At 32.8% G+C, this 121,486-nt stretch overlaps 10 protein-coding genes across 21 annotated transcripts; 8 read left to right on the top strand and 2 right to left on the bottom strand.

Moving 5' to 3' along the window:
* Positions 1 to 5,370: 5,370 nt before the first annotated feature.
* LOC18102473 (cryptochrome-1) lies at positions 5,371 to 12,051 on the bottom strand. 3 transcript variants are annotated; one of them, XM_024610575.2, is made up of 5 exons: positions 11,825 to 12,051; positions 10,900 to 11,286; positions 8,163 to 8,384; positions 7,289 to 7,986; positions 5,371 to 6,542 (listed from the first exon to the last, which is right to left on the bottom strand). In XM_024610575.2, exons 2-5 carry the CDS (start codon positions 11,207 to 11,209, stop codon positions 5,838 to 5,840), a joined length of 1,935 nt encoding a protein of 644 aa, XP_024466343.1. In that variant the 5' UTR covers positions 11,210 to 11,286; positions 11,825 to 12,051; the 3' UTR covers positions 5,371 to 5,837. The 3 variants fall into 3 exon arrangements, with proteins under 3 accessions (XP_024466343.1, XP_052312478.1, XP_024466341.1); XM_052456518.1 differs by having other exon boundaries at positions 7,289 to 7,992; positions 10,900 to 11,395; positions 11,825 to 12,046; XM_024610573.2 differs by having other exon boundaries at positions 7,289 to 7,992; positions 11,825 to 12,043.
* Positions 12,052 to 22,727: 10,676 nt separating this feature from the next.
* LOC18102472 (transcription factor MYB14) lies at positions 22,728 to 23,477 on the top strand. The gene is made up of 2 exons (XM_052456470.1): positions 22,728 to 22,855; positions 22,928 to 23,477. The coding sequence occupies exons 1-2, from the start codon at positions 22,728 to 22,730 to the stop codon at positions 23,475 to 23,477; spliced, it is 678 nt and encodes a 225-aa protein (XP_052312430.1).
* A 9,460-nt stretch (positions 23,478 to 32,937) lies between these two features.
* Positions 32,938 to 36,098, bottom strand: LOC18102471 (malate dehydrogenase). The gene is made up of 7 exons (XM_052456517.1): positions 35,867 to 36,098; positions 35,210 to 35,365; positions 34,900 to 35,075; positions 34,307 to 34,584; positions 34,082 to 34,217; positions 33,889 to 34,000; positions 32,938 to 33,237 (listed from the first exon to the last, which is right to left on the bottom strand). Exons 1-7 carry the CDS (start codon positions 35,910 to 35,912, stop codon positions 33,143 to 33,145), a joined length of 999 nt encoding a protein of 332 aa, XP_052312477.1. The 5' UTR covers positions 35,913 to 36,098; the 3' UTR covers positions 32,938 to 33,142.
* Positions 36,099 to 42,872: 6,774 nt separating this feature from the next.
* On the top strand, positions 42,873 to 44,702 carry LOC18102470 (probable glutathione S-transferase). The gene is made up of 2 exons (XM_006378272.3): positions 42,873 to 43,421; positions 44,151 to 44,702. Exons 1-2 carry the CDS (start codon positions 43,104 to 43,106, stop codon positions 44,520 to 44,522), a joined length of 690 nt encoding a protein of 229 aa, XP_006378334.1. The 5' UTR covers positions 42,873 to 43,103; the 3' UTR covers positions 44,523 to 44,702.
* Positions 44,703 to 46,933: 2,231 nt separating this feature from the next.
* Positions 46,934 to 54,508, top strand: LOC18102469 (putative E3 ubiquitin-protein ligase XBAT35). 3 transcript variants are annotated; one of them, XM_052456514.1, is made up of 10 exons: positions 46,934 to 47,300; positions 47,377 to 47,491; positions 47,734 to 47,814; positions 48,614 to 48,702; positions 48,818 to 48,909; positions 49,287 to 49,368; positions 51,058 to 51,160; positions 51,905 to 51,990; positions 53,144 to 53,852; positions 54,293 to 54,508. In XM_052456514.1, exons 1-9 carry the CDS (start codon positions 47,199 to 47,201, stop codon positions 53,822 to 53,824), a joined length of 1,431 nt encoding a protein of 476 aa, XP_052312474.1. In that variant the 5' UTR covers positions 46,934 to 47,198; the 3' UTR covers positions 53,825 to 53,852; positions 54,293 to 54,508. The 3 variants fall into 3 exon arrangements, with proteins under 3 accessions (XP_052312474.1, XP_052312475.1, XP_052312473.1); XM_052456515.1 differs by lacking the exon at positions 54,293 to 54,508 and adding an exon at positions 53,970 to 54,281; XM_052456513.1 differs by having other exon boundaries at positions 46,935 to 47,300; positions 54,288 to 54,508.
* Positions 54,509 to 57,146: 2,638 nt separating this feature from the next.
* Positions 57,147 to 62,930, top strand: LOC127905875 (putative E3 ubiquitin-protein ligase XBAT34). Of its 2 annotated transcripts, none has more exons than XM_052456512.1 (10): positions 57,147 to 57,460; positions 57,554 to 57,668; positions 57,914 to 57,994; positions 58,119 to 58,207; positions 58,323 to 58,414; positions 58,607 to 58,688; positions 59,799 to 59,901; positions 60,325 to 60,410; positions 61,534 to 62,244; positions 62,615 to 62,930. In XM_052456512.1, exons 1-9 carry the CDS (start codon positions 57,359 to 57,361, stop codon positions 62,212 to 62,214), a joined length of 1,431 nt encoding a protein of 476 aa, XP_052312472.1. In that variant the 5' UTR covers positions 57,147 to 57,358; the 3' UTR covers positions 62,215 to 62,244; positions 62,615 to 62,930. The 2 variants fall into 2 exon arrangements, with proteins under 2 accessions (XP_052312472.1, XP_052312471.1); XM_052456511.1 differs by having other exon boundaries at positions 57,148 to 57,460; positions 62,680 to 62,930.
* A 7,648-nt stretch (positions 62,931 to 70,578) lies between these two features.
* LOC18102467 (protein LIGHT-DEPENDENT SHORT HYPOCOTYLS 4) lies at positions 70,579 to 72,320 on the top strand. Its single transcript, XM_006378268.3, has one exon. The coding sequence runs from the start codon at positions 71,309 to 71,311 to the stop codon at positions 71,930 to 71,932; it is 624 nt and encodes a 207-aa protein (XP_006378330.3). The 5' UTR covers positions 70,579 to 71,308; the 3' UTR covers positions 71,933 to 72,320.
* Positions 72,321 to 87,250: 14,930 nt separating this feature from the next.
* On the top strand, positions 87,251 to 98,150 carry LOC7475393 (uncharacterized). 5 transcript variants are annotated; one of them, XM_052456813.1, is made up of 14 exons: positions 87,251 to 87,435; positions 88,496 to 88,912; positions 90,173 to 90,347; positions 90,610 to 90,693; positions 90,781 to 91,022; positions 91,123 to 91,342; positions 91,847 to 91,926; positions 92,005 to 92,089; positions 92,416 to 92,547; positions 92,655 to 92,768; positions 92,855 to 92,902; positions 93,769 to 93,853; positions 94,360 to 94,416; positions 97,773 to 98,150. In XM_052456813.1, exons 2-14 carry the CDS (start codon positions 88,692 to 88,694, stop codon positions 97,874 to 97,876), a joined length of 1,647 nt encoding a protein of 548 aa, XP_052312773.1. In that variant the 5' UTR covers positions 87,251 to 87,435; positions 88,496 to 88,691; the 3' UTR covers positions 97,877 to 98,150. The 5 variants fall into 5 exon arrangements, with proteins under 5 accessions (XP_052312773.1, XP_052312771.1, XP_052312772.1 ...); XM_052456811.1 differs by having other exon boundaries at positions 87,251 to 87,522; XM_052456812.1 differs by having other exon boundaries at positions 87,251 to 87,522; positions 88,400 to 88,912.
* Positions 98,151 to 104,184: 6,034 nt separating this feature from the next.
* On the top strand, positions 104,185 to 106,237 carry LOC7475394 (uncharacterized protein At4g14342). Of its 2 annotated transcripts, XM_002314443.4 has the most exons (4): positions 104,185 to 104,353; positions 104,465 to 104,550; positions 104,648 to 104,771; positions 105,971 to 106,237. In XM_002314443.4, the coding sequence occupies exons 1-4, from the start codon at positions 104,348 to 104,350 to the stop codon at positions 106,016 to 106,018; spliced, it is 264 nt and encodes an 87-aa protein (XP_002314479.1). In that variant the 5' UTR covers positions 104,185 to 104,347; the 3' UTR covers positions 106,019 to 106,237. The 2 variants fall into 2 exon arrangements, with proteins under 2 accessions (XP_002314479.1, XP_024465596.1); XM_024609828.2 differs by lacking the exon at positions 104,185 to 104,353 and having other exon boundaries at positions 104,459 to 104,550.
* Positions 106,238 to 110,537: 4,300 nt separating this feature from the next.
* Positions 110,538 to 116,718, top strand: LOC7475395 (casein kinase 1-like protein 10). 2 transcript variants are annotated; one of them, XM_002314444.4, is made up of 14 exons: positions 110,538 to 111,326; positions 111,454 to 111,494; positions 112,385 to 112,454; positions 112,558 to 112,706; positions 112,825 to 112,920; positions 113,339 to 113,409; positions 114,388 to 114,449; positions 114,548 to 114,611; positions 114,701 to 114,785; positions 114,957 to 115,083; positions 115,235 to 115,308; positions 115,403 to 115,463; positions 115,742 to 115,875; positions 116,004 to 116,718. In XM_002314444.4, exons 1-14 carry the CDS (start codon positions 111,251 to 111,253, stop codon positions 116,283 to 116,285), a joined length of 1,392 nt encoding a protein of 463 aa, XP_002314480.3. In that variant the 5' UTR covers positions 110,538 to 111,250; the 3' UTR covers positions 116,286 to 116,718. The 2 variants fall into 2 exon arrangements, with proteins under 2 accessions (XP_002314480.3, XP_006378329.2); XM_006378267.3 differs by having other exon boundaries at positions 110,540 to 111,326; positions 115,745 to 115,875.
* The last annotated feature ends 4,768 nt before the right edge of the window (positions 116,719 to 121,486 follow it).

The following is a 121,486-nucleotide window of genomic DNA, read 5'->3' as shown; positions in this document are numbered from 1 at the left end:
TAAACAATGTGCATGCAAATGTGACATCCATTCTTGCCTGCAGAATATCATCAGGAAGGTCATAGGACGGCTTTGTCTTATAGGGATTAAAAATCCAATTCCAACATGATGGATGTTTTATATTATAATCTCTAGCTGTCAGACATTGAACCTTTTTTTATACAAGCAATTGCATACCTTTGTTTGCTGTCCTGGCTTCATGATTGATGAGAAATGGTTCACAAGCTGTCTTTACCTTCCCAGCAACTGTTTTGACAACATAATTAACACCGAAACTTGAGATTTTGATATATATCTGTTGATCTGTAAGGCACGGGTCTAGCCATCTACTATGAATCTTAGTTTTAGGCACAATTCAAGTTTCCAGCATTGCTCCAACCTCTCCTGCCTCAAGTTACAGTTGAATGCCTCATCCTAACTTGGTACTATAGACCTCCAAAGAGATTACTTGTGCACAAGTGATGCTGGACGAAAGCACTACAGACTGATATGCCATTAATTAAGCTTTGACAAGAAAGCTATGGGGGTTAACAGAGGTTAAGGGAAAAAATGTGAGAGTCTCAAAAACAAGTTTATTGATTGATAAAAGGAGGCTTGATCAATTTTTGTCCTGACACAAGATTATTTTATAGGCTAAATAGAACCATAATTCATAAACAACATAAAAAACTTACTGAACAACCCTAATATTTGTTGAATTTATAGTACTTTATTTTCACAGTAAAAAAATAAATCAAATAAGAAACTCGCCTCAAGTCTACAGGTTGAAATTGCAGTTGAGCAGCAAATAAATAAATATAAGAAGGCATAACTTGAAGCCTCATATCATCATCAGCCAGCTCTAAGCTGCTTCACCATGCAAATTAATTAAATAGAAAAACAATATGTTGTGGGTACTCGAAACGATTCTTTTCTATCAAATTTGGTAGCCTCAGCTCAATCTTCAAACAAATATCAAATGCTCTAACAAATTTCATTTGATCTTTTACTTTTGATCATCTTTCCCTGATTGGAAACAGGCTCTCCACGTAAACAAGAACACCCCTTAGTCTTTCAGTACTGTAGGAGACCTGCTTCACTTTAACTTTCGTCTAGTTGGTACTTGGATCGACTATGGTCAAATGTGAAAGACTTTAAAGAAGAAAATTGATGCAAGCGGAAGCACAAATAGAAGAACAACAAGCACAAAAATTAAGATATAGTAGGGGTGAGCAAAAAAACCGATAAACCGAGAAAACCAGAAAAAAAAACCAAAAAAACCGAACCGAAAAAAAAAACCGAATTAACCGATTAAAAATCACAAAAAAATTCCGGTTCGGTTCGGTTTTGGTTTCTAAAGTCTGAAACCGATTGAACCGAACCGGTTCAACCAGCCATCACTTAAAAAAAAAAAGCAAGTATAAATACCATGCTTTCTAACCCTAGAATAACATTAAGTCATCAGTTGCCGCCCCCCTCCCCTCCCTTCTCTGCGTCTCTCTCATTTCACTCTCACTTTACTTTCTGGCTGGTGGGCCGCCCTCCCCCCCTCCCCTCCCTTCTTTGCATCTCTCTCCCTTCACTCTCTGGCTGGTGAAAAATCAAAGCAAAACAAGTTGGTCGTCGTTGGCTCTACTGAGACAGAGAGTGACGAAGAAGATTACTTGGCTGAGTTAACTCATCAAATGGTTCACTCCACCCTTGAAGACGATTTCAAGAGAAACGACTCCCTTGCAGCACCGAAAAGACTAAGGTATTGCTTCCTTTATGTTTCTTTTTAAAGTAGGACAACCTGCTCTGGTTTCTGTGATTATATTTTCTGGGGCTAATGTTCGAATCTTGGGTTTTTTGCCTGATTTGCAAGGTTGGGTTTTGTCTGGATCGTCTCAATCAACGCTATGTGCAGTTGGATGCAGGTGCAGTTAGCAACTTGAGATCTCCTGTATGAGGTTGCAGGAGAAGTAGAGAGGACCATTGGGTTTGAACCGGTTTGGAAGGGGAAAAAACCGAACCGAACCGAACCGAAATTAATCGGTTTGAACCGGTTTTCGGTTCGGTTCGGTTCAAAAAATTAAAAAAATAATAATTCGGTTTGGTTGATTATTTTGGTTCAAAACCGGACCGAACCGGAAATGTTCAGCCCTAAGATATAGTTTTGGTCGAAAACAGGGTTAGAATACAAGCGCCCTAATTTGCAGTTTTATTTATGAAATAAAAGTCTAATATATATATTTTTTTAAAAGATTTACAACTCCTTAAAAAGCTAAAAACTGACATATAATAGGTAATAAAATTAGAATCCCTAAACAAAAAGAAAAATAATAGAAAATCAAAATTAAACATAAAACCTGAAAAAATAAAAAAATAATAATAAAATTAGTTCAAACAATATATTTATAGCCTAATTTAGAGGTTCTCTAAGCTCGGATGGTTCTAATGAGCCAAGCCTTCTATAGAACTATGTCTTGTAAATTTCCTGAAAAAATTAATAAAAAATTATGACCTTTTATTTTGTTAATATATTGATATCGTATAACTAAATCTCTTCTTGGATTTAGCTATATTTTATTAGTCTTTAAAAATTTTTGTTAGGTTATTTACATAATTTGTTTTGTTTGTAACAAATACTTGATGTGATCAAAAACCTTCAGTTTCTGCTAGCTGAAGGAAGCGAGGAAACATCAAGTGGATCAACCACGTATTTCTTGATCCAAGACTCCTTGACGCGGTGATCTTTTGTTATCCATATTTCAAGATCTTTCTGCTCACCGTGAGAGAACCACAACAAGAGAGTCATCATTGCTTCATTCAAGAGTACAAATATATACTCGCATCTTCGTTGATGCGAGAATATCCTCCCATGCTGTACTTACTCGGAACAATTCATTACTAGTGTCGAATGAAATTATCACAGTCCTACCCTTCTTATCCTTTGATAAACAATAAAAAGATCTATTCACATACGTACCTGAAGAAGCAAGTCTAGCAAATCCCGTGGCCGCAATGATCGATCATCAGGAATTTCCATCCAATTATCACTACTTAGGCCGTACAATATGATCCGAGTGGAATTCCAGGCACCAGTGAATCCCATTATCTTGTAATCATTAACCTCGGAATCAAAACCAAATCCAACGAAGAACCACTTACAATAAATCTGCAAAACCTTGGACTCTCTTATTGTAGGATTCCATAGCGTAATGCCATCCCAGTCGCGGTAAAAGCAAATTATGCCGTTACAAGGACTCGAAGAACTGGTGGACATGGCAGGTCTTTCATGCTGGGAGGTAAGGCTACATGATTTTCAAACGCGACCAAGCGTTTCACTATACAGGCAAGGAAAAAGATGGGTCATGGAAGGAGGCTACCCGGCGTTGGACATATAATTGCCAAGCAAGCAGCCTGATATATGGTTTTAAGGCTTTATTGTAGTGGTTGGTGATGAAATTAGAGTTTTCAATTTGGCTCAACCATGCTTTACAGACGCACTTGAAGCGCAACAGCTATTTCACTGGCAGCCTGGAAATAATGTCAAATTAACGATGAATATCTGCTTCAAGTATTTTACTCTGGACCATCTCTAATACTTCTTCCTCTTCTTCTTCACGCTAGGTTCCAAGGTATTAATGGCGTCTGTGGAAGAAAATTAGGCTTAGGTTTAACAAATGCTAGGAGTAATATACGCCAATGCGAAGATTAGGAAGAAATTTTCCAGGGTTATTTGATGGCATTATAGTTAACCATTAAGGCCCTGTTTGTTTGCTGGAAAGTAGTTTCTTTTTGGAAAGTGAATTCCGGGAAAGTATTTTCTGATGTTTGGTAGTGTAATGGAAAATAAGTTGGAAAACACTTTCCAGTGTTTGGTTATGTCATGGAAAATGAGCTGGAAAATAACTTATTAATGTTTTATTTTTCTCAAGTTTATTAAAATAATGAGGAACAAATCTTACAAATTAAAAAGTTGAATGAGAATGAAATTGAAAAAAAATATAATTTCATAAATTATCTCAAATAAAATAAATAATAATCAAAATAATAGAGATCAAATCTAAAAAATTAAAAAAAAAGGTGAAGAAATTAAAATAATAATAATTAACATTTCATAAATTATTTCAAATAAAATAAGTAACAATCAAAAGAATGAGGACCAAATTTGATAGATAAAAAATTTCAATAAAAAAATGATAAGGAAAAAGCAAATAGCAATTATAAAAATAAGGACCAAAATTAATATAAAAATTAAATTTTAAGAGATGGAATTGAAAAATAAATATTCAAAACAAATTATATATAGCAATCAAAAGTTTGATGATCAAATTTGATATAATCAGCAAATAATAACATTTCTAAATTTTTCACAACTTTCGGAAAGTGTTTTCCGCCCAAATTTTCCAGGAAAACACTTTCCTGAAAACCAAGCCAAATTTTCCTTTGACTGGAAAGTGTTTTCCGTTGACCAACTTTTCTAATGGCAAACAAACACAGGAAAGTTTGGAAAGTGGTTTCCCGGAAACCACTTTCCGGAAAACAAACACAGCCAAAAAGGAAAACACTTTCCTGAAAACCAAACCAAATTTTTTTTTTACTGGAAAGTGTTTTCCGTTGACCGAAAAGTGTTTCTGTTGACCGGAAAGTGTTTTCCGTTGACCAACTTTCCTAATGGCAAATAAACACAAGAAAGTTTGGAAAGTGGTTTCCCGAAAAGTGAATTCTGGGAAACAAACATGGCCTAAGTGTTTGTTAGGTAGTGTGGTAGTTTTTATGGTTGTAGTTAAAAAAAATATAGGTTTAAAAATATAGTTGTGGTTTAAAATTTAGTTAAAACTAGTATGAAATGAATTTTTAATGTTAAATAAATGAAATATAGATATCCATGAACAAAAATAGATTCTTTTAACTTCCATAAAATCAAGTTTTAAACACAATTATATGCCTATTTAATGCATCATAAATTTTATAACTTTTTATGTTTGGTACTAAAATTATAATGGTTTCAAGCAACCATAGCAAACATAGTAGTCCTCCTGCTTCTTTTCAACTCTACTACTCTAGTGCCCAATTAGGGTAAAAAAAAAAAAAAACAAGAAGAAGCTGAGGCGAGACTTTCTTTCTGTGGAACAAGATGCAAACTTCGTTACACATACTCTTTTTACGTAGATCAGACCAATAAAATTCATCGGTGCAGTGTCCCTGATTGTTATAATTGTTTAGTTAGTGCAATAAACTTGAACAAAATCTAATTTGTGGCTTTTTTACAAGCAACACACAAGCACACTAGCTGGTTTTGTCGAGTCGAGGAACAGATACCATCTGATACATCGTGGGAAAAAAGCTTAATATACCATGCTGAACCCTGCACAAGATAGTCATCCACCAACCAGAAATAACATATTGACTACACAGAGGCTATTCACTGTTTATTTATATGTGCTCTAAAGTGCACACATATACCATAAAAGCATCATATCCATGTAAGAAGGTACATACATATCCAAAACTATGTTACATGTCTTAAGCCTGTTTCTATGATTTTGTCTATAGACAGCAAGAAGCAAACTCAATAAGAAACAAATTTACACTCCTGTAATGTCAAAACATGGCCCTGAAAAACTATGGAGCTTATCTGTCAAATAAGCTATCTTTCTTGATTGACAGTGGAGAAGCGCATGGATTTATGATAGATAGAGATATTATGTTTGGCAAATGCAAATTTAGTAGAAGGAAACCTAAGCAAATGCATTAGTAGCCGAAAGGAAGAAAAGTAGGGAGAAAACCATGCAAATTTGTTTTCAGTAATGATTTTGACAGATGATCGGGGACAAGATAAGAGAACTATAAATTGTATCCACTTCGATCATCTAGACAATAAAGTGCAATTGCTTACCATCTTTGCTCGAACTCTGTTCCATTTCAATTTGTGCTTGCAATGGCTGCCTGAGGTCAGAAGATTCACTCTCCTGCAAAGGCTTGCCTTCTGAGGAGGAACAATACTGGGGAACAGAAAACGAACAACTGCTGGTGGCCTGCTTCTTAGCTGATGAAGATTCAGCAGTAGAGCACAAGTCTTCATCCTTTCTTGTGGTACCCACTACATTACCATCATTATGCAATTTATCTGGTTGTGGTCTCTCTTCTTCCATGTACTTTGATCTCTTCCTATAAGCTGGAATATTCTTGGAATTCTGATTTGTTGGTACCCTCTGATCATTAGATGAATTAGTAGGACAAGTAACCTTATCTTTTAAGACAACCTTCGGAATGGCCAAATTCTCAGTATCATCAGTGTTATCAACAACAACTTCATTAGTTCCATTTGTATTTGAAGCCCGTGCAGCTGCTTCCATTTCCCACATCTTGAATATAGCTTCCATTAGACGCTCTCTAGCCAAATCTATATCAATTATAGGTTTTGGGTAATTGATTCCCAATTCAACTCCAGCAGCTTTAAGCACAGCAATGGATGCATCCCAAGGATGATGGATCCATTCAGCTGGCATTCTTGCTAGCTCGGGCAACCAGCGCCGCACGTATTCACCCTCTGGGTCAAATTTGGAGCCTTGAATCTGACTCGCATGATTCAGAAAAATAAGGCATGAAAATAGGGCCTTAAAATTGTACTCTTAATTAATACACCCACCATCTACTGTTAAATTGCTACATTCTTATAAACAATCAGGGAAACCCAGGACCATGAAAGCCTAAAAGTTTTTATTACAAGGTATTAGATACTGGGTCCTTTTCAAAACGGGGGATGGGTTTCAGACGCATCAAAACCAGTTTCCAATGGTATCTGGATTCATCTAATCATAAATTTTACAAAGATTTCTATATTAACCAAAATAAAATAGAAATAAGCAAGCAAATCCCCAAAAGCCCCAACTGCTGAACAAGTGTTAAAAGGATTTAGAAATCTAACATGCTATCAAAAGCTCAAGAAGCCAATAAACCATATTTAAACCACCATGGATGACATTTCCACAAGATTCAGCGATACGACTTCTACCAAAGTATGGATTTTCTCATGCAGTATTAAAGCAAAAGATGAAAAGAAAGTGAAGTTTCCATTCCAGTGTGGTTAAGCCACAATCGAGCCATCTTGTAAGAAAGGAACGCTTGAGAAAACATGTTCTGCACATGACTTTATACAACACAAATCACATGCAAGAGACTCTAAATTAGTTGTGCTACATACGTGAAGTACGAAGCTGGAGAAGTTTATGCAAAATTTAGCATGTTTCATCTGGGGAAGTGGGAGAAATACATACAATTCAATTGCAGATGTTACAATAAACATAGTAATCCAATATACCTCTGGGTTATCCAAGCGTTCAAGCTCATGAGCATCTGGTAAGCTCCCTGAAATATACTGCCAACCAAGGATGTCACTTTCCAAATCTGCATCCAAAAGAGTGTCCCAGAAATATTTCATTCCCCATCTCCATGGAAGAAGAAGAACTTTTACTGCGAAGCTTGAAACAATTACTCTTATTTTGTTGTGTATCCAACCAGTTGCCCAGAGCTCACGCATTCCTGCATCAACTAATGGGTAACCAGTCCGCCCCTGTCTCCAAGCCTTAAAATGGACCTGATTGTCATTCCACGGAAAATACTTTAAGTTTCTCAACAACGATCTCTCATGAGTGAACGGAAAGTTAAAACAAAGATAACGGGAGTATTCCCTAAGCCCGATGGATCTAAGAAACAGAGTCACGCTTTCTTTCCCCATTAAGTTCTCTTCTTTTGCCCACAATAACTGCTTCAATTGCACACACTGGAAAACTTTCCTCACACTCAGCTCTCCAAAATGAAGATACGGGGACAAAAGTGAGGTGGAGGTCCCAACTTTTAGCCTACTCTCCACATAATCAATTAGATGCTGTTCAGCAAATTCAGTTAGAGCCTTATCAGCATTGCTCCAACCCGGGGACCATCCTCTTCCTAACAAGGAATTACTAGATTTTTCGGCTTCATCTTCAAGACCTAATTCCTCAACTGAACATTTCATAACTGTTCCTGTCATGAAAGAGAAAATTATTGATTATTCATTTTCCTCACTGAAAAGCACACAGACATGGGGATTTAATCTCCAGTTGCAGGAGAAGTTGCACCAAAATCAACAGTTTCTATTCTAAACTTATTATTGTTTGTAATAAGAGAACCAGATTGAACATATTGAAATCTACCTGCAGCAGGTACCAATCTCCATGGAGGAAGATGTGAAACAGGTTCCATCTGCATGTGCAAGCACCTGTCCCAGTATGCTTCAAATGTCGTGAAAGCATGCCCTCTTTCATCATATATTTCCCACGGTTCATACAACAAATCTCCATTATAACTTTGTACAGAAATGCCAAGCTCCACCAATTTTTCTTTGATGTTGTGATCACGAACAAGAGAGACAGGATCTGGGAGAACGAGAAAATGGAAAGGAAAACATGGTAATTAGACGTTAAATAAACTCCTCTTATAAGGAAACTAGGAATTGTACTCAAAACTATCATTCTTAAAGCAACACATACTCATTTCAAAGACCTATACAGAGCTGATCATTTAAGAAGTAAATTATTTATGCTCTGACAGTATATGCTATCCACGTTTGTTGTGCGTCTCTGGATCAGTGCGCACAAGTTTTATGATTGATTCGGTGAAAATCATGGAGTAATTGACATCTTGCATGCTCAGAGCCCAGAAAAATAACAAGAGCATCTTCCAAGATGGAATATTGCCAGTTAATTCCTAACTCTGATTGACTATAGAAAACCTTATTATCTACTTCAAGAAAACTATACCGCATTTCTTTTTACTTGCTAATGGGTCAGTGATAAGGAAACACAAGCTTCCACCTCTTTAAGGATCATTGAGCGGCTCCACTAGGATTTCCTTACAATATTTAGATTTCAATTAGCTATGTAACCCGTGCTCCGCCGTTGGTTGTAATTTTTTTTCAAAAAAAAAAAGGCATGCAGGCTGCTTCGCGATGTGTTTTCTTGTATAAAAAATATTCATAGTGTAAATCGAAAAGCCTATGCAAGCATCTAATTAAATAAATCGATAACCATTTATGTAAAAAAACAAAAAAATAAGTTAACAATAACAAAAAGAGAATTGAAAAAAATAAGAAATGAATAGAGTCAAGATATTTAATCAAACAAAACGAGACATTCACTCAATTATGTTTACTGAACTTGTTTATTTAAATCAATCAAAGATAAATCCACACCTTAAAAAACTCATGACCTAAAAGATAATCACAAATGAGACTAATTGAATAAACTCATGCCCTTAAAAAAAATACTACGCAAGGCCCAACACATCAACAATATTATTTAAAAATAAATATTTTTATTTTTAGAAATAATATCTTGAAAAATCAAACACAAACAAAACAATTCTCAAAAATCTTACATTACAAAAGACATGTAAAACTCGTGACCTAAGTAATGAGACCGTAATAAACCTATTGGAAAAAAATTTAATCACAAAACCAATATTTTTTTGAAAAAAAAAACAATGCCAGTTAAAGACTGAAATGAAAAACAAAACATTTGAGAAATTGTAATTGAATAACTAAATTGAAAATAAAAAAAATCTATAAAAGGAATAAAAAAATTAAAAAAATAAGGATTGAAACTATAAAAGGAATAAGAACGAAATCAAAAATTAAAAAAATGAGGACTGAAATTAAAAGTAAAACATACGAGAAAGTGTAATTGAATGAAAGACTAAATTGCAAAACAAAAAACATCTATAAAAAAAATCAGAACAAAATTTAAAAATTAAAAGAATAAAGACTGAAATTAAAAAACAAAAAACAAAAAGGATAAAGGTTTACTTTATCTGTCACGAGCGGGAAAAAAAAGAGGGGAAACAAATGACCGCCAGTGACAATCCAACCACCATAAACAGACACGCGTCGCTTTGTGTGGAAGAAGGCATGATTGCGCATCCAGGAAAACAGCAGAAGACCAAATTTGGCCATTAGGTGGCGTCCTACACACCGCCTGAATGGCGCAGGCGCCACCCACTCGTTGACATGTGATCAACACGCGCCAAGAGTTTTCTGATTTAAATATTCAAAAGTAAACATGAAAATACCAAAACGTCCCTCATGACCCTGTTAATTATACAAAATACTCGTGTGAAAGTACAAAAAAAAAAAAATACCCAAATGCAAAGCTACTTTTTGTCCAATCCAAGGTTAAATTCATACTTGTATTGTACATGGACAATGAAAAAACCAAAAAAACTAACAATTTTTTTGTTCCTGGAGGCAAAAAAATATTTTTACTACTAAGAAACTTGTAAAAAGTCAAGAAAGTTGTTTGTCAATAGTATTGATTTTAGGGTAAAAAAATATTTTTACTGTTAAAAAAAGAAAAAGACACATACATCCTCAAACAGTCTTTTAATAACCAACAATCTTTTAATAACCAGTAGAAAAGAAAAAAAAAAAACCTCCAGGCCTAATTTTTTCCCACTAAAAGATAAATAAGTAATTTCATTGTAGCAATGAACAGTAAATTGTATCTATTGCTGCAATGAAAACACCACGGTTAAGAGTTTTGCTAAATTTCATCAGCCATGCTCCTTTTATTAATTTTCTTAGGAACCACAAGCATGTTTCCCTTGTTTGATATGCCATAACTTCAACTGAAAAATAGAATCGTTAACATTTATAATCCTCTCACACCAATTGTACAAGTTTTTGGGACTTTCCCCCAATCCCCACCACCCCACCCCACCATGAAGAAAAAAGCCCAATTTAATTAACATTATGCCATAAATTAGATACAGTTCACCAGATAACAAATAGAAAGAATCACACGTTGGCATTCTTCATCGAGTTGATTCAAGTGAATCTGGGTGTTCAATAGCAGTTGGGACAAGTCATGTTTAAGGAAACAAAGAAAGAAAGCATACCATACAGATGGTTAAATACCACTCTCGTCGCCCCAATGGTTTCGATGCAATCCAGAAGAGCAGCAACTGTACTATGGGTTTTGATGAGAACAAGTTCAGCACCAAGAGATTTCAAGGATTGTCCCAAGTGAGCAAGGGACTGCTTCAGCCACCACCTGGACACTCGACCCGGGTAGAATTGTCCTTCTTCTTTAGGACACCATATAAATACAGGGAAAACACAACCATCCCTTGCAGCAGCAGCTAATGCAGGGTTATCTTCAATTCGAAGGTCCCTCCTAAACCAAACAATGGTCTTACTTCTATCCATTAGGATCAAATCAGAGTTTCAGATCTCTTAATGCTCTCCCCATCTCAGACTCAGCTTTGATTCAGAACTGTGAATATCTGCAAAGTTCGCACCGCTCAGACCAATCAATCAAAAAAGTTCTCAATATTCTGTTTCAAGAATCACAACCCCTTTTGCACCAGAAGATATATAAATATAAACAAGCTCCTGGTTGCTGTCCATGATATATAAGAGAAGTAAGAATTGGGAACAGGTAAATTCCAGTTCACCACAGACTACAAGAACACCAACTCTAAAACTACTCCTTTGCATCAGAGACGCCCCACCTTCTGTATAATAGAGGAGCACTCCTCTAGAACCTTCAAAGACAAATCATTTCAGGCACCTCTCTCTGATTAACCTAATATTCTTCAACTAATTCTTTTAACTCTATGTACAACAAGAAGATGAGATATCATGTGACTGAAGAATAGAGATCTGAGACACAAACTAAAATTATTCCCTAATAATTTACATTAATGAAAGTTATCCAGAAAAAAAAATGACAACACTTAATAAATAAACAAAACTGAATAACTAATCATAAAAACAAACAGAAACGATAAAAGAAAAAAGAAAGAAAGTTTCTGATCATACCCAGTTGGTGTTGAGGTTGATTTTTTAAGAACAGATAGATAGATAAATGGATGAATGATGTAGCACTAGCAGTACCCAGTAAATTTCCAGCTTCTAGTAGCCTGTAATGGCGAAGCTTGTGTTAGAACATTTGTGAAGTGATAGTGGGTTTGAAGAAATTGGCATTGCTATTGTCTTTATTCTGAAGTAATTGAGTCTGTTCTTTGTTGATCAAGATCACGTGGGCTATCAACGACAGCGACGTGGATTAGATAGTAGTGGGTCGGCAATGGTCATGGCTTGTCTTGTCTGCTCTCGTCGATGGGCTGTTGTAATTTGTAAATACCAAATAATAGGAAGTATATTATTATTAAATGTTGTTCTTGCTCATCCAAGTTTCCTTGATTTTCCTATATTCTGTCTCTTCTAGTCTTAGCTAATTATTATCATTATCATATATAAATTATATTATATTTTATTATAAAAAAACTAGCCATGTTTGTTTCCCGGAATTCACTTTCCGGGAAACCACTTTCTAAATTTTCCTGTGTTTGTTTGCTATTAGGAAAGTTGGTCAACGGAAACACTTTTCGGTCAACGGAAAACATTTTCCAGTCAACGGAAACACTTTTCGGTCAACGGAAAACATTTTCCAGTCAACAGAAATATTTTTCGAATTTGGTTTGGTTTTCAGGAAAGTGTTTTCCCTTTTGGCTGTGTTTGTTTTCCGGAAAGTGATTTCCGGGAAACCACTTTCCAAACTTTCCTGTGTTTGTTTGCCATTAGAAAAGTTGGTCAACGGAAAACACTTTCCAGTCAAAGGAAAAATTGGCTTGGTTTTCAGGAAAGTGTTTTCCTAAAAAATTTGGGCGGAAAACACTTTCCAGAAGTTGTGAAAAATTTAGAAATGTCATTATTTGCTGATTATATCAAATTTGATTCTCAAACTTTTGATTGTTATATATAATTTGTTTTTAATATTTATTTTTCAATTCCATCTCTTAAAATTTAATTTTTATATTAATTTTGGTCCTTATTTTTATAATTGCTATTTGCTTTTTCCTTATCATTTTTTATTGAAATTTTTTATCTATCAAATTTGGTCCTCATTCTTTTGATTGTTACTTATTTTATTTGAAATAATTTATGAAATGTTAATTATTATTATTTTAATTTCTTCACCTTTTATTTTTTTTAATTTTTTAGATTTGATCTCTATTATTTTGATTATTATTTATTTTATTTGAGATAATTTATGAAATTATATTTTTTTTTCAATTTCATTCTCATTCAACTTTTTAATTTGTAAGATTTGTTCCTCATTATTTTAATAAACTTGAGAAAAATAAAACATTAATAAGTTATTTTCCAGCTCATTTTCCATGACATAACCAAACACTGGAAAGTGTTTTCCAACTTATTTTCCATTACACTACCAAACATCGGAAAATACTTTCCTGGAATTCACTTTCCCCGGAATTCACTTTCCAAAAGGAAACTACTTTCCAGCAAACAAACGGGGCAAAATGAATTAGGAAAACACTATTATCCTCCTCATTCTAATTTTTTTTTATGTCCTTTTCATCATGTTAATTAATTTTTTTTTCAACTTTTTTGGGTTCAATAATTTTTTTATTATTATTTTATGTTGGGTTATCACAGTTTAAAAAAAATATATTATAATATTGGATTGGTTCTTAATTTTGCAAAAGAGAAATTGATTTGATTGTTTGCAAAAAGTAAAAAACGATGGTACCAAAATTGAAAGTAAGGTGAAATAGCAATCTTTTATTTCAAAAAAATCTTTTTTAGTTCTTTATTTTTTTAATCCGCCCATCAATTTTTTTTTAATTTCATCATTTCACGTTGTGTTAATTGGTGGTGATTTGCTTGATAATTTATTTCGTATTGATTTCAATTGATTTACTACAATCTCGAAAAAATCATCTCGATATTAAATTGAATCTCATTTTTGCAAAAAAAAATAATTCAGTTTTGTTGTTTGTAAAGAATAAAAGACAAGGAAAGCTTGGTGAAACAACAACCTTTTTTATTTTTTAAAAAAAGTGTTAACGACTTTTTTAAAAAATTTAGCCTCGAGATTCTATCTAGATTGTTTTTTTGTTTCTTTAGTTTGAAAGTTATATGATTTAGTCAAAGACTTCATTTTATTTACATTTCAAACCCCTAAGTTTGAGGAAGGAGAAAAAATCGTTGGAAAACAATGAAGGATAAAGAAAATTATTGAAAACTACATTCTTATAGTAAAGAAGGATAGTTGTCAACTAATTTCATTTGATATAGGAAGTTCCATTGAAGTCTTTTTAAACCTTCATCTTACCTGAAAAAAGGTATATCGGGGTTGAGAGATAAATTTTTCCACTGTTTGATTATGTGTTTTTAGACATGTTTGGGTTTTTTGGGTTGATAAATTATTATTTTTAAGGATCTAATGATGTTTATTAAGTGTTTTTAGGTGAAAATAAGTTGAAATAAATTTTAAAATCGAAATAACAACCCCTGATTTTCTAGCCACCTCTCTGGTGGTTGGATTTTAGGTAGCAAACGACTCATCATCTACTTTTTTTATTAAAAAAATCATGTCCGTCCAACTTGAGAAAAAAGACTAGCAAGCCTAGGCTGGCAGACCCACTTGTATGAGCTTTTTTATGGCTCAAGGATCATAGGTCATCAAGCTAGTGCGCTTGACTTTTTTTTTTCATTTTATTGTTTTTCAACAATTTTGATATAATTTCTTAAAAAATAAACAATTTTAAAAATATATTTGGTATGTTTTTTTAATTATTATATTAATTAAGAATGTATTTTAGATATTATTTTATGAAAACTATTTATTTTTTACTCTATTATCGAATAAGATTGTAGAAATCGCTTTCAAAATATTAGCGATGGTTCTTTTTATGCATCCAATAATAATCAATATTTTAGTTTAATATGGTTTATTTACTTTAATTGTCTATCTTTGTTATTGTACAATTGAATAAAAAATAATTTCATAAAAGCAAACTTACTAAACTCAATACAGTATATGATCTAAGCTACAAATTTGATTGGTTGACCAAGATCAATTCAACATGTCTGTGTTTCAATATTTACAAAAAAAAAAATTATCATCTTAAAAATTTTCTTTGTCAAACCATGTTTTTTATCACTTTTCTTTGTTGTCTTTTAATCCAGTGAGTTAATCATATCATATCAAATCAACTCCTATATGGTTTTATTTGAAACTTGATCTAGGTAAGGATTTTGGACAACAAGATCAACAAAGTCAGGTTTGATGATAATTTTAAAGAGTTCCTCACGACAGTGCACAAATATTGTATTATTCGAACTCGTATTAAAATTATGAAAGTTTTATTTTATTTTTTTATAATTGAAACTTGCTGATGATGAGATGATGATGGGATGTTGTTTAAAAAATAGATATTTTAGTGAGCAACGAGACAAATGAGTTTTAGTATAAGATATTTTTTTTAATCTTTATCTTCTTAATGCTTTTGTTTTTTATTAAATAAATGATATAGAAAAATTGTTACTTTTTGTTTATACTAAGGATACTAATAAGAAAATGAAGATTTTTACTAGTAAATAATTTTGTTTCAATAAAATTTAAATTATTATTCTTTTTATAAAATAAATTAGTGTCATATAATTAAACTAAAAAAAAATTAAAAGGCTCTCTACAACACATAATTAAATATCTTTATATGCATTTGTTTCTCAACTTCGTAACTTAGTCTTTAATTAATATTATATATTTTAATATTGATTGACGCATATAATATTTAATTTGTTTTATTAAATATTTATTTCACATTTTAGTCGATGATTAAGATTTTATTATTTCTATAAAACACACTCTAGCACCTTGACACTTTTTTGTATATTGAAAAAAAAATCCTGTCGGCGGTGTAGCACAGGGCCCACTATATAGTATATAGTACATTTACCAATCAAAGTGTCATTCCATGTTTAGGAAACCTTAACCCAGAAATATGTTCTCTGATTGCACATTAATGGCACTAGAAAGACCAAATACTATCTGATACCATGCACTTTGTATGTTTAGTCGAAGGCTTGTTTGTTTTTTCGAGCTCATTTTCCATCAGAAAGCGAAATACTAAGAGATGCCTGCTCTTAAAATTTGTTTCCCGTGGAGTCGTTTTCTGGCAACCAAACAGAGCATTAAATAACTGTAGCAAGTACCGCTAAAATCTAAACACGAAACCCACAAGGAAAGAACATTAAAAAAATAGGTAGGACCATGTTCATCCCCGTGTCGTGTTTAAAATTATATTTCTTAAAAATTTATTATATATATATTTTTTATAATTTTGATATATTAATATTAAAAATATTTTTTAAAAAATATATTATTTTATAATTAATAGAGTTCAGTCCTTCTCATTCCTGATCTTGATCATCTGGGCCAGGTCTTGAGACCTACAAATAATTAAAAGCCGCAAGGCACCTTGAAGGAAAACTTAAACTTTATAATGCTATGCACCTCTAAGTATAGTAATTAAACCTTTCACTTTAGAGTTGACTAGCCACCGAGTCCAACTCAAATCATCAGATTTTATTTTGAACAAGTTTTAATATAACATTGTGTATTGACTGGTAACTGGGTAAATCGAAGAGATACTCGGAGTTGAAGACGTTTGCTGGGTGTAATTTACTGCCAGTGGGTTAGCCAAGCTGATTTTGTCCAGACCCAGAGTAGAGCAAGTAATGAGAGCTACAATGTCTTGCCATATAATTATGAGTTTTTCTTCCAAAACACGCAACTAGTAATTGTTTTTCAAGAAGAAATCAGAAGCTTGACTCATAGTACTCATTGTGGAAAATGCTTTACCCAAAGGAGCTTGAGAAGTAGAGAAAAGCTAAGAGTAAAGAGATAATTAATTTGTCCAAGGAAGTAAAAAAGCTTGTAATAGATGAGTATAATGTCGTTGAACAACTCAAAAAGAACTGTTGCTAAAATATCTTTGTTATTTTTTATTTTAAGTTCTGAACTGCACCGAAAAGCTTTATAAAAAAGGCTAAATGAGGCACACGTGCTTCAAAATATCAATCAAGAGATCATGAAATACATGAATTGCAGAATTCAAGCCTTAAGTTATCTATATTTCATTGTAGATGAGCTAGACCCCGAGAGCACCGGTCAAAATAAACTATTATACATCAAGATACAATGCATAGATGTTTTGATAGGAAAGGTTCTGGTTGATAATGACTCAATATTAAATATGTTACCAACACACATGCTATAAGAGATGCCTAATGATGTATCTCATATGAAGTCTAGTATCATAATGGTAAGGGCACATGATGACTCACTAAAATAGATAGTCGGGACTTTGAAAGTAGAGTTGTATGTGGGACTAAAAGTGTTTCTGAATAACTATAAGTGATGGACATCCATCCTTCCTATAACATGTTGTTGAGAAAGCCTTGGATTCATACTATTGGGGTAATAACTTCACCATTGCATCAATACTTGAAGTATATCATTCATGTTGGTAACAGTCAAAGTCGAAAAAACCATTTCTATGATAAGAAATATGGTTGTACCCTTCATTTAAGTAGATGATTGTACGGATAGAAATATTCATGCTCTCGAGATTGTGAATATAGAGTGCGTTCCTGAAAATACTATACCGAGAAAGCTAAAAATTTCTGAAGTAGCAAGGATGACAACTGAATATTTCAATATGACCCTGACACTAGAATGTCGAAAAGGATCAATGAGGTTGAAATGTGTTGATTAAAGGTTCGGGCTTGGATATTAACCAAAAAGAAATGACTATAAACGTGTTGCTAGGATTAAGAGGGAATCAAGGATGGCAATATTTGAAGGAAAAGAGCTAGAAGATGAGAAGCTGAGAATCTCACTAATTCGAGTAACTTTACCATGCAAGGCCTACTTAAGTGATAAGATCCGATAATAAAGTGTTGATTTTTTAAAATTATTTTTGATATCAGGATATTAAAACAATTAAAAAATATAAAATTAATTAATTTTAAACAAAAGAAAATTCATTTTTTTATAAATATTATTTAGAATGCAATTTCAAACAGCCTCAAATAAAAGACCTTACATGACCGTGAAGTCAGACTCTAATAATTGTTTCTTTAAAAAAAAACTGCTCAAAATGGCATTATTATAATTTTTTCTAAAATAACTATTTTGTAATAGTGATTGCTTTTTAAAATATTTTTTATTTAAAAATATATCAAAATAATATTTTTTATTTTTAAAAATTTATTTTTAATATCAACATATCAAAACAATTAAAAAATTTTAAAAAATTATCTTAAAAAAAAATTATAAATATTTTTTAACCAAAAAATCAAATACACTTTTTCTAAACCGTGTTGTCTGACACTGATGCTTCGGAGTCCTTTAATTTCACTTTGGCTGCTTAAACTTAACTGGTCAAACTTGTTCCTTCTTTCTACCATTTTTCAAAGCGACCCTTTTTGAATTTTGAACCCATTAATGTTACAAATCTCATCCCATGAAAGCATGAATGAAGTTCCGAAGCTAAGTAGAAGAGGATGTAATTTAAATGATCAGGTTTTAGATTTATTTTTTAAAAATTATCAGTTCAAGTTCTATAAATCTTAGGATCACTGAAGGTTTGTATGATCGTTAACTTCAGGGCTTATAAGATTAGTCGAGGTACGCGTAAACTAGTCCGATCAGCCATGTTAATATATATATATATACACACACACACGAAGCTAAGTTATGATGCAAAGCTATCTCTACCACTTAGTCGATTGCAATGGTATTGAATCGGATTTTTAATATTTCCGGACTCGTTACTCATTTTGTTCTTAAACCCAAAATTAGTGTTCATATATTTTTTAAACAAAAGAAATCATCCATTCGAGGTCTGATGTTATTTACGCCGAAAGCACTCCCATGGCCAGCAACTTTAATGGAAATGGGGGGTCTTGAAAAGATAAACGCCACCCATTTTTAAAGTAATTAGTGGCCACTTCAACAGTGAAAATCCATGCACTCACAATCGCAGATGCAGCAGTTAATGATTTGATGACCAAAAAAGGCAGCGTCGTCCGCTGCTAAAGAATCTTTTAATTGGCAACGTACGCTTTAGATTTTACTTAAAACAAACAAAAATAATTTCACTCCACTTGATCTGACATTTCTCGTTCCAGCTTGTTTTCCTTTTTACCAAAAAAAAAACAGAAAATGGTGATCGTCTTTCCGATTATCAATTATTTATTATAATGATCATGTGTCTCACGGTTCATTTTTCTTTGGTTAGTCTGAAGAAACAGTTGAAAAATCACTATCATCCTTGAAAAGTTTGTTTCTTTTTTAAATTAGCATGGTTTAATAAAAAATTACCGATATAGTTATATGTGGTGATTAAAAAACACATTATTTAAAGTTGTTATCGATAGAAAACACAACATTTCAAAAAATTATTAAATACGCTCTATAAATTACAATGATAAGAGAACAAAACTAAAAGATTCTCAAGATACACAAGCTCCAATTATAACACTACCAATATCATCGAAAAGATCTCGATGAGCCAAATCTAAAAATACCAAGAAAGATTATCAACAGTGACTGAAGTGGAACCACACTCTTCGTTTAAAGACCCTAGTTTTTACAATGAGAAGAGAAGAGAAAAGAAAAAGAAAAAAAGAAAGAGACCCTAGAAATACATCAAAGCTCTTTATTACAACAACATGAGTAACATCGAAAACATCTTAACGAGATAATTCTAATGATACTAAGGTCACAAATGGTGATCAAAGTGGGTCACAGTTCTCGTTCACACGCGATGTGTCATAACTTAATTTTTAACCCCCTGTTTTTTTCTAAATATTTTTAAAATACAAAAAAATTAAAAAATATATGTTCTTGATGTATTTGCGTTTTTTTTAGTATTTTCAGCGTCTTTTCAAAAGAATTTAAATTTCAAATTTCTTTTTAATACGTTAAGCTTTTAATGAGCCATTTTAAAATAATTGATTTTTCTCATTAGTTCAGCACATTGTCTTTTTCAAGGAAAATCAAAATACAAAAAAAATAATAAGAAAAAAATTTAAAACATTTGAACAAAGGAATCAAAATGAAAATGAAGAAAATATGGGACTAAAGTGAATTTAGATTGCTTGTTGGATGAAGCAATTGTGGAAAAAGATAAAAAAAAATTACATGTAAATAGGTTATCTCACACATGTGAGGGGGAGAAAAAAAAAATTACACCCCGCCCCCCCCCCCCCCCCCCCCCCCCCCAGCCAAGACACCCCCAACACCCCGGTGTTCTCTCCTCACCAGCCAGCTTCTCTCTTCCCCGAGTAATAAACCACAAGCTCATTCATCACCATGAAAGCCTTCATAGCAGAGCTTTCGCTCCCATGTTTTTCACTGTCAAATTAACCACACGAAGACCACCACATCACTTCCTTCATCACCTGAAGCACCACTGACACCAACAACGACAACTGGTTTTCAGCCTCTCCTCCAACAACTCTGTTCCTTTCACAACAACTCAATTTCATGCTGCCGCAAAACACAACCAGCCACCAACTGCAGCACCTTCACCATGGACCACCCACACATAAAAATCCAGACCGAAACACACAGAGCGAGGCTCTAAATTCTTATTTCAGGTTGTCTATAAGGAAATGGGGAATTGATCATAAAATTTAACGTACCAGCCACAAGTGTAGGGTAGTAGGTAAATTATAGTTAGCTCTATGAGCGAAGACTAGAAAAGTGTTGGGTATACATTTTCGGGGTGGAAGTTAAGTAAAATCAAGGATTGGTCGATGTTTATTGACAATAAGCCCTAAAAGAGGATTAAGAAAGATTGAAAATAATGATCTTTACTATTAAGTTTACCTTTTGGTACTCTTGTGTGAAAATCATCCATTTGAGTCTAATGTTGTACAAAAGAGTTAGCCTAAGATTTAGGGGCTTATGTGGTAGATGTTGAGTTATTGGGGTTCTGGTTAGCGCATACTAATACGAAAATGTTCATGGAGAAAATAAGAGGATATTCCAGTATCATAATTAGATTACAGATTTGACATGTTAATCTAGATAGTTTTTTTTATATTTTATTTTTGTCAATGTCTTTGTTAATTTATTTTTTTGTATTATTAAATTAGCTTTATTTATTAAACACAATTAATTTAATGATCCAAATCTTAATTTTTTATTTTATTTTTAGAAACACTTGCATCACGCTAGTATTTCATAAACAAGGTTTTCTTGCCTCTGTCACCTGGATTCGAGCCTCAGCGTGAACGTCTGTCATCCTCGCGGTGTTTTACCTGTCTGCTGGGCTTGCAGGGTGTTCAGTGAGTCCGGGGATTAGTTGTGGTACACGTAAACTAGCCCGGACATCCTGGGTTAAAAAAAAAAAAGTCCATATATAGGATGTCTTCTGGTAATTAATTAGGTTCTTATTATTATTTGTGTATTGTCTATGAGTGGACTAATAATAAGTTTCTTTTCCTATTTTTTGGCTATGAAATGACATGCATGGAAATGGGCAGCCCTCTTTTTTAGACCAAGAAAATTACACCAAGTACCTTCAGATCATATCGTTCAAGTCAACAATGGTGAACTTACTCTCTTGATCTTATAAGCTAACCTCGCATGCTTCCCCATCAATAACGACCTCAGAGTGCATGTACCACCATCATTCCAGTCTAGCATAGCTTTTTTTTTTTTTTTTGAAATATACACTTACAAATAATTAATCAGCTGTGATTGTAGACCTAAAAATTTAAACGAAGAAGGAACGGGTGTGTTGTTATTGATTTTCAAACGCTTTTTATTTTTATTTTTATTTTTATTTTTGGGAGACCTAATAAATTTTTGGTTGCATGTACAATGAGAAATCTCCTCTTGTTTTCATGTTATGTGACCTTCTACTTCTGGTAATAAAGAAACTTAGATATAAAGTAATATTTTCCTTAAAAATTCATCAATTAATTCAATCCAATTGCGAATTTGATCCTAATTATTGTAATTATCAAATTAACCACGTGCCTGAAAATGCAAGTGGCCTCCATGCTTCGCCTTTTCAAATGTTTTCGTTGACTTTCTTGACTATTGTTAGAAACAGTAATCGTCTCTTGCTTGTAAACTCGGGGTTCTGTAACCTACCATTTTCTTTTGTTTTCTGTTTTTTATGTCATTTTGATTTTGGTACCAGTGCCCTAAAAAAAGTATAGTGGTAGTAATAATATGTGATGGTTTTTTTAAAAATCTAAATATATAACTTTTAGACAAGGTTTATATTTTGGACGATAACATTGATTAATTATACTAAATGATATTCAAGAGTAAAGAGTTTTATTGTATTTTTTTATATTATTTTTTTAAAAAATATATATTAAGATAATATTTTTTAAAAAATTATTTCTAATATTAACATAGTAAAATATTAAAATGATACAAAAACATAAAAATAAATAAAAATATGAAAAAAAATTTAAATTTTTTTAAATTTTTTAAAACAAAACTCTAATCTCAAAATTTATCTCGCAGCAATCTCTCACTCCACTCGTTACTCAAAGGTCACAATTATTTAGCCTTGAACTAATACAATCTAATCCTCTCTCTCTCTCTCTCTCGCGCGCGCGCGAGTGTGTGAGAGAGAGACTCCTTGTTTCGGGAAATTGCTTAATGCTTTTGAATATTAGAGATGTTTTTATTATTTCCCATCTTCAGACATTTCAAGCACGTGCATGTTTTCAAAACTTGGTATATAAATATAAATATCCACGAAGGCCTGGCAAACTTTTCAGGCCAGTGAATGTCATTATTCTCAAAGGGATCAGAGGAGTATAAGAGAGAATTCTTCAGTAGTGTTCATTCAAAGTTGATATATATAAAAAAATGGTGAGGGCTCCTTACTGTGAGAAAATGGGGTTGACGAAGCGGCAATGGACACTTGAAGAAGATCAGATTTTGATCTCCTACATTCAAAACTATGGCACTGCCCGATTGATCCATTTCTACTCCAGGTAAAAAAAGAACACTGCCCGATTGATCCATTTTTCTCATACAAAAATATTCTTCCATTTTCAGATGGTCAGCAATTGCATCAAGATTACCGGGGGACGACAGACAATGAGATCAAGAATGTATGGCACACTCGATCACTTGAAGAAAAGACTCGTACAAAACGGGGAGTCCAAGCCGCAACAATACATCAGAATACCAAACTCTCATGCCAATGACACCAAGCTATCAGAATCGGCAAATTCGACTATTCCTTCCCTTTCAGGATCTGAAAGTATAGGGTATGCTCAAATGTCCCCTCAACCCTCTTCCATTGATCACTCCTCAGTCATGAGGAACACTTCAATCACCACTGCAGAAACAAACAGCACCAGCACTAGCATGATCAAAGTTGAAAACATGGACTCATCCGAGATTTATCCAGTGATTGATGAAAATTCTTGGTCAGAACCACAAGTGTTTGAGAATTCCAGCATGCCATCAAATTTTCTAGACGACTTACAATTTCCATTCCCTTCAGCAGACACAATGGAACCAGCAGGGTGCTATGGTTACGTTCCAGATATTGATGACGACATGAAATTTTGGCACCACCTTTTCGCTAAATCTCAGGGAATAAAATAATTTACCAAGGCAATTCGCAGAGGTAAACTATTTGGAGCAGAGCAGAACTATAATGAGGCCTTTTAAAATATTAAATAAGTATATATATTTTTTTATTTTTTATATATGTTTAAGAAGTGAAGTTATGGACAATCTTTATTTTGTATTTATAGCATTTTGTTAAGTATGAATAATTTTCTTTTCATAAAACATAATTGATAAATATATTTTATTTATTTTTAATATTTTTTTGGTTAAGTGAGAGTCTTGAACTATTACCCAAGTGATCCTTACTTTAAGTCGGATCTGTTCAATGGACAATGAATTTGAATATTTTTGGTACTGTATTGTCCCAGGAAGGGAAGAACAATTGGAAAAAAGAGGCTGGATTCACTCTGGAGGTTAAACTAGGTGGAACATCTTGGCACTTAATTTACATCACTCCTCTGCCTAAAATTCTGAATTTTCCAAAATTCATAGACTAAAAATGGAACTAATACAGTAAACTTTGACGTGTTGCCATGTACATACTATTATTATGACTTGCGAAATTTTCACTGTAGCTGAAGTTATTTTTCAGTCTCTTACGAATCACTATGAATTATAATAATGATTTTTTTTTGAAAATTTTAATTTGATTATTAAAATTTTTGTTTGTACAATTGAGCTTTTTTAAGCTCAAATTAGCACTCAATGATAAGTTTTTTTAAAAAAGAGTTGAAATGAAATATAGAAGATCAAAGTGAAAAAGACAAGTGAATTAGATGCGTTTTAAGCTTTATACAAAAGTTTATTTTGGTCCCCCATATTTTTCAGTTTACAGGTGATCGGTTATTTTAGTTTTCAGAAATTCAATTTTGATACCAAAATTCATTTCCCTCATTTTTCAATTATTTTTTTGTTAGAGAAGAGAGAGGCAGAGAGGGTTGTTAGATTCCGATAGAGAAAGAGAAAGTGATCGTTGACAAAGATTTCTACCACCAAAATGATTGAAATTGGTGTCAATAAATTCTATTTAACGAGAAGAGTTTAATCTAAGTGTTTTTTTTTCCCTTCTACTTGTCCGAAAAGACAGATTTGACCGTGTGAATGTTTCTGGAGACATGTTGATTTTAGATTTTTGAGTTTTTTTTTGTTTTTTTTTGAGGTCATTGATAAATTTATCAAGGTATTTATGGTGTTTTTGATCAAAAAATAGATTGAAATGAGTTTTTAAAGGAGAAAACTGACACCTCGTTTTTCCAGCCATCTCTGGTCGCTGGATTTTGCACAGAGCAGATGACATGTCATTTACTATCTTATTTTAAAAAAATCTTGGCAAGCGACCTGATAAGAAATTAAACAAAATAAAGTTAGGCATGGGAGTGTAGGTTGGGCTCGAAGGCCCACGTGCTTGAACTTTTTTTTTCCCAATATGCCTGGCATTCTTTTTTTTTTTTTAAGTTTTGTTATTTTATGTTTGGGCAAAAAAAAATTGATAAAAAAAATCATTGAATCCAATTGAATTCATGAACCAAGTTACAAATTTAATGGGTTCATCCGTGCTATTTTTTTAGGAGTTTGTTTGATTGATTCGAATTCAATTGGGTTTTTTATTTATTAGTTAAAATGGCAGGAAATGGCATAATTATTTTTTCTTGTCTGTCAAAAACTAGTGGACTGGTTAACTAATTTCATATGCACCATGAAAAAAACAATAAGACGTTCATTAATCATGGCACTTTTTAATCTGATAAACTAGTAGAGCACTTTTTTAATGCATCATGGCATCAGCCTGTGCCCTCAGTTGATTCCTGTAACCGTACGATTATTGGTTCTCCTTGCAATCATTCAAATCTTTAAAGGAATTGACTGATTTACCCTAGGAAAAGATATTTTCTTCTAGGAATAACTATTCCTTACAAGCTAAAAATGACTATTCAAAGCTTCAAAACGCGTTGCTTGCTTTGATTTCCTAGACCCATGTAAAGCTTATTTAGTTATTTGAGAATGTGTTAGATTATTTTTTAAGAGTTTTTTTATTTGAAATATATTAAAATAATATATTTTTTAAAATTTATTTTTAATATTAACACATCAAAACAATTAAAAAATAATTTAAAATAAAATATATAAAACTCCAGTTCAAAACGCAGATCAATAACCCCTTTGATGGACAACATCCATTGTATCGTCATAGATTTTCCAATTCCAAGAGATTAAATCTTCAGTGAGAAAGAGAATAATGAGTCCATGCCTTCAAAATCTTGGGTTTGGAAATTAGTTTTGTAATCTCCATCTATAATTTTCTTATTTATTCCAAAAAGATATTTCCATGAAAAAATAAATATATTTATTTCAAATAATAAAAGAATTGGATATAAAACTTGGATGAGGCAAACAAAACTCTTGTTTTTTACAATAAATTTTTTGGAAAACAACTCCTAGTGGAAGCGTCAGGACGGAAACTTTCTACTAGAGTTGTCAGAATTCCATGAATCTACACGCCATGAATCTAGACTAGGATGATCATGGAACAAATTGCTGAGAAACCGGGCTTCCTTTTCATATGAAATTGAGGGGCTGGGATAAATTCAAAACCCCAATCAAATCAAACCCTTGCAAATGTTGACAGAGCATTAAATTCGGGCAGCGTGCGAAGGATTACGGTGGTCAAAAACACCCACCTATTGTATCGTTCGAATCATTTAGGGACAACGAAGCTGATAGGGTGGCGCATATAATGATATTTATGGCAGTTTAGTGGTGGAGATATTTTGTTTTTTTGTTTTATATGGTTATTTCTAATTACGAGCTCGTCGTTGATTTGAATTTTTTTTAATGTTTTTTTAAAATTAATTTCCATCTTTTTTTCTATGTCATTTCTTAAAAAAAATAATTTGTTATTCCAATGAGTGAACCTAATTTGATAAGGGTTTTTTCTTAGACAATGTTTTTTTTTTTTAATTTCAATTATTAGGAGTTTTGTTATTTTTTCATTTTATTTTCTAAAAAAAATCACAATCTCATATTTTAAGTCACATGTTATAACCTATATTAATTTAAATTATCATTGTCTGAATATATTTTCTTTTATACTAAAAAAAATTAACCTCACTTGCGGCGGCATAATACAGAAAAAAAACAAAAAAAAAATATAGTTACACATTAGAACGGAAAGGATTGTACCACGGAACCACAAATCAAGTACACGGTTTATAACTAGAACAGCAGCCTCGCGATATAACAATAGAACGTATCATACACAGTAGAGTAAAAAAAACCTCCACCTATTTCACCAGCTGGCTGGTTATAGTGTTCTAGATACCACCTACAGGGTCAGGTTATGGTGCAAATTCTGTATATTGGCAACCACTTCTTTGTTGGGCTATTTCCGGAACTCAAACACACACAAATTGACGTGGTTCGGCAACTTGCCTACTCCACGGAGCTACTGGTTTGTATTAATCAAGCTTAGAAACAATACAAACAACAAAACAAGGAGGAGGAGAAAAACTTCTCTACTTAACTCAAGCTCTCTCTCTCACGTTTTTTCTCTCTGTGTTTTCACTCTTCACTGCGTTCTTCACACACAGGCACAACAGCTCTTCACTGAGCATACATATATATTAAGCTAGGAGTGAAGGGCATAAATCATGCCATGATTTATGCCCACCGTTTGCCTCCACTTGTGCTAAGTGGAGATTAGGTATTCCCACTAAGCACATAGTGGAGGTGGGACATTGCTTGTCTCCAAATAGCTAACAATCTCCCACTTGGAGACAAACAATGAAAAAATATCTTTTATCCTTGAAGACCAACTGAAGTTTTGCACAACTTCAGTTTATCAAGTGTAACTCCTTTGGTTAACATGTCAGCTGGATTCTTGCTTCCACAGACCTTTTCTAGCATTAGTTGCTCGTCATCCAGCAGTTGTCGGATGAAGTGATATTTGATCTGAATATGCTTCGTCCTGGAGTGAAATGCTGGATTCTTGGCAAGGAAGATTGCACTCTGACTGTCGCTATACAAAGTACCTTTTCCATTCAACTTGCCCAATTCCTTCAGGAAACTCTGCAACCATACTATCTCTTTTGCAGATTCTGAGACTGCAACATATTCAGCTTCTGTTGTTGAAAGAGCGACAATCTTTTGCAAGGTAGAACTCCAGGAAACAGCAGTACCTCCTAGAGTATACACATATCCTGTAGTGCTCTTTCTGCTATCAACATCTCCTGCTAGATCAGCGTCTACAAAACCTTCAAGTTTCAAACCACCAGCTGTGAAGGTAAGACATGTCTCTGATGAACCTTTTAAGTACCTCATGATCCATTTGACCGCCTCCCAATGCTGCTTTCCAGGATTGCTCATATATCGGCTTACAACTCCCACTGCATGGGCAATGTCTGGTCTGGTACAGACCATAGCATACATCAAAGAGCCGATAGCTGAGGCGTATGGAATCTTATCCATGTATCCACATTCTTGCTCAGTTTTTGGTGACTGATCTTTGCTGAGCTTGAAATGATTCCCCAGTGGTGTACTTACTGGTTTAGTATTATCCATACTAAACCTGCTGAGAACCTTCTTGACATACTCTGTTTGTGAAAGCTTTAGTACGCCTTTGTCTTTATCTCTGAAGATTCTCATGCCAAGTATTTGTTTAGCAGCTCCCAGATCCTTCATTTCAAACTGTTTTGACAACTGCTGTTTCAGCTTATCAATCTCCTCAATACTGGATCCTGCAATCAACATATCATCTACATATAATAGTAGAATGATGTAGGAGTTGTCAAAATGTTTGACATAACAACAATGATCAGCTTGACATCTTGTATATCCCGAACTACACATGAAGTTGTCAAACTTCTTGTACCACTGTCTTGGAGCTTGCTTCAAGCCGTATAAGCTTTTCTTTAGCTTGCAGACTTGTTTCTCCTTTCCTTGTATTTCAAACCCCTCTGGCTGTTGCATGTAAATGTCTTCCTCCAATTCTCCATGAAGAAAGGCTGTTTTTACATCTAATTGTTCAAGATGTAAATTCTCTGCTGCTACTATCCCCAGAACAACTCTGATTGTTGTGAGCTTCACAACTGGAGAAAATATCTCAGAGTAGTCAATCCCTTTCTTTTGTTGAAACCCTTTTACAACAAGTCTTGCCTTGAACCGTTTACTTCCGTCATGCTCAGTCTTCACTCTGTAAACCCACTTGTTTTGTAAAGCTTCTTTCCTTCAGGCAGTGTGGTTAGCTCCCAAGTCTTGTTCTTCAGCAACGAACTCATCTCATCCTTCATGGCTAACTCCCACTTGCTTGAGTTTCCATCTTGTAAGGATTCTTCATAAGTTAGCGGTTCACCACCATCTGTCAACAAAATGTAATTCAGTAAAAGTGTGAACCGTTGCGGGGGCTTTATCGTCCTCGAAGACCTGCGAACAGCTGGTTCAATTTGCTCCGCTTCTTCTTGTGTAGTAGCGGGTACAGATATGCTTGAGTCTTCTTGTAAAGGCTCTTGATTGTTGTTCTGCTCAGTAACATCGGGAAGGCCTTCTAATCTTATGAATTCAGATCCTTGTGGACTTGTATCTGAATCAGCCTTATCCTTATCTGTTTCTGCACTTGATCTGTCTTTGTACAGAACTTTCTCATTGAAGATCACGTTCCTGCTTCTGAGAATCTTTCTATTCTGATCATCCCAGAACCGATATCCAAATTCTTCATCTCCATAGCCGATGAAGAAACATTTCTTGGATTTGGCATCCAACTTGTTGCGAGCATTAGAATCTATATGAACATAGGAAACACACCCAAATACCTTTAAATGAGAGAGTTGTACCTCTTTTCCTCTCCATACTTCCTCGGGCAGTCTGAACTCCAAAGGAACTGATGGTCCACGGTTGATCAAGTAAACTGCAGTATGAACTGCATCGGCCCAAAATGTTTGAGGTAACCCAGAATGCAACCTCATGCTTCTAGCTCGTTCATTGATGGTCCTGTTCATCCGTTCAGCAACGCCATTCTGTTGCGGTGTGCCTGGAACGGTCTTTTCCATTCTGATACCATTGACAACACAATACTCCTTGAAACCTCCATCAATGTATTCTCCTCCATTATCGGATCTCAAGCATTTCAACTTCAGACCTGATTCAGTCTCAACTATAGCCTTCCATTTCTTGAATGTTTCAAACACATCAGATTTATTTTTCAGAAAGTAGACCCATACCTTTCTGCTAAAATCATCAATGAAAGTCACGTAATACCGAGAACCTCCAAGAGATGCTACTGGAGACGGTCCCCATAAATCTGTGTGTACCAGTTCTAGCTTTCTTGGTCTTAAGGTCCTGCCAACCTTTAAGAAACTGAGTTTCTTCTGTTTTCCAAGAACACAGCTTTCACAAATGTCTAGATCAACATTTTTAAGCTCTGGCAGCTTTCCCTTCGATTGAAGTACCTTCATCCCCTTTTGACTCATATGGCCGAGTCTACAGTGCCATAGATGTGCTTGATTTTCTGCTTCAGTAGAGGCAATAATGTCTGCAAATCTTGTGGTCATATACAGGGTGCCGGTTTTCTTTCCACGAGCCAAAACCATTGCTCCCTTTGAAACCTTCCACATACCTCCAGAAAAAAGGATTGAATGACCACTATCATCAAGTTGTCCGACCGAGATCAGCTTCTTCTTTAGATCAGGAACATGCCTTACATTTTGCAAGTTCCATATAGATCCATTCATTGTCTTGATTTGTACATCTCCTATACCCACAATATCCAATGGTTGTCCATCGGCCAGATAGACTACACCGTGATCTCCAGCAATATAGTTTTGCATCATTTCATGGTGTGGTGTACAGTGAAATGAAGCACCAGAATCAAGAACCCAATCATCAACAGGACTATGCACAGCAAGAATCAAAGCATCTTGTACCTCGTCTGTAGTGGCGTTTGCAGAGTCAGCTTCAGGTTTTTTCGGTTTTGTGCAATTCCTCATAAAATGACCAGGTTTGCCACAATTCCAACATTCAACCTGCTTTCTGGGTCCGAACTTGCTTTTACTTATGTATCTTGATTTGGATCTGCCTCTGGATAAGCCTCTATCCTGTCTCCTCCCTCGAGTGTTAATGTTGAGAGCTGATCCTGAACTTGAACTTTCACCTGAGTCTTTCCTTCGCACTTCTTCAGCTAAAATCAAGTCTCGGATGTCATCATATTTCAGTTTGGATTTTCCAGCTGAATTGCTCACGGCTGTCCTCATACCTTCCCAACTGCTTGGAAGTGAAGCTAGCAAAATGAGTGCACGGATCTCATCATCAAACTCAATCTCAACAGATGACAATTGATTTGTAATGGTATTGAAGTTGTTGAGATGTTGTGTCACAGAGGTGCTTTCTGTCATCTTCAAGTTGAACAACTTCTTCATCAGGTGCACTTTGTTATTTGCTGAGGGCTTCTCATACATCCCAGACAAAGCTTCCATTAGTCTTGCAGTGGATCTTTCTTTTGTAACATTGTGAGCAACTCTTCTCGATAAGGATAGCCGGATAATGCCCAAAACCTGTCTATCAAGAAGTTGCCAATCTTCTTCTGGCATATTTTCTGGTTTGCTCCCCAACAGAGGAAGATGAAGTTTCTTCCCATATAAATAGTCTTCAATTTGCATTTTCCAATATCCAAAATCTGTTCCATCAAATTTTTCAATTCCCGCAGCTTTTATTTCATCTGCCATTTTAATATGTCTCGGATTTAAATCTGTCAAATCTGACCTTACAGATGTGTCCGGAACGGCCAAAACTATTGGAAACGACACTGAGATCACCCCAATCGGACTTCGGATGGCTCAGATCTTAACAGTCAAAGTTTTAGGTCAACTGCCGGTGCTGATGAAGCCACGTGTCAGGCGGAAATAGTGTCTGCGAAACACTGAATCAAAACCCACTGTGATGACGTGGATAGCTGACGTGTCATCCACGTCAGAAATCCGGGCCCACCTTTGATGACGTGGCAAATGCACGCACTTTTTAGCTGACGTGGCAGGTGATGGCGTGGCTGCTGAGTGGTCTGATGACGTGGCGGATGACTGTGCAGAATTGCTGGCGTGGCTGATGACTGGCTGCTTGCGTGGCGGGTCAACCCGGTTCAGTTGCAGACAATCGGGTGAAGACGACGCGTGGAGAGCGTGGCGCGAGTGGTGGCGCGTGGGCAGTGCTGTCGTCGGCGCGTGTTGGAGCGTGCGGTCATGCAGGACGTCGGTTCTTCGCCGGGTTTTCACCAGTGAATGCGTCTCTACTTCCTCTACGCGATGGTAATGTCAAAAACACGTTTTGAGAACTTTGATTTTTGAGTTTGGATCAAACACCCTCTTTTTCAAGAACAAGCTCTGATACCAGTTGTTGGGCTATTTCCGGAACTCAAACACACACAAATTGACGTGGTTCGGCAACTTGCCTACTCCACGGAGCTACTGGTTTGTATTAATCAAGCTTAGAAACAATACAAACAACAAAACAAGGAGGAGGAGAAAAACTTCTCTACTTAACTCAAGCTCTCTCTCTCACGTTTTTCTCTCTGTGTTTTCACTCTTCACTGCGTTCTTCACACACAGGCACAACAGCTCTTCACTGAGCATACATATATATTAAGCTAGGAGTGAAGGGCATAAATCATGCCATGATTTATGCCCACCGTTTGCCTCCACTTGTGCTAAGTGGAGATTAGGTATTCCCACTAAGCACATAGTGGAGGTGGGACATTGCTTGTCTCCAAATAGCTAACATTCTTGATAAAAATAAAAGAAAAAAAGATGGTATGATGAGAATTCCCTGCTGGAAAGTGCAAAATAACCCACATACCTTCTATTTTTACCACCATAAAAAACCATGCAAATGTGGAAATTTAACATCATCTTCTACCAAACATTATTCCCAAAGACGCAAATAGTTCATCCAATGCAATGCATACGCGTAAGAATAGATCAAGCATGGCATTCATATTCATGATAGTACTTCATATTTATTATGACCGAAATCTTAAGTGCGGATTGTTTATCATATCATTTACGGTTTTGAAAAATAAACAATTAGTTATTGATTTTTACACTTGTGAATCTTAAGTTTACAACTGTAATACCTGAACCTGCCATCAAATTGCAGATCTGTGCATGCTTGGGTCATCAAGTGCGTTAGATTGCAAGGTTCCAAAACGACAAGAATAGGAGGGAGAGGTAAAATAGGTGAACTGAATTCTGGTAAAGTTTGCATCAAGCTCAAGAAATTCTACTGCTATCCATTATTTTCAGTTTCCCAAAAACGAGGATAGGCACAGATATTCGAGGGTTTGAACTATCCAACACAACTGTCAGCTCTCCCACCAAGTCCAAGTCACACCACAGATCAGCCAGTGGTCTGGAAAATCTCAGGTACCCATGGTATCACATTTCAAAGGAGAAAGAAGGTCAAAACTCCAAAACACAAGCAGCAGTCAAATAATTACCCTGAAAAACTCGGTGTATATGCAACTATTGAAATTTCAATCGATGAAACACCACAAAAATTCAAACATCCTCATATCTTATGATAGTCTTTAACAAGGTAAGATCCAAAGAGGCAGCTCTCATCTAGGAACAACAGTAGCTTTATTAAAAAACTTAACGCTGCCCGCTGGTTTGGAAGGTGAGAGGCCCACTTACTACATGCCTATGACAGGAAACGAGCATCTAAGTGAGACACGAGTAAGCAAGAGCCTTCTCCTCAGAAAGCTCATCTGCTGTCAAATCCAACTTTTTCCTTGAGAATTCATCAATGCTAAGACCTGAGTCACAGAATGGGGCCATAAAACAGTTGTAATCATCCATGAAAGCTGAAGTTCAAGATAGATATGAACTGAATTACTAAACCTTCTCGTACAAAGGCAAAATTAAAAGAAAAACATATAATTTTGCTTACTTGTGCAAAAAACAAGATGAGAATATCCTTGAAATAAAAGTTTCAAACATGGTTTTCTATACTTCCAACCACAATATGGTTGGGTAAAGAACCAAAGAAAGAGAATCAAAACTATACTATCATTAATATATATCATGATTCCCTCAAGTATATTAAGACCTATTATTAGATGTAGCGGGAGCATAAAATAGAATGAAAAAGGTTAATAATACATTTTTCATCACTAAAAATTTACTTTTGTAAGCCTTCCACAAAATCCGCTTAAGAATATGGAAAATAACAAATTTGAACAGAAAAGAGAAGTGCACTGCATGGGATACAAGAGAAAGAGCAGGCTTATAGAGATCCAAAAGTGCTGCATCATAAAAATATATGCAAGCACCAGCAAAAAGCATAAACACGTTACCAAAATGCCCTTAAAATAGATAATATCTGCCTCTATTATAATCTCATATATTGGCATAAAATCATGAAGAATGAGTGCTATGTGACAATATTTTATTTGGTACACCCTTACCTTGAACAATTTTCCACTCTCCATTCTGACAAGTAACAGGGAAGGAATAAATTAGACCAGCTGGTACATTGTACGAGCCATCAGAGTACACCCCCATGGAAACCCAGGTGCCCTACATTAAAGAAAAAAAATCATACCACAAAACACGACAAGATTAATTTAACATTGGAAAGCAAGTAGAGCACTGTCAAACCTCAGGAGTTCCAAGAACCCAATCATGAATGTGGTCACAAGCAGAGCTAGCAGCAGATAATGCACTTGAAAGCTTTCGTGCTTTAATGATTGCAGCACCACGTTGTTGAACAGTAGTGATGAACTCTGCATTCAACCTTAAACCAAGAAATACAATTACCATTGTGATCCGCAACTTTCGAAAATAACTTAAATAGAGTTTAAACAGAAATACAATCATTAATACCATGCATCATCCTTAACAAGCTCCCGCACGGGTTTCTCCCCAGCTGGAGTCTTAACAGTAGCATGGTTGACATCAGGGTACTGAGTAGATGAGTGATTCCCCCAAATAATCACATTTTTAACATCGGAGACTTGGACATTCAACCTCTCTGAAATTTGACCAAGTGCCCTGTTATGGTCCAGTCTTGTCAAACAAGTAATGTTTTTCTCAGGAATAGATGGTGCAAATTCCTTTAAAATCAATGCATTGGTGTTTGCTGGGTTAGCAACAACCAAAACCTGAAGATAACAAAAAGAAACGATATTTAAAATGAAATTTAAGTCTGAATAGTTCAAGTGATGCAGCTCTAAACGCGTTCAGTTTCATACATGTAACAGTAGCAAGAATTTCACAGGATGTCTCAAACTAAAAATAATATATAGGACATGTATTTCCATTATAACTCAATAGATCCCACGAGTTTCTCTCAGTCTAAATACATGTGTTTCTATTTAACAATAGATGTGTTTCTATTTAACAATACACAATCCAATTACCGTTTAAACAAAGTACCCAAACACAGATTTTTTTGTTAATTTTTTGAAACACGATACCTTGCAGTTTGCAGCTGCATGCTTCTCAAGAGCAGAAGCCTGTGACTTGTAAATTGACACATTTTTAGACATCACATCTTTTCTCTCCATTCCTTCCTTCCTTGGGAAGCCACCAACCATTACTGCAATGTTAACCCCGGTGCAGGCCTCCACAACATCAGTTGTAGCAACAACACCTATTGCAAATATTTTGGGTCAGATCTTGTGATCGTTCAACTAATTCCTCACAATCCCACATGTTGCACCATAAAAAAATCATTCTTCGACAACTTGTCTGGTCATTTTGAAAAGGGACATGAAGGGCAGATACCTTTAAGAAGAGGAAATGCAGCATCTACCAACTCCATCTTCACACCATTCAATGCCTCGGCTGCAGGTGGGATATCTAGCATGTGGAGGATCACAGGCTGGTCAGGACCAAGCATCACTCCCCTAGCAATCATGGGGACAAGAGCATATCCAATTTGTCCTGCAAACCCAACCACACATTCACTTTGTTACATTGCAGTTTATAAATCACATAGCTATACGCGTACATTCAAGAATTGATATCAACAAAATGAGAATTAACAAATAAAAAAAACATAGATAATTTGATTTTTTATGCATTATCGCAAATAATACTTGAGCGATCACAATCAATAATTTTAATTGAATCACAGATCTACACGTATCAAGACACGATCATTAAAATGAAGCGTGCAATTCAATTAAAACAGACTCTGAAATAGTGTCGCATCAAACAGTAACCGCCAACTCTTAATTACATGAAGCACGTAATAATAATAATCGATTCAACTAACTTCGCCTTCAAAACTCAATCTAGTCATGAGCATGTTACACTAGATCAATATCTACAAGAGTAAGATCAATAATTTTTCTAGGTCTATCGTAAATAACAACCATCAGTGATAGATCTGTGGCAAAGTTAGTGTGAGTTAAGGTTTTGTTTTTAGTTTTGTTATAGTATCTGCAGCTCCAGTAACGAGAACGCGAGCGGGTTCCTTTGCCATTGGTGAAGATCTAGAGAGACAGAGAGAGGAAAACCGATTCTTTTAAGATCGTTCGTCGATAACGAAGTGAGAGTGGAAAGAGGCTATTCTTGAGCGAGAGAAGGAGTTCTTTGTGCGTGTGGAAATGGATAACGCCAGGGAATAATAGGATATGTACAAGGTGGTTAGTTTAGGAAGACCGACGTCGTTTTGTTGACTCTCTCCCTTTGGTAACGGTATCAAGTGATATATGATTTGATCGGATTTTCTTTTCGTGGAGAGATATTTTCCTCACTTCATGCTTGAAGGGAAGGGTTTAACGACTGCTAGCTCTCGGTTGAGCTTTGGTTGGTTGCACCGAATTATATACGGGTTTATTAATTTTTAAAATGTTTTTTTTTAATATATTAAAATAATATTTTTTTTATTTTAAAAAAATTATTTTTTATATTAACATATTTAGGGTCTAAAAATATTTAAAAAATTAATTTAAAAAAAATTAATTTTTTTTAAAACTCCATTTAAATTACAATTTCAAACATCTCTGTAAATAAATAAGGTTAAATATCACCTATCCTCTAGAGGGTTAGGACATGATTTTTAAAGTTTGTTTGAAAGTGTGATTTTAGTTGTTTTTTAAAATATTTTTTATTTAGAGATATATTAAAATAATATTTTTTTTATATTAATTTTTTTTTAATATCAACACATCAAAATGATCTAAAAACATTAAAAAAATATTAATTTAAAATAAAAAAATAAAATAAATTTAAAATATTTTTAAAATATAAAAACAAACAAAGTACAGTGTCAAACAGTCCGATCTCAATTGCTGAACACGTGATGAAGATATAAAATCGTGGTCATAGTAAAGAATTTTACTAGATAAGCCCAATAATAGCATTTGTTATAGTTGAATACCATATCATATAACAATCACAACAGTATAATTTTTTACAATTAAATTTAGCAACACTTTTAATAATTTATCATCTAAGGAATACGTTGCGTCCTTGAAGGCATATCTTACAAAAATATATTTTTAGGAAAAACATCGTCATCAAATATCATAGTTATCAGCTTGTTAATACAAGACGTCGTTATGTTCCCAACCAGGAGCTTCTCGGTCTGATTCTATCACACCATTTCGCATGCTCCTCTTCCTCATTTAAAGTTAGTTTTTAAAGCAATTTTCAGAAGAAAAATAAACTTATATAATAAAAACAAAAGAAAACAGACTGGGCATGGAGTTGAGCGCAGTTTGTCTGTTAATAATTAGAATTTTATTTATACATGTTTTAAAAATATATTTGTGTGTTTTATGATGGTTTTATTGCGTTAAATATAAAAAAAATAAATTATTTTAATATATTTTTAAATAAAATTATTTTTAAAAAGCACATTGTAACACATTATCAAACATACACTTCATAACTAGTGAGTCAACAAACACTAAGAAACCATTTAGAACACGATGCAAATCACGTTTCTAAAAAATTTAAATTTTTTTTTTTGCTAAACTTTAATATGGTTTATATGTTTTGAATCGTCTTGATGTGCTGATATCAAAAATGATTTTTAAAAAATAAAAAAATATCATTGGCATGTATTTCGGCACGAAAAGTTATTTGAAAAACAACCGCTACCACACTGCCAAACACACTCTAACAAGTCATCCACGTGGATGTTGCGTCATTTAACATCATATTCAACCTGGGGTTTAGATCCTGCTTTTTAAAATATTTTTCTTTGAAAAAAATATTAAATTAATTTTTTAGATTTTTTTTATAATTTTAATATTAAAAAAAATAGTTGAATACATTTTCTTTTAAAAAGAACATACCGTTTTCTCAAGGATATGGTGCTTTGCACATATAGTAGTTTGTTTGCTCGAGTTCTTTCTGCTGTTTTCTACACTGCGCATCTACCAGATTGCTGGAAATTTTTGAGGATTTTACATTGTGTGCAAAATTGTCACGTTCCTTTCCTTTCTTGGAATTGCATATGCTTTGTGCTCACATTACTGGGTTTATCTTTCCGTTTGTAATGAATTTCACATCTGTGGATGCTGGAAAGGATTTTGAACTTCGTGTTTTTCTTCGTTTTTTTGTTCAAGGAGACCTCTCTTCCAAAAAGCAAGTACGAGGAGAATGTGTAAATCATAAACACGCTAGTGTTTGGGGTTCCAAATGCTGTAAGCAAACAATTCGTAACAGCTATTACACTGGCACAACAGGAATTGAGGCCGCTGAACTGGCAGCAGACTTGATGAAGGCTAATATTGCTCGTAAAACAGCCTCTGAAGGCATATATCCATACTCTTCTAAAATCTTTTCGCGAAGCCTAATGTGCATCTCAAAAGTGTTTCTGATATTCTGCTTTTGATGTCTCCGGTCTACTTAATTTGATTAGAAATCCTGGAAACATGTACAAACACTCTGCATCCAAACACTCTCAAGTGTGTATAAGAGACATCATTTTCTTTCCAAACTCTATTTGGAACATCAAAATCAAGAGGAACTGATGGAGAAAGGTTGATCATGGCAACTGCAGTCTTCATTGCCTCACCCTAAAAGAACTTAGGCAGCTTTGCATGAAAGAGCATACATCTAATTCTTTTTACAATGGTTCTATACTCCATTCTGCTATGGAGTCTTAGGATATGTCTTCTCCAACTTGATACCATGTTCCTTGCAATACTTCTCAAAAGGACCCCTGTATTCACCACCATTGTCAGCTCGAATACATTTTAGCTTTCTACCAGTTTCTTTTTCAACTCTGGCATGGAAATCCTTAAAGACATCAAGCACTTAATCTTTGGATTTCAAACAAGTAGCCTAAATTTTCCTGGAGTGATCATTAATAAAACTAACAAAGTACAATGCACCTCAGAGAGACTTATCAATCATAGAGCAAACATTAGTATGAACTAAATCAAGAATATGTGATCTTCTATGTGAAGGTGATCTTTAAAATGCAACTCTATGTTGTTTACCAACTAAACAATGAGTACATGTGTTCAAGTTCATACCTTTTAATGGAAGGTAGTTGTTCTTGGCAAGGATGCCAAGGTCTTTCTCACTCAAATGTCCAAGCTCTTTATGCCAAAATCAGTGGAGCAATTTTCAATTGCATTCACCTCCCTTTTGATCACCTTGACTTGTGACATGTAGAGACCCATCTTCTTCCCTTCAGCAACAATTAAAGAATTTCTGGAGAGCTTCCATTTACCATCTCCAAAGTAATTATGATAGCCTTCTTCATCAAGAGTACCTGTAGAGATCAAGTGTAGGCGCATATCAGGCACATGCCTAACATCTTTGAGTAGCAACTTGAACCCAGTATTGGTTTCCAACCAAATATCTCCAATGCCCACAACACTAGCCATCCCTTGATTTCCCATCCTAACTTGACCAAAGTCACCAGCAGTGTAGGATGTGTAAAAATCACGTCGGGGTGTAACATGGTAAGAAGCTGCTGAATCTGCAACCCAGGTGGTATCTTGACGTGTAAGATTAACACAATCATCATCACAAACAATGGCAACATCACCATCAAATACAACTGTAGTTGTACCATTCTCTTCATTCTTGTCTTCATCTTTACCATTTTTATCTCTTTTATACTTTCTACAGTCTTTTTGAATATGCCCTGGCTTGTCACAATAATAACACTTAAAACCCTTCCTTGACTGAGATCTTCCTCTTGGCTTCCATTTGCCTTTTCTATTGCTGAGTTCTCTATCTTGCTTGTCGTGAGAGAACCTATTTTGACTTCTCCCTCGATTTTCTGTAATAAGTACATGAGACTCGGAAGTGCTTGTCCCTTTCCTCCTCTTCTCTTCATTGAGGATACTATCCTTCACTTTCTTCAAAGTGGTCTTTCCATTCGGAGTAGAATTGCTAAGTGACACCACTAAAGTGTCCCAACTATCTGGTAATGAACTCAATAGGATTAGTGCTTGCAGCTCATCGGCTAACTCAAGATTCATCAATGCCAGTTGATTTAGGAACCCTTGGAATTCATGTATATGCATTGAAACATCTTCACCATCTTTGTATTTCAAATTTACAAGGTCTCTAATTACAAAAACCTTGTTTTGTGCACTCTCCTTAGCAAAGGTTTCTTCCAACATTTTCCAAACTGTATAGCAGTCATGTTCTTGAGAAATATGATTAATGAACTTAGAAGATACCCATTTTCTAACATTAGCAGTCGCCTTTCTATTAAGCCCATTCCATTTTGCCTCATCCATCTCATCAGGCTTTATTCCTTTACACTCAAGAGGCAAAGCCAGATCATTGCAATATAAATTATCCTCCATCATTGTTTTCCATAAAAAATAATTAGAGGAAGTGAGTTTTATCATGCCTGAATCTTCTTTTTCCATTTTAACTACACAAGAAATTCAATCTACACAACCAGTGCTCTGATACCACTTTGTTGGGAAAACTAGGAACAAATAACCGGACACCAATCTAGCCGGATCAATTCACAATTCACAAGTTCCAATTCTTTTTCCTCTTTGTGCAATCAAAATCAGGATCCAACAATCAACAAATATAATGCAACAATCACACAAATCAACACCAAGAGTTTTACGTGGAAAACCCAATACGGGAAAAACCACGGGACCGTAGTCCACCTAAAAACTTCCACTATCAACAAATAATGGGTTCACAATTGTTCTTTCTTAGATTTAACTAAAGGCTACAACATATATATCATCAAGAACAACCTATTCTTGGAATACAATAAGATTAAAGAGAGAAATGTTTGAGAAAAACTCACAACATTGACAGCCCTGTTTTCTGTCAAAACGACTAGCTTCCACACCATTAATCTTCAATCCAACCGTTCAGAATAAAAAATAATGTGTTTAGAAGTTTCTGTTAAAATCTCAGCCCGATCCAACGGTGAACGAGCTGGAAAACAAAGAAAAACGACAGACAGCTCTGCTGCCCCTTCTTCTTTCTTTCTCACGTTTTTCTCCTCTGTTTTTGCTCTCTTTCAATTCTGTTCTACTCTGTCTGCCTTCTACAGTGGCAGACCATATATTAATTCAAAAGGGCAACCAGCTGCCTCTTACTAATTAATGTGGTGGTCCCACCATCACATGGTGCGGGACCACACACAACAAGAACAAATGAAGAGTGCGGCATTGCTGCTGCAGCTGAGTTTCTGTCAATGAAACTATTCCCTTTTCTGGTCTTGTGGGTCAGATAATTTGGGGACTGCTCATAGTTCACCGCAGAATTACTAATCTAACAAGAATGACTATAACAGCAGCAACTATGTAGCACCACTACGTTCCCGGCGTGCATACACCTTGGCCGCGGGAAAGCAATTTTCAGGTGATATTTGATTTGATTTTAACTGCCATGGCTTTAATAGAAACCAATGAAGGTGTTAAAAATAGATTCTTACTCCCTGCTTGATGGCAAATTATTTGACTGCAAACACAGAAATCAATTGTCGTGTAACTTCTAAAGAACTTGCGTAAGATGTTTTTGGAATCACCTGGGTGATGCCCTGATTCCTCAACTCAATGCAAGTTTTGAGAAATAAAGTCTGAACATCCTGGGAGGATGAATCCCTATACATATAGTTTTTATCGCAAGAATGCTCTAACTATACAGTACTTGCTCTATCAAAAGTCAATTTCGTTATTTTATGTATGATGTCCTTTCGGGTATCTGATGAGCTATTATCATGTTCAGAATTTTTTAGTTGAGATAAGTGAACGATGGAAGTTCTGTAATCGTTCACTTATTTCAACTATAAAATCAATTTTTAATTTTCCTTTTACTTTTACTTTATTACTTTATTTTAATAACTGAATATCATTATTTTTATAAAAATATAGTAGAAGCGCGGACAGCAAGACTAGTCTTATTTTAATCACCATTCATTCAAAAAGCTAATTTAATTCATAGATTATTTAGGACAAGTAAAAATTCAATCATGGAAATTGAGCTGAGTTTGATCATTTACAAGATTAATGTTGATGGAGGAACGAACACGACCACATTTGGAATCCAACATTTGGTATGCAATATTATTTGAATTTGAATAGTAGAACTTTCCCAATTAATTTTGGAAATGAACCGAACATGGCTTTAATTGAATATGCTAGACATGGTCCGGCCACGTGAAAATTTCATTTCTTTCACCTTTTCCGTACAGTTTGTGAGGATATGGCAAGACTTGCGCACGCTGTTCTTTACTTTTCCTTTCTAATTTTAATTATTTTTGCAAGGGAAAAGCAATGGCCACCATCTCCCTAGCTTGCTTTCCAGCTTCCTCCACACTTTAGGAATCAATTTACAGCTAGAATGAAGACATACTATAGCAGAAATTCACAAACAGGGGTGGTCTCAGCACTAGGCTCTGTGAGAATGCCAGCGGACTTGTATCCATACAGACGACCTGTCGTCAACAGTTTCAAATCGATGACAGGTCGTGTTTTGTTGTCCAGTATGTTTGTTTTTGGGTGATAGTTGTCTGGCTTCTTGTACACATAAGTTAGACCCGTTTGGAATTTAAGTTCTAACTTGTTTTTTTAAAATTAAATTTATTTTATTTTAAATTATATTTTAAGTATTTTTAGATTGTTTTGGTATGTAAATATCAAAAATAAATTTTAAAATATAAAAAAATATTAATTTAATATATTTTTAAATAAAATACATTTTAAAAAATAAAATTTACCATACTCACAGACATCCTAAATAAACTTCTTCTTCATGCTTGTCGACTGCTAATTAAACTTTCCCTTCCACTGAATCATCTTACCTGAAAATTAAATTAATTTTGCACCATCAATCTTTTTTTCTTCGATTCATTTCATTATGCTAACAATAGCTAGCGGTCAACTAATATAGAAAAATATATGAAAATGTGCATACCAAGAACAAATAGATTAGTCGTTGCCAAGTAGAGCCGCCTACCTTGAAGAAACGCGATATTGAAAGAAAAGGTCCAAGAAACCACAAATCGTTTACGGAATCTCCCATCATTTGTTATTCTACCTCCTGATGTACGCCCTCGCGTTCCATTGGTGGTGTTGAAGAAAACAATTGCTCTACTCTAACCCTCTCTTTTTGAAATTCCAACACTAATTACAAGTTGCCCACTCCTACTCCTCTACTATGCTCTATATAAAAGAGCTAAACAAGCAGCTGAGAACAAGAAGCAGGTAAAAATAATCTGATGGCAAACACAGAGCAGGTGAAGCTTTTGGGGTTCTGGGCTAGCCCCTTCGCTCGCAGGGTAGAATGGGCTTTGAAGCTTAAGGGTGTCGATTATGAGTACATAGAGGAAGATATATTCAACAAGAGTTCTCTGCTCATGGAGCTCAATCCTGTCCATAAAAAAGTTCCGGTGCTTGTGCATGGCCGGAAAGTGATCGCCGAGTCATTTGTTATTCTTGAGTTTATCGATGAGACATGGAAACAATGTCCACTGATGCCTCAAGATCCTTACGAAAGAGCCAAGACACGGTTTTGGGCTAAATTTGCTGAAGAGAAGGTGATTGATTATTGCTTAGCATTCGCTTGATTCGTTAATTGCTTGATTTTTAATTTTATTAGTATTTGATATATTTAATTAGTTAACATTTTGTGTCGGAAAGATATTTGCGATGCCAGTTTGAAGAGAGACACAAGTATATAGAATTAATCATATTGAATTCTATCAAAATTAAAAAAAAAATCATATAGAATTAAAAATTATTTTCTTTTTTATTTTTCTCTTTTCTCCTTATATCTATCATTTTTTATTATTTATTTAACATCGTGAAATTATTCTATGGTTCGGCAATAAAAGGGATTTCTTAAAAATATTATTTTTGAGTGGAACACGTTAGTGATTACACTTTGATTTTTCTTTCTTTTTGTAATGTTAGCCATCAGGACTTTATTGCAATTAAAATCCAATTTTAAACAAAAATTTAAACGTAGATGAGAAGAGTGGATGTGAGTCTGTCATGTGGTATTATATATTTTTAACATCTCTATATAAAAATCATAGAAAAGTATAATTTTTTTTTAAAAAAAAAAAAACATGCATTATCAAAAATATATGAGAATTGGGAGATAAATAACCTAAAATAAAAGGTCCAATAAATCTCAAAGATTTGTTATCTCCATGAATTTCTTGATTGATCCTCGCAACAATCAAATGTGGGTGTGCGATTAAACATTATGGTTTTGATTCTGTAATGCCAACATTTCAATTAATTTCCTATTTTTTCTGAAGATTCTGGATGGTGCATGGATTGCAATGTGCTCCCTGGGAGAGGAGAAGGAGAAGGCAATAAAACTGGCCGTTGAAGCCATTGAAAAGATAGAGGGAGAGCTCAAAGGGAAGCATTTTTTTGGAGGAGAGAACATTGGCTACCTGGACATTGCAATGGGATGGATGTCTTACTGGCTGCCAGTGTGGGAAGAAGTTGGGTCCATGAAGATAGTAAATCCTCTGCAATTTCCAGCAACAACTTCATGGATGAACAAGTTTCTCGACCATCCTGTGATCAAGGAAAACTTACCACCTCGAGACAAGATGATCATTTATTTCCAGAATCGAAGCACAGAGCTTGCTTCCAGGCCTCATGACTGGTTTCGGACTTGATGGCCATTGGCTATATAACTATGCTTGTTTCCCTATCAGAATAAATTTAGAGCTGAATTGTATTATGCTATACAAGTTGAATAAAGGGGCAACCTCACTTTAGTCCCTTACTTGTTACCCATTTCTCAATTACATCCCGGCCTATTTTCTAATCAAATCTATCCTTTTAGAAATCCTCAATCAAGTTCTTGTAAGAAAAATGGCATAAAATGACGTCTTTTTATTTCATAAATCACAAAGTTTAGATGAGAAACATGAAGGAGAATCAATTGAGAATTTCTGGTATTTTAATGATCAAATTAATATAAAATTAGGTTGATGACCTAATTGAAAATTGGTGTATAAATTAAGGACCAATAAGAGGTTACCCTAAATATAAAAAGCTACGGTATCCCAGATGCTTGCATTCATAAGAAAAGAGTTACTCGAGAAAGAACAATAGCTTTCTTCTCGAACTACTTTTTGAGAAGGGATGTTGATAGATCACGGCTTGAATTTCTATTTTTTAACATCGAAATCAGAACATGGATCTTATAAAAAGTAAGACAAATAAAGTTTGGGATAGAAATGAAAAATTCAAAAACATAAGGGACTAGACATAAAAGAAAGTGAAAACTACAAGACCAGAGTGTATATTTACACAACCCTTGAACAATGAACATGAAAAAAAGGTTGACAATTATTGTTAATGTCAAATTTAGTCCATTCTCTTTTAAAATTATCCTATGCAATAATTTTAAAAATTTTAATGCAAAATCAACACCTTATTAAACTCAGAAACAATCCTTGACACCTCGGGTGCTCACAATAATGAAATATAAAGAGACCAAAAAAATCCAGGACAACAAAAAAAAGGATTTTCAAGGACTAAATTGAAAGAAAACATAGCTGGGAGATCAAAGCAAAAGAAAAATAACTTGAGGGAAAAAGAAAGAAGTTAAAAAAGGCCGCTAATTATTGTTAATTTCAAATTTCATCCATGTTTTTTTTTTAATTTTGTCCCTGCAATAATTTTGGAATATCATCACCTATGATGAAAGAGAAGAGACTGAACAGTACGTAACTAAGCATCGGAGTGAAGGAGGCCAAGTTGAGTGGAGGTAAAATTAGGCCCTCCATAACCTTGATCTCTCACCATCGTCCCCGTTTCTTGAACCTCATACGCACATGTCCCCTACAACATAATTAAGCCATGGCATGCTATGTTTACGAAGACTGATCTTAAGGTACATTTATACACACAATTAAAATGTTAAAGATTAAGAAAATTATGCTAAAGATTAAGAGGTAAATGCTGCTCAAAGACAAGAATTAACAAATTAACCACTTGCATTGTTCCCTTTGTGTCTATCTCCTCTAAGTTGTAGTCATAGTACATACTAGCTAGTGTAAGATAGATTTAAGAAAATTAGGCTAAGGAAAACTTATGGTAGGTAATCTATGGTATGTTGGTGAGTTAGACAATAATAAAATTATAGATGGATTTATAAATAGTAAAAACACACTAAGTAAAAAATATTTACCCACTTTAATCTGCGACAACAAAAACACTGTAAGTTATTTTATTAATGTTTTTTTTATTTTATAAGTATTTTTATTGGTGAATATAACATATCACTGATAAAAGACCGTATATAATTTCATTGATGATTTTTTTTAATAGTATTAATGGAATGAAACCATCATGATTAAACAGTTGTAAAATAGCATTTATAGTAAATTTTTAAGTTTTATCTGATAAATGTCAAATGTGTGAATAAAATTGGTTTGGACACAACACACACACATATATGTATAGCAAGGCCAATTCTTTTACAAGACAATTTTAAAGTCACATATCGGAAATCATATGTCAAAGAAATTCTTGTCTGATGTTTCTAAAATTTGAATCGGAAAATCAAAAAAAAAAAAAAAACCTCCTTAACCACCATGACCTTCCCTAAAATCATATTTACACACTCACACACTGTCGCATATAGCATTATAAATTAATTAATGTTTTCTTGAAAACTGAATACTTACAAGTCGGAGGTTTTTTATTTTTATTTTTTTTGTCGCCTTGGGATGATGTCCACATAATGGGATGAAAGCCCCCATAATTTGAAATATCCCGTAGCTAGTAAACCTGCTAGAACACAAAACAAATGACTTAGGATGCATAAATATTTCCATGCCATGATATACTGTATGTATTAGATAATTACAAACTAGTAGAAGAGTATTTCTGAGTTCCAGCCTTGATCAAGTTAAACAAGAAAATCATTCGTCAAGAGGCATATTATTTCCAAGAGTTCTTTTCCATGCGCATGTCTGGGAAGAAGAAGGTGGTGTTCTGCTCATTGATCCCGTTTGAAGCAAAGGAAAGGCAGGGGGGGAATATTATTTAAATTTGCCCCCATGCAGGATCGAACTACAGACCTTCAGTTTACAAGACTGCCGCTCTACCACTCTTGCTCTCTCAAAAGTCAATTTCGTTATTTTATGTATGATGTCCTTTCGGGTATCTGATGAGGTATTATCATGTTCAGAATTTTTATAGTTGAGATAAGTGAATTTTATGTAGCTTTCCCGGAAAGTACCGCTCCGATTTACCTCTAAATAATACGAGAAGAGAAGAGAAGGCAATCCAGGAAGGAAGGAATCCTTCATTTTTGTTTGTTTTGTGATACAAAAAGAATGGGGCAACAGCAATCAAAGCACGAGTTGCTGTATCAGCAAGTGAAAAACGGCAACATAGAAGGAATCAAAAAACTTTGCAGAGAAGGCGCTCGCCTCGAGGTTCCGATTATTCCAACTTTTTTATCTCTCCTTTTCATTATTTTTTTTAATAAATCTAATTGGTTTTGTTGTGCAGTGGATTGATAAAGAAGGAAAAACACCACTGATATTGGCGTGTTTGGATCCTCAACTCTTTAACGTGGCTAAAACTTTGATTGAGCTCGGTGCTGATGTTAATGCCTATCGCCCAGGTTTCCCTTTCTTTACTAATTTAAATATTCATTTGCTTTCTTAATTTTTCAATTAAGAGAAATTAGTTCGTTCTTAATTAGTTCAGTACTCCACTGCATAACAAAACAGGTTCATTTTCGAATATATTACGGTAAAGGATTTTTTTTTTTTTGAAGGAATTGCCTCTGCCCACGGATTCTTGATTAACGTGTTAATTCTGTTTATGAGTATAATTATTTTTATTTTTTGTATCGAGCTGTAGGTCGAAAGGGGGGGAATCCCTTGCATCATGCGGCAAAAAAAGGTCTTGAAAATACTGTCAAGTTACTTCTTTCACATGGAGGTGAGGCGATCTCCTATACTTAAGAGATTAGATTGGTTGTAGTTATTTTTTATTTAAAAATTTATTAAAATAATTATTTTTTATATCAATATATTAAAATAATTTAAAAACACTAAAAAAATATTAATTAAAAAAATTAAAAATATTTCAATTTTTTTAAAAAAAGTTTTGAAATGTAAAAACAAACAGATAATTGCTTTTAAAAGTGATTTTTTCTTGAAAATTCATTAAAACACCAAAAAAAATTAATTTGAAGCAAATAAAAATTTAAATTATTTCTAAAACAATTTTAAAACTCAAAAATAAATAAGTAATAGTTGTTTTTCAAAATGTTTTTCACTCGAAAATTCATAAAAATAATATTTATTTAAAAAAATATTTTTGATATCAGTGCATCAAAATGATTTCAAAACACCAAAAAAATATTAATTTGAAGCAAAAAAATAAAAACAAATTAAATTTTTTAAAACAAAAAACAAACAGGTAATAGTTTCTTTTTAAAATGTTTTTTATTTGAAAATTCATCAAAATAATATATGTTTTTAGTTTTAAAAAATTTATTTTTGACATCAGTGCATCAAAATGATTTAAAAATACTAAAAAAATATTAATTTAAAGAAAATAAAAAAAATTAAATTTTTAAAAAAATATTTTTAAAATACAAAAAAGAATAGTTAATTTTTGCAGCTGTGTGTGTGTCTATATATATATATATATATATATATATATATATATATATATATATATATTGGAGTGTCAGCGATAGTTTAATAAGTATTTGTTTCTTTTTAATTTTCAGCAAATGCATTAATGACGAATGATGATTGTCAAACTCCTCTAGAAGTTGCTAGGGCAAAAGGGTACGGCAATGTTGTCCGGGCAATTGAGGTATGCTTAACCGTTCATGCTGTGATGTTGTAACTCCTTTGTAACTGGGCAACGTGCGAAAATAATTTCTGTTAATTACCATGTAAAAAAGATTTTTTCCCCTAATTCTTTGCAGAGTCATATTTGCCTATTCTCTGGTTGGTTGCGGGAGTTTTATGGACCTGGATTTCTAGAAGTATTGGCACCTCGGTTGGTTTCAAGAAACATGTGGGTATTTGTTGTTTTTTACTACTACTTTGTAAGTTATGGAATATGTTATCTAGGCAGTTATAGCTTGAAAATATAATTACGGTTATTTTTTAAAATGTTTTTTATTTAAAAATATATTAAAATAATATTTTTTTATTTTTTAAAAATTATTTTTGACATTAACGCATTAAAATAATCTAAAAATATCAAAAAATATTAATTTGAAGAAAAAAATAAAAAAAAATCAAACCTTTTTAAAATCACTTTTAAAACGCAAAAACAAATATAATCTTAGATTGAAATGGCTTGTTGCATGTAACATTTGCTATACAGCTAAATACTGTTCTCAAAGAGCACTGGATTTGTTATGCTTAATAGTGTCACGGCTTGTGCAGATGGGCTGTTGTTTTACCTATTGGTTCCCGTAATCCTGGAATGCCTTGCAAGTTCGAACTTGCCATTTATTCTAGTTTGAAGGTACGCCAAGTAAAATTTTCTAATTTGCAAGAAATTGGATACCAGATTCACATTCATTGTTAAAATTTTATAACGATGCAGGCTTTTGTTTTTGTGCTGCCTTTGAGAGTTATTTTTTGGTTCTAGGCTCTGCTGTAATGATACTTGTATTTGTCTTTAAGCTTTTGGAATTCTTGTCCGGCACATTCCTGGTTTGCATCGGTGGTTTATCTTTATTCCTATTTATATCATACATAGTTCTTATATATCCTACATGAGGATTGAACCGGACAAGAAGCCGGGTTTAGGGTTATATAAATTGACTCGGATCAACCAGAATTAACTCGGAAAAATTAAAAAAAATATTAGAAGTTCTAATATTTCATATAAAAAAATTAAAAAATAATCCATGTGAATATATGTTATACTTGTTATAAATAATGAAGTTTAAAAGATTATTTCAAAAGGTTTTTTATCGCATATTGAAAAGATACTATGTGTTATCCTTTTAAGTTGAAGTATGTAAACCAAAAAGACTTTTTATCCCACATTGAAAAAACATAATTTTTTTCTTGTGAACATAAAATATATATACTAAAGGGCTTCAAATCCCACATAAAAAAATAAAATATTATTCTAGTATTTATATAGTGAACTTTGAAAAAAGTTAATAACCAACTATAAAAAAAACGGATCTCAATCGGGTTTTGCCTGGTCAACCAAGTTTTTGCTCATCCCATTCTTTGTCCTCACCCGGACCGATCTAGCCATCGGGAAACCATGCTGGTTCATTCCGGGTTTAATAACTATGGTTTATACACATTGGTTAGCTTTCTAGCAGTGTTATGGGTTTTTACCAAAAACACACTTTTATTATAAAATTTATCTGGTTCTGGATTCATAATGGTTGTAGCTATACCTGTTAACCTTCCATGTATTTAATCGATAGAATGTGGTGGGAAACAATAAATGTTGTTTGGCTCTACAGGTGGAAATATATAGAAGCTCAGGTTGAGACTCGAACTAATGGAATATATCCCTCTTAAAACCCCGTGTGAGTGCCTCTACATGTGAGTGAGACACAAGGTTATCGTTCCTAGCTAGGTTGAAGTCTACCTCATCCCACCTAGCACAGTGGCTTGAATCAAAGATATTTTATTAAGTTATCCAAGCACCTATAGTACTGTTACAAGCTGCTTTAGTGGTAAAAAATGCTGCTATTTTGCTCCTTCTAGCTGTTTTCATGGTGTTGAAATAGTCTTCAAAGATGTCAATACTTCTTGGCATTCAGAAATGAGAACATCGCAGCGTGGGAGGTGGTGATGTGCTTAGCTACTACTTCCACATCCAAGCATGCTTTGCATCAATTACCACTTGAACATTTTAGTGCTAGAATTTTGCAGAATAGGCTGCATTTTGGAACCTCTCACTGTGTGCTGCATGTTAAAACAAAGCAAACTTTGTTCATGAAGTTGCATGAAATGGGACTGACGACTCACTTTCAACGGTCTCTTTCTTTGATGATAGATGTTATCAGGGTTTTATTTCTTAGTTTAGTTGTCCTTATTCCTTGTTTGAATTTGTATTCCAAGTAGTGTTTGCAAATGTAAGATGTTGTATTCCTATGTTTTAAAGTGCTATATTTTCTTCTCTTTTAAGTTATGACTTTCTGGTTCTTGGTAATTTTCTTACATATTAATGGACGACCAGGATGTTAAACCACGCACGATAATTGCATTGTGGAAAGCAAATCTGGAAGAACCGAAGTTTCACCGCTCCGATCCTACTGTGATGATTGCTGACAACTCCACTAGTAATTTCTCAATGATGATAACTATCTGCGTATCTCTTATTAACCTTTGTTGAAGTTGATGTCATGTTGGTTTCCTAGTAATGTCATTCTGGTTCTGGGTCTTTTTCTTTGTTGTTTTACCTGTCTGTGTTTTTTTTGTCCCGTTGATGTTCCTGTTTTTCCCTTTTGGTTCTCTTTTTTCTTAAGTATCCCTGCCCCTGGCTCTCTCTTTTTTTTTTTGTTCGTTCTTGGCTCTTGTGTCTTTCTCTCTGTGTGTTTTTTCAGCCCCCTTTCTCTCTGCGAGGCCGTTCTCAGGCTTTTAAAGCTAGAGAAAGTCGTGTGTTCATGCCTTCAGAAATGAGGCATGTTTTGTGAGGGATCGTGGGCATCGTGGTTCATGATTTGCTGGTTGTGTTTCTTGTTGATCCGGTCTTCAAGATGAGAAGATGATAAATAATGTACGTTGAAAATAACAGTGATTTCACCCGAAATGATTATTTTTAATTTGGACCCTAAGCTTCTGCCATTGAACAATTAGGTTCCTGATTTCATTAATTAAACAATTTCAAATTCAATTAAGTCCCCAAACTTCCAATTCTTCCCATGTTTGACATAATTGATCCCCAAATTTATAATTCAATCCTTATTAGTCCCATATCAACCCAATCTTTAATTCATTCATTTTTTATTTTTTATATATTATTTTTGGTTATTACAATTTGTATTGATTATTTTCAACTTAAACATGATATGTTATGTTTTCAGAAACACGCATTAAACTCGCTCCTGCAAATGAAAGAGACAAGCAACAGCTTCAGTGGTTTTGTGATGCATGCAAAGGAATACCACAGGTTCGATTCACCCTTGTATACAGTTCTTCTTCTGTGGTCATAGAGCAAATGACAACTTGTATGCTACAAGTAGATGAGACAATTTTTCAGCTGAAGTATTTGAATGTGCATTTTTCCTTTCCTTTCATTGAAACCATGATAACTTCTGAGGACTTTTTTTTTTATAACGCTATAATTTCCAATGCTATCCAGACTCCAACATAACTAATGTTAGATGCTATAGCCAAATAAGAAGCCTCCTCGAGAATAGGGTTGTTCTGGAGTCCAGTAGATCCATTTAGAAGAGGAAATGAAAACCTCCCCTTGCGGACATTTCTGAGCCTTCTAAAATGGCAGGAATGTCATGCTGTTGCAGGGAATTTTGTTGGCTTTAATCGGTTATTTTTGGGTTATTATTGGTTTTCATCTCACCTTGGGTCAAGTTGAAAACTCATATTGAAGAACAATACATTTGTTTCAGATTGGGAGAAACCAAAGCTTAAATGTCTTAAATAAATTCTAATTGTTGTCTCGTTGACATGTATTTGTATATTATGTACTGGACTACTTCCCTTGAGGTTCATAGTCCCCCTTCAAGAATTTATGAGCCCACAGTAAACTCTTTTGAAATGAACACTAGTCATTATGCTTTCCTTTAGACAGTTATGAGTCGCTTGCTACTATGTAAGTGGTAGCTCATGCTCAAACTCCCCTGAAATGCATACTAGTCACTACGCTACGGTTATTGCTGAAGAAATGCATTTATTTCTGATTGGTGCTACTCTACTTTAATAGGTAGAAATACTCTGATCGCAAATCCATACGAACTGCTGATTGAGGTTCCTCTTGCACCTGATTAATTGTTTCATATTTAAAATTCTAGCAGTTGATTTGCTTCCTTTAAAAAAGGTTTTTTACTTAAATATGCAGAAAAGGATCCTAATGTCACAAGTGTATCTGTTTGGTTGTGATCTGTTATAGTCCAAATTCTGATAAGCTTTTCAAGAGTGTTGCATACCTTTAAATTGAAATTCCCTTGTTGTTTACATATCTATGTATAGAGTGGGAAATTTTAATGTAAAAACTTGCATAGTCAATAAGAGCTAATATCATTTAGTCAAAGACTTTGTTCATTACAAGAGGACTTGTGATACGAATGCCTATAATGTTACAGGTAATGCATCCTCTAGAATTTCTGTCCAGATCTCAGAATCTGGTTGTTCAAGCAACTGCTCCACCATCGGATGAAGATCCAGAGATAGCAATGGCAGTAAATGCCTCCATTCAGTCTGCCATGGCAGAGCAACCTATTTTTGATACCCACTCTAGCACTGGAGCAAGTTCATCCTCTAGCTGGAATTGCCCTGTTAATGATGGCGGTCAAGGTGCTATGGATGTGCCAGCAACACCTCCTCCAAAAACAACTAGCAGCGGATGGGCACCTTATGAAAGTGTATCTAGTGGCAGCTCAACTCAGCAAACCAAGATCTTGAATAGCAGCGTTGCTGATGTCCAGATAGCAACTGATGCCCAAGATTCAGTCCCATCAGCTCCACCCATTGTAGATGAGCTTATAGACGATTGTCTCATTCACTATCCATCAATTGATTCCAGCCCCCTTGATTTTTCTTCCCTGCCCCTTGAGAATTTACCAGAAAACACAGGTGAAAAGAAAGAAGATGGAGGTTCATCATCATGTGTAATATGTTTAGATGCTCTAGTTGAGGGAGCTTGCATTCCATGTGGCCACATGGTTGGATGTATGTCTTGTTTGAAGGAAATCAAAGCCAAGGAATGGGGTTGCCCTGTGTGTCGTGCCACAATTAACCAGGTTGTAAGGCTCTATGCTGTTTGATTCTTGCTGAAGAATGAAGGTATAAATGGTAAGTATTTTCTGGGCACCATAGACAATTATGTTCTCTTTCCTATAGAACAGTATATGACCTTAACTTTTTTGTCTGAATTATTGAACAAGTATACCTTAGTGTTCATGCTTTCAGTAGCATCACTGAAATCCCCTACAGTTTGAAGCTAATCATCCTCCTTCCGCCGATGTAGATCTTACACTTGCTACATTTTAGGAATTGGAATTATTCTCTCAGTATCTAAGTCACACAAGTAAATGCTCTCAAAACTGTTAGGAAGTGGTTGCATTTTCTTTGGGAATAGCTTGATACTAGTTTTTTGGGAGTCTAGTGATTTACTGTGTGACTACATGGGAGCCTATTGATCTCCGCATAAATTTTAATGTAGGATCCTGATGAGAGTAAAATTTACTAGAAACAAAAATGCTAAATTGCTGGCAACCATTTCTGCAGGTAAGTTTGGCAGCGCAAGAGAATTGACAACTTGAGTGGCTGCAGTTAAGCACCTTCTTGGAACATTGTACTCGCTTACTTGTGATTATTAAGACCATGTATGGGTTCTTTAAGGGTACACCTTATGTGAGCCGTTTGTGTATAATTTCTTTGTATACATATGATTAGATATTGCACGCTGTCGCGAGTTTATAAAATAAATATGTTTGATGGTAATATAATTGCGAACCAGTGTTAGATAATAGAAACTGAAGATGTGATGAAGTTAATATTCCATGAGGAAAAAAAACTCATGCAGAGAAACTCTGTAGCAATCTACAGTATTTTGTGAGGAAAGCTATAGTTATTTTTCCACATAATTTAGCCTTACTTATAATTGTAATATTAAAAAACTAAAATCGACAAAGATAATTTTGAAAAAAATATAACAAAAAAAAATTATATGGATTGCTACAGTGTTTCCTCAACAAAATCAACAAAGATAATTTTGGAAAAAATCATAACAAAAAAACAAAAAAAAACATGTAAAAAAACATTGTAGCAATCCACAATGTTTTGTGAGGAAAGTTACAGTGTTTTCCCCACATGATTTAGCTTTACTTGTAAAAAAAATTACAAAGTTAAATTATCAACCAACTTAACATTAAAAAAATATTAAATTGATATTAAATGTTTTTTTTATAAGGAATCTGCAACATGATACTAAACAAAATCATAAGATAAACAAGTACACATTTTTTTTTGGTTAAAACTTCAATATTCATGGCATTACTTTTGTTCCTTTTTCTTTCAATGTGTTTTAGATTCTTTGCTTTCTTTTCAGTTTTTCCTTTGAGTAAATATTAATTAATACTTTTGTGTTTTTAGCGATATAATAACTTAGTTTCTTTGGTTTCAAAAACCATAACTTAGTCCATAAACTATATACTAATTCTTAAAATGGCCCGTTAGTTTTTATAAAATGACCAAATTATTCCTAGATTTTTTAAAAAATATATATGGTCAAATTAATGGATATTCTGGAAAGAAAACAATTAAATTACTGGCAGTTTAGGACCTTATTAATAAACAATTAAGAAAGAGGGTAAGTTATACACGCAAATAAAATCATAGGGATGTGATATTAGGCTTCAGATAACTTATTCTTTTCCATTTTAGTGGGCGTCTTCTTTTTTACCGTTTGTAGTTGCACGTCCACCTGCAGGGTGGAGGTTGTCGCCGTTCTCATTTTGCACGCGCCGTTTCAGTCTCAGCCATGGCATTTGACAATCTCGCAAGCAGATGCTAGTTTTTCTCTCCTCTTGGTCAGTCTCGGCCATGGCCAATAAGTTGCGTAATATTACGAGTGTGATAGAAATTATTATTAAAATATTTTTAATTGAGAAATGTATTAATAAATTGTTTTTTATCTTTAATTTTTTGAATTTATTTTTTATATTAAAAAATCCAAATGATTAAACACTAAAAAATAATTTTAGTTAAAAATATAAATTTTAAACAAATAGTATTTTAACTGTAAAACACTCCCAATTCACATAAAAAATGAGTGAAAGACTAGGAAAAAAAACATATAAAAACAAATACCCAAAAGGAGTCCGGTAAGTCTCAAGGAGAAACCCAAAAGGCCTTATTTGTTTGGTGGAAAATAATTTTTTAAAATTTAATTTTCAAACTTTCATGTATTTGTTTGTTATTAGAAAAACTGGTCAACAGAAACACTTTTCAGTCAAGAAAAATTTGACTTGGTTTTCAGAAAAGTGTTTTCCTTTTATTTTAGATAAAATACACTTTTCAAAAGTTATGAAAAAATTAAAAATATCATTTTTTTTTTGTTACAAAAATTGATTCCGCAATCCAATTGCATAAATCACGTAGGATGTTTTCTGTCGACTCCTAAATGTCGTCCACATCCTAAATGTCGTCCACATCTATTTAATACAAGTTGAATAAAGGGGCAACCTCACTTTAGTCCCTAACTTGTTACCCATTTCTCAATTAGATCCCAGTCTATTTTCTAATCACATTTATCCTTTTAGAAATCCTCAATCAAGTTCTTATGTTCTTAGAGTTATTGCAAGAAAAATGACATAAAATGACGTCTTTTTATTTCATAAATTATAAAGTTTAGACGAGAAACATGAAGGGAATCAATTGAGGATTTCTGTATTTTAATGATCAAATTAATATAAAATTAGGTTGATGACCTAATTGAAAATTGGTGTATAAATTAGGGACCAATAAGAGGTTACCCTAAATATAAAAAGCTACATTATCTCTAATGCTTGCATCGATAAGGAAAGAGTTACTCGAGAAAGAAACAATAGCTTTTTCTCGAACTATTTTTTGAGTAGAGATGTTAATGGATCATGACTTAAATTTTTATTATTCGTTGTGTAAAAAGAAAAGGTAAAATATAGAAGTATATTTAATTTTTTTTTTATAATCGAGAATGATTCCTAAAACCATTTGGTAACAAATCAAATGTGGAATATCCAAATAGAATATTAATTCATAGTTTTATAGTAAAATAACTTGGTGTTTGTTTAGTCTAATTTTTCTTGGTGTATTAATATTAAAAATAAATTTAAAAAAATAAAAATAAATTAATATATTTTAAAATAAAAAATAAATTAATATATTTTAAAATAAAAAATATTTTAAAAAATAATTTATTTTATAGCTGGGTTTTTGTGTTATGGGCCTTGGGCACAAATCAATATAGAAAAAAAGAAGAAGAAGCAAATTCCTCAACAATGAAGTTGAAGGCGGTTTCGGGTCCACCATCCACGCGCTCTCTAGCCCACACCATCAAATTAGAGGACACGTAAGCTTAGTTTAGTTCCATTCAACTCCTCACCTATTTTTTAAATTTCCCATCAATTGACTTTCCAAATTCTTCTTTCTTAAGCAAAAAAAAAAATATCGAAATTCGATTTTCCAGGAAAATTATAGTCGTAGCTTTCCCAGACAGTACCGCTCCGATTTACCTCTAAATAATACAAGAAGAGAAGAGAAGGCAATCCAGGAAGGAAGGAATCCTTCATTTTTGTTTGTTTGTGATACAAAAAAGAATGGGGCAACAGCAATCAAAGGACGAGTTGCTGTATCAGCAAGTGAATTGCAGCAATATAGAAGGAATCAAAAATCTTTGCAGAGAAGGCGCTCGCCTTGAGGTTCCGATTATTCCAACCTTTTTTATCTTTCGCCTTTTTATTATTTTTTTAAATAAAAAAACAAAATTAAATCTAATTGGTTTTGTTGTGCAGTGGATTGATAAAGAAGGAAAAACACCACTGATAGTGGCGTGTTTGAATCCTCAACTCTTTAACGTGGCTAAAACTTTGATTGAGCTCGGTGCTAATGTTAATGCCTATCGCCCAGGTATCCCTTTCTTTACTAATTTAAATATTCATTTGCTTTCTTAATTTTTCAATTAAGAGAAATCAGTTCGTTCTTAATTAGTTTAGGACTCCACTGTGTAACAAAACAGGTTCATTTTCGAATATATTATAGAAGAGGATTTTTTTTTTTTTTTAAGGAATTGCCTCTGCCCACGGATTCTTGACTAACGTGTTAATTCTGTTTATGAGTATTAATTTTTTTTATTTTTTTTTATTGAGCTGTAGGTCGTAATGGGGGGGCTCCCTTGCATCATGCGGCAAAAAGAGGTCTTGAAAATACTGTCAAGTTACTTCTTTCACATGGAGGTGAGGTGCACTGTCGTCTATTGCCGTCAATTTGGAAACTTCATTTGCTTGCAGCTGTCTAGTTTTTTTTTTTTTTGAGTGTCAGCGGTAGTTTAATAAGTGTTTGTTTCTTTTCAATTTTCAGCAAATGCATTAATGATGAATGATGATTGTCAAACTCCTCTAGAAGTTGCTAGGGCAAAAGGGTACGGCAATGTTGTCCGGGCAATTGAGGTATGCTTAACAGTTCATGCTGTGATGTTGTAACTACTTTGTAACTGGGCAACGTGGGAAAATAATTTCTGTTAATTACCATGTAAAAAAGATTTTTTCCCCTAATTCTTTGCAGAGTCATATTTGCCTATTCTCTGGTTGGTTGCGGGAGTTTTATGGACCTGGATTTCTAGAAGTATTGGCACCTCGGTTGGTTTCAAGAAACATGTGGGTATCAATTCCATGTGTTCTCGCATTGATGGGGTTTTATTTGTTGTTTTTTGCTACTCCATTTTAAGTTAGGGAATATGTCATCTAGACAGTTTAAAATGGCTTGTTTCATGTAACATTTGCTATACAGCTAATTGTTCTCAAAAGGCACTGGATTTGTTATGCCTAATAGTGTCATGGCATGTGCAGATGGGTTGTCGTTTTACCTACTGGTTCCCGTAGTCCTAGAATGCCTTACAAGTTGGAGCTTGCCATTTATTCTAGATTGCAGGTATGACAAGTAAAATTTTCTAATTTGCAAGAAATTGGATACCGGATTCGCATTCATTGTTAAAAGCTTTCAATGATGGAGGCTTTTGTTTTTGTGCTGCCGTTGAGAGTTATTTTTTGGTTCTAGGCTCTGCTGTAATGATACTTGTATTTGTCTTTAAGCTTTTGGAATTCTTGTTTGGCACATTCCTGGTTTGCATCGGTGGTTTATCTTTATTCTTGTTTATACACATGGGTTGGTTTTATGGGTTTTACCAAAAACACACTTCTATTATAAAATTTATCTGGTTTTGGATTCGTAATGGCTATAGCTATACCTGTTAACCTTCCATGTATTTAATCGATAGAATGTGGTGAGAAACAATAAATGTTGTTGGGCTAGCTCATTCCACAGGTGGAAATAGAAGCTCAGGTTGAGACTCAAACTAATGGAATATATCCCTCTAAAAACCCCGTGTGAGTGCCTCTACATGTGAGTGCCTCTACATGTAAGTGAGACACAAGGTTATCGTTCCTAGGTTGAAGTCTACCTCATCCCACCTAGCACAGTGGCTTGAATCAAAGATATTTTATTAAGTTATCCAAGCACCTACAGTACTGCTACAAGCTTCGGTGGTTAAAAATGCTGCTATTTTGTTCCTTCATGCTATTGAAATAGTCTTCAAAGATGTCAATACTTCATGGCATTCAGAAATGAGAATATCGCAGCGTGAGAGGTGGTGATGTGTTTAGCTACTGCTTCCACATCCAAGCATGCTTTGCATCAATTACCACTTGAACATTTTGGTGCTAGAATTTTTCAGAATAGGTTGGGTTTTGGAACCTCTCACTGTGTATTGAATGTTAAAACAAAGCAAACTTTGTTTATGAAGTTGCATGAAATGGGACTGACGACTCGCTTTCAACGGTCTCTTCCTTTGATGATAGTATGTTATCAGGGTTTTATATCTTAGTTTCGTTGTCCTTTTTCCTTGTTTGAATTTGTATTCCAAGTAGTGTTTGCAAATGTAAGATGCTGTATTCCTATGTTTTAAAGTGCTATATTTTCTTCTCTTTTAAGTTATGACTTTCTGGTTTTTGGTAATTTTCTTACATATTAATGGATGACCAGGATGCTCAACCACACACGATAATTGCATTGTGGAAAGCGAATCTGGAACAACCAAAGTTTCACCACGCCGATCCTACTGTGATGATTGTTGACAACTCCACTAGTAATTTCTCAATGATGATAACTATTCACAAATCTTTTATTGACCTTTGTTGAAGTTGATACCATGTTGGTTTCCTAGTCCCTACATTTACGTTGGATTTTTTATGTCCATGCATAGTCTCAAGAGGCAGGAAGCGGAGACAAGTGAGGTGTAGGCCTCAGATTATTAGGCATAAGTAAGTATGATAAATAATCCTGACAACATAAGGAACTAGATATCTTTCGAACTACTCTGGATATAGTGTACGTCGCCATGCTCCTGCCTCCAACGTGAATTAGACATACCAGATAGCTAGCAAAAATAAGTTTTTCGATGAATCACCACATCAAAAGTAACTTGCTTTTGGTTAAGATTTAAGTAATCAAAAGCTTTTTAATTTGTATTGATTATTTTATACTTAAACCTAATGTGTTTTGTTTTCAGAAACTCGCCTTAAACTCGCACCTGCCAATGAAAGAGACAAGCAACAGCTTCAGTGGTTTTGTGATGCATGCAAAGGAATACCACAGGTTCAATTCACACTTGTATACAGTTCTTCTCTGGTCATAGAGCAATTGATAACTTGTATGCTACAAGTAGATGATACAATTTTTCAGCTGAAGCATTTGAATGTGCATTTTTCCTTTCCTTTCATTGAAACCATGATAACATTTGAGGACTTTTTTTTTATAACGCTATAATTTCCAATGCTATCCAGATTCCAGCATAACTAATGTTAGATGCTATAGCCAAATAAGAAGCCTCCTTGAGAATAGGTTTGTTCTGGAGTCCAGTAGATCCATTTAGAAGAGGACATGAAAACCTCCCCTTACGGACAATTCTGAGCCTTCTAAAATGGGAGGAATGCATGCTGTTGCAGGGAATTTTGTTGGCTTTAATCGTTTATTTTTGGGTTATTATTGGTTTTCATGTCACCTTGGGTCAAATTGAAAACTCATATTGAAGAACAATACATTTGTTTCAGATTGGGAGAAACCAAAGCTTAAATGTCTTTAATAAATTCTAACTGTTCTCTCGTTGACATATATTTGTATATTATATACTGGACTACTTCCCTTGAGGCTTATAGTCCCCCTTCAAGAGTTTATGAGCCCACACTAAACTCCTTTGAAATGAACACTAGTCATTATGCTTGCTACTGTGTAAGTGGTAGCTCATGCTCAAACTCCCCAGAAATGCACACTAGTCACTACGATATGGTTATTGCTGAAGAAATGCATTTATTTATGATTGGTGCTATACTGCTTTAATGGGCAGAAATACTCAGATCGTAATGCATACAGACTGCTGATTGAGATTCCTCTTCACCTGATTTATTTGTTTCATATTTAAAATTCTAACAGTTGATTTGCTTCCTTTAAAAAATGTTTTTTACTTAAATATGCAGAAAAGGATCCTAATGTCACAAGTGTATCTGTTTGGTTGTGATCTGTTACAGTCTAAATTCTGATCAGCATTTCAAGTGTGTTGCATACCTTCCAATTGAAATTCCCTTGTTGTTTACATATCTATGTATAGAGTGGGAAATTTTAATGTAAAAACTTGCATGGTCAATAAGAGCTATATATCATTTAGTCAAAGACTTTGTTCATTACAAGAGGACTTGTGACATGAATGCCTATAATGTTACAGGTAATGCATCCTCCAGAATTTCTGTCCAAATCTCAGAATCTGGCTGTTCAAGCAACTGCTCCACCATCGGATGAAGATCCAGAGATAGCAATGGCAATAAATGCCTCCATTCAGTCTGCCATGGTAGAGCAACCTATTTCTGATACCCACTCTAGCACTGGAGCAAGTTCATCAACTAGCTGTAATTGCCCTGTTAATGCTGGCGGTCAAGGTGCTATGGATGTGCCAGCAGCACCTCCTCCAAAAACAACTAGCAGCGGATGGGCACCTAATGAAGGTGTATCTAGTGGCAGCTCAACTCAGCAAACCAAGATCTTGAATAGCAGCGTTGCTGATGTCCAGACAGCAACTGATGCCCAAGATTCAGTCCCATCAGCTCCACCCATTGTAGATGAGCTTATAGAAGATGGTCCCATTCACTATCCATCAATTGATTCCAGCCCCCTTGATATTTCTTCCCTGCCCATTGAGAATTTACCAGAAAACACAGGTGAAAAGAAAGAAGATGGAGGTTCATCATCATGTGTAATATGTTTAGATGCTCCAGTTGAGGGAGCTTGCATTCCATGTGGCCACATGGTTGGATGCATGTCTTGTTTGAAGGAAATCAAAGCCAAGAAATGGGGTTGCCCTGTGTGTCGTGCCACAATTAACCAGGTTGTAAGGCTCTATGCTGTTTGATTCTTGCTCTGAAGAATGAAGCTATAAATGGTAAGTATTTTCTGGGCACCATAGACAATTATGTTCTCTTTCCTATAGAACAATATATAACCTTAACTTTCTTGTCTGAATTATTAAACAAGTATACCTTAGTGTTTGTGCTTTCAGTAGCATCACTGAAATCCCCTATAGTTTGAAGCTAATCATCCTCCTTCCGCCGATGTAGATCTTACACTTGCTACATTTTGGGAATTGGAATTATTCTCTCAGTATCTAAATCACACAATTTAATGCTCTCAAAACTGTTAGGAAGTGGTTGCATTTTCATTGGGAATAGCTTGATTCTAGTTTTTTGGGAGTCTAGTGATTTACTGTGAGACTACAAGGGAGTCTCTTGATCTCCTTATAAATTTTAATCTAGGATCCTGATGAGAGTAAAATTTACTAGAAACAAAAATGCTAAATTGCTGGCAACCGTTTCTGCAGGGAAGTTTGGCAGCGCAAGAGAGTTGACAACTTGAGTTGCTGCAGTTGGGCAACTTCTTGGAACATTTTACTCGCTTACTTGTGATTAGTAATACCATGTATGGGTTCTTTAAGGGTATACCTTATGTGAGCCTTTTGTGTATAATTTCTTTGTATACATAAGATTCCAATGTGCTTGTATATGAAGTCATACATGAACTGCGTAAAAGGGATTCAATGCTTTTGCAATTTTCAAGGTAATCATTTATGAACTAATTCTATACACACACACACACTTCCTCCGTAATTGAGCTTTCCCTGTGAAAGTTTTTTTACAAGGCTTTGACTGGATTCTGTGGAGGATCTTTTCCCCATTGAAGTTTTAGGCAAATTACTCCATCAAAGGCATCTTCTTTCCTTTTTTATTCTTGAAATAACCATTTTATATTATATTTACTTTTAAAAACTTCAAAAAGATCAGCCTGGGATTGGTGTTTAGAGCACGATTGGCTTCGTGGCCAGGCTATGTTTTTATCAAATTTTGATTTAAAAAAAATTCTTTTTTTATATTTTTATATTGATTTGATATGTCGGGACTAAAAATAATTTTTTTAAGAAAAATATAATTTTAAAATATTTTAATAGCTACCACAGTATTAAATACTTCTTTCCACGGCTGCTCGCGTGTTGTTTGTGCATGCACCATCCAACATAGCCTGCAAGTTTTCGTGCCTTAACTTGCATGTCAATTTGTGATAGGTCTACTCTGTTTACCTAACTGGATGATGTGATGTTATCGATTTGATGGTTGCAAATGTGAGGTTAAAAGGAGCGTGTTACCAATTATTTAAAAAAAATATATTTTAAAAAATATTAAGTAATATATTTTAAATATTTTAAAATAATTTAAAACAAGTTAAAAAATTGAAATTTTTTGAATAATATAATCATATTATAAAATCAAACAGGATTAAAATCTTGTTTATTTTTTAAAAATTATTTTTATTGAAAAAATATTAAATTGATATTAAATTTTTTTTTATAAGGAATCTGCAACATGATACTATACAAAATCATCTAAGATAAACAAGCATACATTTTTTTTTGGTTAAAACTGCAATATTCATAGCATTACTTTTGTTCCTTTTTCTTTCAATGTGTTTTAGATTCTTTGCTTTCTTTTCAGTTTTTCCTTTGAGTAAATATTAATTAATACTTTTGTGTTTTTAGCGATATAATAACTTAGTTTCTTTGGTTTCAAAAACCATAACTTAGTCCATAAACTATATACTAATTCTTAAAATGGCCCGTTAGTTTTTATAAAATGACCAAATTATTCCTAGATTTAAAAAAATATATATATAATATGTATATGGTCAAATTAATGGATATTCTGGAAAGAAAACAATTAAATTACTGGCAGTTTAGGACCTTATTAATAAACAATTAAGAAAGAGGGTAAGTTATACACGCAAATAAAATCATAGGGATGTGATATTAGGCTTCAGATAACTTATTCTTTTCCATTTTAGTGGGCGTCTTCTTGTTTACCTTTTGTAGTTGCACGTCCACCTGCAGGGTGGAGGTTGTCGCCGTTCTCATTTTGCACGCGCCGTTTCAGTCTCAGCCATGGCCAATGCACTGCTGGCATTTGACAATCTCGCAAGCGGATGCTAGTTTTTCTCTCCTCTTGGTCAGTCTCGGCCATGGCCAATGTGTTGTGTATTTTTTAAAGTCTGATAAAAATTACATTTTAAATGTTTTTTATTTAAAAATATATTTTTTTATTTTTAAAATTTATTTTGATATTAACAGATTAAAACCGATTCAAAAATACTAAAATAATTAATTTTAAATAAAAAATTAAAATTTTAAACAAACAACATCTTAGCTGCATTATGAAATATTCCCCAAATCACACAAAAAAAAAATGAGTGTAAGAATAGGGAAAAAAACATATAAAAGAAAATATACCCAAAAGAGGCTTTGTGGTAAGCCTCCAAAGAGAAACGAAAACTAAAAAAACTATTAAAAATACTTAAAAAACGATTAAAAGAAAGATGAGAGGGAGGAAACTAACAGCAAGGCTCGGAGACCCTACTTGATAGCTTCGAGCAATAAAATGATTGTACAGGAAACTTTTCTAGAGGAAAAAATTGACTAGAGAAAAAGAAAAGAGACGGCTTGGATTTCTACATTTTCTAGTTTTTAGACCTAACCTGGTTTAAGGTTTGGATTCCAGGTTTTAACCGGGTCACCGAGTTACCGGATCAATTCTTTTTAAAAAAAATTTAAAACAGCGTCGTTTTAGTAAAAAAAAAATAAAAATCAACGGGTTGCAATCGGGTTTTTAACCGGGTCACATCGAGTTTTTTTCTTTCCCTATTTTTTATTCAACTCAGCCCGGTTCCAGCCTCGGGTTGGCCGGGTCCGGAGGCGACTCGCCGGGCCAGGTTTTAAAACCATGCTACAATGAATCGCGCAAATAACGGTCATTCATTGTTAAAGTGTATGCGTATTCTAGATCAACTATATGTAATATTTGTTAAATTTAATTTGCTAGGGTTGATCCGGAAGATTTAAAACTTTTCCTAGGTTGAGTATAAAGTTAAACCGTAAAGATAGATATTGTTTTGATAAAATTTAATTAATTGATTGGATTTTTAAAGATTAGATTAACTCAATCAAGCGTTTAATAAAAATATTAATTCAGATTAATTTAGTGATTTATAAGATTATCTAATCAGTGGACTCTTTTTCAAATGACAACTATGTTATATGTGCAGATTTAAAAAGCTTTTTTTAAATAGTCACTTGAAAATTTATGTTAAAAACTATTCCAAAAAATCGAAACAAGTCCCATGCATGTCTGTATGGTGATTTGCTTTTCTTAATGGATCAGGGAAATAAAAAACATTACTTGGATTAAAATTTTCATAAATTTGATATGAATGGTCTGTATTAATTGGGTTTACATATACACTTCGTATTGTATCAAAAATAGTTTGGAAATGCTACATATATATAGGCATAGAAAAAGGGAGAAAAGGGAGAGGAATTGAGTTTTAATGTTAACTAGATGATTGACCTGTGCTAACCTAAAGACAAATTGGATGACCAGTGAAAATATAGTTTGACTCAAGATAAATATTTAAATGATGAGATCTTTTTATATAAAAAAATGAGATCACAACACATTGGATAGATTTGAATCAGTTTGTGTTAACCCGTCAATTTGCATACCGACCCATAAGACCATGATAACTTTGTAAAAAACAAATCAAAAGAAATTATGAAATTTAATTTTCAATAAACTCAATGTTAAATGATGAAATTAAAAAAAATTAAAAAATAGAACCTAAAAAAATAACTCGAGTTAATCTGAGTTAGCTTGTCAAACCTGTTACCCAGATTATGAGACCGGGATAATCCAATAGCAAACAAATTAAAACAAATTATGAAGTTTAATTTTCAATGAACTCAATGTTAAAAGATAAAATTGAAAAAAAATCTATTAAAAAAAGACAAAAAATAACTCGAGTCAACCAAAGTTAATATGTCAAACTCGTAATCAAAGTTATAAGATAGGGATAACCTCATAAAAAGCAAATCAAAACAAATCATGAAGTATAATTTTTTATCGATTCAATATTGAAGGATAAAATTATAAAATAATAATTAGAATAAAAAAAAAAACTCGAGTCACTCGAATTGATCGACAAACTCGTGTCTTGAGTCATGAGGTTAGAATAAACTCATAAAAAATAATTAAATTCAACAATAAATCTAATATCAAATAATTAAATAAAAATAATTAAATAGTAGTTTTGCAAGGAGGATTACAGCAAATTCACCTTCTCTTTCAAGTTTTTTTTTTTTCCTAATTAGCCAAGTAACTTTGCCTGCTCACCAAGCCTTCATTTCAATGTCTTAATTATAGCAAGATTAAAAGCAGATCTTGCAGCTAAAGTCGTAATTTGACCATCTTAGTACAAAAACATGGAATGATGCCGATGATTAGGAGATTGGTTAGCATATAATCCAATATATTCCATTGGTTTCTTTAGAAAAAGAGAAAGAAACGACGGATACGGATTTTTGTTTTATTCAATTGCAAGTTACTGAAATTGATTCCGCAATCCAACTCCACAAAGCACGTCGGATGTTTTCTGTCTTCTCCTAAATGCTGTCCACTTCTATTTAATTTACTTTTGTGACCTTAACATTCTTTCTTTCTTTCTTTCATGTTGATCTATAATTACCTTTATATATATATATATATATATATATATATATATAGAAAATGTTGATCCATGGCCATGATCAATAAATCTGAGCAGATACTTACTACTTGCATGCTTCCATTCAATTATTGCCGCTCGCTGAATAATAGAATTATGCATTTCTTGGTAAATAGTATTTCATTAAACAATATTCATGTAAGGTTATGAAAACTATAATTGGAGAGGATATGATCGCCCTAGTTCAAGAACCACGGTACAAAAACCTCGAACACTAAAATCTTTATAATAATTTACTGTTTTTTATATTATTTATGTCTAATTTACATGAATTTTTATACTTCTACAAGTTGCATGCAAGCTACACCTCCCTCCCTCTCTCTCTCTCTCTCTCTCTCTCTCTCTCTCTCTCCTTATATATATATATATATATATATATATATATATATATATAATCACAATTCACGAGCATACCCAGGCTACTGAATTTTCGTTATATACAAAAACATGCCAGCATGTAGGCTTCTAGAGTTAGATTTGGATTTATACGATGGTTCAACGTATTGCTTACCAGAAATAGACAATATGGGGCGGGTGGATGAGGGAATTTACGAGTAAATAGAACTTCGAAGCCAGTCATTAAGCTTTTAGATTGTTAATTTCTCGAGAAACACAAAGCACTTTTTGGTCCACCCAACTCCCAACGTCAGGCAAAACCAGGTAGAGGTTGATACTTCTAGGCCATGTGTTGAGTTTTAATTATCTAAAAATAGTACAGATTCTTGAAGTATAATTGGCCTTCATTTAATTATGGATTGCAAGGATTGGCTAGCAATTCGTCTTGGTCGCCTGACATTGCAAGTACAGTTTTCCTCGGAGGCCAAATCCAAGTGACCGTGAAACAAGGCTGCCCCTCTACTCTTCTCGGGCCAACAATTGTCGCTTTATTTTTATTTATTTATTTTTCTTTCATCGTCTAAGCTATCAGGTCTTGGTAATTAAAATCTTAATTTGTTTTATTACAGAGATTATGACTTTTGGGGGGGTCTCCTCCAATGTATATGTAGATGCCAGGAGTTAGTAATGCTGGGATTGTCTGTTACCATACTCAAGACATTGTAATTTTAATTATATTTTTTATTTTCTGCCAAAAAATTAAACAAGCTGAATCCCAAGCAACAATTCTCTTGTTCTATTAAGATTTTCTTATAAAAATAAACAAACTGATAAATAAATGTATATATTGAGTGTCCTCTTATCTCTATCTCTCCTATAAAATAAATATGGATAATTATTATTGAAATACTCTAAAATCTCTAAGCATACGATACTAGTGATTTTTTAGTTTTTCTATTCTACTGGTCTCCTCGATAAAAATAAAAATAATAAGTCAGTGACGGAGTCAGGATGTTTTAAATGAAATGGCAAATTATTAATAAATATTTGATATTATATATTATACACACATGTATTATATAAAGAAATTAATTTGAAATATATGTACCAACTCAAGTCAAGCAAAATTAATTTAATAATTTTTAAAATAAAAAAACTTACATTATAATTGTTCTCTTTCGAAATTTTATATATTAAAACTACTTCATAATGATTTTATTTTTAATCTCATTAAAAATATCTTTCTTAATATATATAACAAATTTTTATTTATCTATTTCTAAATCTTCCAAAGACTACGAAAGTTTTTGACAACAATTCTATGCCGACATATGATACATAGCATCTAAAATCATAGCTTAAAAGGATTGTCACAAACTGATGTTGTTCTTGCTGACTTGTTGTTCTGTACAAGTGGATTAAACATAAATATTAAATATTTTCTTTTTAATTTATATATTATGTCCTTAATTTTTTGAGCTGTCATGTACTTCACTTTTAATCACTAGTAAATTCATCATCATTATTTTTCATATGAAATTCATAGCAAAATAATTATCAATTCATCAAAATTCATTTCAATTCATATCCATTAGCATATAATATTACTCATACATATATTAATTCAACAAACCCATAAATTATTATAAACTCTAATATTTTTAGTAACTAATTAATATAGAAAAAAGAAGCTAACAATCAATAGCTAATAAAGAAAATTAATCATGTAAAACTATTATATTAATATTTAAAATATTTTAAAAAAAAATTAAGGGCAATTGCTCCCTTTTGCACCCACGTGACTCCGCCACTGTATATAGTGATTTGCTTTTTCCAAGTAGAAGATATTCGTGTTTCACGTAGTTTTATATCAAAATACATTATTTTTTAGAGGAGAAAAATGTTAATTTACATTCAATTCTCTTTGAAAGGAAACAAACATACAATGTACTTATTTAATTACTAGAAAACATACAAATCAATATTTATATTATATTTGTTTATTTATTGTCAATAAATCTTAGCTTAAGTAGTAAGATCAGTGTTTTTTTTTTAAATATCGAATTCAAGCATAGCATTAATTAAAAAGAAAAAAGAAGCATATTAATCAATAATTTTAACATTTGTTTATCCATCGATCTACCTTGACGAAGAACTGTGAAGTAGTGCCTCTCTCCTTCTCAGCCTGCGTTAAAAGAAGAAGGAGGAGAAGATGGAAACAGGTACACATGGCATGGCCAAAAGATTTACAGAACCAAGCACAGCCTAGCTAGCAAGATCAAAAAGGGTTAGAACAACGATATTTTGAAGAATTTTTTTCTAGAAAAATCAAACTAAATTTTAATTACGATATAGGTTAATTGGTGGAATTAAATCAACTTTAAATTAGTTTTTTTAAACTTAACATAAATTAACTTGCTAACCCGTTCATGTTTAAAAACATTAATTTCAAATCTTTCTAGTTTTGCTAGATTGAATCAAATAACAAATGTATTGAAACAATGCATCAATGTGCATTATATTAATACTAAGTGGTTGATTGAGAATAATATTGTGGGTATTGTTTTTTAAAGTATTTTTTATTTTAAAATATATTAAAATAATATATTTTATTTTTTAAAATTATTTTTAATGTAAACCTATCAAAACAATAATTTAAAACTAAAAAAAATTCAATTTTTTTTAAAAGTGCAACTGTAGCAGCCCATTCTTTGATTGTGATACCGGTAATTCTGTTGTGAATTTTATTTTTTTGTGAGAGAATTGATTTAGTAAATGAAAACCTTGAAAAATTGCAGAACCCTGTGAGATCCATATGATCTGGGACCCGGGCATTTGTGGGAGCTACAAGTTTGATCTTATTAAAAAGAAGAAAGGTTTGATCTTATTGCTACAGTCTCCATGCACTGTGCCGAGCAACTGTAGTTGAAATTCATAGTATCCATGGTATTAAGTAGGTGTTTCTGGTTATGTTTTAGATTTGTTATCTAAAAATTATCAGTTCAGATTTTATAAACCTTAAAATCATTAGAGATTTATATGGTCGTTAACTTCAAGATCCGTAAGATTAGTTGAGACATGCAAGTTAGTTCAGACACTCATATTAATAAAAAAAAAATATTAGTTAAGATACACTTGAATTTGTTTGAAGATTAATATTAATAAAAAAATATATAGAAAAAATATCCTGGAAAAAAAAACAAAGGGTAATGTGGTCATTGGATAAAAGGTGTTGTCAATCAACACAAAAGGTTGAAGAAACAAAATCATGTTATTCCCTTGTATATTTTTAACCAATAGCTTTTTCCTTGCCTCCGTCCACCATCTCTCTCTCCTCCCCTCCTCCTCTGTCTTTCACTGTCAACCTCTTTACATTTCCACAAAAGCCCCAAACGAGCACATTCCACCTACCCATCTTCTTTTACCATGTTTGCAGGGCTAGCTAGCTAGGTTACCAGTAGGCTAAGTTGCTCCCCCCCTTTTAAAGAAAAAGTATCTGCCCAACTTACAAATGTCTTCAGATTACAAAGTTAGGAAAAGCCCAGCACTAACATCATAACCCTTTCATAAGGTTTCTATGATTGATGAACAAAAGATTCAAAAAGAATCCTCAAACCAATAAAAGATCGGTAGTTACTGTTCTTTTTCCCCTATATATCATCCTCCCCGTAGCTTCTTTCATCTCCAGCATCTCGCTAATACTACTACTGTCCTCCCAGCTCTCTCATGGACAGTGCTAGTCATGTTCATGGCATTCTTGAACCCTAGATAGAGTTTAAACATCTTTGACATGTAATCAAACCCTTACCTTTTAACTTCGTATCTCTCAGAAACACTTCTTGAAGCTCCCTCCATCCACATCTCACATTCTTAGACCTAATAACAGTACTACTGTGATATCTTAGTCTCTATGTACCTATTTCTTATGGGATCATCAAATTCCAGGTGAAATCTTCTAGCCAACAAACACCATCTTCCTTAATTCACCCTTCCAATAAATTAAGCCAACAAATATGGACTCTGTTCAAGACTTCAGCAGTACCGCAACACACCCAACAATCACAATCCCGCTCAACACCACCACCACCACCACCTCCCCCTCCTCTTCCTCCCCCATCACCACCACCACCGCCGCCACCTCCCCCTCCACTCTCAGCCGCTATGAGAACCAGAAGCGGCGAGACTGGAACACCTTTGGCCAATACCTCCGGAACCACCGCCCCCCTCTCTCCCTCTCCCGGTGCAGTGGGGCCCACGTCCTCGAGTTCTTGCGTTACCTTGATCAGTTTGGAAAAACCAAAGTCCACACCCAACTCTGCCCCTTCTTTGGCCACCCGAATCCGCCTGCACCGTGCCCGTGCCCTCTCCGCCAGGCCTGGGGAAGCCTCGATGCACTTATTGGCCGCCTCCGTGCTGCCTTTGAAGAGCACGGAGGCAAGCCTGAGAACAACCCCTTCGGGGCTCGTGCTGTTAGGCTTTATCTACGTGAAGTTAGGGACTCACAGGCAAAAGCTAGAGGGATTAGCTACGAGAAGAAGAAGAGAAAGAGACCACCACAGCAGCATAATCCTGCTTCCCTGATGCCAGCACAAGCACCACCAGAGAGTACTACTGGTGCAAGTAATCATGATCAGTAAGAAATTAAGCTATAGTAGTAATCTACCTATTTGCATTAAATTTGGGTTTTAAAGAGAAAGATCAATGAGGATATTATATAACTCATTACAACTTGATGATGATCTCTTAAAATATGTTTGCAATGAATTAAGTAATGGATTTTCCAACTAGCTAGCTAAGGGCATTTTCTTTTCTGTCATCAATGTTATTGCATCACATGTGTAATATTGGATGTTGGGTTTAAGGAGCTTTTATAAAGCGGTTAGATTGCTTTGTTGGATAATGTAAGGATTTCGGTTCCCGGTAATAGGCATGGCAGTAGCTAGTAAAATATGTTTGTGACCTAGCATCCAATTTGTCATAGAAAAGGCTATTTATGACAAGTAGTGGTAGTGTAATTGATTTGGAGATCATGCTGTGTATCTTACTATTTTTCTTCCCCACTCTTTTTTCCTTTTTTGGTTCCATTTCTCTTTTATTTATGGTTTTATATAATATTAATGAGGTATTGGCAAATCATTCAGGCAATAAAAAAGATTTGTGTCAGATCATTTGTCAAGTAATATGTTTGAATGCTTGTTTTGGCAAATCATTCTGGCATTAAAAAGCTTTTGTGTGTCAGTTTGTCAAGCACTGTCTTCATGATATACTTATTTAAGTTTTAAATGGTATAATATTCTGTGACTCTGCTTGTTTTTGCTTTCCCTCCTGCTTCCTGCCATTGCTTTTGCTCACAAAACTTGTATGGATATGGGTGAGCAGATCTTATATAAACAACCCTGCAAGCATTGATGTCAGAGTGGTATTTTAAGCTTAAAATGAAATTTCTGCATTTCATTGCTGATAAAGAGGAAGGGAAAGAGACTTTTGCTGATAAATGTTAGTCCCTATTAGCTTTGATTTGTGCTATACTGTGGGATGGGGTCTTTGTATTTGAATGGTCTGTAGCCTCGTTCGTTATACAAATCCACATATCATTTCTCCATCATGTCACCAATCCTGGGTGTCCCCCGAAGAGGAGATATCATTAAATATAAAAGTGAAAAATCCATCATCACATGATGAACACCAGACCCATGAGCATCGATCTTAGTTTCAACAATTTTGAGTGAGAAAGAGAAAATCTACAAGGGGCACAAGTCCATTCTATGGATTTCTCAAATCTATTCTTTAGGTTTTTCAGCAGATGTGGTAGCTAGCTAGCTTTCTAGACTCTAACAGAACTTCTTTTCATGATATTATCCATGTAGAACTTCAAGGAGTGGATCAAGTGATGGGAAATATTCGATTTCTTCTTAGATTTTCTTTTAAGACTAGCACTGAGAGAATTTATTCTCTTAAATGTACTAGATTCCCGTAAAATCCTTCAAAAAAATTAACATAAATTGATATGTAAACTTATATTAATGTAGGTTTCTAGCTAGTCTCTGGATTTAGATTGCATGGAGATTTTCTCGTGTCCAATCAAGGGACAAGTTAAAGGATAAGATGCATAAGTAGTTGAATAAATTAATATTTGGTAAGATGCCATGAAAATGTATGTCCGTTGTTGACAAAGCATGGTTAATTATACTGTCTGCCTATTTTAATATAAGAAGGGATAATTAAAAAAATCCTTCTAGCTAGTTTGATTTAAATTTTATATTATCTCTGTGCTTTTATAATTTATACTTTACGTCCTGTATCAAATAAAAAATCCAAATATAATATATTATTGGAGATGTAAACTGTAAGCATATAAATCACTGAAACTGTAATAATTATCTTTTATATTAAATCAAACTTAGTTATCACAATTCTTACGCCCACAAATAAATATACATAGGAGGTGCCGGGCCGTGAGCGGACTTTCCTTCTTTTATATATATGTTTCGGTGCTTTATTATTAGAACCAAACATAGGAACCAATCTAAACATAGGCTTGATTTTGTAAGATGTTAATTTTATTTATTTCCTAGCCTTAACAAATAATTATAATTTAATAAAATTATTTCATCATATTGTGTTTCAAACATGATGCCCTGGGGGTGGGGGTAGATTAACAGGGATCGGAGTAATTCCTATGGAGATTAATAGTAATCAAATGGAGGTCTAGATTGCTTTTGTTATGGCATAAGATGCAACTTATAGGAGTCACTTCGCACCTACCAGCTGGGGTTAATTAAATCAAAAATTAATTACTATCTTATTCTCGTGTTTAATTAATATAGTTTTTTTAGGGTATACTTGACCCTGATTTTTACCACACAAAAAAAAAGAGAAACTAGGTCGCAAGCTAAGATATCGAGGTCCTTTTGCTTCAAGTAATGGTCAGAATCGGGTAGCGTTTTCATGTCCCGGAGAAAGAAAAAAGAAAAGATTCCATTTTTAGAGGGTTGATATGTGATAAATTATAGTGGCTGGAAATAGCATGATCTCGTTCGGTTCAATCCACAATCTTAAATATTTAATGGTCAAGATTTTCATAAAATAAGCTCATACGTGTATGTGTATCAGGCTGTGTAAAAAAAAAAGGCTCTATTTTCGTACTCTGAGATTACCCTCTGACATGAATAAATATGGTTTTCTGATTACTTTTTTTTTTCAAATTAATTACACTAATTTTATGAAAATTTATATATACTTGTAGTTTAGGGGGCTATGAAAATTTGGATATTCTGATTCTGATTTAAGTCTGAAGTTCCTTCACTATCAGTATGTTTTTAATGCATGCTGACCAGTTGGCTCTACCATGAGTTATGCCGGTCTGCTGATATTGAACTTACAAAAATTGACAAGCCAACTGAGAACCTGCATATTACATTTTAAAAGTATTTTTAAAAATTTTAATTTTTTTTATTTTAAATTAATTTATTTTAGTATTTTAGATTGTTTTAATATAATGATATTAAAAAAATTAAAATAAAAAAATATTTTCAAATATTTTCAAACAAAAATCATTTTAAAAAACAATTCATAAAAAACAACAAGAAATCATTTATCAAGTTAGGCATGAAAGCATCACATTTGACCGTAACTCGGTACAGTAGATTTGACCCAAGCTAGCTGGCCAAACTCAGCTAGGCGGTCTGCGGATTGTTCTGTGCTTCTTGTTGCCAGATATGGATTCGTTTTCCATCGACCAATATCAACGATGGGTGCCTTCATAAACAGTACAGGAGCGGCACTGATTATACACACGCTGTCACAATAGTATTCTTGAGTGATACTTAATTTTAAAGCACTCTAATACTTGATTTTTGCTTCATATTAATTATCATATCCTTCCAAAAATTTAATTCATTAACACTCTTTCGTTTGAAAATCACTACACTCTAACTTGTGATCGTTCAATCACTGTGGTGAGTTCATATCATCATCATCATCTTATCAAGGATGCACGTGTAGAAGAACGACTACCCTCCCATAACCATTAAAACATGCATTTTGAAAGAAAAAAATGTGTGTATCCAGAAAAAATTTGTGTTCTCGTATGGCCAAGTCCTCCCTGTTCTCTCATTGTCCTCTTGATTTAGGGGTGGCCTCCTCACCCCATCGCCCATTAGGGGAGATGAAAAGATATCTAGCTAGGTCTACCTCTCATGAAGGTTCTTGACCGTTAAGGGCGAAAGTAATTGACCTCCACTTACTGATTTTTCCAACCGATGCGTCTAGAAATAGGTGGAAATATGACATTTTTAGAGTGAAAGTTGGGAGATGTTGTAACTTGTATTCTGTGTTGGGATGGCGGTTGTTTGGAAACTCGATGGTGGGTGTGAATAAGGTGGTTTTTTTCATGGTTTACATACCTGGGCTGGAGAAAAGGGGGTATGTTCTCCTTATAAGCCCTCTATCAATGGAGACTTCATGATTTTTTTTTTAGTTTAATGTGGGTGTCCGGGCCAGCTTACGCGTACCTCGACTAATTCCACGGGCCCTGAAGTTAACGACCATGTAAGTCTCCAGTGGCCATTATATGAGCAACTCCAGGGCTCGAACCTGAGACCATAAAAAGAACAAACTTCTTGGTCTCAAACTCTTACTACTGAGCCACCACCTAAATGGTTTTTACTTCCACGTGTAAGGGTGACTCTGGTGGACATAGAGGTCGTCGGTGGGTGTATAGCTATTGTTAAGCAGCTTGATGGAGGCCAGGATAATGTTTTCCCTCCCCCTCCCTCGGTTCATGGAATGGGTTGTTTGTATTTTGGGCCTTATTAGGGACCTAGGTGCCTTCTCTTAAATCCTTTAGGCTTATTGCATCCGAGAATGATAATAGTTATAATTTAAAGTATTTTTATTTAAAAATAAATTAAAATAATAATATTTTTTTATTTTTAAAATGTTGATTTTTATATTATTATATTAAAATGATTTGAAAAAATAAAAAAATATATAATTTAAAAGAAATAATTTAAATTTTTTAAAAAACAAGATTTTAATCGTGTTTTTATATACTAATTTAAATTCAATTTCATGCTTCCAATAAAAAAAAATCGGTATCCACATCAATAGACGAATAAGATAGATTGTGACCAATTAAATAGAAAAATTGATTTGTTAAATTTTTTGTAACAATGCAGTATGTTGTTTTTTTCCACTCAATTCCTCTTAGAATATAAATTAAAATTTAACTCCTAAAATCCGTGTTACAAAATATTAAACAAAAGGGTGCTTACGACTCAAAAATTAAACCATGAAGCTGTTTATTCTATAAATTAAAGTGGGGAATTGATGTCTAGGGCCTCTAAAATTATATCTATCCACTTTCAATGGAATATTTTATCATGAATAATATGTCCAAGATTAATATTTTATACTCCCCTGTCCTTTCCAATATAAATATCTTTCTTCCTTTAAAGATTTTTTATTATTCTTGAAACTCAATTCATGACGAGATGACGTACGTGACTACATCATGATTAATTATAGGTTCTTTCAAAAATTTATATATAACAAGTCCAAATAAGTAAGGATTAACGAAGTAATCTTAAAAACAATTCCCTAAAGAGCATACGTCCGTAATGGGGAGTGTGTGTGTGTGTGTGTCATGTAAAATATCATAGCTCATTAATGAGCTTTAAATCATTGATAATTAAAAGATTAATAAATTTTCATCGAACATGTAAGCATAAAGATTTACATAAATAAAACTCAATCAATGAATTTTAATGTTTATTATAATCTAGGCTAATAAATCATGAAGAGTTTGCATCGATATTAGCAAAAACTAAAATAAAAAATGTTCAATTGCAAGGATAGATGAAGTAATCATGTAAAGCAACAAGAAAATTGCGTGAAAAAAAGATAATTTTATAAGTAAATTGTATAAAATATAAAGCATGGACTGTTAAAAAAGATAGTAAAGAAAGCAATAAATTAAACATGAAAATAAAATATCAAGTTGGAAATAAACTCACAACAAGTAAATTACAACAATTTAAAATTTACCTTCATAGTTTTTTTATTTGTCTTATATAAGATAATCTCATTCTTATGAACCAAGCCGTGGGTTTGGAAAGTTTTTCTTTTTTTTTATATTAATTTTTTTTTAATCTCATCCTTTACTATTTGGGTTGCTTTGGGATTAAGGTTCATCATTTTTTAATTTATTTTTCACGAGGTTATCACAGTCAGGTTGTCTCAGGTTTTTTATTTAAAATATATTTTTTTACCAGTTTTGTTATTTAATATAATGTTGGTTGGCAATTAAATTTGTAATTTCTTTCAATTTATTTTTTACGTGGTTATCTTGTTCTAATAATCCATGTTGCAGGTTCATATGGTTTGTCGGGGTTGACTCAAGATAGTTTTTAAAATATTTTAGATAGATTTTTTAAAATATTTTATCATCCATCATTAGATTATTTAGGAATTATTTTGTTTTTTATAATTTTCTTTCCATGTGATTATCGCAATTTAATAACCTGGGTTATAAATTTTACAAGTTAATTAAAATTGTCTGAATAAATTTAATTTGTTATCAAGTATAAAAATAAAGAATGTCATCTGATATATTGTTATTTTAATATTAAAAAAATATTTGTGTATATATATATATTCATTATATTACTTATAATTGAATTATTATTCTATTTTGATTTTTTTCTAAAAACCACATTAACAACACATTTTTTTTATTTAAAAAAAATGATATCACCCATAATATTGTACGGGTCATGAATCTAATTTGTACTATTTCTAGAAGATAACCGATCTAAATGATTGTTTCCAACTAAAAAAATTATAGGCTAGGACAAACATCAACGTCCACATCCGACTCGAAAATATCATGGAGCTTTACTGTTCATCATTTCCTCTTCTTTTTTTTTTTCTTTCATTCCTTTTTTTTTTTATTCAATTTTATCCTTACTCTTTTTTAACAATAATTGGGGTTATCTTTGGACCGGTCAAATTGACTGAATCATATTATTGTAATTTTTATACGATTTAATTTTAAAACCAAAGCTAGAAAATGAGTCGTACTGAGAGGTTTTTTCTTGTTAATTTCATCATTTTTCTTTCAATTTTATCTTTATATTTTTTTATCAGCTGGTCGGGTTGTCTTTGAACTAGTCAAGTCGACTAAGTTATATTGGACCAACTTTCACATATTTTAATTTTAAACTCGGGCCAGGCAACAAGTTAGACTGAAAGGTTTTTTTTTTTCTATCAATTTTTTTCTTACTTTTTTATTAGTCGGTCAGGTTGTCTTTGGACTGGTTAAGTTAATAAGGTTGTCTTTAGACTTGTCAAGTCAATAAGATCACGTCGTAGCAACTCTCACATGCTTTAATTTTAAACCCGAGCTAGACAACAAGTTGGCTTGAAAGTTTTTTTTTGTCAATTTTATCATCTTACTTTTTTACTAGTCAGTCAGGTTACTTGAACCAACCTAGTCAATTGAGTCATGTCAGGACAACTCGCACATGGTTTAATTTTAATTCGAGTCAGATTAGAAGGTTTTTATGTTGACCCGCTAGACCGGATTTAATAACAATTCTATATAATTTTTTAAGACCGTATATTTTTTGTTTTGTTAAAAGAAAATCTGATTTGATTTGGTTCATAGTATTAGCTTGTAAAACTAGGAAATAACATAAAAAGAATAGGAAAATGAATCCAATACAAAGACTTAACTAGGAAATAATAATAATAAAAAAGCTTAGAATATCATAGAGTAGAGTCCCAACCACAAGATCTTCTGAATTCTAAAGGGTGGAGTTCATATTGAACATGCTTTGTCAAAACCGCTACTTCAAGTATCACCAATGTCAGCTGTAACTTTCTACTAGATAATTCATGTCCACAGTTTATGATTAATTTAGTGTTTATACTTCTTTAAAAGATACATTATTGGCTACCCATATTTTTCTTATTTTTTTTACTTATAAAGTTTTTTACCGCCCTTGACAAATAATTCTAGTATAGTCGCTGGTCACAGAGCCTCTAAAGCCCATTTAGTGCTTCTTCTTTTTTGGATTCAATAACATTCTCTCTTCTTCTTTTTTAAGAAATTAATGTTAAAATTTAAAAGAGTTTCGTTGAGAATTATTTTAGCTTATTATTGTGATAATAGTTGTTTTTAAAGTATTTTTTATTTTAAAATATATTAAAAAATATATTTTTTTAAAAAAATATTTAATGCTAACATATTAAAATTATTCATAATTATTAAAAATATATTAAAAAATTTTAAAAACACTTTTAAACTAAAAAAATATATTTCTGAAACGTGTATAAGGAAACCACATGGTCAAATATCAGCATAGGATCATGTGATTGACCGGATGAAGAGGGGAACCATGGGTCCCGTCCCGACCAGTTAGTCTTAGTGGGACATTGTGACATGACAGGTGAGCACGTGCACGGTGTGGTTCGCAGTGGACTACACTCTGTGTAAACTCGAAGTGACTGGTCTCTGGGTCTCTGGAGAGCAGTGGGTTCCACTGGTTTCTCGTACCATACCAGCTTTTATTACGAGTAAAAAAAGTCCTCTGAAACAGAAGATGCTTTGGTAAAAATAAGATTACTTGCACGTTTTTTAAGTCTTACCGAGGGTTCTTAAACCTGAGCCCAGTTTTTAATCTTATCGAAGATTTTGGGCATTCGAACTTGGAAGCTCGGAACAGTCATTGAAAATTTGAAATCATCCTAGATGGGTCGTTGGGATTTCTTGGAAACTCGGCCCATTTTCTTATTATTTTTTCGAAAGGAAAGATTCATATGGATCAAAACCTATCTTGTGAACCTAAAGCCCAACATGGCAACCTGCAACAACATTTCGGATGAATTTTAGGCCTTCAGGCCAGATTTTATATCTCCATTGGGAAAATGATTCTTAAAGAAAATATATAAATTATTAGATTTATCATTAGAACTGTTTTTATGTTTTAAAAATATATTTTAAAAAAATTGAATTGAATTTTATTTTTTTCAATTAATTTTTTTTATATTTTCAAATTGTGTTTTAATGTGTTAATGTAAAAAATAATTTTTAAAATATAAAAAAATATTATTTTGATGTATTTCAAGTGAAAAATATTTTGAAAAGTAATTACTTCCGCACTCTTAAACATCTTTTAATCTGCTGAAAAAACTGCCAAGAATATAGTTATTAATAATAAGTTGCTATCAGGCCTCATGCTCAATTTCACTTAGCACCATCTTGTATAAAATCAAACAGTCCCCGTTTCTCGTGTTAGTCCTAGAATCTGGTCTCTCGAAGGAGTCGACGAACACAAGAAAGGAAAAGCAACATAAGCTGAATCTTCCAATGCTCTCGAAAGAGTTTAAAACCCTCATTAAGCCCCGTGAAACAGTTTTTTGCTCGTTATATAAAAATTACTTTTGGAATTTCCAACTCGTCAATTATCGCATCAACTCTCAAGAAATCAACACTGTCAAATGGACAGTAAAATCTAAGCAAGTTATATTCATCAGCTTAATAGCACAAATCGGTATCCTATACGTAGATTGATGCTTTTCTTCTTCATCTCTATGTTTCTTGTTCTGTAAATTCCTGATTGGTTCAAAATAAAAATTATTGTTAGCGTTGGATTTTGTGATCTTAGTCATACACACGCGCGCACACACACAAACAAGGAGAACTGGGTTAAAAAGAAAAATAGAGAATTGCTCGAGTGAGGTACGATCTCTAATAGTGTCGAGTGGACTTGAGTTCCCTGCAAAGATTGCAGCATTGTTAATTCCTACACTTACAATAAAACTATTCTAGAATGTGTAAAAATATTTGGTGTTGATTTTTTAAAATATTTTTTATTTAAAAATATATTAAAATAATATTTTTTATTTTTAAAAATTATTTTTGACATCAACACAATATCTAAAAACATGAAAAAATATTAATTTAAAATAAAAAAATAATTTAATTTTTTAAAAAACACTTTTAAAATACAAAACCAAACCTTTTGTTCTCCTAGCTTTACCTATGCTACAGGCATCCACACCACGTCTATGCCAACATCTATCATGTTGTTTGACTTGAATCTTCCTTCTCGGAACTTGGTAGGGGCATTTTTAGTACCCCAAATCGAAACCCCCCATGTTTATCCAGCCCCTTCTCTTGTTTCCTCGGAAGAGAACATGGTGGCTTAGTGACTGTCTTGTGCTAGAAAGTAAAGACAAATGCCTTAATTTAGTCCAACATCGCATTCAAGAGGATGTTTGAAACATGCAATTTTATGTTTCAAAAATACAATCATTTGTAACTTAATCGATTGGATTTTTTAATATTCAAGATTCCAAAACTATCTCAAGAATCTTGTCATCTCATCCTGGAAAAAGTGTTTCAAGAGAATTGCTGTCAAGACATTTAGAAAGTGCGAGTATATATATTCGCATGAGGCTAAACGGAGTGTGTTTTTTTCTGTCACACATGACAAGTTGTGTAAAAAACTTGCAACATTGATAGATGTTCTGTACTTATTTATTATTTGTTTTTACTTTAATTATTTTTTAAAATGTTTTTTTAAAAACATATTAAAATAATGTTTATTTAATTTTTTTAAAAAATTATTTTTAACATACAATTAAAAATATTAAAATTAAAATAAATCAAATTTTGAGCAAGTATCATTTTGACCACCATGTCAAACCTTCTCAACTTGCTCTCTCTTGCTTTTCGTTTGATTTCTGAAGAAAGCTCTGTTTCATATGCCAAGCAAATTATCAAATTAAGCTAAGTATCCATCAATCAAATATATATTCTTTAATGTTAGGAAAGGTTGCAAAAAATTGATTCAAGTGGTGAGTAATTGATTACAAGGAGGTTTAGGGAGTATTTGAGTATATAGCAGTGATTGTTTTTTAAAGTACTTTTCACTCGGAAATGCATCAAAATAATATTTTTTTATTTTTTTAAAATTATTTTTGACATCAACACATCAAAATGATCTGAAAACATTAAAAAAAATTAAAGCAAGAATAGAATAAAATAAAATAATTTTTTTTATATAAAAAAAATAAGTACATAAATAAGCTAGGTTAAAACATAGCTGTCCAGGAAGTGTTCATTTTAACAAGCAAAAAAGTATTTTTAACCCCACAAGCTGGCACCCAATTGCGTCCCTATGAGGTCTGATAATGATGTATTAATGGACAAGTAGGATAAATCAGGTCCAATAATGTGACACATTAATGTCTACAGCTTTCATATAGCCTTTCCCTCTTTATTTTGAATTGATGCCTGTCCTAACGTCTTTAAAAATGGTCCCCCATGTTGCCCTACTTGTGGGGAAACTCCCCTGCCTAAAAATAATTTCTTTCAAAAAATATTATTTTAAAATATTTTAAAAAATAATATTTATCATGCTTTTAAATACCCCTGTAAATCTTAAAAGGAGAAATGAGGGACAAAAGTCAACTTTCTTGGCTCCACCGTTACAAGTGTGATATAGCCTGGGCATTATAAAATAATAAACATGAAAAGTGTGTGCCCGTTAAGCATTATTAGCAAGAAATTGATCATTCGTTCAGATGCTTTGCCCTTCCACTTGTCTTTTCTTAATGATAAGGGTATTTTGGGTGGCTTTTTCACAGGAACCGAATCCCTGTCGTGTCGTGTTTAAAATTAGCTCATTTCAAATCTGATTTTCACGAAAAATTATTTCGAGTAGATGTACCGGAGGTGGGCATTATCTCTGCTTTTAACCCTCTATAGTTTTTAAAAATTCATATACACCCTTGTGTTTTCTTAACTTGCTGAGAAAATTGTAGATATTCTAAGTAACTTACGGAGAATGAAATAACCAGTTTAAGCAAGATATAAAGCGTTGGTTTTACTTAACTTTATAAATTGACTATCTACAAAAAAATTAATATCTAAACATGTTTTTTAAACGACAACCTGTTTGTGAGAAGGGAGCGTGAACGGTGAGAGAGCTTGGGTTAGCAATGGCTAACTAGTTTTGTTGGCTGCGTTTCATTGCGAGTATGATTTCAAGGCATAACAAACAGACTCAAGAGCAATTTTTGTAAACAAATGACATAAACCCATAATATATAAGGTTGGCTCGATTAAAACCTGATATGGTTAAAAAAAACATGAGTCAATGATGGTCAAACTTCATTTATAATGAAAAAATCGAAAAAAAAGACAGATCATGGAGAACTAATTGATAATGTCAATAAACCCGGGGTAATGACCTATCCTTGAAAACTCTATACATGACTGCTTGCCCGGGTTGAGATTTAAATTAAATCTTATGAGAGTTGCTACGATATGAGCCAATTAATTTGGTGAGTTCAAAGTCAACTCAAAAGACCGAGAAAATTGTGGGCTGACCTAAAAAATGATATTTTTATGTTGTTTTAATATTGAGAATGTAACATATTGGATGACACAAGGTCAATCGGGGTAAACTTTAAATATGCAACTCAGATCATGAACATGACTATGATACATTAACTCAATCAGATAGCTATCTATTTCTTTCCCCTTCTCTTTTCCTATTCTATCGCCGCTTGGGCCTCGTTTAAGCTTGGATTGGATGAAAAATGGAATTAAATTGAAGACTTAATAGAGAATAAGGGACTAGGTTGAAAGAAGAGGGTTTGGATCAAGCGGGATGAGATTCACGCCCTAATTGAAGAGTTATTATCGAATTAGGGATTGAATCGAATGAAAGTCGGGACCCGATTGAAGAATTATTATCAAATTATGGATTAAATTGAATGGGTTAAATGGAATCTAAGGCTTAATTGAAGAGTTATTATAGAAGTAGAGACCAAAGTTTCTTTTTTTTTAAAAAAAGGTTGATGTATAAGTCTGCGTGTAAAATCATTTTGTGTGGTGCATGTAGTCCCCTGCCACCTCCAAAGACATTCATGTTTGGTGTCTCTAAAACTGTCTCGGCATCCCCGTCCTCCTTAAGTGACTTGTATATGATAATTATCCATAGCATGGCACCGGTGAACGTTTTCTCACTTCTTTTTTTCATTTTTTCTCTCTGATTTTGCAATTTGATTTGTTTCTTCTTCCTTCATAGCTCTTTTTTTTTTGTCAATCTTATTTAAATCTCTTTGAAATGGAAAACTTGGCCAAATTTTGCATGATCAAACACAAAACCAATGTAAGGATGTTTTCTGACTATGCGAGAAGATCACTAAGAGAAAATAAAAATAAAATACCACGTTCAACTGCAAAACAAGTAAGTGGAAAGGATAAAAAAAGAGTTACATGTCAAAAAAAAAACAATTGCACCATTGAATCCATAGTGCAACGATCGAACACAAACCCAGTATCAGGATGTTTTACGACTACTCGAGAATGCCATAGAGAAAATTAAAAAAAATACCAAGTTTATTCACAAAACAAATAAACATAAAAGGATTGAATAGAAAAAAAAAGTTACACGACAAAAAGAGAAGAGAAGAAACTCATTGTTATGTGAATTCACATTGCGACAATCAAACAAACTCAATGTCAAGATATTTTATGACTACGCAAGAGGCCACAGAGAGAAAATGGAAACAAAATACCAAGTTCAATTAAAAAAAAATCAACATAAAGGGATTGAGTTGAAGAAAAAAAGTTACATGAAAAAAAAAACAATTCCATTGTTTTCTTTTAAATCTTGTCATAAGATTTTTTTTTTTTCGGTTGGCCGGGTGCCTTGGGACCAACCACGCTGACTAGGTCATGTCGGAGTGATTTCCATGTAGTTTAATTTTAAACTTGAGTTAGACAAGAAGTTGGGTTGAGAGTTTTTTCTGTCAATTTCATCCTCGTGTTTTTTTTACCGGTCGGCCAAGTTGTTTTTAGACTGACCAAGTTGATCAAGTCATGCCGGGACAACATCCACATGATTTAATTTTAAATCTAGGATAAGCAAGGGTTTGGACTGGAAGGTCTTTAAGTTGACCTGCTAGATTAGATTTAATAACAGTGTCAAGTTCTTCTTTACGACTTGGATATTTTTTGCTATGTTAAAAAAAAACTGACTCACAGTGTAGCCCAAAATTGTAAACAAGTTATTTGTCTAAATCCACTCCTGATTTTGGCAAATTAATATCCTCATACTATCTTCTATTGGTCGGACCTCATCCCCTCCTAATAACATCTTTTCTTAATTTACTAGCTATTTAACATGCACTCCGCCACGAGTTGTATATATGTTTATTTTAAAAAAAGATATGCAGTCTTTTTTTTGTATTATTTTACATAAAAAAATTCAAAGTGTAAATAAAAAAGCTTATGTAAGTATATAATTAAATAAATCGATAATAATTTATGTAAATAAACAAAAAAAATCGTTAACAAAAACTAAAAGAGAAATTAGAAAAAAAAGGAGATAAATGCGAATCAAGATCTTTGATTTAGCAAAATAAGACATTTATCTGGTTGTGTTTACTAAATTTGTTTATTAAAATCAATAAAATAGAAACACTCATGAAATTTATTAAATAAAGTAAAAGGAAAAAAATATCATGCAAGGCCAGACATGTTATAAATATTATCTAAAAATAAATATTTTTTATTTTTAGAACCAGAGTTCACATGTATATATATAAAAAAAAATATAGATGGATCATAATAATATCTTAAAAAATCAAATACAAATAAAACGATTTAAAAAAAAACTCTATTTAAAAAAGGCCTGCAAAACTTGTGTCCCAGGTCATGAGACCGAGATAAACCGATAGAGAATTAAAGATAACCATAAAACCAGTCTTTACAAAAAAATAATGTAGAGCAATGAAATAAAAAAAAATGAGCCAAAGAAAAAGGATGTCGAACCTCGTTAACTTTTCAAACCCAATAGTTGTATTGAAAAGCACCATAGGTGGAAAAACTATGAAATTCAATTCACAATAAATCAAACATCGAAGGATGAAAGATTAATTACATAAAAGAATCTAAAACAAAAAATTATTATTAAAAGAATAATGGTGAAAATTGAAATAAAAAATAAATTAGAGGGCAACAAATTTTTTTTAAATTGGAGTGTTAAAATAAAAATAAAAATAAAAATAAAAATAACTTTGACAAAAGAAAAACAAATAAAAAAAACAAGGGACAAATTAAAAAAAAAAACTCTAGACAAGTAAAGATATAAATAAATAAAATTAAGTATTTTAAAAATCTTTAAATTCTTTTATTCCTGGCCTTCATCCATGTCACGTTACATATGACTATAATTAATGTTTATCTAGTATAATCATCGTTAGATGGTTGGATTTAGATTTACAATGCGTTTGCTAGCATACCACAACATCAAAATTCAAAGGTGCTGTAGTTTTATCTTGAGTCTTTTTTAGCAGTGGAGTATTATTTTTATTAAGATTCAACGTTTATTTGAAAACGCTGGGAAACTTTATTCATGTTGCAGGTTAATTAATTTGACTTATTTATGTTCCAGGTGTTGCGCCTAGTTAGACCAGCATATATAATACTGTGATTACATTTGTTTTTTATTTAGAAATATATTAAAATAATATATTTTTTTATTTTTTAAAAATTATTTTTGATATCAGTGTATCAAAATGATCTAAAAATATATTAATTTGAAGTGAAAAAAAATTAATTTTTTTTAAAAATATTTTTGAAACGCAAAAATAAACAGGTCAAAAATATGTTTGATATTACATCAACAACTATTTTTTACTTAAAAATACTTTAAAATATTTTTTTTAAAAAAATTTATTTTAACATTATGACTTTCTTTTCTTGAATCTAAAAACATAAAAAAATTAAATTTCTTAAAAAAAAACATTTCTTCAGTATAAACAAAATTTCATAACCATGAATAAAACGTGAACAAGAAAGGAAAATGCAAAGAAAAGGGGGTTAATTTCTTACAAGTAGATAACAGCTCGCAACTAGTACGTGGAAAGAATAGAACGTTAAGAACACGGGGAAAAAAAAAGAAAAAAGAAAAGAAAGAAAGAATTGATGCATTGATAGTTTGATAGAAATAGAAAAGCGAAGGAAAAGAAAAGGAAGAAAATCGAGAGAGAGAGAGAGCGCGCGCTTAAAGTTTCAACAACAAACAGAACGGGTCATCAAAATCATGAAGACAAAGTGCTCTTCTCTTCTTCACTCTCTTCTTCTCCGACATCTCCGCTTCTTCTCTTTCTTTAGTCTTACCTCTGCATTTCTTACCTTACGGTACTTACTCTTTCTCTAATTTGTTTCGATCTTGATTTTTTAATCGGAATTTAGTTTTTTTTTGTTAAGAAGTTAATTTTCCTGTTACGAGTTTGAGGATTTGGATTTATGTGTGGTTAGTGAGAAAATGTAGGAAACATCAGTGATTCTTTTCTGAGATTTTGAATTTTATTGCTCTATAGTTTATTGATTTTTTTTAAAAAAACTCTTTAGGATATGTCTGGTTTCGAATTTTTTAGTTCTGAATTTCTGTTTGTTTACGGAAAATGTAGGGGGGGGGGGGACTTGCGTGATTAGGATTTTTAGGATCTTGAGTTTGTTGTTTTGTGGAAGAATTAGTAAATTTAGTATTAGGTCTAATCACAGTTGTTTGTTTATTTTTATTTTTATTTTCTGAATTAGTAAAATACAATGTCTGCTTTTTAGTTATTACTTTCTGTTTTGTTGGTGAGAAAATTTTAGGAAGAGTCTGGCTATAAATATTTTGAATTAGTGAAGAAACTCAAGTTGATTGGTATTTATGGATTAGACTGATCGAATAATTGTTAGTGTTAGGAGATGTAGATAGATTGCTAATTTGAGAATTGGTTTGTAATTAAGTGCTCGAGATGAGTCTTGTCAAGAAGTCAAAGTTGTTGAGGGAGGCAACATTTGTGTTCTATAGTTTCGTGCTTTGATGTTTAAGGTTTAGAACTCTGGGGGTGGTTTGTTAATGAAATCGAGGAACATTCTGTACTGATTTTGAAAAACAAAAGAAGCGATGCAGAAATTTCATTAATGAGGCAGGCATCTTATGTTTTTGAGATTATGATTCTTGGGAGATTTGATATTGTGTTGTCTAAAGTTGTTAAATGTATGCTGGTTTATATGTTTGCAGTTCTGATTTCTTGCAATTGCTTGGAGACAAGTCTGCGGAGAATGCAATGATGATTATGCCAAGCTAATTCAAGTTGTTTGTGTCTTTTTGATACAGAGGAAATTCTTGAATTCCTTGGTAATGTGTGGAGCATAAGAATCTGCTTCATCTGTCAAATGAGTGCCTAAGCCAAAGGGTGCATCTTCAGTAACTTATGAAATCAAATGCATATATTTAAGAGTGCAGGGCTGTGAGCCTGTGACAAGAGGGCTCTGTCTCCCACAAAATTTGAAATAATTGTCAAGTGAAACATATGGAGTCTACAGGGTGTTGGTTCAATAGGTTAAAGTCAAAGGATAAGCTGAAGTCTGCGAAAAAGAAAGATACTGCAGGCAATGAGAAGGAGGGATCAAAAGCCCCAAACAGTGAAGAAGCACCATCAAATGTAACAAGGCAGAAGGTTGCCGCTGCAAAGCAGTATATTGAGAACCATTATAAGAAGCAAATGAAGGACCTGCAAGAGAGGAAGGAGCGGTATGATTTAATGCATCTTTTCATAGCAATGATGTTCAAGTAAAATTACTTTCCTGTTAATATTCATACTTCATCTTTTGGCTTATCCGTTTGAATTGGCCACTAAGGATCCTCTGGTTTCTATTTTAATTTTTCCTTGTATAGTACATTACCCTTTCTTTTTCTTTGGTGCCACTTAAGGGTTTGTTTTGTATATAACTTCTAGATAATAGCAAATGCATTGTTCTGTCAACTTCTAATTTAATTATGAAAAACAATGATTGGATACTCTGGTCTTCTTGTTTTATAAAAGATAAAGAAATAAAGAAAACGAGATTATGAATTTGACATGGATAGTTTGGCGAGTCTTTGTACTGGTTTATCAAGTTTTTGGAGGTAGACTAGTGTGGCGTCATATGTGATGACAGGCCCAATTTATCTAGAAGAGTACTAACCCTAGCTAAGGCCCAGCCTTAGGAATTATTCTTTGGCCCACATAGTCAGATTGACTTCAAAGTCTCCAATGTCTGACCTTATCAATGAAGGTGGGTAATATACTTATCTGATGTGGTTAGGGTGCGGTCATTTTATCTTTTGCTATAAAATCCTATAGTGATACTTTTATTCACCAGTAACGCTTGTTTGGCTTTATCCTTATTCCGTAAACAGTTTCCCTATTAAGGAAAGCAGCATTTAATGATGATTCATTCTCAAATTGAAGTTTAGAAGATGGACAACGTGCCCTATAACATTCACTTCTATTTTCTGTTTCGAAATCTATTTTGGGTGGTTTTGGGATGTCTTAACACGGTGTCTATTGCTTGATTGTAAAATATGGATCTTTAAAAGCAAAGCAATTTATTTGTGTAAAATTCCTTTCACTACAGATTTTATGGTGTTTATGGAAGTAAAATAACAGAAGAATATGCACGGGGATAGGGTAGAATCTGAATGGGGTGAAAGTATACATAACAAATCTGATGGCTTTCTGGTGCCCTCTTAGAAATCAATATGGATGCTAACACTATGATTGATTCTTATTTCTGCATGTGTATTGTATGAGTTCATGAGCATTGCATTCTTACTGACCATTAGATGCCAACACTATGATTGATTCTTTCAGCTCAAAGGGTGCATGAAAATTTTTCCGTTTCTTTTCAGAGTGGTCATCGAATGAATAAAATTCACCATTTTTTTCTGAAAGACCATCTCACTCATGAGATCTTTTCACTCTTAGTAAGTTGATGGTGATGGTATTTTGGCGCTTATGATTTCTTGCAGACGTAATGTACTGGAGAAGAAGTTAGCTGATGCTGAGGTCTCTGAGGAAGAACAAGATAACTTACTTAAGTATTTAGAGAAGAAGGAAACTGAATACATGCGCCTTCAAAGGCATAAAATGGGTGCTGATGATTTTGAGCCATTGACAATGATAGGCAAGGGTGCATTTGGGGAGGTAAGTATGTCCTTTTCATATTCTATTCCAGCTTGACAGACCTTGTTGGTATTTTCTTCCTACTACATTCTAGCATATAGCAAGAAGAAACACAGACATTCTTACTAAACTGTTTCTGCATTTATACGTCGCATCTCTATTTGATAGCCAGGATCTCTTTCTTGAAATTTATTTTTGGGTGTTTATAGCGGTGATGCTCTTTTAACCAATTCATCAATTATTGAGTGATTTGTTTTTTGAACTTCTCCTTTTGAGATTGCAGGTTAGAATCTGTAGGGAAAAGTCAACAGGTCATGTGTATGCTATGAAAAAGCTTAAGAAATCAGAGATGCTTCGGCGAGGACAGGTATGTGGTCTTGTTAAGCCTTCCTAACAATTTTATTGGAGTTCTTCTTCATTATGCTTATTTCCAGTTTGGATCTAAAATGTTCAGGTTGAACATGTGAAAGCAGAAAGGAATCTACTTGCGGAGGTTGATAGCAATTGCATTGTCAAACTGTATTGTTCTTTCCAAGATGAAGAGTATCTGTATCTAATCATGGAGTATCTACCTGGTGGAGATATGATGACTTTATTGATGCGCAAGGACACGCTAACTGAAGATGAGGCCAGGTTTTATGTTGGGGAAACTGTCCTGGCTATTGAGTCTATCCATAAACATAATTATATTCATAGGTAAATCAATATTTGTCTTGAACTGTCGATGTGCTTTCTTTATCATGTACTTCTGATATTGTAATAGTGAACTTATCTTTTCTGTGTTTTCATGTTGCAGAGATATTAAGCCTGACAACTTGCTACTTGATAGAAATGGTCACATGAAATTATCAGATTTTGGACTATGTAAACCATTAGATTGCAGTAATCTCCAAGAAAAGGATTTTTCTGTGGCAAACAATCTTAGTGGAGCTCTTCAAAGTAATGGATGCCCTGCAGCACCAAAACGTACACAACAGGAGCAATTGCAACACTGGCAGAGGAACAGGAGGATGCTTGTAAGTTCCCCACTGTCATGTAGTGGAATGACCTTTCATTCCGTAGGATTAACATTGTTAATCAAGACATTATTGCTGTTGATGCCATGGCTGCTGCTTTATGCTGAATGCTTGGTTTCATTTTTTCGCTTATAATTTACAGGCAGTAAGCATTTATCTAGAATTATAAAATACTCTTCCCAGCTTCTTCATGGTGCTGTTCTTTGGATGGGTTTAGTTGGGTTTTCTTAGTGGATATGTAGAGAGACTGGAAAGCTCTGTTATTTTAGCCTCTTTCTTCTTGGTTTCTTTTGTTTCTTAGGAGGATGTTTTCATCTCCTTTACAATTATCAACCTTCTTTCTGTTTTTAATAATTATTTTCACTACAAAAAATCTGTTTTTAATAGTTATTTTAACCTATCATTTTCCTGTCAAACTTCTCTTCCCACCGAGGTATCTGTAGTATCCGTGGGAATTCCACTGGGATTTCTATTGTTTAAACCTTCAATATTATAATGTTGCAGGCTTATTCCACTGTTGGAACTCCTGACTACATTGCCCCAGAGGTCTTGTTGAAGAAAGGATATGGAATGGAATGTGATTGGTTGGTATACTGAAAATGGCCCTTAGTATTTTTCTTTTCTGAGACCCTTTCAGGTGTGACTTAGTTTCTTACATCCAGGTGGTCCATTGGTGCTATTATGTATGAAATGCTTGTGGGGTACCCGCCGTTTTACTCAGACGATCCCATGTCAACTTGTAGGAAGGTAATCTTGTGATTGTGTACTTATTTGTCAAGAGAAAATTGTGTTTTTCTTGATTGTGATTAATGCATGTTGAAATGAGCCTTGCCAACATGTTTACTCGTTATTTTTTCTGATCTCTTTACCTACTCAAAACCATGCTATTCAGTTCAATTGTGATTTTGTAGCTGGTAACTTCTCAAACTTTGCCCAAATGTTAACAAACCTTTAATTGTCAGCACTGGCTTCTAAGTTCTTTTCCTTTTTCAGTGTTAACCTCTGGAGCATTTCATCCCATTCTCTCCAATATCATCACCCCTTAGTAGTTCCACTGTTTTCATTTTCTGCAGATAGTAAATTGGAGAAATCATTTAAAGTTTCCAGAAGAAGCAAAGTTATCTCCCGAGGCAAAATACCTTATTAGCAAACTCTTATGTAATGTTGACCAGAGGCTTGGAACAAAAGGCGTGGATGAAATAAAGGTGTTGTGGTGTTCTGTTCTAAATTTTTTTGGTTTCTTTCTCTATTAGCAATACTCCAGATAAAATCGAGATTGATAAAATTAACTTGTTTACCGTGTTATTTTCAGGCTCACCCATGGTTTGAAGGTACTGAGTGGGAGAAATTATATCAAATGAAAGCTGCATTTATTCCTGAGGTCAATGATGAGTTGGATACTCAAAATTTTGAGAAGTTTGAAGAGGTAGATTGATTGGTCTAAAAATCTTAATCACTTATTTAGATACTTTTGTCTTGGTAACTTTTCTATCATTCGTGTGATTCTTTTAGGCTGATGACCAAATTCAAACTTCAGCAAAATCTGGTCCATGGAGAAAGGTTGGTACATACGAATTCTGTTGTTTATGTTGAGTTACTTTTGGGGTATTTTGATTAGTATTCCACCAGAGAATGTGCATTTTTCTGTTCATTCTATTTCATTTTTTTTATGAATGAATGTTTCATTTCCAAGACAAATTCAGTAGGAAGGCCAATCCCAATCAATATACCATTAACATCTCCTGTAATGCTATCAACTGATTTACATCAAAACAAATGAGCATCAACTAATGATAAGACCTTGTGAAACTCCAATTCCACAAGCCAGAAGCATAGATGATTCTTTCCCAGCAACAGTTTATCAGAACTAGAACCACCATCTGCAGAGTTTCTCTTTTAGTTTCCTTTATTAATTTATATATGTATGTTCTTCGGAGTGGTCAAGATGGGAACTATCTAGAATCTAAATAAGATAATCAGGGAGTTAGGGATACACATGTCTGCGGTCTCAGAAAACAGGAAAACCATTCAGAAAAGCAGAAATTTGGGATCGTGGGGAACTTTCCACTTTTCCATATTCACATATTTACAGTATTCCTTTCTCTGAGGGTCGTGGACACTCATGCATGAAAATGTTACTTATTTCTACCCCTTAAGAATTTTTTGGTGCTAGATTGACCTATGAATTAAATTGGAGCATTGTTAGCATCAACACAAAAGCTATTTGCTTTATAACAATTCAAGTTTGGCTTAAGATTTTCTTTGGTGCTAGATTGGCCTGTGAATTTAATTGGAGCGTTGTAGCACCAACACAAAAGCTATTTGCTTTATATAGCCTGCAAGTTAAAAGTTTAATTAATTGGTGATAAATAATGTTTCTGGCGTCTAGATGTTGATTAAATGTTTTTTTTTTGTCTTTTTTGCAGATGCTTTCATCTAAAGATATTAACTTTGTTGGCTATACATACAAGAACTTTGAAATTGTAAATGATCATCAGTTACCTGGAATCGGTATAATTTCCATCTCTTCAATTATATGTATCTAATGTATCCTCTCCACTCGACTATCCTAATTAGTATTTTGTCTCCACATTATCCAGAATATTTAATCTGTTTTTTTTTTATATATAATAATATTGCGCACCTAAGATAGGGAATGGGATTGTTAATAATGGAAGTGTTTGGCAAGGCATCACCCTTAACTTTTATGCACTACAGGAACTATACATGTAATAGCATTTCATGAAGAGTCTTAAAAAACTAAAAAAAAAAAAAACTCAAGAACCAAATTCAAAAGGTAGGCTATCTGATGGTTAATGGTTACATTAGAACTTTTTGGGAACAAGAAGGGTATCATTGAGAAAATATAAGCTATGGGGGTAGAGGTGAAATTTCAATCAAATATATAGGTGCAATATGGAAGTTTACCCGTGTAAAGAGCACAAGTTTAATTTTTTGCAACCATCCACTTTCACATGATCCTTATTGGTGATTCTTTTTCTACATCCATTATGCAGCTGAATTAAAGAAAAAGAGCACAAAATCTAAGAGGCCCTCCGTCAAGTCGCTTTTTGGTAAGTTGTTTTATTTTAAAAGAAAAAAATTAATTGTTTTTAGTTTTTTTAGAATGAGTGGGGTAATCTAATACAAAGTCCATGTCAAGCCAAAAACAATTGAAATGTGATCTGAGATTATGTTCACATGATCTTACTCGTTTTGAACCTATGTAGTTTGTTTGATTCTTTGCTGCTTTGATTAATGGAGGTAGTTTTTTATTTTTTTATACAAGTTCCCATAAATTTATTGATTTTGAAGCTCTCCCATATTTTTTATGAAGATACTGTTCTTACGAGGGGAAAAGCCCGAAAGAGAGTAAGAAGTTACTGGCCCTTTTACCCTATTTGGCGCACAATTTTTGAGAGGATGAGTAGTTATGGAGGGTGACACCTCATCCCACTTTTGGGGTGAAGTGCTGCCCTCCAAGCATGGGAATTGGGAAGTTTTCGGTCCCTTAATCAAATCCGTCAGCTTTAAAACGTAGGTCTCATCAATATTAAGGAAAATACTAAACAAAACATTTTTTTTTAAGTCCATTCATAATAAAATGTGTCTAGGATGGATTATTGTGAAATTATTCTTTTATTTTTATTTTTTTAATTTTTAAAGCTTTACTAGAGGGATATAATGGTTTTTGTACACAATCAATTTATCATTTTTAATTTGTTTGGGGTTATCACTGTCTTTTCATTTTTTAATAACAGTGCAATTATCGTATTGTTTGTAGAGAGTAAACATTAGAACTTTTGGTCTAGGGGCTATTATAGTTTTAATTTTATCACGAACAATTGAATTGTGCAAGTACCCTTACTGTGTAAATTTGTTAGCCTTGGTTTCAGGAGCTTGATTGTCATTTTCTAATATTTTATTTCATTTAGTTCTAGGGGCGTTTTCGTTTTTTTATATAATTTTTTGAACAATTGAATTACTCAATTACCCTTACCATTTAAATTTCTTAGCTTTGGCTTTAAGGGTGTGGTTGTCATTCCATAAAGGTTTTTTTTATTATTATTGTTTAGTCATAGGAGCATTTTTTATTTTGTGCACTAAAAAAAAGGTTGCTGAAGACGGTGGTTGAAATCAAACTTTCGCCACATAATTTGAATGGTGGTCTCGGCATCCTCTTCCTTCCTAGGTGGCATGTGTATAGTAGTGAGGTCTGTTTTGACGTCAATTGACTTTTTCTTTTCTTTTCCTTCTTTTTCTTCCTTGGATTGCGTGTTGGCCATGTAAAAAATTATATCAACCCTTCAATTTCTTTTTTCTTTTGATTCAGTCCTTATTCTCTTAATTGCAATTGTTTTATTTACATTAATTTTTTTAATTGGATTTTATTTTTGATTTCGTCTCTATTTATTTGATTTTGTTAATTTTTTATCAAATTTGATCATCATTCTTTTAATTGTTATTTTTTGGTTTTCGGTCATTTTCTTGATTTTTTTTTTTTCAATTTCATCCTTGAGCATTTCTTTTCATTGAATTTTATGTCAAGCTTGGTGCTAATTTTTTTAATTGTTATTTTTTAATTATTTTCTTAATTAATTTGTTTTTTTTTAATTTCATCCCTAAACATTTAATTTCATTAAAATTTTCCCTTAACATTAAGTTTCAGTGGTTTTTATATTGATTTATTTTCTTCAATTTCATCTCTCAATATTTGTTTGGTTAAGAATCAAACTTTTTTGTTTTTTTCAGGTTTGCCTTTAATGGGGTCATTCTGGTCTTATGACCTGGGTCAACTTTGGTCTTTTTTTTTAAAGCATTTTTTTAAAAAAAATTGCTAGTATTTTTTTCGTTTTTCTATTTATGGGGTCATTTCAATTTCATGTCCTAGGTCATGTGTTTGGTATAAAAGTCGCATTAATAACACCTATACATTAAGTTTTTTGTATTGAAAAAAAAAATATTTGACTTACTGTTAGACGAGTTGAATAGACACGTGAATATTTTATTTTTTGTATTGATTAATATAAATAATTCTCATAGACTTTTTTTATTTATAATTAGAAAATTAAAAATAATAAATTTGAAAAACTTGCATATTAATTTTTTGTGTTTTACTAAAAAAAAAATTTATACTCGCTGCGAAACACTGATCAATTACCTATTTATAACTGCTTATATATAAATCCTGTTATTAAGCATGGGTCCCACTATCATGATCTATATACACTTCTAATATATTATTCACTCCCAATCATCATAAACACTTCACCTTCAACACTCTCGTTATGTCCTTGACACTCGACTCTCAAAACCTAACCCCTTAACATACTACTTCCAAATTTCTAATCTCATAATCCCACATACCAAATGAAAACCTAAAAATATTTCTTATGCTTATGGTGATATTTCTTTCTGGTTCATTATTAACCGACAGATCAAACTATCATTTATTTATGAGAGTGCTGAAATTGGGTTAGCGCGTAATGGTTAGTATTACTTGAAGTTGTCGGGTGATGTCTTTTAGCTCTCTTTGAAATAAGCAAGTGCAAAATCCTTGTTCGAGTTTCAGAATTTCATTCATATCACTGGCACTTTTTTTAAGAGAAAATTCTTTCAAAATCGTCTGTAGATGATGCAAGTTAACACTATCATGTTCTTAGAATAATAGATGTATATTATTGAACATTGTTGTAGCTTGATCAGGCTGCATTCCCTTTTTTATTTCTTATTATGGTGGTTCATAATATAACAGAAGATGAGTCAGTCGAGGCTCCCAATCAACCTGTTAAAGGGAGCTTCCTAAGCCTCTTGCCTCCCAAACTAGATGCTTCGGAGCAATGATGTAAATCCAAGTAAGCTGTGCTAATCTCATTATACCATCTGATCGTTACGTAACATTCGATTAGAGGTAAAATGAAGAAGGATCACTTTCTCGATGAATAGCTCCTGGATTTTGTGTTTGCTGAAATCAAAGTTTCAGGGGCAAGGGCACCCCAAAATTGAGTGGTTTGAGGTTACTAATTGGCTCGTTTAGTTAGATTGTTAATCTTTGTAAAATTATCTCATAGTAAATATTCTTTTGAGATCGATGTGTATTTATTTTACCCCCTTTTGTCAAAACTGTGAGAAATTTGCTATACCATACCAGCACTGTGGGTTTCTTGTAAGTTGTAACTAATCATTGTTGAGTTGATAAAGGTGCGTCATTTATACCGTGAAAAATGGAGAAAAATAACAAAAGATTCCCCCTCCCCTCTCGCTCTCGGACGGAACTTTAAGGTTAAGATACTGAGCTTTGATTTAGTCCTGTTGAATCTATTTGTTTAATATTTCCTCTCCATTAGTAATGGAGTTTAGGGAGTTTAGCATCATGGTTAATCAGACGATACATGTCCTTTAAGCTGTGATTTGCTTTTTTCTCCATTAGGATCCTCAGCCATCGTTGTTTGCATGCTTAAGCCACCGGAAAGAGGTCAGATCACAGTCATCAAATTCAATCACAAATTAAGAACCAAATCAAACTCATCCTAGCTGCCACCATCATATCCACCTCCACCATAGTCAAATCCAGCTCCATCAAGCTGGCACTGTGGCTGCAACTTTCGCCAGCACCACCATAACGGCCGATTTCGCATTGGAAAGTCTTGAAAGTTAATGGGGTTTGAATTCAAGGATAAAATTGATGTGGGTTGTTGATTTTGGAGAAGAGAGACATGATGATGAAATTGATGGTGGCTGGATGGAATTAAATATGGTATTCATTTTGGATAATGAAAGGCGATGGCTATCTCTACCAGTTTCCTTCCTTCTTCTTTTTTCACTTTCAATTAATTTGTTTTCATGCAGAATAAGATGGAGAATCTTATTATTAGCGGTGAATGGTGTTTTTTATTTTTATTTTCCTTACCTTATAAAAATAAATCAGAAAAAGTATACGTCAATGAAGCCAAAACTCGTGTCGCATGATTAGCCATGATGTCTTTGTCAACTCCGGTGCTATCATGGAACATATTAGATGAATAAGAAAATTACTTTGATCCTATTAATAAAGGAATTCAATCAACACTTAAATTAATAAAAATATATATAATTATTTAATTAATTATAATACATGAACGGTACAATCATTAACCTATTTTGTAATTGAGTGGATTATTTCTCGCCCTGTGCTACAAGTTGAATTAATTTTTAACATGAAAAAATATATAATTATTCCTAACATGATTCATAATAAAAATAATAATTATAAATTTAAAATATGATTTGTATTATATAATATTTTTAAAGAATATTTATACGGGAATATATTAGATAACATTTATTTTTAAATATTGAGATATGATATATTGGATCAACCTGGATTAATATGTTAAATATTTGACCCCGGTAATGAGATTTTAATAACCTTATAAAAAACAGATTAAAATAAATTATGAAAATCAATTACTAATCAACTTGACATTGAAAGATAAATTTTTTTAAAAAAAAATCAAGAAATGACAAAAAAAAACAGGATCAACCCAAGTTAATTTGTCAAACCAACAACCCAGATCATGAGATCGGGATAACCACATGAAAAATAAATAAAAAAAATATGAAACTCATTTTTCAACCAATCCAATGTTGAAGGATGAAATAAAAAAAAAAACTAAATTAAAAAAAAGGATAAAAAAACCCAAATTAATTTGGGTTAACATGTTAAACTCACAACCTAGATTATGAGACGATGATAACTTATTAAAAACAAATAAAAAAATCACAAAGCTCTATTTCCTGCAAATACAATGTTGAAGGTTGAAATTAAGGAAAAAAAACTAAATTCATAAGTCATGACAACTCCATAAAAAAAAATTGAAAAAAAAATAGAAAATTAATTTCCAAACAACCTAATATTGAAGGATGCAATTGAAATAAAAAAAACTGAGTTGTTGGAGGGTGAAATTGAAAAAAAAAATCAATTAAAAAAGGATAGAAATGAATCATGTCAACCCGAGTTAACCTATTAAACTCGCGAATTGGATTATGAGATTGGGATAAACTCATAAAAAATAAAAAAAAATTATTAAGCCTAATTAAAAAGATATTCAATAATAAATAAATAGAGTCAACTCAGGTCAACCTATGAAACTTATGACCCGAGTCATTAGATCAAAATAATCTAATATAAAGAAAATAAAAAAAAAATATGAAACCTAATTTTAAACCAACCCAATGTTGAAGAATGAAATCGAAAAAAATTAATAGAAAAAGTGGTTCAAAAAATAACTCGAGTTATTTCGGGTTAACATGTTAAACTCGTGAACTAGATCATAAAATCAAAATAAATTCATAGAAAACAATAAAAAAAAATATGACCATACTTTTAATAGATCTAGTGTTGAAGATTGAAATTAAAAAAAATCTATAATACCGGTAAATAATCTAATGAAAATAAAATGAAAAAAACTTCCTAAACACAATTCCTAAAGTAATTCAATATTAAAAAATAAATTTTAAAAAAAACTATCGAAAAAGCATACTGGATCAGTGAATAGTAAAGTTATAGAAAAAATACATAATGTTATTTCAATAAATAATATTTTATTATTTTATAGATGCGATTATAATGATTTAACGACACAATGTGTTTCTTAAATTGATTAATTAATAATTAATGGGAGGTACAATATTCAACAGCAATAAAATTGTTGAGTTTCATTAATAGCTTGACAAATGTCAGAATATTTTAGGACGTTGTCAAGCTAGAGGGAGACTATGAGACAAGAAACACACGAGAGAGGACGTGGTTGGAAAAATTGGTCCTCTCAAAATCTCTTTTACAAAATTGTTGAGTTGCCTCGGTTTTTGTTTTTTTACTCCTTGCTAAATTTAGCTTTTTTAAAAAAAATTTATTTTTAAATTAATTAATTTCTTCTTTTGATATTTAATTTAACGGGTTACGGGTTTGAGAGTTTAACTGGTATTACAAGGTTCACTTGAGCTTACTTGGTCCTCTCTCCTTTTTTTAAGCTTTTTTTTTACAATTTTATCTTCCAATATTGTTCTAATTTTTTTTCTATGAGATTTATTTTTCTTTAAAATAACAAGGGCTAGCTCAAGTTTTTTTAGGTCTTTATTAATTTTAGCTTCTTTAAAAGGAATTGTAGTTTTTTAATTAAATATTTATTAATTTCATCCTCCAACATTTAATTTGGTAGGTGTTGAGCTTCTTAATTTAACCCAAGTATACAAATTACTGGATTATAAGTTTGAAAGATTAACCTGAATTTACAAAGTTCACTTGGGCCTACTTGTTTTTTTTTCTTTTTTTTTTAATTCTTTTGTTTTCGGTTTCATCCACCAATATTTTGTTATTTTTGTCCATTCGCCTTCTATGAGATTTTTTGTGGTTTTGAAAGTAACAAAGACTAACTCAGATTATTTTTTTTACCTTTGTTGAATTTAGTTTTTTTAAAAGGATATTTTTCAATTTAATTAAATTAGATTAATTATGTGGGAGTAAACATAAGATACTCGACTCTTGGTTTTTTGTTTTTGTTTGCTTTTCGGGTCATTATTCTGACAACATATGCGACTTCTTTTAGTTGCCAAAATCTTAGATTTTTCGTACTCATTTTAAAATGTTGATATCACATGAATATTTTCTTTTACATTGACAAAAAATTAATCTGGCCCTCAGCGTAGTGCGGGCTATTTATCTAGTAGGTGATACTAAAAGACTTGACATTTCTAACGTGGAGATGACATTGTACGTGCACTCATAAGACACTATGGATGCACTGTTTATGGTATTTTATTTTTTCATCCCATTTTTTTTCCTGATTCATCCTTTGTTGGGTGAAATTGTAGGCCAATTTGAGTTAATTTATCAAGGAATGATGAGATTATAAGCCAAGGGACCAAAGTGAAAAAACAGAGGGAATGAGTGGTTCATCCAAACTTTGGATGGAATACCTATTTTTCCTTTAAAAAAAACATTCTATTAAGGGTAATTGAGTCATTTCACAAGGGTCCATTTGACATTTCAAAATTTAAAGGGGTAATAACATCTTTTTTTTTATAATGCACAATAAAATAATCCTTATAACCTTATATTTAGTTTTTTTAATCCTACCTTCAAAGGTGTTGTTGTCTTTTTTATTTTGTGTGAGCAGTAAAATGACTTGCATGCTCTGTGTTTTTCATAGCTTATGCTTAGGGGCAATTTCATCTTTACTCAAAGGCTTTTTTGTAATTGTCAAGTTGGTTATGACAATTGTGTATTTTAATATATATACATATTATTAAATAAATAAGTTGTTGACATGTGTGTTGTATGCATCAACACATGGACAATCCCTTCACCTTTTAGGCGACACGTACAGGCAAAGACCATCATGTTTGATGTCGAAAGCCTTTTATTTTCTCTCCTTCTTCCCTTTTTTCTCCCTCGAAATTCATGCTTTTCATTTAAATTTCGAGGGTAGTCTCTTTAGTTGATGATATTTGAGTACCAATCCTTATTTTATTTTTATATGTAAATCTTGTCTTTAGCTCTCTTGTAAATTTTTGATTTGTTTTCAATTTCATCATTTAATCTAATTTTTTTTTCAAATTTGGTTCTGGTTCTTTTTTTGTTCTTCATATTTTTTCTTACCCCTTCTATAAACTTTCAATTTCATCATTTGATCAAGAATTTCTATTTGCTTTTAAAAAAAAAACAAAATTAATCTCCATTCTTGTGGTGGTTTCATTTTTTAGTTCTTATATGAAATTGATTTTTCTTTTTAACTTAGCCCTTCAATCCAAAATTATCCATCCTTTTTTTAAAAAAAAGATTGTTTATCGTTCTTTTAATTGTTATTTTTTCTTTATTACTCTCGATCAAATGGCCCGGATCATGGGTTTTATAAACTAACACATGTCCACATCATTTTGTTTTTACTCTTTTTTTTCTATGTCATTACTCGACGTTGAGTTTTTTTATATGTAAAAAAAATAGGATTCTTGGTTTTCTTTGTTTTCCTTTGTTCAGGGCTAATCTAATCTTATGACCTAACCTATGTATTTGGCAGGTTAACTCGGATGGGCTCGCAGTTTTTTTTTTGCTTTTAATTATTGTTTTTTTCTTTTAGGTCCATTTGTGTGATTTATTTATTTATTTTTTAAAAAATTATCCTTAAATATTTTATTTGCTAAGATCTATCCTACATGGTTTTTGTATATTCAGTGTTTCTGATTAAATGGCTCCGGACAAGGGTTGTCATAAGTTTTTTTTGGAACTTATTTTTTTTCCATCTCTTGATTCAACATTGATTTTTTAAAAAATTGAGTTTCATGATTTTCTTTGTTTTTTTTATATCGAGTTATTTTGATCTTATAAACTGACCTGTAGGTTTGACTTGTTGACTCGGGTGGACTCAAGAATTTTTTTGGCTTACAATTGCTTTTTTTTGTTTTGTATGTTTGATTTTTTTTTTCAATTTCATCTTTAACATTTGATTTATTAAATATTGGGCTTTGAGAATTTTTCAAATTTGTTACATCTAGTCAAATGACTCGGGTCATAAATTTAATAGGTTAACACGAGTTGATATTATTTTTTTATCTTATTTTCTTTTTTGTTTTCATAATTTAACTTTGGTTTTTTGCTTTTTTAAAACATGGTGAAATATTTTTTTTTTTAAATAATGTAATTTTAGATTAATCTCGTTTGTTTGCTGGAAAGTAGTGTCTTTTTGGAAAGTGAATTCCGGGAAATGAATTTCGATAAAGTGAATTACTTTCTGATGTTTGGTAGTGTAATGGAAAATAAGTTGGAAAACACTTTCCAGTGTTTGGTTATGTCATGGAAAATGAGCTGAAAAATAACTTATTAATATTTTATTTTTCTCAAGTTTATTTAAATAATGAGGAACAAATCTTACAAATTAAATAGTTGAATGAGAATGAAATTGAAAAAAAATATAATTTCATAAATTATCTCAAATAAAATAAATAATAATCAAAATAATAGAGATCAAATCTAAAAAATTAAAAAAAATGAAAGATGAAGAAATTAAAATAATAATAATCAACATTTCATAAATTATTTCAAATAAAATAAGTAACAATCAAAAGAATGAGGACCAAATTTGATAGATAAAAAATTTCAATAAAAAAATGATAATAAAAAAACAAATAGCAATTATAAAAATAAGAACTAAAGTTAATATAAAAATTAAATTTTAAGAGATGAAATTGAAAAATAAATATTCAAAACAAAATATATATAGCAATCAAAAGTTTGAGGATCAAATTTGATCTAATCAGCAAATAATGACATTTCTAAATTTTTCACAACTTCCGGAAAGTGTTTTCCGCTCAAATTTTCCAGGAAAACAGTTTCTTGAAAACCAAGCCAAATTTTCCTTTGACTGGAAAGTGTTTTCTGTTGACCAACTTTTCTAATGGCAAACAAACACAGGAAAGTTTGGAAAGTGATTTCCCGGAAACCACTTTTTGAAAAACAAACACAGTAAAAAAGAAAAACACTTTCCTGGAAATCAAGTTAAATTTTCCTTTAACTGAAAAGTATTTTCCGTTGACCGGAAAATGTTTTCCGTTGACCGGAAAATGTTTTCCGTTGACCAACTTTTCTAATGGCAAACAAACACAGAAAAGTTTGAAAAATAATTTTTCAAAAACTACTTTTCAATAAATAAACATGGCCTAAATAAAAATAGCCTAGGTTAGTTAAAATTAACCAGAACAATCCATGAACCGGAACTTACTCCGGGTCAAGAGGAATGCAAGGTTTTATAACTGTCGTCCAAATAAATAACAAAAAATTATTTCGTCGTCAGAATATTCGTAGAAAAGAAATTATAGCAGATGGTAAAAGTAAAACTGTAACCAAAGAGAAAGCAGGGAGCCAACTACTAGCCAACTAAAGGGCTTGTTTCTACCAGTTCTCTCCTCCGTCGCACTAAATAGCATCTAGTCTGCTCCCTGTTAGCGGATATTGTGGTTGCTTAATCCAAGATGCAGGTAAAGTCAATCTTTCTTCATTTCTCTTTCCTTCGTTTACCCTCCATCACATGTCCTGTTTTCTCAAAACCCTAATTGCCACTTCCGGTTGGATTTATTATTGCTATGCAGGCCAGCGATAGATTTAACATCAATTCACAGCTGGAGCATCTCCAGGCCAAATATGTTGGGACTGGCCACGCTGATTTAAACAGATTGTGAGATTTTTCTTTCTTTTTTTCTTTATTAATCACTTCAATATATATAATTTGTTGGTGTGTGTGTGTATTGATTATGATTTGTAAATAAACGCAGCGAATGGGCAGTGAATATTCAACGTGACAGCTATGCATCATATATGGGTCACTACCCTATGCTTGCTTACTTTGCTTTAGCTGAGAATGAGTCTATTGGAAGGGAACGCTACAATTTTATGCAGGTTCTTCTTATAACCTCCTCCTTCCTATTCTTTATATGTTCTTCTGCTCATTGATCCACTTTTTTAATTTCTGTTTTCTAACTTGCCATTACTTATTTTGTACTAAATAATGGAGGATGGATTAGAGTTCGATGGTTGTTGTTTTTTTTTTTTTAATTCGGTGTTTGACAAAGGAAGTTGATATTAGGGATAATCTTCATGTTCGTTTAAATGTAGTTTAGTTTTTCTTTCGTTTTCTTTGTGATAAAAATTGATTGCACTAGCAAGAGTGTTCTGGTTAATGGGTTTTTAAGAAAAAGATTTTTTTTAATGGAACCCTTTTCTTTTCGATAGAAATTGATCGCTGCACTAGCAAGAGTGTTCTGGTGAATGGGTTTTTAAGAAAAAGATATGTTTTTTTAATGGAACCGAAGGGATGAAAAGTTTTGTGAAGTAGTTGATGCCTTGGTGGTGCTACTATGGCTTCCCTATGAGCATTATATCCATGGCATTGCATGGGAACATGCCAATACTCCTGCAGCGGGGAACCCATATGTTTGTGAGAATCAGGTGCTCTTATCAGGAACGCATTCTTTAGGGGTTTTCTTTCAATATTCTGCTGCAATAACTCAACTTGCGAAACCTTATCCTAGTTTTTTGGGTGGGCTATATGACTTTTACATGATAGTAACCATCCAGTTATTGAATACAGTGTTTGAAGATTAGTTTTTGTGTATGCCTCAACTTTACTTTAGCTTCGATGATCTCAGGCAACCCTTTTAATAGTTTTATTTTACTTGGTCCCAGATTAGTTTTTTATATCCCAGTTATTCATGCATGATGATCCTTAAGATCTACAGTTAAAAGTGTGTAACCAAAGCTGTGACAATTTGAATGAGCACTTCGTAAATGCAGGGGAATTTTGGAAGATTTTGTTAGATATAAGCTTCACCTGCCATTCTATAAGTTGGAGGAGTATGAGATTGAAAAGTTTATTGTTAATTCAATTGCTGTTGGAAAGGTTTCTGAACTATAATTTCCTTCTTGTGTTAATCTTGGCAATCACTGGAAAATGGCTCGGTGACTGATAATGTGTTTGTCTTGTATATTAGAATCTTGATTGTATGAAGATATTGCCACAAAGTTTTGTGATTTTCTCCTCCATGCTTAATTGCATGTCTAAGTGATGTCACCTAATAATTCTTTTTAACGTGGTGCAGAAAATGCTTCTGCCTTGTGGTCTACCCCCAGAAAGAGAAGATGATTGAGACTTGTTCAGCTCAACTAGTGTCAGCGGTGGCTAGCTGATTGATATGCTCATGCTTGTCTGTTACTGAAGGAATAGTGGCCTTTTTATGACAGTGATTATCAACTGTGATCGTGGACATGTAAAAATATTATCTTTTGTTTTTAAGGATGGTTTGAGATTGGAGTGAGTGGTTGAATTTGTGATTTCTTTTAATATATGATAAGCTTCCCTTTTTCAACGTCTAGTTGGTTTTCAACATGTTTGTTGCTTGGGCCAATTTTTCTCAGAACACCATTGTTGTTGTTTTTGATTGATCCTGGTGATTGCTGAGGCAAAAATGATAGAAGAGATGTCTGTTGCCATGTCCCCTCTGAAAATGACATGGCCTTTTATAATGTGTAAATCCCATCGTTTGAACATCTCAGTTTCATTTGCAAGAATGATTTTGAATGCTGATTTTGTGATGCAAGCACTTCCATTAGGGTCTTGATCGTCTAGTTGATTTTTTGTTGTTGTTGAGTTTGCTGGGTTTTATTACGGAACTTGTTTCAAGTATATAATGCTATTCTGCATTGGGGAGCTTGTATTGGCTGTTTCAAAAGGCCATTCTTAAAATTTCTGGTGACTGGTGAGGATGATGCAAAACCCTAGGCCATTCTCAAATATTAGCTTTTACCCAGAAGTTAAAAAAAAAAAACCTGTAAAGGAAAGAAAAGGGTGGAGACTGTGGCAGGATAACCACTAACCATCCTTCACATTAGACGTTGAGAAAAGAAAAGGAGGAAAGCATTCTATACATTACGTGATTTTTTATAAACATTGTCGAGAGGGGGTATGAAAAGTGCCGAAGAAATGCTCTATTGTGATAATTATATGGCTATGTGCTCACAAGCACCACAATCCCATTCCCCTTCTATTTTGCACTACTTGCTTCAATTACGTTTAATAACGGGTCATAATTTTTTGTAAAAAAAGCATATAAATTATTTTAATATGTATTTTATATAAAAAATTCAAAGTAAGTTTATTCATGTATTTAATTAAATAAATTAATAATAATTTATATAAATAAAAAAAATCATTAACAATAACCAAAAGAAAAACATGACAAATTAAGATATGAATGTATATCAAAATATTTAATTTTGTAAAATGAGATATCTATCTCTTTGTGTTTACTAAATTTAATTATTAAAATTAATACAAGATAATAGAAATAAAAACACATATGAAATTAAATGAATAAAAAAACAAAAAAAATATCATGCAAAACCATATATATTAAAAAAACTATTTCAAAAAAACTATTTTTTTTATAAAATAAAGCTTACTTGTATAAAATTTAAAAAATCTTCAAAAATTAAATACAATACAAAACAAACAATTTTTTTAAAAAAATCTCTATCCAAAAAAGGCATGTAAAAACATGGCCTAAATCATGAGACCGAGACAAATCAATAGAAAAGAAATTGAAGATAACCGCAAAATTATTTTTTTTATATAAAAAAATAATGTAGAATGATAAAATCATAAAAGAAAATGAGGATAAAAATATTTGATTGTATTAACCCTTAAAACTTATGACTCGTGTCATTAGATTGGAAGCACGACAAATGAAAAAATCACAAAACCTAATACCAAACAAATTAGACACCGAATGATGAAACCGGGAAAAAAATCAACCACACAGAAAATTATAATTAAAAAAATAAGGATGAAAATAAAAATAAAATATAAAATATATGGCATCAAAAAAATTTAAATTTAAAGGTTAAATTGAAAAGAAAAAAAAAACTTTAACAAAATGAAAAAGAAATAAAAAAAGTAAGATCTAAATTAAAAAAAATAAAACAACATGAACTTTAATTGAATGATGATATTTAAAACCAATAAAATTTTAACAAAAAAATCAAGAAAAAAAAATAAGGAGTAAATTGCAAAAAATAATATATAACTAATTATAATTTAAGAATTAAATTGAAAATATAAAAACCTACGCTTTCAATGACTGTATTAAAGGATTTGGATCTCTTATGTTCTTTGATCGGTAATGTTTCAAACCTATAATTAATTTCTAATTAATATTAAATCATTGCCATTTAATGAACACGATGGAAGGAAATACGAAAGGATTCCAGAACTATATTCTAGCCTGAAATCTGCAGTAAAGCTAAGAATGATAAAAAGTAGCTGACCTGCCCATTTTGGAAGGGATTGCTGGACTGAGTTGGTGCGTAGAAAGCAAGGCAAAAAGGGGTTCATTTCTGGACCACGTTTTATACCTGCATATCATGTTTAAAGATTTCGGTGAAAGATATTCTTTATTTAAAAATATATTATTTTTAAAAAAATACAATTATACCACAAAAACAAACTCAATCTAAAATATCCAACTATTGGAGAATTTGAAAGGCAGCCAGTGGCGGAGAAGCCTTTGGATTATCTAGAAGCTTCGAGATTGCTTGAGAATACGGTATTTGTTATTTTTTAAAATATTTTTTATTAATAAATATATTAAAATAATGTTTTTTTTTGTTTTTTTTAAATTATTTTTAAATAATTTAAAAATACAAAATAAAACATATTAATTTGAAATAACAAAAATAAAAATAAAAAAATTTAAATTTTTTTTAATTTTTTTTTAAAACTCAAAAACATACATGCCTCGTCGTTTACTCTCTATTCATGAGAAGACGTTATTGGAGAACCTCATCATTCTCATTTCTTTTTTATCGTGAGGACTCGGAAATGGATTGCACGTTTCTTATATCTTGGCTGTTCTGATTTTTTTTTTATTTTTATTTTTAAGAAAAAAAGCAGGGCAGGCTGGCAGGCAAAGGAGCTCCTGCCTAGTCCTTGTCATCATTGGATTCCACAACTCTGTTGCTATTACAGCAGCCGTGAGGAATTGAGGTGTTTGGGGACGTTGAAATTGAATTTTTTAAGAATTGAATTTTTTTTTATTGTTTTAATATATTAATATAAAAAATAATTTTAAAAAATAAAAAATATTATTTTAATATATTTACAAGAAAAAAATACTTTAAACCGCAACCATTATCATATTTTCAAACACATCCTCACTGTTATCTGATTGATATCATCATCTTGTCTTGTGTATTTAGCTTAGAGATAAATGCATGATTTAAAAAATTATTAAATCAATTTTTTTTATTTTTTTCATAATTTTAATGCATTAAGATATAAAAAAACATGAAATATTTATTTAAATATTTATGTAAGTAAAAATCATTTTTTAAAATCACACTGCATTATATTGCTTTAATGCTAGTACATATATTATTTGGTAATTATTTGTTATGTTTTTTTTTTAATATATTTTTGTGAAATAAATAATGGATTTTATGATACATACAATTGTATATTTTTTTTAAAGCATGATACTATGTTTTAATGTAAAAAAAAAAAACCTTTTTTTTTCAAGTGTTACTTGCTGTGTTTTCAAAGTAAAATAAATACCAATAAAATATTTATCTAGCAGTTAAGGTACTGCTATATCTCTGCAAGGACGAGAATACAAGTTCGATCTCTAAGTAGCACACTTATTAGGAGGGGCAGCCACAAATCTCGAACGAAACTAGTCTCACCCTTCAAAAGAGCACGAGGATACCCAGATAAGAAAAAAAATACTAACAAAATGCCACTTTAACAAAAAAAAAAATACGTGTGCTTCTGACAAAATTAAAAAAAGTTTACCATGGTTTACTATTTTTTAATATAAAAATATATAATTGCTCAAAAACACAATAATGAATTACCAAACATCTATATTATAACATAATATAATTTCATTGGGAGAATGAAGTCCTGCCTTAAAGAATAATATTTTGTACAACGGATTTTTTTAACGAATATAATTTTAAAATAAACAACCATAAAATTATATATTAGTTAATTTGACTAATGAAAACAAATATATATTAAAAAAATAAAATGGATATTTACATTTGTGAAGAACCATATCCAAATGTAGATAGGATCTAGGACCAATGAAAAATAAGATGAAGACGAAGGAGAGAGAACAAGGGATAAGGAAAATGACCTACCAAAACCTTCACTCAGTTATTTTGCTGGTAAAGAAAGCAAGGGGTAGGAATACCATTCTTTTTTTTCCCTTCCTAGTTTCTTGTAGGCCTTCAAAGAAAGAAAAAATCTAATTTTACTCATTAAAATTTATAAAAAATAATTTTTACCTTAAATATATTAAAATAATATATTTTTTTATTTTTTAAAATTTATTTTTTATATTAATATATCAATTCAAGAATAAAAATATTTAATTTAAAATAAAAAAACTCAAATCTTTTCATAAAATCAATTTAATCGTACTCCAAATATATCCTTAATGTCTCGTAGTTGAATCTAAAAGCAAAAAATAACTAAAAAAAAATTCATAAACTCAACCTCTTCGTTCTTTCCTTTACTTTCTTGGCAACCAAACAAAAATATCCCCATTATCTTTTGTTACTACCCAACAACAAAGCAAAGTAAGGATTATTATTACCACTACTAAATAACTGTACAACACCAAAATACATATAAACTTTTCCATCCCTTCTTACATCATCATCCATTTTTTTCTCAATCACCTTTTTCCCTTCCCTTCCCTTCCCTCTCTTATAGGGGGTAGAGTATTATTCTCTTCCCAGAATCTCAAAATTTTCCCGAGAAAACTCAATCTTTGTCCTTAAACCACACCTTAAACTTCCCCAAATTCTTGCCGCACGTATCGTTGTCACTCCATATTCTCTCTCTTTCCCCCCTTACTCTTATTATTCTTCTTTCTCTCTCCAAAGAAAAAATAAATTTTCTTTTTTGCCCGCTGATCTTTCGTAAACTTTTGAAAAACCCATTACCCCCTCCTTTTTGTCTCTCGTCTTTTCTGTTCACTTTATCGAGATAATGCAGTTTCGTGATTCCCAATCCCTGAACACCCTTCACTGATTAATGGGTTTTTCTTAGATTCTTAAGTAACATCTTACTTTACTTGGTTACTAAGTAGATTGGATTGCAAAAAAAATCTTTTCTTTTCAGTTTTGAGGGATTTATTGAATCATTGAGAGTGGTCATTTAGTGATCCGGGAGTCGTTTTGTTTTTCAACAAGGGGAGAGTTTTAGGTCACTTTGGTTGGTGAATTTTGATTGTGAACTAAAAAATAAAGGGCGGTCTTTTTTTGTTTTTTCCTTATTTGTTTGGTGGATTATAATTTGTGTCTGAGATTCTTAGATCATGGATCATGTGATTGGTGGCAAGTTTAGGCTTGGCCGGAAGATCGGTAGTGGATCCTTTGGTGAACTTTATTTAGGTATGCAAGTTTAGGGTTTATTCAGTAGCATTCAAAGTGTTTTGACCACTCTTTCCTCTTTGCGTCTTTAGTTGGGTTTTTGTTATTTTTATTAATTTTTGTTATTTTTATCTCTATTTCTTTGCAGGTATTAATGTACAGAGTGGAGAGGAAGTGGCTGTTAAGTTGGTAGGTGTTACCTTCTTAGAAATTATATGCTATCTTGTTTTATAGATTGTTGTTTCTTGATTCATGTATTGCTGGATAATAGTTAGACTTTCATTTTTGGTTATACTGGATGACTGATGACTATGTTTGATTCCATCTGTTAGAAGCGGTCATTTATAGTTCATGATAGGGAGTTAGCTTTTCCTTCTCTTTTCCTAGATGTTCTTTTAGTTTTGATAATTTTAGATAGTTATTTAATTAAGAGAGTTTATGAATTTGATTATTCAAGCGGGGGCTTCTCTTGGTGTCATAATAGCAGGTTAATGTTTTCCTCAATTATTTTGTTATGTTTATGTTACTGAATGACTCTCTCAGCAGCATGCTGAATGTTGCTCTATCCTATGTTTTTAAAACCCCAAGGATCCATGAATAAAAAATTGTTAAGTTTTCTGTTATTGTTGGTGATTCCTTTTACCCTGCTCTGACTAGCTTCAGACTGAGGTTTATTTGAACTGTTCGGAAACATCAAATATTGTATTTTAGGTGTTGGAATCTGCTCATTGGAGGTTTAATGTGTAATGATCAGAAGAATAGAAGAATGTTTCTTTTCATTTGATTATGTACTGTTATGGTGAGCAAAAGATACTGGAAAGAGTTTTGAGTTTGCAGTTGGTGTGTTCTTGAGCTTTGGACTTTGCATGCTGTACTTATTGAGGGAAAAAGCATGCCGTGGTGTTGAGCCTACCCAGGAATTTTTTTGACTGGATGTTTAATATGAAAATCTGGCCTTTTCTGTTCATTTAAATCCATGTAATCATTTAGATTCATGTTTACATTTTTTTTATGTTATAATATAGTGCAATTTGCACTTTTGATTTTGTAGCTGATGCATATTCTTATGATTTCCCCAGGAATCTGTGAAAACCAAGCACCCTCAGCTTCATTATGAATCAAAACTATACATGCTACTTCAAGGAGGAAGTAAGTTTCTTCTTTCTTTTCTTCTGTTGTTAGCTGATATGTTTATTTTTCTCTTGAGCCAAAGTCAACTGATTTATTTTCTTTCCTTTTTTTCCTTTTGAAGCTGGTATTCCTCATCTCAAATGGTTTGGAGTTGAGGGTGAATACAATGTCATGGTTATTGACCTTCTTGGACCAAGCCTCGAAGACTTGTTTAATTATTGCAATCGAAAGTTATCTTTGAAAACGGTGCTGATGCTTGCAGATCAATTAGTAAGTATGCCCATTTTCAAGAAAGGCCTGCCTCATTGAACAACATACTGTTTGTTAAGAAAGATGTCCATTCTATTAGCTGGTATACTCAGCGTTCTTTCATCACTCTATAATGTAGATAAATAGAGTTGAATACATGCACTCAAGGGGTTTTCTTCACCGTGACATCAAGCCTGACAACTTTTTGATGGGTTTAGGGCGCAAAGCAAATCAGGTATGTTCTTTTCCTCTTTTTATTATTATCAATTTAAATAGAATTTTTAGATAAAGTGATGTGTAAACTTACTAATTCAGAATTGAGGGAACAGTGTGAATATTCAACTGGGAAAACTTTTTTGTAATTTTGAGGTTTTAATTTGAAATTTGTTGGGTAAAGCATAGAGAACCTTGGAGAGAAATGAGGCCTTTGCTATTTGAGTGGCACTTGTCAATTTACAAAGCTCACATAAGGTTGACTCACTAAAGCAGTATCCAATCTTGCACTGTGCTATTGAATGTCCTAGCTGTGTGAAAACCTAGTTCTTATATCTGTTATGCATATATAGCCTGGTTTGTTACTTAGATTATATCTTTGGATGCCCTGATAGTTTTTTGCTGATCATTTCCTTGCTACATTCCCCTCTGCAACACAGATCTACATCATTGACTATGGCCTTGGAAAAAAGTATAGGGATCTGCAAACACACAAGCATATACCATATAGGTGAAGTGTTGTATTTCTTATGTTCTTTCATCCTGTATCATTACCATTTTTTAACCACTGGTTTGATTATGCAAGGTTACTCTCCCTCCAAGCTCATGCTTTTTGTTCAAATGTTCACTTATGGCCTGGTGCAGCAAACATGGAGTATTTTATGTTTTAATGTGCATACCCGTGGTTTTGTTATGATGTGGTATTCAGGACTACAAAGGACATGCTTATCTAGGATTCATTTATGAAGATTCATAATTATTTGTGAGGATTCATTCCTTTACTGGCCGGGACCAAGCCATGTTTTAATCTATTTCAAAAAAAAAAGTCAGGAAAGAGATAGCATTTTGTCGTTTTTCTTCTTAGAAGAAAATGGAGGTCTTGGAACAGAGACTTTGAATGCTCAACGCGTCTTTAGAGTAGGATCATACATGAATAGTTTACTGTGTTTCTAATCCATTTATGCATACTTTGTCTGATCAGTTGCTGTGATTGAAAATTATGATCATAAAATTCCAGTTACTTTTTATCACAAAGAGATTACCTGTGAATGGAAGCTTGAAAATTTTGGTGAAAAAAAATATGTGCAGAAAAAAAGGGTGTTGTGAGTTGAATCTAGCATTATTATTGCTGGTAAACAGCTTAGTTGTCCATGCATATTCAGATGGGTTCTATTATTTACGCTATGAAGCTGCTATTCAGGAAATCTTCTGCTTGGTATCTTGTTCTTTAAAAAAGCTAGTGCCAAAGATGCTTGCTTTTGTAGAGTGGGCTCTGGCAACCTTTTCTTGCTTGTGATTTTTTATGCCTTCAAACCCATTTGCCTGGGAGCATTCAATATCTCCATGTATCATTGTTTTTATCTGCACATGTTAATGTCCATTTTGTTAGACCTCTTTTCTGCATGTACATGCGCATGATAATGACATTTTCTCCTCCACTTTTCTATCCCCTTTCCATTATCTGTCATGAATATATATTTTGTTACAGGGAAAACAAGAATCTCACAGGCACGGCTCGCTATGCTAGTGTTAATACCCATCTTGGAGTTGGTGAGTGAACTGATTATAGCTATAAGATGGCTGTTGGATGTTGCTAGAACATACCGTGCTTTATGCTTGATGATCTTATTATTATGCCATTCTTGCAGAGCAAAGCAGAAGAGATGATCTGGAATCTCTTGGTTACGTGCTTATGTATTTTTTGAGGGGAAGGTGAAGAACTTAATTGACTTGCTTTATGCTCCTATTTTAAATCTTAATATATGTTTGATCCTTTTTCTTTGGTGATTTCCTTGTTTCAGCCTTCCATGGCAGGGCTTGAAAGCTGGCACTAAAAAACAGAAATATGACAGGATCAGTGAAAAGAAGATGCTTACTCCCATAGAGGTACCGTCATTCACTTTTGCAAGCTGCTTGCTCCAAGCACTGGTTTTTTATGATGTAGTATACTGTCTATGATCACAACGGAAGAAATATGTAAATAATAGCTTGTCTTCATCTAAGTATTAAATGGTCATCATGCTTGCAGGATATGAAGTATTAATGGTTACTTTGCAGGTCCTTTGCAAAAACTATCCTTCAGAATTTACATCTTACTTTCATTATTGCCGTTCACTGCGATTCGAAGACAAACCAGATTATTCATACCTGAAGAGACTATTCCGTGACTTGTTTATTCGAGAAGGTTTACTCATGCTCCTGAATATTTGATGCTTTTAATTATTGTTCACTTGTTATCTATGATTTTAAATATGTTGCTGGAATTCTAAATTCAATTGTTAGTTTGGAGTTCTGCCAAATTTTAGAACCTAATCTAGGTTTCTAAACTGCTGCAGGCTATCAGTTTGATTATGTATTTGACTGGACTATATTGAAGTACCCGCAGATTGGCTCCAGTTCTAGATCACGAGTTAGTATCCCTTAATTTGTTGTGGCTCATTTATTTAGAAAAATATTTTTTAATGTCTTTCTTATATTCTTGATTCCTTTTCTTCTTTTAACAGCTAAGTGGAAAACCAGCTGTAAACCCAGGACCATCCGCAGAAAGAGTAGAATGGCCTTCAGGTCTGTTGTGATTTTTCGTTAAGAATTTTGAAAACAAATTTTCTTTTTTGTTCTTTTTGTGCAATTGAAATGCAGATGAATGTCTAGGCTATTTATCTGAAGTGTTAATGGGTAATTAATTTCCTGCTCTGGTTGGTTTTCCCTTGCATGGCTTTAATATGTAGTGGGGCATTACTCTTGGTGCTATTTTGTTAACCCCCTCACCTCTGTCAAAAAAAAGAGAAGATTCCTAAGCTAGTTTCTAATGTTTGACTTGACACAATTTTATTTCTGTCTAGTAGGCCAGGAAATCCGGGACAGATTCTCTGGTGCAGTTGAAGCATTTGCTCGAAAGAATAGCACTGGACATGCTATGCACAGAGATCGGTCCAGGCACAGGTCCTCAGATGATGTGCCATCATCAAAGGATGTGGTGAGTAGTGCAAGAGAAATTAAGAGAAATTATGTATCTTTTAACTTTGTTGAGTTGCTTGACCTTTTTTCCTAAATTTTAACTTCTCAACTGCCTGCCGTTTTTTATATATCCCCTCCCTTTTACAGCATCCTGATTCAGAAAGGCCCCGGTCATCTTCTCGAAATGGCAGCACTTCAAAGAGGGCTGTAATTTCAAGCAGCCGGCCAAGCTCTTCTGGTGAGCCTAGTGAGAATCGGTCAAGCCGGCTGGCCTCGAGCAGTGGTCGCCTGTCAACAACCCAGAGGATTCAACCTGGGCTTGAGTCAAAATCATCTTCCTTTACTCGTGCTCTAGCCACAAGAGGTGGTCGTGATGATACACTCAGGAGCTTTGAACTCCTGTCTATTGGAAGAGGAAAGAGGAAATAAGCTCTACATCTGTCTGGCACGAAGATTTGCTTGTGTAAGGAGTCAGAATTCCCTTGTGTATTTCTATCAGGGTCGGGACTGCAATGGTTGTGCCAGTTGCTCTGTATATTCATACCCACTATCAGGTTCCCTTACATGCAAAAGATCAGTGAATCCTCTCCTTGGAAGACGGGCACTCATCTTGTATCTCTCTCCGGGGGGTTTGCCATTCAAAGGCAAGCGAGCTCATTCATAAAAGAGAAGAATGATTTCGCGGTAGGAATTGTTTATATATTTGAGATGCTTGTAGCTCTAATAAATACTTGTTTTTCTATGCAAAAGAAGAAAACCTTACCTAATAGACTAGAGATGAACTTTGGCCATCCTCCTGGATGGTTGGTATTAATCACTCTCTACTTCATCCATTTAAATTAGAACACATATTGATTGATCATGGTGGTCTGATTCTTATTATAACTTTTATATATTGTTTCTATATTCTTAAAATCATTTATATTAATTTTAATGCGATTGTTTAAGGTTGTGACCGCATTTCTTTTGAAAATATTAAAATGATTTTTTTATATTTTTATTTTTAGCATTAACATATTAAAATTATTTACGCATTAAAAAATATTTTTTAAAAATTAAAAGTATTTTAAAAGCATCTAAAAAATTTATGGTGCGCCAACAAGAAGAGGTCAATTCAACAATGAATGTGTTAGGGCAATCTATCACCTTGCCTGCCTGGAAAGAAATCCACGATAAAATTGAATTTATTTCTATTTAGAATGAAACTACAAAAAAAGAAAAACAAACAACCATATAATAGATTTATCATAAAAGAGAAAATGTTGGATTATAAGTGAAGCTTCTAGCCTGATATTTTTGAATCTGTTGCATGAAGTAAGTACGGTAGTTTTAATATGTTTTGATTTATAAAAATAAAAAATTAGAATTGATTTGATGATTTGATCAAAACTCTTAAACCGGGCTTTAACCGGTTTTAAAAGCTTTGGTTCGAAGGCCTAGAGAAGTCAGATTCTTTCGGAGGTTGAAACATCATTGATAGCATGAAGTATTGACTATGTTGTAATAGAAAATATAGTATATTGTATTTTGCATTAGTACCCAGGTACGTACTCATGCAATGGTTCTAACTTGGAAGACGGAGGCAGGCAGGATAAGGAGTTATTGACGTGCTTGATCCTTGAGAACCTTGCCAAAACTGGCATCAAATTAATCTTACAAAATTTAATTAACTATGGCTACTAAATTGCTTTTGCGTGCTAATTAATGCAATCAATGATATTAGCAAACATTATCTGCTGTGAATAAATGGTTAAGAAAAATAATCACAATGTGGCGACTGTATGAATGAGCAATTAAATGATGCCATCCTAAATTTACTGCGTTAAATGTTATGTCTATTCTTTTAATATACATATTTTATTATTATTATTATTATTATCTTGAGAATGTATATAGTTTTATTCTTAATTAAGAACTTTGTATCTGTTCCTGAAGAGCCAGCAATTCCTAAAGTCCTAATTCGGAAAAAAGAATCCCTGAATTCTTCCTTGTGTTATAAATTCTTATTGATAATAAAATTAGTGGTTTGATTTCATTATTGGAAGGAAATAGGAAGAGTAGATTCTAGGCATTAATTGTCATGGACAGGGAAAGAAATAGCCAGTGTGGTTTTGAGGATGACCGAAAGTATGTCGCCGGTAGGGATGATCATTTTCGATTCGGTTTGGTTTTTATAAAAAAAAATAACAAAATCAGTTTTTAAATTTTGAAAAAAAAACCAAAACCGAACTGAAACCGGTTCAAACCAACCGGTTTCGGTTCGGTTATTTTGGAAAAAGAACCGGTTCAAATCGATTTGACTTGGTTTTTTCGGTTTGACTCGGTTTTTTTCCGGTTGGGTTGAGTTCAGTTTTTTTGATTTCATGCTTATAAAACCGAAACCGAACCAGTCAGTTTTTAAAAATTATAATCGATTTTTTTTATGGTTCGGTTTTTTCGGTTTTTTTCCGGTTTAACTCGGTTTAATTGGTTTTTCAGTTTTTTTCTCACCCCTAGTTAGTGGTTGTTTTTTAAAATATTTTTTATTTTAAAATATATTTTTTATGTTTTAACAATTATTTTTAATATTAACAAAGAGTTAAAAATATAAAAAAAATTAATTTTAAATAAAAAAAAATTAAAAATTTAGCACACGGTATTCTTCTTCTATCTTTACCAAAAAAGAAAAGAAAAGAAAAGATATGATAACAATCTGAAAAGAAATGGAAACTTCATAAAATCTTGGTAATCGTCAGTAACATAAATTGTTGTGCCTTTCCATATTATGACCGGACGATTCCCTTTTGTTTTTTACAGAATATTCTCAATAAATGTAATTATATTAATTTATAATTTTTCCTTAATTCTCTCGATTTTAATTCCATTTGTAGCCTTTGCGCGTAGATTTCTTCAATAGAGTTGTGAAATCGTCCCTCTGAAACCATTCCTGCTTTCATAATTCCGTTCCCTTAAATAGCCCCCCTCCTCTGTATTTTATCATGACAGGAGAATTTAAATAGCATTAAATTACTCGAATCTATGCTGTATTCCTTTTGCAGAGACAGGACAGCGCTAGCAAATTTAATTCCATGCCTGCTCCTTGCATTACCAAACCAAAGTAACCAAATTGCCCACATATAAGTAAGTGTATGCAACCCTATGATCCAAGATGTACTTGGATTTTCTTTCTTTCTCCTTGCAAGTTTCTTCACGGCGTACAGCCTCTGTTTACTGTCATAATATTCGATTGTATGGCTGGATTTGGGTGGAGCTTGAGGCATGGACATGGGTCTAAAAGGCCATTACCTCCTTCCCAGATCGCTTGTCGAATATGTGATCATGTGTTTTCGAGCACACAAGCTCTCATAGACCATATCGAATCTCACACGGTCGAGGAACAAACTGCCTCGAGAAGACAGAATGGCCTCAACCTCTTTTCCTCCTCCCATACAGAACCTTTTGCCAGCCCATTCAGTTTTAGCCTTTCGACTCCTACTCGTCGGCCACAAACTGGGCCACTCGGCCGAAATCGCTATGGTTTTCCTTCTTTGACAGAGAGAAACCCTGTCTTCAGTGACAGGAGGACCCCACAAAATCTTGTTTCAGGCGCCAAGCCATTTACTCCACGAGCACAACTTTCATGGGTGCCTAGGAACAACAAGTACACGAGTGTTGGGTCACAACATGTACCTTTAACCTTTCCAGCACAGCCCAAAGTGATCGATGAACCTCGCGATATTGACTTCACCAAGCCGTTTCTTCAACAATTGGAGAGACCCTTCTCCTCCAAAGCCAGATTCCAAGAAAGCAATGGTCACCATAGGAGTAAATCACATGTGGAGACGCTGGATTTGACTTTGAAATTGTAGAACTTGAAGAGGGGGAAATATACCCATGCCAAAACCAAAATCAGGACATTCATGCATTTCATTTAATTTCACTTACCAAAAAAAAAAAAAAAAACAGTTTTCCTTCGATCGAATGATTGTTCATACCATATTTTATTTTTGTTTCGCTTTAATTAATTAATTAATTATATTTTTCATTTCAGTCATTATACAGAGGAGGACTTCCATCTTCTTGTTTTCCATGCGCTCTTCTGTCATGAATGTTTTAATATATAATATAATGGAAATTAATCTAAATTTTGATTCATAATTTTTGGGTAGAAATTAACTCTACAGGGATCAAATTCAAATTACAAAAAAAAAATTGATGTGTGATTTTATTGTTCACCAAAAGAGAAAACATTATAGATTGTAATAACATTCCATACATATTCCTTCAATTTTTTTTTTTAAAGTTACATTTATTTGGGATTGTGCTTAGTGGTTTGTTCTTACCACCTAAGTTATGGGATCTCAAAGTGTCAAGAAAAGCGCTTGATTTGGTAAAATTAAACAAAATATTATTAATTTAAAACAATTAAAGCTGAATGAATTTGAATAATACATAAATATTTAATGCCATTTTCTTGCGAGCATCAGAGAAATAATAAATAAATATTTAACCCCTTTCTCTTGCAAGTATTAGAGATTGAATTTCATATGCAAGGGAAAGGTTCAACCTTTTTTGTTGTTACTCATTTTATTTTTTAATTTAATCCTTCCATGTTAAATTTGGATTTAATAATTTTCTTGAGTTGCCTAGATATGGGAATCCCTTGAGTTGCCTAGATATGGGAATCCCGTGGTGTCAAGGAAAAATTATAAAGAGCGATTAATGCTTGGTTTTGCAAAATAAAATTCAAATTTTATTGATCTAAAATAATTAAAGCTCGAGGAACCAAATTTAAAAAAAATATATCAGGGAGAAGTGAGCGAGCAAAGGAAAAGTGGTTGGCGCGTGGTATGCATGTGTCAGCGTATGAAGGAAATCATCATGCTCTGGCAGTACCTGTAACTTCCATCGGTGTCAAAATTTAAAAAAAAAATATTTTTGACATCAGTACATCAAAACGATCTAAAAATAATAATAATAATAATTTGAAGCACAAAAAAATAAAATAAAAATCAATTTTTAAAAAAATATATTTTTAAAACATAAAAAAAAACAAGTTCTAATATTTTTTTCTTTGCCTCCATGGCCGATCTAGAATTATCTACAAGTTTCTTCAACTAACACGCAATACATGTATTAAAGGGTGTTTAAGAATGTAGTGGTGATTACTTTTTAAAATATTTCTTTTCATGGAAAAACATCATTTTTAAAATTTATTTTTAATATTAACACATCAAAATAATTAAAAATATTAAAAAATCAATTTTAAAAAAATCAATTTTTTTTTTAAAAAAAGTTGAAAATCATTTACAACAAACAGTGCTCGATGAGCCTTTTATGGTTTGATAGCTACGGATTCACGATGAATCTGTGAATGAAATGATTCAAATTTAGAATCTACAACTCTTTATTCCACAACTGGCCGCCCTACATAGATTAATTCTAATATTTTATTGTTTTACTTTAGGTTAAAAATCTCAAAATATCTAATTTTGGTTCCAGGGCTTATTGACGGTTCCTGGTTGCCTACTGCCCTAATTTATAATGTTTGTATTTTTTTTAATATTTTTAAATTGTTTTTAATATGCTATATCAAAAATATTTTAAAAAAAATAATAATAAAATATTATTTTAATGTATTTCTGAACAAA

This window comes from Populus trichocarpa, chromosome 10 (assembly GCF_000002775.5).
Source record: "Populus trichocarpa isolate Nisqually-1 chromosome 10, P.trichocarpa_v4.1, whole genome shotgun sequence".
Lineage (NCBI taxonomy): Eukaryota > Viridiplantae > Streptophyta > Magnoliopsida > Malpighiales > Salicaceae > Populus > Populus trichocarpa.
The sequence above is the reverse complement of the archived record's forward strand: the minus strand, read 5'-3'. Positions and strand labels throughout refer to the sequence as shown.

Excerpts from the sequence above, each read along its gene's own strand:
- LOC7475394 (XM_002314443.4), top strand. Across the intron at positions 104,551-104,647 it reads CACGCTGATTTAAACAGATT|CGAATGGGCAGTGAATATTC; the intron begins GTGAGATTTTTC and ends AAATAAACGCAG. Across the intron at positions 104,772-105,970 it reads AACGCTACAATTTTATGCAG|AAAATGCTTCTGCCTTGTGG; the intron begins GTTCTTCTTATA and ends AACGTGGTGCAG.
- LOC18102467 (XM_006378268.3), top strand. The coding sequence starts at position 71,309 with ATGGACTCTGTTCAAGACTTCAGCAGTACCGCAACACACCCAACAATC.
- LOC7475393 (XM_052456813.1), top strand. The coding sequence starts at position 88,692 with ATGGAGTCTACAGGGTGTTGGTTCAATAGGTTAAAGTCAAAGGATAAG. Across the intron at positions 91,927-92,004 it reads TATGGAATGGAATGTGATTG|GTGGTCCATTGGTGCTATTA; the intron begins GTTGGTATACTG and ends TCTTACATCCAG. Across the intron at positions 92,903-93,768 it reads AATCTGGTCCATGGAGAAAG|ATGCTTTCATCTAAAGATAT; the intron begins GTTGGTACATAC and ends TCTTTTTTGCAG.
- LOC18102472 (XM_052456470.1), top strand. The coding sequence starts at position 22,728 with ATGGTGAGGGCTCCTTACTGTGAGAAAATGGGGTTGACGAAGCGGCAA. Across the intron at positions 22,856-22,927 it reads TTGATCCATTTCTACTCCAG|CAATTGCATCAAGATTACCG; the intron begins GTAAAAAAAGAA and ends TCAGATGGTCAG.
- LOC18102470 (XM_006378272.3), top strand. The coding sequence starts at position 43,104 with ATGGCAAACACAGAGCAGGTGAAGCTTTTGGGGTTCTGGGCTAGCCCC. Across the intron at positions 43,422-44,150 it reads CTAAATTTGCTGAAGAGAAG|ATTCTGGATGGTGCATGGAT; the intron begins GTGATTGATTAT and ends TTTTTTCTGAAG.
- LOC18102469 (XM_052456514.1), top strand. The coding sequence starts at position 47,199 with ATGGGGCAACAGCAATCAAAGCACGAGTTGCTGTATCAGCAAGTGAAA. Across the intron at positions 48,703-48,817 it reads ATGTTGTCCGGGCAATTGAG|AGTCATATTTGCCTATTCTC; the intron begins GTATGCTTAACC and ends AATTCTTTGCAG. Across the intron at positions 48,910-49,286 it reads CGGTTGGTTTCAAGAAACAT|ATGGGCTGTTGTTTTACCTA; the intron begins GTGGGTATTTGT and ends CGGCTTGTGCAG.
- LOC7475395 (XM_002314444.4), top strand. The coding sequence starts at position 111,251 with ATGGATCATGTGATTGGTGGCAAGTTTAGGCTTGGCCGGAAGATCGGT. Across the intron at positions 114,612-114,700 it reads ATGTATTTTTTGAGGGGAAG|CCTTCCATGGCAGGGCTTGA; the intron begins GTGAAGAACTTA and ends TCCTTGTTTCAG. Across the intron at positions 114,786-114,956 it reads AGATGCTTACTCCCATAGAG|GTCCTTTGCAAAAACTATCC; the intron begins GTACCGTCATTC and ends GTTACTTTGCAG.
- LOC127905875 (XM_052456512.1), top strand. The coding sequence starts at position 57,359 with ATGGGGCAACAGCAATCAAAGGACGAGTTGCTGTATCAGCAAGTGAAT. Across the intron at positions 57,995-58,118 it reads GTTACTTCTTTCACATGGAG|CAAATGCATTAATGATGAAT; the intron begins GTGAGGTGCACT and ends TTCAATTTTCAG. Across the intron at positions 59,902-60,324 it reads GATTGTTGACAACTCCACTA|AAACTCGCCTTAAACTCGCA; the intron begins GTAATTTCTCAA and ends TTTTGTTTTCAG.
- LOC18102473 (XM_052456518.1), bottom strand. The coding sequence starts at position 11,209 with ATGGATAGAAGTAAGACCATTGTTTGGTTTAGGAGGGACCTTCGAATT. Across the intron at positions 8,385-10,899 it reads GGTATTTAACCATCTGTATG|ATCCTGTCTCTCTTGTTCGT; the intron begins GTATGCTTTCTT and ends TCGTTCTCCCAG. Across the intron at positions 7,993-8,162 it reads GAGATTGGTACCTGCTGCAG|GAACAGTTATGAAATGTTCA; the intron begins GTAGATTTCAAT and ends CTTTCATGACAG.
- LOC18102471 (XM_052456517.1), bottom strand. The coding sequence starts at position 35,912 with ATGGCAAAGGAACCCGCTCGCGTTCTCGTTACTGGAGCTGCAGATA. Across the intron at positions 34,218-34,306 it reads CTTGTTAAGGATGATGCATG|GTTGAATGCAGAGTTCATCA; the intron begins GTATTAATGATT and ends TCTTGGTTTAAG. Across the intron at positions 33,238-33,888 it reads AGAGTGGAAAATTGTTCAAG|GTCTTAGCATTGATGAATTC; the intron begins GTAAGGGTGTAC and ends TCTGTGACTCAG.